The sequence below is a fragment of the Saccopteryx leptura genome, chromosome 1 (assembly GCF_036850995.1).
Source record: "Saccopteryx leptura isolate mSacLep1 chromosome 1, mSacLep1_pri_phased_curated, whole genome shotgun sequence".
NCBI classification, from domain to species: domain Eukaryota; kingdom Metazoa; phylum Chordata; class Mammalia; order Chiroptera; family Emballonuridae; genus Saccopteryx; species Saccopteryx leptura.
In genome coordinates this window covers 24,031,038-24,175,216 of record NC_089503.1, presented here as the reverse complement: position 1 = coordinate 24,175,216, position 144,179 = coordinate 24,031,038, and the positions used below count along the sequence as shown (strand labels likewise).

Below are 144,179 nucleotides of genomic sequence, written 5' to 3'. Positions count from 1 at the left end.
ATTTGTTTAGGCAAACCTCACGGCAAAATTTCCCAAACTTCTATTCTTAGGAAATGCAAACCTTGCAGAAAAGTGTCTGATGTTCACCAGTGTTAATGATGAGCCGTCTATGCCTCAAATTTATACTTTTGGAAACATTGCCTCATTTTTATCAAATTTTTAAAATACTAGTTGTAACGAGCAACATAAGTATGTCTCTTTGCAGAGAAATAAAGAAACCCTGAACCCAGGTTCTTTAGTTTTACGGCCTTGAAAAAATAAGTTGAATATTCTGGACCCTGTTTTATCATTTCTGTCATAATATGATTACTGTGTGTTCCTTTCTAGCATTAATGTTCAGTGATTCTAATTGGGTGTGCGTGTGCTGTTATAAAAGGTAGATGATAACTGAGTTGCATGTTTTCCTGTAAGAAATAAATAGGGTATGTATAAAAACCGTTAGCATGTAATAATGGCAGTGCCTTGTAGTTTTTCTGATTTTCCCCATTTCTAAATGGCAACTGCATTCTTCCAGTTACTCAGTCCAAACCTGGACTTACTATTGACTCCTCTCTTTATCGCACATGGCCTTTCCTGTGCACACAGGAAACTTGTTTGTTCCAATTGCTCTGTACTTCTTCATATCCACTAAAATCACCCTGGTTCAAGGGTTATCTGTCTTTCTTTCTGTAGAGTTTATTCTCCGTACACCCACCAAAATGATATTTTAAACTTGTAAACCTAATGAAGTCACTTTTTTGCTTAAATCGTACCATCTTCTCAATTCAGATTGAAAAATAACTTCTTAAAATGGCTTATGGTGCCCTGAATGATTACAGTTACAATCTCAATGCACCCTCCTTTTCTCTGTCACCATTGTTCACTGCTTTATCTCCCTGCTCCTTGTTTTGGTCAAGATGACTATGCTCCTGAATATATCAAGCGAGTTCCTGACTGAGGACCTTTGCATTTGCCCTTCGTCTGCTTTAAGGTCTTGTCACAGCCTGACCTGCGGTGACACAGTGGATAAAGCATCAACCTGGAATGCTGAGGTTGCTGGTTCAAAACTCGGGGCTTGCCTGGTCAAGGCACATATGGGGGTTGATGCTACCTGCTCCTCCCCTTCTTCTCTCTCTCTCTCTATTCCCTACTCTCTCTCTCTCTCTCTCTCTCTCTCTAATAATGAACAAATAAAATCTAAAAAAAATATTCCTTTAAAGGTCTTGTCACATTTCTGTATTGCTCCTTCAGGTACTAGTTTATATGTCACCTTAGAAAAGACTTCTGTGTTTTTTCTTATCAAATAACTTATACGAACCACTTGTTTTAATCACATTTTTGTAACCAGGCCTTAATTGTCTCCATAGTCCCACCTGACACAGTAAACATGCACTTGCTAATTTACACTTTGTATTTTCTACATGTAATATGTTATAAGAAAGCAAGATATATCATATATTTTGTTTTTTCTGTATCCAGAAGTCTAATGGATGATAAGAGCATGATAAATATTTCCTCCTTAAAGAACAAGTTAATGAATAGATTATTCTGCACAATGTGTATTTTCAATAATGTTTCATATGAAAAAGAAAGAATCTGACAGAAATTAAGAATCTGACATAATGAAATAATTACCTTTGCAAAATATAGTCAAGGAAATTCATATTTTAGAACTGATTCATCAGATAAACATATGCACACACATACAAAACACACATAGTGTGATGAACACACGAGACAATATACAGATGACATTTATAGAATTATACACCTGACAACAATATAATTTTATTAATCGATGTCACACCAAGAAATTCAATAAAAAATAAATGAGAAAAAACAAAAAACACACACACATATAAAACCAAAATCATGTCTCCTTCCCAAACAATAAGCAGAGTGTTAACACAGAGAAGATGCTTAGTAAGCACTTGTTGAATGGATGGGGTAGGAAAAGATGACTGGACATAAATGAATGAATGATAAGCCAAAAAATAAAGTAAACTAAAATACTCTTGAGTTTAGATGAATGAAAAAGAATGTGGAGGCATTATCTTACATGAATAAGAACATCACCATTAGAAAGGCATGGACATAGTGAGGATACTGTTTTGCCTGACAGAAGAAGTTTAAGAAGAGGTATTTCTACATAGCTGAAAAGATACAGATTTGGGAGCTACTCCAACTTAGCTTCATTACACAGGTCTGCAACTTTATATTTGTATAACACTAAATATCTTTCTTAACCTATGAAAGCCTCAGTGTTCTCATCTGCAAACATAGATATTTATATATTGTTGTCATAAGGTCTTAATACAATACAATGAAGGCATTGAAATAAAATAAGTGCTCAAAAATGATAACTAGTATCATTTGGTGAGGGCAACCTTGTCTATACCATGTTATCTCTGGTAAACCATTTAGCCTTGAACGCTATGGTGCCTTTAAGATGAGTGGAATGCCTAGTTTAAAAAAAAACAAAAAAAATGCATTTCATAGTTTTCACACTTTAACTGATTTAATAATGTATTACTTTAGGAAATATTTTATTTTCCACTCAGCTAATTCCAGGCCAAAACACGTCATAATGGTTCAAACAAGAGGCTTTATAATCAGGTTCATGTTTCATTTTATGCTGTGCACTACACACCTGTTTGACACTGGACAAGTTAATTAGCTTCCTAAAGCTCATTGATCTCATCTCTGAAATAAGGATTAAAAAGTACCTCTATATCTTATGGTTATTGTGAACCCTGAAAAGTATATTTTTTTACAAAGCACTTAACATTATGTAGATAAGCTTACACTCAATTATTCTTCATAACAAGCTGTGATTTAAGCATTATTTCCATTTGCAGAAGGAAGTAGAAGCAACTAAGAGAGACAGTAATTTCCTCAAGGTAGCAAACCTAAGGAAAAGAAAGGGCTGGATTTGTACCTAATCAACCTGGTTCTAGAATACTTCTAATCTCCTATATTGCCCATCTATTCTTCTCGTAGAAATGTGCAGTAACACTGAAACCATTTGAAAAAAGAAGGGGGTACAACATTTTTTATATCCTTAAAGACTATACTTTCAGGGATCATTTCTATAGTTTGTTATTATATCCTTAGAAATCATCAGAGTCCTACAAGTACTCATCTTGCGGAAGTCCTAGGACTTTTACATTATGCATAGGCTTCTCTAACAAGAGTTGGAATCTCAGGATAATGCAGATTGGTTTGACCATGGGTAAGTATTTTCAATTTTGTCTTAGAATTCAAGGAAATTACATGGCTTATAGTCTGCTGTGTCTTTCATTTAACTGTTGGATTTTATCTAGTCTGTAAGATATTCATACTGATATGTCAGATATCTGGAAAAACTGGGAAGTGGCAAGCTTTAAGAGAAACTGTATCAAAATTATTTTTACGACATTTATATTTATGGTCACATTCTGCGCTTTATCAGCTTTGAGATGCAGTGATTCCCTTTATCTTTTTGATCTTCAGTTTCCTCATGTGTAAATTCAGAACATATACTTCACAGAGCCATGAACATCAAATGACATTATGTCAAATGACATAATGTATAGTAAAAGAGTTTGGAAAATGTAAATATAGACTTAGCATGATTTGTGTTACATCATTACATTTTCAGTCTTGAATGAATGGCATATTCAACCCACAAATTACATGTTCCATCTCCATCTTTGGGACATGAATTGTTTCTGGTGCAGAAGTTCCCTAAAAGTACATACAAACTGTGAAACTTCAAAGAAAGAATAGCCTATTTTCCCTTGAGATATATTAATATAATATTTGACACACTGCCATACCTTTTTAAACATAATATATGGAACCCAATTTAGCTTTTTCTTGATGATTCATGAGTATGAGAAACATGAGTTACTGAACTGAGTATCACATAGTAATCCTGTCAGAGGCGATTAAATTGAATAAGCTGCTACCATGCCACTAAATACCCTCTTTGTATAGTCTTTATTTTTGGTCCCTTAAATTGTCACCCATTTCCTCTCTTATGCATAAAATCTTTAGTACTAAATGTAGCTTTTTAATGATTATTTTAACTTATTATTATTAGTATTATTTTTATTTTTATTAAGTGAGAGGAGGGGAGGCAGAGACAGACTCCTGCATGCACCCTGACCAGGATCCACCAGCAAGCTCCCTGCAGGGCAATGCTCTGCTTGTGTGGGACATTGCTCTATTGCTCAACAACCAAGCTCTTTTAGGCCCTGAAGCATAAGCCATGGAACCATCTTCAGTGCCTGGGGCCAACTTGCTCCAATCGAGCCATGGTTGCAGGAGGAGAAGAGAGATAGAGAGAAGGAGAGAAGAGAGAGGGAGAGGGGTGGAGAAGCAGATGGGCACTTCTCCTGTGTGCCCTAACTGGAAATGGAACCAGGTCATGCACATTTCAGGCTAATGCTTTACCACTGAGCCTACCTGCCAGGGCCACTTATTTTCTATAGTCTGCTCTAAAAAATATTATTTCCAAACAAAAGCATTAAGATTAGTACAAGAGCCTGACAGGTGGTGGCGCAGTGGATAGAACGTCTGACTGGGATGCGGAAGACCCAGGCTAGAGACCCCGAGGTCACCAGCTTGAGTGCAGGCTCATCTGGTTTGAGCAAAGCTCACCAGCTTGAACCCAAGGTCTCTAGCTCGAGCAAGGGGTTACTCGGTCTGCTGAAGGACCATGGTCAAGGCACATATGAGAAAGCAATCAATGAACAACTAAAGTGTCACAACGAAAAACTGATGATTGATGCTTCTTATCTCTCTCTGTTTCTTTCTGTCTGTCCCTATCTATTCCTCTCTCTGTCCCTGTAAAAAATAAAATAAAATAAATAAGATTAGTACAAAATAATAATTAAATTTAGAGTGAATCAAGAGTCTCTTCCACAATAAGACATACAGGTTTTGGCAAAAAAAAAAAAATTAAATATATAGATTAAGGCTGGAGAATCTCTATAGAGATTGGTTCTTAGTTGGCTAGCTGATTTTTCAGAAAATCTTATCTTTAAATGACTGGAGTGTACAATGAATTCTCAAAATATTGGCAGCTTCACATATCTTGCTAGAGTGAAAAAAAGTCTGTGACTACTCCTATGAAGGACTATAAAATAGTTTAAAAATTAGACAGAAATCTTAGGCTTTAAGACTTAAACTACTCAGTGAGTTTGGGCCAGAAAGTGTCCTGATATTTATATAGAAATCCCATGTTCTGTGTGCAAGCTGTTTCTTAAAAAAGAGACTCATTTAATTTGTCTTATCTAGAAAATATCAGAAAATGAATGAGTGGCTTATTTATTTTAAATGTACATGCTGCTTTCTTAATAACAACACTTAGATACTGCAAACATTGTTCATTTTTTAACACATTTAGATATTTGTACTTAATATATGCAAACAACTTCCTGAATTCCAAAACAAAGAAAGCAAGGAGTTATTTAATTTAAAAATATATTTGACAAATTTACATTACTGCAAAGAAAACCCCTCTTTGGGCCTTTCGGAATTGTGTGCAGCATATGTCTAATTATCCCTCTACATAAAGAAAGAGGGTTGCCTTGGCCTATTGGCTCAGTGGTAGAGCGTCGGCCTGACGTGCGGGAGTTCTGGGTTCGATTCCTGGCCAGGGCACACAGGAGAAGCACCCATCTGCTTCTCCACCCCTCCCCCGCTCCTTCCTCTCTGTCTCTCTCTTCCCTTCCTGTAGCCAAGGCTCTATTGGGACAAAGTTGCCCAGGGGCTGAGGATGCCTTTGTGGCCTCTGCCTCAGGTGCTAGAATGGCTCTGGTTGCAACAGAGCAATGCCCCAGATGGCAGAGCATCGCCCCCGGTGGGCATGCCTGGTGGATCCCGGTCAGGCGCTTGCGGGAGTCTGTCTGACTGCTTCCCTGTTTCCAACTTCAGAGAGAGAGAGAGAAAAAAAGAGGGTTTTGTTTAGCCGTATTTACAATGTGTTCTCACTTCCAAATTGCATGTTTAACCACAGAAAATGATAAGTCACAACGAATGTCATCCCAAGTAGAGAAGCGAATAAGCCTAAAGGTGAGACCGAGTCTGTGCAGTTCAGTCATCAGCGCGCTCTGCTACTTTATTGGCTTTTCTACCACCTCTTCAGGCTCTTCCTTTACTCTCTGTGCTTCCCTCATAATGGAATATTACAAAGCAAATTATTTTTTGTTTGTCAGGCTTATTTTAGAGGTACAATAAAGCTTCCTTTGACTAATTTCCATTACAAAAAAAAAATAGATTGAACTGAGAGAATGATTTTAAAAAGTTGGTGGATAATAAATGAACCAAAATTAAAAGCTTTCTCGCTCATGAGAGGAAGAAATACTCAGTATTGCTGACCTGTGGTGGGTTTTATCTTCCTTCAGGAAAAGTGGCTTTACTTGTCTCTGCTTTTCAAGCTGTTATTAATTCTTAACTTTGAAAGAGTTTGGAAATGAGGACATACATACTTTTCAGGTCAGCATGTTCTCAGAACATCTTGAGTAATCTAAAATATAATGGAACAAGTTATAGAAAATGATTGATGTCAGGAATCTTTGCATCTCAGAGTTGGTGGAATATTTTTGATTTTTCAATCATGTAGAACTCTTGTATTTTACACATTTGATAAAAATGGAAAGATTTAATAAAAAGTTTTGATGAGGCTCTGGCCGCTTGGCTCAGTGGTAGAGCGTCGGCCTGGCTGCAGAAGTCCCAGGTTCGATTCCCGGCCAGGGCACACAGGAGAAGCGCCCATCTGCTTCTCCACCCCTCCCCCTCTCCTTCCTCTCTGTCTCTCTCTTTCCCTCCCGCAGCCGAGGCTCCATTGGAGCAAGGATGGCCCAGGCGCTGGGGATGGCTCCTTGGCCTCTGCCCCAGGCGCTAGAGTGGCTCTGATCGCAACAGAGCGACGCCTTGGAGGGGCAGAGCATTGCCCCCTGGTGGGCAGAGCGTCGCCCCCTGGTGGGCATGCAGGGTGGATCCCGGTCGGGCGCATGTGGGAGTCTGACTGTCTCTCCCCGTTTCCAGCTTCAGAAAAATACAAAAAAAAAAAAAGTTTTGATGATAATGGGTGGATACAGGTGTGGCTAAAAGCCGTTCCTATACAACCCATTTTGGTTGGAAAGCTCCTTAGCTCCCCTTGTAGAATATGCTCTTCAGTGATACTGAGTTTACTTTCTTAAATGGTTATTATTTAAGAAAATATAAAGATTAAGTGATGATAGGAGGGTATATTGAGGTACTCATTATTATTCTCTTTCTTGCTTCTTTCCTTTCAGACTATAAGCAAAGTAATATTAAACACATGTTGTAACAGTCCTGAAAATAAAGAGAGAAATAATGAGAATGATAGGAAAAATTTAAACCAAGAACTGCATTCTAAGAATATTTTATTTATTTATACATTCAATTTTAATATTAGTTCAAGTTTAATTTTTGTCTTTCATTTCTGCCAGAAGTTTTAAAGATTTGAAATATCCGATTAGTAGTTTTCAGCTAAGTTCATATATGGTGAAAGGAGAGCTATAGAAGTTAATGTTTGAGTTATAACAATGTACCAAATGATCCTGCATACTTTTTTCATTTTTTATTATAGAAGCTAATGAGTATTGTGATTTTACAACTAAGCAGTTCTTTTGCTGATTTATATCATTTATCGCTTTTAGATTAATCTTTCTAAAATATTGCTATTATCTAAACAAAATTTCTCTGATCAGATATCTTCATATTCCCACTGTACATTAAATAGACTCTTTCAAAAGCATATAATCCCAGCCTTCAATAATGTTTCCCTAATTTATCATTCCATTTTTATTGACTACTATGCACATTTTCTTTTCTATTTTCTTATTGATTAACTCTAGAGAGACAGAGAGAGAAAGAGAGGGAGGGAGAGAGAGAAAGAGAGAGAAAAAGAAGAATTCATTTTGTTGTTCCATGTATCAATAGTTGTGGGTTCATTGGTAGCCTCCTGTGTGTGCCTGACTGTGGATAAAACCTGCAACCTTGGTGTTTTAGGACGGTATGCTAACTGACTGAGCTAGCTGGCCACGCCTACTCTGCTTTTCATATACACTATCTCTCCAGCTAAGTCAAGCTACTTGCCATTCTATAAATATAAGCTTTTGGTGTATGCTTCAAAAAATACTATAAGAAAAATTGTTTATGTAAAATTTTATCAAAACCAAATACCACTTTATTAACAAGCAAAAACACTACCTACATATTTAAGACAGACAATCATCAGCTGCTAAATGTTCAAAAAGCTAGTGTTACAACAGAAAGTATCAGCCTGGCCTGAACATGAAGTTAAAAGACAACCTACAAAGTTCCAGATGCTCTGGGGATTATGCAAAACCAATGAATGAGATCCGGGTGATGTGGTGTGACCACCCATTTCCCAACTGTCTCTGTCACATTCGGTGGCACCTAAGGAAGGCCAGCAGTGCTCTGTGTCTTCCATAGTATGCCCAGCACTTGAACCACCTCTGACAGAAGTCTTACCACTGTAACTAGTCTGCAGGCAGCTACAATTAGAATCAATTATTCATGTTTAATTAAAAGGCAATTAAGATGACCCCTGTATTTCATAATGATTTACCTCTAAATCATCCACATCTGCTAATCTCATGCTCTTTCGCAACTCCTAGAACCAGTTTACCATGCCTCTAATACAGATGGTCTGTCACCAGCCAGGTCTTCTACACCTCGGTTCTCCTCTCCAAACAGACTCATAACATTTCTACGTGCAATCTGAGGGGCACTGCCTCTATTGTTCTCTTAATGGTGGCTGCTTGTTTCTGTAGCACCCGGATGATTTTTCCTCATTACTCTCTGTCTTAATAAGTCTGTACTGCTATAGCATAATATCACAGGCTAGGTGGCTTTAACAACAGCCATGTCTTTCTCACAGTTCCATACATTGGGAAGTCCAAGTTCAAAGAGCCAGCACATCAGTTCTTAGAGCCCTTTGCTTTCCTCTCCGATCGATGGCTGTCATCTCACTTTTGTGTTCACATGTGTTCTTCTTCATGCACAAGAAGAGAGAGCAAATTCTAGCGACTCTTCCTTTTCTTATAAGGACACTAAGCCCACCATGAGGGTTCAACTCACATGATCTCATCTAACCTTAATTAACTTCCAAAGGCCGCACCTCCAAATACCATCACATTGATATTAGATTTCAACAAAAGAATTGTGTGAGGTGGGGTCGTGTGGTCGCAAATATTCATTTCATAACACTGCTTTAAATCCAAGAAGTTTTGAAACTCATGTTATCCAAATGATATTTCAAAATTTAACAACTTGGTCATCCTTCTCTTATAATTGTTACTCATTATAAAGTATTCAACATCTGGTAGGTCAAAAGCCCATGCCACTAAAAATTTCAAATTCTTGGCATCCTTATTTGAAATAATTTTTTTCCTCCAGCCTGTTTTATTTTTCAACCCCTTCTCATAGTCATTTCTTAGACATTTTTTTACTAGCAATAAATATGATATCCAAAATCTTGCTTTAAAGAAGCCTCCCTTATTACAATCTTATAACATTTCAACTTACTTTTCATACAGTTCAACAACTCCTTGATTTTTCTGAATTATACAATCCATTGACATTACCATTTTTTTTTTCAGTAGGTACCATTATTCCCAGGTCTGTAACTTACTCAAATACACAGCTCATATCCTTCAATTTATCCCCAACACATAACCCAGTCTTCCTCTGTGTTTCTCATTTGGCAAGTCTACAACTGTGATCACATCCAAAACCACCTAATTTTCAGAAACAAGTGAAGATTCTAACATACCTCTCTTTAAACTTATGATTATACATGTGGTATGCATGATCACAAGAGCTGGTCAGTAATATTTGCTTTTATTGCCAGTTCCCTTTTCCAATATTAGCAACTGAAAATTCTACTGGATATAATTCTGCACTTTCTCTTCTCAAGGAGGAGTTCTTGGATTGCCTCCTGGAATGACTTCTAAATGTGCAGCAGTATTTTCTCATGTGTTTTGGCATTGTGGTTTCTTCCTACTCTGTGTTTTTGAAGATTACAGTGTACATAAGCTTTATTTTCCGAGACTAAATATTTCTAGCCCATTGCTAGTATCTTTCCTTCAGATGGTTATTTTTAGCTCTTTTTATTTGCTATTTCCATCTCTCTCTCTGCTCCTCCTCTCGTCTCACTGCATGTGGAACAGGAGAGAGGGGGAAGGTATTTTTTTCAGAACTTTATCTTGACCCAGTCCCATTCTTTCCAGATTAAATATGTTATACTTTAAACATAAGTATATGCATGTAGATAACCCTGAAATCTTTTTTTTTTTTTTTGTATTTTTCTGAAGCTGGAAACGGGGAGAGACAGTCAGACAGACTCCCGCGTGCGCCCTACCGGGATCCACCCGGCACGCCCACCAGGGGCGATGCTCTGCCCACCAGGGGGCGATGCTCTGCCCCTCCGGGGCATCGCTCTGCCGTGACCAGAGCCACTCTAGTGCCTGGGGCAGAGACCAAGGAGCCATCCCCAGCGCCCGGGCCATCTTTGCTCCAATGGAGCCTTGGCTGCGGGAGGGGAAGAGAGAGACAGAGAGGAAGGGGGGGGGGTGGAGAAGCAAATGAGCGCTTCTCCTATGTGCCCTGGCCGGGAATCGAACCCGGGTCCCCCGCATGCCAGGCCGACGCTCTACCGCTGAGCCAACCAGCCAGGGCCGATAACCCTGAAATCTATACTTTAATTTTTTTCTGTCCTTCAGACCCTGCCTATTGTAAATTTTTTTCAAACATATAAAAAATGCAGCATATTTAAAGATAAACTCATTTTCTTCCTAAACATGCTATTTTTTAGAAAAAAAAATACAAATTTCAAATAATGACAGCATAATTTATTTATTTGTCCATTCTTAAAATCTGTTCTGGGCAACACCATTGATACTTCCTCTCCATTTCCCTCAGTTCTCAGTCAGCCAGTCCCAGGCCACTATCACAGACGACCTTGTCTTACCTGGATGACAGAAACAGTATCTAATTGAGTTCCCCACTTTAGGTCTTGTTCTTCCCTGGTCCATTTTTCTAGGTATTTATAAAAACTATTTTAAAATACAACTTTATCAATTTAATATCCTACTCAAAAGCTTCAAGACATTTTAATGCTTTTAGTCCACCATGAAAAGCATTGTGGACTGTTTAAACCAACAGCAATTTCTTCCATTTTTCTTGCCAGTAGATCCTGTCTCCCACTACACTCACTGAACACACCGGTAGCTTTTTTCCCAGTTATGCTTGCAGCATCAGGGTAAGCACATAACTCAGTCTTGGCAAACCAGACCTGAGATATGACCCAATAGGGAGATTTTCATGGACGTTATCTTCTGTGACAAAATGAGACAGATAAGTAAAGATTATTGTATTCACTCCTGTGGTCCCTGTGGCTCTGTCCTTTCTGTTCTTCAGTATATTTAGAATATGGCAGCCATTTCAAAAGGAAGTCAGAGCATGACATTCCTTTACTTACAACCCTTATTTGGCTGCCTGTATCCCTTTTAATAGCAGTCAGAGTCCACAGAGTAACCTGTGAATTTCTACATAATCTGTATACCTTCACGTTTCCTGTTTTAAAACTGTGAGTTCTCTCCCCCACCACCACCACACACACTTCTGTCCTCCTTGCTAACTCTGCTCTCATTAATGGCTTTCTCTTTTATTTTTTCCTCAACTTGGCAAGAATGCTATACTAACTGTTGGACTGCTCTGCTTCTTGGTAACTTCATGATAGCTTCCCTAACCTTCTTTATATTTTAAGTACAATGTCACCTATTATTAGAACCTACCCTTGTCATACTATCTATAACTGCAACTAACCCCTTCCACAAAATTGACACAGATGCATAAATTTTCAATTCCTCTTTATTTTTTTGGTTGACATTTTTACTAACTAGCAGACACTATATTTCATTTACACATTTGTGGGGTGTGTGTGTGTGTGTGTGTGTGTGTGTGTGTATTTCTCCTTACCTTTCTTAGTACCTGCAGTGATGCCTAACAAATGATTTTGATAAGTGAAAGAAAAGCCCATCTTGTTTTAATTTTGACACTTTTATATAAGAATGAGATGCTGTTACTGGTATCTCTACCATGTGGAGAGATGTATCTGATACTTTAAGGATACCAGGCAGTGTGGAAAGTTAGAAAAAAGTCCTAGGTCCTTAATATAGCTAAGCAATTGATCAAATCCTTGCACCACCTACCTTTGTCCTCCCTCCTGTTACATGAAACTAATCATCCCATAACTTATAAAGCAATAAGGTTTACACGATTCTTTAGAATTTACCTTCCATTTATATCTCACTATCTCTTAACTTTAAAATTTGCAATTAGTGCTCTGGCCTTGCTCAAATGTTTTCATTCCTAGAACAAGTAATCTTCTTACTTCTGAGAACCTGCTCACCAGTACTATCTTTAAAAACTTTGTCCAGAAGCTTCACTGTTATAAATTCTATATTTTCTTTAAGACTCCTTTTGTTATGTCACTTGTTTGGAGCATTCTTGACTCCTTGATAAAATAAGGTGTCCTTTCACTGCTCCTCCGCGCTCCCTACCAGGCTCTGTGAGGCTTCTTCTTTGCTCCTTGATAACATTATACTGAGTGAAATAAGTAAATCAGAAAAAACTAAGAACTATATGATTCCAGACATAGATGGGACATAAAAATGAGACTCAGAGACATGGACAAGAGTATGATGATTACCGGGGTGGGGGGGAGGGGGAGAGGGGCGGGGCACAAAGAAAACCAGATAGAAGGTGATGGAATACAATTTGACTTTGGGTGAGGGGTATGCAACATAATCAAATGCCAAAATAACCTGGAGATGTTTTCTCTGAACATATGTACCCTGATTTATCAATGTCACCCCATTAAAATTAATAATAAGAAAATAATAAGGTGTCCTTATTAAGCATTCCTGCAGCACTTATAACTCTCCCTAGCATTGCCTTTTAATTTCATTTTTCTGTTTTGTAGTCACTATTTGAGCTACCAGTGACTGAATCTATGTCAGTCTTGATTATCTTTCTTCCTCTAGAATTAGCACATCGGCTGGAACAAACATTTAATAAATGTTTATTAATTAATGAATAAATAGATTCAATGAACAAAATACCCAATCTATATAAATATCTTCATTTTCACCTTATCAACATATGATTCCTACAATACAAACAGCTGCTACCATTTCTTAATAAAAACCATCCAAATGTTTAGTTATTTTTTAATCAAAATAACTACATACTATTAAAATATAGCTTTTAATTTATGTGATTATGAAAAATTTATTTCTCAGTTGTGGAAATTTTTTCTCTCCAGTGAGTTTTTGATATATCTGAAGATATTTTTAATTTGCTTCTATTGGGAGTTACTTTTGGCATCTCATAGAGACAGAAGTCAGAGTCTGCTGAACATCCTATAATGCACAATACAACCCTCTTACTCTATCTTTTTAGTAAATAATTATTTAACCCAAAAATTTAATAATGGTAGAGATTGAAACATTCTGTATAAAATGCAGCAGTTGTCAAATTGCTAATTACCTCATTATAAACTCAAAGAATGTGATGTTTCAATTTATATTTTTGTAAGAACAAGGATCCTGACAAGTTGGCTCAGTGGTAGAGAGCTGGCCAGTGTGTAGATGTCCTGAGTCCAGTTCTCAGTCAAGATACACAAGAGAAGCAGCCATCTGATTCTCCACCTCTCCCTCTTCCCCTTCTCTCTATCTTCTCCCCCACAACCATGGCTTGATTAATTTGAGTTGGCCCCTAGTGCTGAAGATGGCTTCTCTTGGTAGCTACCTCAGATGCTAAAAATAGCTCATTGCCAAGCCACTAGAACAACACCCCAGATGGGCAGAGCATTGCCATGTAGTGGGCTTGATGGGTGGATCCCAGTAGGGACACATGTGGGAGTCTGTCTCTCTGCATCCCTTGCTTTCACTCAATTAAAGAAAGAAAAGAAGGATAAAAGGGAAAAAAAAGTGACACTTTTTCTTTTAATCTGCTGCTGATTTGGCACTTAAACCTCAAATAAAAAAATAAAAAGCTTGCTGCTTTGGATCAAGTGACCCTCAATAATTTGGCCAGACTCCATAGATCTTGCTGATGCGACACATAAGGTATGGCTCAATAGCTGTGAGACATATAAGAAAGAACTTGGGCAATATTAAAACACAGCCTATATTTTAAAGAGAGGCACAAATAATTGGGATCATAACTTGAATAGATTCAGGTATACTTAGCTATTATCCTAGTGTCTTCCATACCCTATTTGGCAGCCTGTATATATATGCAAAAAACAGGGGAACAAGGAATACTGGAGAATTCTGGGAGATTGTGTGCTTATCTCCTCTACTTCCTTAGGAGATGCTCCATTATAAAGCCAAGTAAGTAGGGTTTAAGAACCATGAGTAAAAACCGGAGTACTTGCACAACAGGAAAACTGGTCTCTTATTTCTGATTTGGAGACTTGCTTATGCAGGAGACTTACATATCTGTTTCCTCTTTTTATTTAGCAGGGAAGTATAGATTTGGACAGAGATGGCAAGATATAAAAAGAAAAGGATGCCGGTTAAACAGCCTGCACATATTTTTCTTTCAATATGAGGTGACAAGGGTGAAGTTTGGCATGGGTCAAGTGAAATTGCATAATGTAACCGGAATTAATATGTCTTGCTATTGCCTCAACCCAGTTGACCCATTTAATGTGAGTTTCCAAAATACGAAGCAGTGAGTGATAAGAGTCAAAGTAGGAGGTGGGTGAAAAGTTTGTTCATGTTAAGCTAGATGTCTCTAGTCAAAGCATACAGTGGGTTTCAGTAGGTACCCACACATGTACTAACTGAGAGAATGACCTTTGGAATGCCTGCAATACATATAATATTGAATGACTCTTCACCAAAAATATTTCCTTCAGACTCCAGTATATGAGAATCTAGACCCAGAAGAAGGATGAGAAAGGTGAACAAAACTACTATGTTTCTGAACAATGGAAGTAGGAAACAAGTGTAATTAAATTAAGTATGAAATGGAGTATTAACTGAACTAATGACTACACTTTAATTACTAAAATTACACAGAAAGTCATTAAATCTGAAACAGTAATATTGAATTCTGATGGTACAGAGGTTTTATTATCAGAATTTGTGACACAGATCAGTATAACATAGAACTATTTGAGATTTGTATCACAATAAGTTTTCATATTCCTCAATAAAGCAATTCCTTTGCTAGACCATTTGTTTTTATATCACACCTTGCTTTTGCAGAGTTTAATGGGTTTTCTCGTTTATCAAATAATCTTTTTTTTTTTTCATAGAATGAGTGAGGCTGAAATGTCGGTTTTCCCTGAGAGATGTATCTGAGACTGGGAGAAGTTAATTTATCCAACTAAAATTACAGGCTTAGTCGTAAACTGTCCAAAATACTTTACCCATTTAAATTTACATCTTCAATTTTAAATGGTAAATAAGTCAGTCTCTGTGTAAATGTTATAAAAGTTTCATTCTTATATAGGAGTTCTCAGATACTTGTAACGAAAATAATTTTATTATTTTAATTTTCTTGTTCTTACAAATATACAGTCTTACAAATTTTTTTTAATTTGTATTTTTATTTTATTTTATTTTATTTATTCATTTTTAGAGAGGAGAGAGAGAGGGAGAGAGAGAGAGACAGAGAGGAAGAGAGAGGAGAGAGAGACAGAGAGAGAGAAGGGGGGAGGAGCTGGAAGCATCAACTCCCATATGTGCCTTGACCAGGCAAGCCCAGGGTTTCAAACTGGCGACCTCAGCATTTCCAGGTTGACGCTTTATCCACTGCACCACCACAGGTCAGGCCATAAAGGACAAATTTTTTTAGGAATTATTTATGTATTTGAATGTGCTGGATAAGTTTGTATGAGACCAATGCTAACAACATAAGTAACTATTTGTATATGTCTCAGGACTATCCATGCAACCAAAATCCATGCAAATCAAAGTAGCAGGGAAACACAAAAAGATGAATATTACATTTAAAAAATATATACATCTGCTAATTCAAAATGATAGCTAGGGAACTGAAAAGATGAGCAGTTTCTAATGGCTAAACCAGACGTAAATTTGACATCACAACTGCTAATATAGAGAGAGGCCACACAAAACAACCCAGGCCAAGATGACTGAAAAGCTTGAAGTTTATCCTTTCCTGAGGAAGATAACATCATACAGACCCTCTAATGACCTCTAGAAAGTTTTATTAAGCATTCATAGCAAAAATTAGACTGACAATTTGAAGTTATTAAAATGGAACACTATAACTGTGACTTAAATGCTCAACAAAGTAAATGAAGATGATGAGATTATATTTTTCTGCAGGGAATAAGAATATATAAAGAAACAATTAAAATTATGTAATCTGGAAAACCGATACCTAAAGCTAAGAACAAATTCAATGCCTGTAATAGCAGAATGGGTATAGCTAAAAAGAAAATTAAGGTAATGGAAGATAGTTTATAAGAAAATATTCAAACAGAAACAAGGTTTGGTTTCTTTGATTCACTGCTCTAAATATAGCAATTTGTATATAACTGAATATAGTAGGTATATTACTCCTACTACTACCAGTCCTTATCACTACTATTTCCTATTACCACCAATACCACTAGTTTTACCATCAAAAATATCAATTAACAATTATTAAACATCACTGTATGTTAAGCATGATTTTTAAAATTTTGAATGTATTTGATTTATAATGCAATCTTCTTAAGAGGAAAATAATATTCACTCCATTTTATAGACAAAAAACTGAAGCTCAGCAGATTAAGTTGCTTGAGATCATATATTTAGTGAATAGTTAATATCAACTCAATCTCTTTACCAATCTCACTACTGATTCTCAAAATGATTAAGTGTTGAGAGCTGATGAAAATAAAGTAAAAGGTTTTATTGGAGGAAGAGTAAGGAAGATAGAGGGATGGATACAAATCATTCCTTGCTGCCTAATTACTTTCTGTTTTATCTGAAAATTTTTCATTCATTTGTCTTTGTCTAATAGGCAGTGTTCTTATGAAAGCAAAATCTTGATCATTCTGACTCCACATTATTTTAATACAGAAAAATGGAAAAAGTAATATCTGATGTATATTCTCAACTTTGCCATCCACAATATTAGTTAACACATCTTAATTTCTATAACTTTCAAATCAGTTCAATGCTAAGTACTACTTACTGTGGATTTTTGTACTGGGAGAAGACTCACTTCTTTATGCCTTGTTAGAAAAGTTAGAAGGTTAATGAATTAATGTTGAGAAAACATGTCAAGTTCAAAGAAAACATTTGCTAGGCACTACTGATTTCACTGAAAACAAGCAAAGAGAGTTCTACTGAGAACATGTGAACTGCATGCCAAGATTAAGTAGTGACAGTATCTTTGAAGTCCTAACATCTCCAGCTCTGAGAGAATTTACAGTTCTAAAAATTAAAAAGTTATTAGCAAAGTAAGTAATTTATATTTCTACATTTTATGTTTTAAAATTTTAGTGTTTGAAATAATCACAGTGTTTAAAAGTGTGAACTTACTGAAGAGTGGAGAGAGCTAAAAGTATAACTTAGATAACCTGTTTGACTAACATTTTGGAATTGGGAGGCTATAAAGGCTTAAAACTTCCAGGTCTCATTCAAAGAGTCATATTTTAAATCTCTTAAAATTTTAATATGCCTGACCTCTGGTGACACAGGGGATAAAGCGTCGACCTGGGAACACTGAGGTCGCCAGTTCAAAACCCTGCAATTGTCGGATCAAGGCATATATGGGAGTTGATGCTTCCTGCTCTTCCCCCCTTTCTCTCTCTCTCTCTCTCTCTCTTTCCCTCCCTCCCTCCCTCCTCTCTGAAATGAATAAATAAAATTTAAAAAGTCTGATTTTATTAAAAAAAAACTTTAATACATGACTTCATTTTGGTCGACCTTCCTAAAAGGCTCTGTCATTTTCTGTAACAAAAAAAAAAAAAAAAAGAGTAAAGATGCTCTCAGAAATTTTCTTGGAAAAGATTTCTCTGACTTAACAAATGGCTCTTAGAGTATTTTAGGTCCCCATCTACTCTGGCTTCTCATGATTTCAGTTATACATGGTCAAGCACTGTCAGAGAATAATAAATAAAAATGTTCAGAAATATTCATTAGTTTTTTTTTAAGTTTTTATTCATTTTAGAAAAGAGAGAGAGAGAGAAGGAGGTAAGATCAAGAAGCATCAACTCCCATATGGCTTAGTGGTAGAGCATCAGCCTGGTGTGTGGAAGTCCCGGGTTTGATTCCCATGGGAGAAGCAAGCGCCCATCTGTTTCTCCACCCTTCTCTTTCTTCTTCCTTTCTATCTCTCTTTTCCCCTCCCTCCCGCAGCCAAGGCTCCATTGGAGCAAAGTTGGCCTGGGCACTGAGGATGGCTCCTTGGCCTCCACCTCAAGCACTAGAATGACTCCTGTTGCAGTGGAGCCTTGACCAGGCAAGCCTAGGGTTTCAAACCAGCTACCTCAACATTCCAGGTTGATGCTATATTCATGGCACTACCACAGGTCAGACAATTAGTTTTAAATTGCATAATCTAAGTAGCATAAAATTTTGTGCCATCCCATGCTGCCATATATTTCTGCTGGGATGTGAATCATTCTTCTGTCTAGCATCTTCACATTACCCTTGCTCAGTTAGAATCCTCCTTAGTTATCAGGTCAACTATCATGGTGTCACTATGCTAGTGTTCAAGTAATCTCTTATTTTACTTAACAATTGCCATAAAGCACAAGATAAGTGATGCTGGCCATTCAGACATGCCAAAGAGAAGCCATATAATGCTTACTTTAACCAAAAATGTGAGTACACATATTTTCAGAGAGCGATCACAATCATATAAGTTTTTTCAGTATGTTGTTATAGTGTGTTCTGATTTATTATTAGTTATTGTTAATCACTTACTGGGCCTAATTTTTAAATTATACTCTATCATAGTTACAATATGTGTGTGCATGTGTTTGTGTATTACCTCTATAGTTTCAGGAATACCCTGGGAATTGTGGAATGTATTACTCATTGATAAGGGGGGTACTACTATGTATTTATTATATTAGTTAGTCTTAAGTCATTTAAAATAAATTTTCTTAAACAGAAAATATATAATCAAATTAATTGGCCCTGGCTGGTTGGCTCAGCGGTAGAGCGTAGGCCTAGCGTGCGGAGGACCCGGGTTCGATTCCCGGCCAGGGCACACAGGAGAAGCGTCCATTTGCTTCTCCACCCCTCCGCCGCACTTTCCTCTCTGTCTCTCTCTTCCCCTCCTGCAGCCAAGGCTCCATTGGAGCAAAGATGGCCCGGGCGCTGGGGATGGCTCTGTGGCCTCTGCCTCAGGCGCTAGAGTAGCTCTGGTGGCAACATGGCGACGCCCAGGATGGGCAGAGCATCACCCCCTGGTGGGCAGAGCGTCACCCCATGGTAGGCGTGCCGGGTGGATTCCGGTCGGGCGCATGCGGGAGGGAGTCTGTCTGACTGTCTCTCCCTGTTTCCAGCTTCAGAAAAATGAAAAAAAAAATTAATAAGGGTTACTATATATTATTTACCCAAATAAAACTAAACATCATACAGGCAATGTGACATTTAATTATACAAAATCAAATTAAGAAACACATAAAAGAGTGGGAGCATTTTACATTTCTTATAGTTGTCCGAATTTTACATATTTACAGATATTTAAAACTTGAAATAATTTAACTCTTATTTAAGCCTATGTATAACACTCCAGTTATGTTTTTAAGTCGTTCTGTATGTTTGTAAATGATAAGCATCATCACAATCAATTTTTATGCTTCTGTACATCCTAAGGTTAAAAGAAGTGACATAAAACAGTACTAGTTGTGCTTCGTCTCTGCTAAGTTTAAAATTTGATTAATGTTATTCAGTATCATAAAATACCCACTTTTTTAATTTTTCAAAAAATATCTTGTTCCTTTATTTAGAAAACATTTTTGAAAGTCTGCTATATGCTGGTAACTTTTTAGACCTTAGAACTGTGGTGGTATATAATACTGAAGCCCTGCTGTCATGGAGCTTCTATTTGCTAAAGAAAAAACAGACACAGAAGTTGAAGTATTCTAAAGACTTTAATGAGGTTAATGTGAAAAAGAATGAACAGAGTCAGGAGGTAAGTTAAATGAAATGGAAGGGAACCTTGCAGAAGTAGCAACCTTTGAGCAGAGACTGGCAAGGAGAAATCAAGCAAACGAGCATGTGGTGTCAGGGAACCCAGCACAGGAACAGCAGGTGCTGGACCAAAAGGAGATTTGCATGTTTAGGTATTGGAAAGAAAGTCTACGTGGCTGGAACACAGAAAGGCTGTTATGTAAGAAGTGAATCCCAGAAGAAGAAAAAGACAGCTGTCAGAAGATTTGGGAAGCTATTGGCATAGTCCGGGTGAGAAATGACACATGGTCTGGAAGCAACAGGAGAGATGGAGCAGGGTCGTTGGTATTCAGAGCACATTCACTTATTGACTTTTAAGTCTTTAATTAAATTGAACCTCTGAAAGTATTTGCTGTTGGTATTACATTTTCAGATTCTAGTGTATCTTCTTCAATTAGTTTTGATTCTTAATTAATGTAATTTATTTGTTTTTCATTAAATCATTCATAGCACTTATCATGTTGGAAAGAAAACCACATCTGGAACTTAATAAACTAGTAAATCAGAGATTATTTATACTTTACCTTCTAAGCAGGATGATTAAAAAAAAGGGAAATGTGATTTTATTTTTAAAATATACTTTTCTTTTGTATCAATAAAATATGATGCATTTGGCAGCTATTCAAATATTGGACAGCAATATGCTGAATAAGTTGTTTTGACAAATTGATTAAAATTTGAAATATGACCAAGACAGTTACTTGTAAATTTTTAGGGATTTTTTTTATTGTACAAGAAAATATCCCATCTTTAAAAACTCTATCACCTAACCTCTAACAGATGATAATTTTCATTGAACAAATTTTATATGTCGGTATTGCTGTACATATTCCACTTTTCCTTAATGTACCCCAATAGTCCATTTTTAATAACTTTTAATATTAGAAGGTAGAACTTCATATTATTTTTTTAAAAAAGAAACATTATCTATTATAATAAAGAAAAAGTCATGTATTTGGAGATTTAAAATCAGTTTCAAGTCTTTCTCTACTCCAGCTCCCGTCTGTGAGGGGGAACTTTTCTCAAGCCATTCTAAATTGTTTTCTACTTTGACTCAAGCCCTTTAATGCCAATTAATGTAGCCATGTACAGGATTTTAGAATACTAAGTCTGCTTAACTGACTTTAATTTAAAAAAAAACACATTTAATTCAATATTTAACTTAACAACAGGAGAATGTCTGGACAAATATTACATTTTCACAACCAAGCTGTCACTATCGAACTACATCATTTTCATCTTAACCACCCTCAATATTTCTTACTAACTTAAAGTTTATATTGGATAGTTTCAGTAAAATTTCTGCCTGATGTATATTTTTAACCGATGTCAGGCTAATCTGTCTGGACTTTGTTGTCCTGTTGACTCAAACTCTTCTGGAAAAAAAAAGAATATTCTGATACCTGATTTTTTACATATATCAAAGAGATTAAATGTCTTACCCAAAGATAATTAGGGAAGTAGGGTAAGATGAGGGACTAACCAGGTCCTACGTGACCTTTGCTTTTTGTTCAAGTCATCCATAAACCATTCATCTCACTCTACATATCTATTAATGTGCCCTGTCTCTTCTCCATTAACAAAAGCTATGTATTCAACTTTATCAGCCCAATGCCCAGCATATAGTATTCATTTAATAAACAAGAGTTTAATTTTTTTTTACTATGCCAGATGCAAATTAATTTGCTTTAATGTTCTCCTCATTCTATCAGTTATTCTTTTAGTCATTAATTATTTTCATTTTTATTTTATTTTGTGTGTGTGTGTGTGGTTTTTTTTTGTTTTTTTGTTTTGTTTTTTTGTATTTTTCTGAAGCTGGAAACCAGGAGAGACAGTCAGACAGACTCCTGCATGCGCCCGACTGGGATCCACCCAGCACGCCCACTAGGGGGCGACGCTCTGCCCACCAGGGGGCGATGCTCTGCTCCTCTGGGGCGTTGCTTTGCCGCGACCAGAGCCACTCTAGAGCCTGGGGCAGAGGCCATGGCACCATCCCCAGCACCCGGGCCATCTTTGCTCCAATGGAGCCTCGGCTGCGGGAGGGGAAGAGAGAGACAGAGAGGAAGGAGAGGGTGAGGGGTGGAGAAACAGATGGGTGCTTCTCCTGTGTACCCTGGCCGGGAATCGAACCTGGGACTTCTACACACCAGGCCGACGCTCTACCACTGAGCCAACCAGCCAGGGCTATATTTCCATTTTTAAATGTTTTCAGTTTAACTATATTTTCATTGACTTGAAGGTGAGAGGAAATAAAAAAGAAATCGTTCATTTATTTGGTGCCTTTCATCATCTTGGTACATCAACTGGAAAAGGCCAAATGCAAACGTGCTTGCCAAAAGAGCTATGTAGTCCTGTCAATTTCTGCCTGCTGAAAACATAATTCTTTCACAGTAGCCAGCAATAAGGAGATTTGGAGCCAAAAAGCAATGAGTCTGCTTTCCTTTTTAACTTGTATCATGTTGTGCATTTGGAGCCGAGAGCTAAGTTATTTTATTCCTCTCTTGTCACCAAAAGAAATGTGATTGTTTTGTGATAGTTTTCTATGCAGGTGATAGGTGAGGCTCAAAGAACTGTTAAACATGAATTGACCATGAAGTCCTGAAGTATTTTATTAATTTCCTGAAGATGCACTGTTTTTTAAAGGAATGTTTTGCTTAGCAACTTTTAAAAGACTGATTCGGTAAAACCCACTAATTAAGAAGAAAAGTACTAGATAATATGGATATGTAAATTCCAAAGTAGGCTATAGTTACAAAGTCTCAAAGATTTAATCTTTGTTATCATATCTATTATGTAACAGTAAGTATAGATCTATGACAAGTAAACACCATTTTGTGCTTCTAAGAATGAGAGAGCTAAGCTTAACATGGAAAATGTATTTGAGGCACATATGGTTTTCACAATTGTAAAACATTTTCTAGGACTCATTCCAATAATCATGTGTAACTCAAAGTTACACAGCTGCCCACCATGTTTTCCAGTATACTGTGTACTTCTTATGTATGCAATATCGCCTCCCTAGAGTTTGACAATGTAGTATTCTTAATGCACAGAAGACAGTCAAGAAGTTTATCCTAACTATTTTGACACACAACCATAAATATAATATGGATATATAGATAAATAGACTTCAAAATAGGTATACATAAGGATTGATACTTTGATATCTCTATTTATAGCTATACTTATATCTTACATATATATATACCTAAATTTATATCTATCTATCATCTATCTATCTTTCTATTCAACTATTTATATCTATAATCTCAAGAACCAGGCATCCTGTTTACATTTCAGCCTCCTAAGGAACATAAGCTAATATAGTTTTTATTTATAATCTTTCAAATCTTTTCTTTTAAAGTTTTTCATTTAAATTAAATTGCATCCAGATTTTACTCAATACATTGTTATTTTCATAAAAACTCAAGCAATAGTAAATGCACAATAATTGAGCCAGATTTAGTGGTAGTCATGAATTATTACATTTCTTTAAATATTGGGTATTAATTAAATCACCCTAATCATTTATACTTAATTTTTTAAAAAAAATTTTGACAGAGACAAAGAGAGCTAGAGAGAGGGACAGATAGGACAGACAACAGGAAGGGAGAGAGATGCAGCAACTTAGATGTTCACTAATTGCTTTCTCATATGTGCCTTGATGGGGGGGGGGACACAGCAAAGCGAGTGTCCCTTTACTTGAGCCAGCGAGCGACCTTGGGCTTTAAGCCAGAGACCTTTGGGCTCAAGCTAGCAATCACGGGGTCACGTCTAGAATCCCATGCTCCAGCAGGCGACCCTGTGCTCAAGCCAGCGACCTTGGGGTTGCAAACTTGGGTCTTCCACATCCTAGTCCAATGCTCTATCCACTACTCTACCCACTGCACCACCGCCTGGTCAGGCTATATACTTAATTTTTATTATGGCTTATATTCCTTCATGCCATTGGATTTTACTTTTAGACTTATATTTTCAGATAAATAATTATTCAGGTAGACATATGAATAGACATATGAATATTTATGAGGATAAATCATTGAAACTTGAAATAATTAAAATTGAAACAAATAAATACATTGTTTACATGTAAAGTGAAAAACATTCTTATGTATATTAAAACTGCTGAGGCTAAATATAAACTTTATTTCTCTTACAATTCTTAAGAATAGTGTGTAAGTGTAGGTATTAACTTATTTTGCTTTATTTCTTGAGTCCATCGAAAGATATTAGATTAATTTTTTTCAGTATTAAGTAAATGCTTAGTCCAACTTAAATATATAAAAATTGCCACATTAAGGAATAAAAGACTGCATGTTTCACCTAATATGTACTTGATTATTCTTCATACCATTAGTAGAATTTTATATTATTTTCCCTTTACTAGTTTAAAGTTGTCTGTAATCTACTTAAATTTGATGGGAGATTAATTTAACATCCAATTAAAAGCCAAGAAAAATATTATTTTATGAGTACATAGCTCCTTAATGTAGTGTTCAATGTTTGTAATAAACCCCTGTGTTATATGAAGAAAAAAATGAGTTAGAATCATGGTTCTCATAATTTGGTCTCAGATGACCAGCAGCAACATCACCTGGAAAACAGTGAGAAATGCAAATTATCAGGACTTAATCAAGGACTGTTGAATCAAATATTGTGAGGTGATTTCCAGAAATCTATCTTTCAAAAAAGAAGAATGATTTTGATTTGCAGAGTTTGTCTGTTTCTGTAATATGAATGCTCCCATCATGGTCAATTTGCCACCACGGCTACCTATAGAGGATTATGATTTGAAAATCACTAAGTTGAATTACAGGGAAGTGGATAAGAGCACAGTCTTAGACAGCAGGTAAGTTTTGGTTTAGCCAGTGATACCTCTATGTATTTTGGTCATAAGCAAAATATGTTACTTGTGTACTTATTAATTTATTTTCATAGGCAGGGTCTATGAAGGGGTCTGTCTAGTGGTGTGATAATCTAAGAGATAATTTTAAAAAAGAGTGGAGTTACATCTTTTTTTAAAAAATGTTTTATTTTATTTGTTTTAGAGAGAGAGAGAGAGAAAGGAAAGAAGAGAAAAAGAGAGAAACGAGGAACATGGATCCTGACCAGGAATTGAACCGACAACCTCTGTGCTTTGGGACAATGCTCTAACCAACTGAGCTATCTGGTCACAGTGAGTTACATCTAATACAATGGTTAAGTTCTAAAGTCAATGTTTAGGGCACAGTTTTTTATAGATCAAAACACCTTATCAAATTATTTAAGCAAGTCTATATGTTCAAAAGAGCTCCATTTCTCCATTGTAAGAAGAGAGCTCTGTTTCTTCAATAAAGCACCAGATAGAATCATTAGCTTGTATAAAAAGACTGTATTATATAAAAATTGCTTTTTAATTTTTTTAATTTTGAAATTAAATTTAATGGGGTGACATTAATCAATAAGAGTGCATAGATTTCAGGTGAACATCTTTATAGCATTTGCACTGTTGATTGTGTTGTGTGCCCACCACTCAAAGTCAAATCATTCTCCATAATCATATATTTGTCCTTCTTTACTCCCCTCCTCACCCTCCCCATAGTAACCACTTCACTTTTACCTGTGTCCATGAGTCTCAGTTTTATATCTCACCTATGTGTGAAATCATATCTTAGCTTTTTCTGATTTACTTATGATATATAGCTGTTTATGACAACATGGATGGACCTTGAGAACATAATACTAAGTAAAAAATAGCTTATTTTTCACACCAGGTTAACAGAGAGCAGTATGATGCTCATTTTGTGGGAAGGTCACGAACTGAGTACAACTGGGATGCAATCAAATTACAATTTACACTCTTAAAAAAAATGATTTTAGAGGCCCAGGCCGGCTGGCTCAGCGGTAGAGTGTCGGCCTGGCATGCGGGGCACCCGGGTTCGATTCCTGGCCAGGGCACATAGGAGAAGCACCCATTTGCTTCTCCACCACCCCCTCCTTCCTCTCTGTCTCTCTCTTCCCCTCCCGCAGCCAAGGATCCATTGGAGTAAAGATGGCCAGGGCGCTGGGGATGGCTCCTTGGCCTCTGCCCCAGGCGCTAGAGTGGCTCTGGTCGTGGCAGAGCGATGCCCCAGAGGGGCAGAGCATTGCCCCCTGGTGGGCAGAGCATCACCCCTGGTGGGCGTGCCAGGTGGATCCCGGTCGGGCGCATGCGGGAGTCTGTCTGACTGCCTCGCCCCGTTTCCAGCTTCAGAAAAATACAAAAAAAAAAAAATGATTTTAGAGAAAGAGCAAGCGAGAGAGAAATATCGACTTGTTTTTCTTCACATCCATGCATTCACTTGTTGATTCTTATATGTACCCTGGCCCAGAGTAAAACATGCAAACTTGGTGTATCAGGAGGACCTTAGAAAAACTGAGAACCCAGCTGAGGCCATGCCTTAAACCGTTGCTTGCCTCCTGGACATAGTGAAATTAAAATTATTTTTGCTATTGTTATAATCGTTGCTGTTGTTGGCATTGTATTGTTATTCTTTCTTTGGTTATTATCTTTTTTAGACAGTGCAGAGTACAAATTTTGAAATCTACTTAATTTAAATACAGATACTAGGTTTTCTTACACTGACGTTTTTAATAGTTTATTTAATGTTGTTTAATAGTTAATTAATGTTGGTTTTTTTGCAATTTGAATAGCATATAGTAGTACATCCATATACTACTTAGTTATTTTTGTTTGTGAATGCAACTGGTTTGAAATCTACAATAACCAGATCCTCAACAATTTTTCAAAGATTTCTACCTCTTCCCCCCCCCCAAAATATTGTCAGAATAGTAGCAAAAAAAAGCATAAAACATCTAGTTTCTGCTACTTCTTGAGTTTAACACATTTCTTAGAACTAGGTCAATACATTTTATTTTTACTACTTTTTTTTTTACAAAGACTACATATATCTGATGGTTCAAATTTCACCAAAATAACATTTTTTCTATATTTTATCCCAATATTTCCAGCTGCCTTAGACCAAAATAAGTAATTCTTCTTTTACTCTGACATTTGCTCTTTTCAAATGTATCCAAATTTACCTATTCCCCATTCTGGTTAGCTGTAAATATGTATTTTTAAATCTTTTCAAATATGACAGCCCTCTAATCAATTTTAGTGTTTTTATTTCAGACCTTAATTCAATATAGTCTATAATTTAACTATTATGAGAGAGTTGACTAGGCTGAATATAATGCTCTTTATTCTGAATTGGAAATTTTGGAGGCACTCTTGGAAAACCATTCACTACTATAATTATAAATGTATAGTGAAAATGAACCCGAAAGGCATTGTTTTTCACTTGATTTACATTCTGAAGCTCATTGGTGTTTGAACATTTTCAATTCCTGTGTAACTGAATGCAATAATACATTCTTTTTCTGGCCTCTTAAGAATTAATGAGGCTTCCAGTATCTGTCATATTTAAGCAAAATCAATAAAACTCAACTTTTAAGGCTGCTGTAATACCAGTGAAGAATCTTGGCTCTTGCTTAACCACTGAATTTGATGGTTAATTATTCTCAAGAAACTGAAAAGCAAATAGAATAAGAAAGCTTCTGTAATAATTAGTAGAGCTTCATAATGAGATTTGTATTTGTTAAATTTTGCAGAAGTAATTAAAATGTTTGTTAATACTTAATATTCTTGATCATCAAAAACATAAAAATCCTAACACTGTCCAGTAATAAAGATTTCTTGAACCCTTCACCTTTTCAAAAAGAATTTGAATTATATTATTATTTTATATTTTGTTATAATAGGGAGCACCTCTCTTTTAAAAAATATATTTTACTAGTCATCAGGAGATTTTAATACTTCTAACTCTTTTGCTAATTTATGTGTGATTGTGGCTAAGTAACCCCTAAATAAAATATGTCCTGATTCCAGTTATCTTTTAAGAATAATTTGGAAAGATTGCAGTAGTGATCATCACTGGATAAAACTGTCATTTTCACTTTAATGACCAGGTTTGAGAATGCCCAATTCACACTAGCAAGTGAGAATCAGTGTGCTTACAAAGGAGAAAATGTGTATTAGAGTCAGGCTGATCAGTCCTTCCTTGTTTCTTGTCAGCTGGGTGATCTGGGATATACAACTTCCATTGTATGAGTTAAGCTTTTTCTTTAAAAAAAAATGTGGATAATGTCATTTACCTCACACACATGTTACAGTGATAAATATGTAATGGATCTAAGATATTAGCTTTTCCCTGATGTATAGTTTTAAAACATGAACTATTAATTTACCCCTGTCATGCTTTCTTTCTTTGTCATTTTAGAATTCGATTACATGTTGTATCAAATCTGTGAATGCAAAATAAAAGCAAGAAATCTGAGCAGTCAGTTTAGGAAGATGAGACAAAATAAATATAGGGGTGAGCAACAGTAAGTTTATAACTGTGATTCTGCAAGTTGATTTTTATACTATTATTTATTAATTTTTGCAGTATTTTCCATATGAACAACTGGGAACCTACTTTTGCCCATCCTGTATAAGGAATCCTAATGTTCACTTCACTTGTGTCCTTGAGATAGCTCCTAAAGAACATTGGTGGAAGTCTAGCTCTTAAGGAACCAATTATGGCAAGCATAATCTATAGTACTTCATACAACTTTCAGTGACTGACTTACTTTTCTCTTTGACAGACTTTTTGATTTGATTTCTTACCATTTTTCTTCTTATTTCTGATACAATCTACACTCATACCTTTGTGATTTCTTAAACAAATGCTATTTGCATTTCAATCTTAGATATTTTATGCTTACCTTCCCTGCTTCAAACACTTTTGCCCAGATATTTTCCTGGCTAATTCCTTGACTTAAATTATGTATTTTCTCCAGTATTTCTTTATTAAAGTGTACTCCTATTAATATAATTTTTAAACCACACACAACTCTCTATTCCATTACAAAACTATTTTTCATTAAACTACAGGTTTTGAGGATAAAAACTTTATCACTTTGCATATCACTATATTCCCTGTGCCAGGGCAAGTGGCTAAAACAAAGTAAGTTCTCCAAACCTATATTACATACTCATATTTTCATAAATAATTATAGTATTTTGGAGGATTTGGGGGCAGATATGTAATTTATGTATGTATATATTTGTGTATGTGTGTGTGTATTTGTGTAAGTTTATGTATGTATTTGTATATATTTATGATTTTCTCATGTGTTTGAGTATGGAAATTTTAGTTCTCGTTTTTATAGTTTGGTTTGTGATCCACTTTGAGATATTTTTAATTGTAGTACGATATATATATATATTATAAAATTTAGCATTTTAACCATTTTTAAGTGTAAAATTTGTGACATTAAATACATTCAAAGTGTTGAGTAGTTATCACCACTCTTTATTTCTTTACCCTACCCAAAAAACTTTCTACTTTTTAAGTAATAACTCCCCATTCTCTCTTCTCTTAACTCCTAGTAAATTCTATATTTAGAATGAATTCTATATATAAATAATGTTCTCTATTCTAGGTAATTCATGTATATAAAATATATATTTTTTTACTTTTGTGTCTGGCTTATTTTACTTAACATAATGTTTTTATAAATTTCATTTATGTTATAGTGTATATTAAAATGCCATTTTTTTAAAAAGACTGAATAATATAACATTATTTATATATACCACATTTTGTTTATTCATTCATCCATTGATGTATATTTGGGTTGTTTATACTTTCTGGATATTGTGACTATTGAACATCTGTGCTTTTCAATGTATGAAAATTTTACATTCAATTGGTAAATAAATACTGAACATTAGGTAATAATATGCATGCTGAAGTATATAGGGAAAGAACACAGAAGTTATGAACATTGCTTGCTATGACATTGGTGTACAAATATGTATTTGAGTCCCTGCTTTCAATTACTTGGGGTCCATACCTAGAAGTGGAGTTGCTGAGGCCTATGGTAATTCTATGTTTAACTTTTTGAGAAACTATCAAATAGTTTTTCATAGTAACTGTACAACTTTACATTCCCACAAGCAATGAATTAGTATTTTAGTATCTCTAATTCTCACCAATTTTTATAATTTTTCTTTTAAAAAATTAATCATCCTACCAGGTGTAAAGTGGTAGGTATCCCATTGTGATCTTAATTTGCATTTCCTTAATGATCAGTGATCTTGAGCATTTTTTCATGAGATTATTACCTATAGACATGTAATGTCTTCCTTAAAAAAATGTTTAGTAAGTCTTTGGTGCATTTTAAAATTTGTTGTTGACTGTTATTTCTTCATTATGGCTATTAATTTATCATTATATGTATGTTTTGCAAATATTTTCTTTCATTCTGCAGTTTCTTTATTTTTGTGTGTATTATATAAAGACAGTCAATGTTTGTTGGATTTTCCACATAAATTGCATGCTTCTGTGTTCTTTCTTTAAATACCTCAGTATGAATATTATTACCTCATGTTCAGTAATTATTTACCAATTTAATGTAAAATTTTTATACATTGAAAAGCACAGATCTTAATAGTACATTTGCTTAGTTTTGACAAATGCATACACCTGTGTAACTGACACATTTATCAAGATGTAGAACATTACCATCATCCAGAAAATTCCATGATGTTCCCACCATCTTTTGCACAGATGTAACCATAATCACTCCTTTTTATTTCCCCCAACTACAGATTTGATTTAACTGTTCTCGTGCTTCAAAAACTTTAAGGAAAAAGAGAATATTTTTTGTATAAGGCAGAGGTTCTCAAACTTTTTGAAGTTGGGCGCATTTAAAATCCTACAAATAATTGTAGGCACACTATATACAAATTTCTGAGAAATATGTCATAATAATTAAGTCAAATATTAAAGAAAAAAATGAAGTCCAAGAGTGCTTTTATGGTAATTAAACAAATTTAATACGACAAAATTAAATTTATTCTGACATTAAAAAAACACTTTTATGTTACATTTTTTGAGTTATGCTTTTTAGAATTTGTAAAAGAGAAGGGTTAAAAAATAGAAAAAAAAGACAAAGACACTTATCTTTTTATATATACATAGTTACATTCTTAGTAAGATTTAGTAAATTTGGCAGGTTCTGGTGCAAATGTTGTAGTTTTTTCATCCCTATGTTTATGAGAAACATGAGCCTGATGTGTGCTAGCAATTTCTTCAATGTTTGGGCATATATTTGAAAGGCAAACTCTCATTTTCTCATCAGTACATTGAAGAGTTTCTCTTTTTTTACTCTTGTGTTGAGGGTAGAAAATCCTAATTCACATAAACAGGATGTTGAAAATTGTAGTAAACTGTTCAAAGCTTTTTTAGGTATTGCCACATATTCTTCTTTTATAGAAATTCAAAAGGCTTCAAGAGACAATTCCTTATGTTTAATCATCAATCTAAAACCACCAGCATACAGATCATCTTAACTTTACACCAAACAAGGGAAAGAAGAAACTTGCCTCCAGTCTTTCTGGGGAACATGTAGTGTAAAACAATCTAGCACCACAGTTTAACAGCCTTTTGCAACCTAATCAGGCAAGTGACGTGGGAGGTTGGGTAGACTGTCAGCTTACAGCCAATTCCCCACACCTCTGTCCCCCAAAAATCTAAACTCCAAAAACCCTATTGGTTTTTTGGTCCCCAACAGGCTCATATCTTTCTGGAATTACCATAGGGCGCACCTGGAAATCTTCTAGGGTACACCAGTGTGCCCTGGCACACACTTTAAAAACCACTGGTAAGGTAATGATTTTCAAATTTATTAATGTTGTTGCACATGATTACTAGTCTGTACCTGCATAATGATGATTATTGTTTTATTCTGTAAACATTACAGTTGCTTATCCTTTATTAATTGGCCGTTGTGGCATTTCACATTGCTGTGCTAGCTGCTGTGATCATTTTGTACAAGTCTTTTTTGATGGACATATGTTTTTATTTCTCTTGGATAAATAACTAAAATTTGAATTTCTGGTCATAAGCTAGACATATCTTCAATTCTTTAAGAAACAGACACAATTTACTTCAAAGTAGTTGTCCTTTTTTTATATTTACACCAACAATGTATGAGTTTCAGTTGTTCCACGCTTTATGTTAATATTACATTTTTGCATTTTGCCCATCTGACATCTTGGGAGGTATGCTGTATAGTTTCATAGTGGTTTTATTTATCTTTATGAATAATAATATTGTGAATAATAATATGAAACAGATTTTAAGGTGCATATTGTCCATAATATATTCTCTTTTCTGAATTGAATTTTCAAATCCTTTGCTTGCTTTTTAACTATATTTTGGTCATTTTATTATTGAATTGTGATAGTATTTTATATACCCCAAGTAAATTTATTTCATTTAATAATACTTTTAGAAAAAGAGATATTTTTAATTTTGATGGAGATTAATGTATTTTTTGTTTATTTTCTTCACTGACCTGTTCAAAAATTGCTTATTATCAAATTACAAGTAAATTATCTTACATAATGTGGTTCTGATCTTAAATATAGACCCAGGACCTTTTTTAAATTAATTTTTTTAAGATGTGAGGTAGGAACGGAGGTTCTGGTTTTCGTTCTCCTAGCTAGTTCTTCCAAGATCATTTATAAGCCTATTTCTTTCCTTTTCCTGTAAGATAATTTTGGCTCCTTATTAAAAATCAAATAAGCATTTTAATTTGGGTCTATTTCACAGCTCTCTTCAATATTTCATTCATCTAGTTGCTCATCTTAATCTCCATATTATTGCACCATTTTAGCAAATCTTGATGTCAAACTCAGCTCTTCTTTTCCAAGATTACTTTGTATATCACAGGCTCTTTATTATGTAACATTTAAGATCAGTTTCTATTAAACAATTTGTAGACAAAATGGTTTGCCTTGCTTTAAATCTGCAGGTCAACTTGGAGAAAACTGACATCATAACCATGTTGTGACTTTGGTCCATAAATATGATATGTCTCTCTATTGATTTTGTTTTCTTTAATATTGCTCTTTGATATTTTTCAGTGAGGTGTCTTGTACATCTTTTGTTAAATTCATTCCTAACAATTTTACTGCTGGAAAATATAAATGGATTTCTAAATTTAATTCTGAGGTTGTTTCCATATCTTGGCTAATATGAAAAATTAGCCATGAACATGGAAGTACAGATTTCTCTGTGAGAATTGTTTTGTTTCCATATTGTAAGTAGCTGCACCAACCTATATTCCCACCAACAGTGTACAAGGGTTCCCTTTTCTCTACAACCTCATGAACATCTGCTATCTCTTGTCTTTTTTTTTTAGGGTTAGTTATTGATTTATTTGAGAGAAAGAGAGAGAGCAAGAGAGAGAGAAACATCAATTAGGTGTTCCCCTATGTGCCCTGACTGAGGATCAAACTCACAGCCTTGGTGTATCAGGACAATGTTCTAACCAACTGAGTTATCCAGCCAGGACTCTTGTCTTTTTTTTTTTTTTCATGATAACCAATATAACAGGTTTGTCATATGATATCTCAATGTTGTTTTGATTTGCATTCCCCTGATAATTAGTGATGTTGAGCACGTTTTTAATTCATTCCATTAGCCATATGTATATCTCTTTGGAAAAATCTCTATTCCGGTCTTTTTCTCTTTTTTTTTTTTTTACAGAATCAATATTATTGCTATAAAGTATTATGAGTTTTTTATATAGTTTAGCTATAGTTTATACAGTTTAGATATGGCTTGCAAATATGTTCTCTCATTTTGTAAGTTGCCTTTTCATTTTACTAATTGCTTCTTTTGCGGTGCGTAGGCTTTTTACTTTGATGAAGTTTCACTTAGTTATTTTAGTTATTGTTGCCTGTGCTTTAGTGTCATATCAACAGAAAACATTGCAAATGTACAGATGATGTATTATGGAATGGTGCACTATAAACCTATATGCTTTTTTAACCAGTGTCACACCAATAAATTAAATAAAAAAACATTGCAAGAGACCAATTGAATAATCCAGCAATCCCATTTCTAGGTATATAACTAAAAGAAAAAAAATCAATATCTCTCAAAGATATCTGCATTTAGTGTTCATTGTGACACTATTCACAATAACTAAGATATGGAAACAACTAAGTGTACATTGAAGAATTAATGAATGAAGAAAATGTGATGTTAATATAAATTGAATATAGATATGGATATAAACAAAACAAAATGTTATTCAGCTGTATAAAACAAGAAATACTACCATTTAGGACAACATGGATGAACTTGGAGGACATAAATGAAATAAGTTAGACAAAGAAAGACAAATACTGCCTGGTATTACTTATTTGAGGAGTCTACAAGAAAGAAAGTTGAATTTAAATAAATACAATAGAATGGTGGCTGAAGGATGGTAAATAGGGAGAGTTTGGTAAAAGGATATACAAAATTCAGTTATAAGATAAAAAAACTTCTGACAAATTAATGTAAAGCATAGTGTCTGTAGTTAATAATATTGTATTATGTACTTGAAATTTGCAAAGATGGTAGATTTTAAGCATTCTTGCCTCCTCCTAAAAGGTAACTATGAGAGTTGATGGGTATGTTAACTCGATTGTGTGAATAATTTTATAATGTAAGCATTTATCAAATCAATACATTACATACTTAGATATATTGCTAACGTATTTGCCAATTTTACCTCAGTAAAGATGGAAACATTAATTCTTCCAATCTTAATCTCTTCAACTCACTAAGTCTAACAAGTTCTAATTGAGTTCTTTTTACCTGTATCCACAGTCTTGAAGTTACCTTCATACTTAAAGTGATTATAAGGTTTACTATGTTGTTCCCTTTCTTTCATTTAGTGTTCTCACACCTGTGTTATCTGTATTCTAAAGTCTGAAACTATTTTAAAAAAATCAGTTGTTTATAGAAAAAATTTATGCCTGGTCCTATTTCTCTACAATAACTTTCACAAATTATTTATTTTGATTTATATTTTTACCTTGGCTGTTACCACTAATAACAATTATTGAGTACCAACTTATAGCTGAAATCACTTTTCCAGGCATTGAGAGTAAAAAGATATAAACATTATCTTTCTTTATAACAGTGCTTCCCATTTATTAAGAGATATGACACTCTTATTTAAGAAAATAATAATGATTTAAACATGCATATATTAAATGACCAATGTTGACTATGGTGGTCAAAATGCAATGATAATGTCATTGAATGATGACATCAATAGATAAAGGCATAAGATATAAGATCTTCTATGTGGATATATAGTTTTGGGAACATGTGTTTGTTTTTTGCATTGAATCTGCATAGTAATTTAGAGAAAATTGGCATGGAAACATTGACATTTCCCCAACTATAATATAAAATAGAGCTAGTCATCCCTTTCTACTGTCCCCATGGGACAGTTGAGAGACTCTGCGGAAGTCAATGTGAGTCAAGGGAATAGGTGCTAGGAAGGAAAATCACCCTTTAATGCTCACCCTTATCCCATCTCTTTAGCCCTAACCATTTTCCAGCAATACAGAAATTCTATATCAGATCCTTTATGCAGATTAAAACTGGCATCTTTCTTAGATACAGCCACAATGACAATGCTGTTTTGGGGGACAAACATCTCTGGTCTTAAAGGTTCCCACGTGAGACATTTCAATGCCAGAAACATCATCTTATTATTCTTAAAGTCCTATCAATTCTCAACTTGTACCATTCCCACTGGCTTTTAGTCTTCAACTAAATTCTTTACATATCATTTAGAGACTTTGAATGCCTGTTTGCCTATATATTATTTACATTTACTTGCTACTAGCTGGAGAATATTGTTAAGAAACTACAATACAAATAAGTGAGTTGAAAGTCAATAGTTGAATTGAAAGCAATGTTTCAGGTAAAGGACCTGCTATTGGGCTATTTATTCTAAGGCTGTCATTCAAAAGTAATTAGAATAACTATTAATGGTTAATAGAGGAAACATTTTTAAAACAATACTGTAGTTAGATATAGGACAATATACAAAAACCATGAACTAGACCGGGCTTTTAAGAAAATGTCTTTAGCCTGACCAGGTGGTGGCACAGTGGATAGAGCATCAGACTGGGACACAGAGGATTCAGGTTTGAAACCCCGAGATCACCAACTTGAGTGCGGGCTCATCTGCTGGCTTGAGCAAAGGATCACTCAGGAGAAATCAATCAATGAACAACTAAGGTGCTGCAACAAAGAATTGATGTTGCTCATCTCTCTTCCTTCCTGTCTGCCTGTCCCTATCTGTTCCTCTCTCTATCTCTCTCTGTCTCTGTCACAAAAAAAAAAAAAAAAAGAAAATGTCTTCAATGTAAGAAAGAGTAGGATGTTTCAGAGAGAGAATAATGACTGTGAAAGTCTTGTTTTTAGGACAATATTCTTATTCATAAGGACTATATTCTTATTCATACTCTACACACAGCTGACACTCAGTTAAATGAGTCTACTGATGTTAGAACATGTAAGATTCCCTTTGATTTTCCATCCGTATCTGTTGCCTGCACTACAACTCCATTAATACCCTTTCAAATTTCACACTGCCAGTAAATTTCAAGATGAAAACTAGAAAATATTTAGATCCCGGTACAACTAGTACCAGTGTTCCTTTTCCTGCGATAGGTACAAAATACTCATCAATTTTTCCAAGAAACACTTTATAGATGGTCCAGGAAGAGGATATTCTTAGTGTCAAAAACAAAAATAAAAGTGTCATATTCCAGAATAATCAATTATAAAAATCTATAATATTTTGTCTAGATATAAAATTATTTAGTGTAGAATTTTGATTTAAAGAGAAATCACTTCACCAAATATAAATGAAGCAACACAACACAAGCAAAACAATGAAAACCAAATTATTATATTTAAGTATAGTTATTTGGAATGTTATACAAATTGTTGTCATATTTAATGCTTGTAAATAACATTTTTATATAATGACATATTGAGGGAATCCTCTTCAGTTGTGTTTTATTTATTATGTTTCTAACAATAAACACTGCAACTTACTAATTCTTTATGCCTACTGTTTCTAAGCATGTGCATAACTTACAAATAACAATGTTTTATTAATAACTTGTTAATGAGATGTAAATAATTGCTTCATTAATATAAGCACACTACTATTTCCTTCTGGTTGCTTAATCTTCAACTTGTCTTGCAATCTACACATAGGATTGTAACATATTTATCAGTTTTATTTTACATGCAAGCAATAATCTTGTAAGTACATTTAAGTTTATAAGCACTGTTTACATGGCCCAAATCACTGTATTTTTTCCAATCTTTGAAAATTGATCTTCTAATTATGTAATAACTACTATTCAGTGATAGGGTAATTATAGAGTAATTGCTAAGTCATTATTGACTAATAACATTGTAACACCATGAAATTATAGGGTATATAAATGCGTGCCAATTTTTACATACTAAAGCACAGTACAGAAATCCAATAATTATATTTTGTTGCATTGAAGGAAAGCATACAATAAATCACACAAATTAGTTTTCAGTATTTCTATATGTTAACAAAATTACCTCAAAACTAATCCTTTATTACTTCTCTGATGAAATTAATTTTTGTGAAAAAGAAATGGTAGAGAGAATATGTGATAAGAGTTTATGATTTCTCTTTGAATATCACTGCAAATATTAGCTTTTTACTTTTAAACAAGCTGTATTATACATTACAAATGAGATTTCTTAGGGAAAAATTCTAGTGCTATCATTTTTAAAGTAGTTATCTCACTGAAGTGGGCACAAATTTGACAGAACTAGCTTTTATTACTCTAATACATATTCTAAATTTACCTACACATTACTTCTTATATAAAACAAACAATGCTTCTGTGGAAAAGCAGATTTTGAAAACTCAAATGCGTGTTTCTGTAAGTCTTCGGTGTCATGGAAGGCAAAGAATTATTGAGGAGAGTCTTCTAGAGTAAAAGAAAACTAAATCCATGACAAGTAACCATATAAAAGATGCTAGCTTAAATCCTGGGTCATAAATAGTAACAGCTATCTATCAATATATAATGGAGCACTATGTGGCTATAAAAAGAAGGAACACTTACCTTTTGTGACAGCATGGATGGACCTGGAGATTACTATGCTAAGTGAATTAAGCCAACCAGAGAAAGAGAACTACCATAAGACCTCACTTATATGTGGAATCTAATGAACAAAATTAAACTAATGAACAAAATTAAAACAGGACATGGATGCATGAACCATACTGACAGCTGTCAGAGAAGAGGGAGGGTAGGAAAACAGGATGAATGAAGGTGAAGGATCAGCCAAAAACATTACACACACACACACACACACACACACACACACACACACACACAGTCAACAGTGTGGTGATGGCCAGAAGAAAAGGGGGCAAAAGCTAGGTGGAAGTGGACAGAGGTAGGAAAATGGAGACGGAAAGAAACATTGCTAGGAGCAGAGAACACACGATGCAGTGAGCCGATGGTGGTTGTTGAGTTGTGTCTTTAAAACCTGTATGAGCCTGACCTGTGGTGGTACAGTGGGTAAAAGTGTTGACCTGGAATGCTGAGGTTGCCGGTATGAAACCCCAGGCTTGCCTGGTCAAGGCACATATGGGAGTTGATGCTTCCTGCTTCTCCCTCTGTTCTTTCTATCTCTTTCCTCTCTCTGTCTCTTTCTCTCTCTGTGTCTCCTCTCTCTAAAAAAATGAATAAATAAAATGTAAAAAAAAAAACCAAATCTGTATGATTTTGTAAACCAATGTCATCCCAATAAAGTCAATAATAGTTTTGAAAAAAGTAACAGCTATAGGATATATGGAGAGTATTGGAGAGGTTGGAACTTGAGTTATATTAAGTAGAAGTATTGCATTTGTGTTAAGCTTGCTTATTGTGTCCATTATATTGATTTAGGTTTAGTAACATACTTGTTTGTTGATAAACATGCTTTTCTATTAACTGCCATGCTCTATCATTTCAGGAAAAGTAATGTCACTTCACACATTCATGCACACATGCACACGCACATTTATGGAGAGAGAAGAAAAGGAGGGAAAGAGAGAGAAAAAGAAAGAAAGCATCAATAGTAAATGTTGAAAAGAAGGAGATATAAGTAAATATATAATACATATATAAATGCTAATTGTAATATCCTTGCAACTTTTTAATTTTTATTTTCTAAAATAAAGTTAAGGGAATTGTTTCAAATATTTTAAGAGTCTGAAAGTTTCACTTAGTTCAACAAACATTTTAATTAAGTATAAAACAGACTTATTCAGGATTAATAGTTTCTTGATTGACATATATATACACAGAAATAACTGGTTTTTAGAAACTAATGCATTACCTGAAATGTTCAAGTGTTTTACATGTGAATTGATATAGTCTGAACAATGACTTAGAATTGCGTAAGAAGACAAAAAGTAAAAAATCCAGGAATTTTAAGAATAATTATTATGATATCAATAAAAAGATGAAAGGGGACTACCTCGGCATTATTTTTTACTTAAGCTTGTCTTATTATGTGTTGCTGTGCTTCTCTTAATTTGATTTACCTTCTTTCTTATATTTCACCTGCATACACCTGCTATGTGTGTGCATGTATATTTATATATATTACATACTATACCTGCTACATACATATATAGTGTGTATTACATACTATATTCAGATATGCAATAGATATAAATACATACAATGGCAAATTTCTTCTACAAAGCACTTGGTGAGTTTGGTAAAAGGAAGTGAATATGCCTATCTCCCCATCTTTTTCTAATGCTCATAGGAGACTAAACCCTTTTCTAACACATATACACACATATACACACATACATACACATGCCATTGAGAGGAGAAAGATATTTTTAAAACACTCAATAAAATCACTTGTGTATTTAAAAATTTAGCATGAAAGCTTTATAATATATCTCAAAATATGACTCCTGAATTGTAAATAAATTTAATACTTTTTAGTTGAATTAATTCTAAAAAATCAGATATTTGAGCTACAGCTATATAATGTTTATGGTGTCAGTCAAATCAAAAGAAAAAACAAGTTTCTGAATAATTCTGTATTTATTACTTGACATAAATGTTCACATATTGTGGAAAAAATATATCATAAAGTTGGCTTTATAATAAAAAATAAATATTTTAGAGGAAAAAATATTGGGATGAGTATTTAAAAAGCATTTGAAATAAAGATAAGTTCTTGAAATGATAAAACAATCTTAAAGTTTGGTAATAGAATCACATGCATTATAGGAAGACAATTCATCCAACCTCACACCAATTTCTTACATAGAAGAAACTAAGATGTACTTGATTATTATGTAAAATCATCTGTAGTAAACTTAATTGTAATATAATCTCGATGTTAATTTTATTACTATTTCTTTTAGTGATTCTCTTGCTTTCAGACACATACAGTGTGTCCGTAAAGTCATGGTGCACTTTTGACCGGCCACAGGAAAGCAACAAAAGATGATAGAAATGTGAAATCTGCACCAAATAAAAGGAAAACTCTCCCAGTTTCATATCTATTCAGTGCAGTTCGATGTGGGCTCATGCACAGATTTTTTAGGGCTCCTTAGGTAGCTATCCCATATAGCCTCTACACACTCGTCACTCACTGATGGCCTACCAGAACGAGGTTTCTCCACCAAACTGCCAGTTTCTTTCAACTGCTTATCCCACCGAGTAATGTTATTCCTATGTGGTGGCGCTTCATTATAAATGCGCCAATATTCATGTTGCATTTTGGTCACGGATTCGAATTTAGCAAGCCACAGAACACACTGAACTTTCCTCTGTACCGTCCACATCTCGACTGCCATGGCCGTGGCTGCTCTGCTGTATACACGGTGTTACATCATCATCTGCACATGCGCATTGCTGCCACATCATCCCACAGAAACTGGGAAGGTTTCCCTTTTATTTGGTGCAGATTTCACATTTCTATCATCTTTTGTTGCTTCCCTGTGACCTGTCAAAAGTGCACCATAACTTTACGGACACGCTGTATTTTGTTTCTATTATGTTTTCTTTACTCATGAAAACTATTTTAAAAAAAATAAGGATAGTTTTTCAAAATAAGTGGTTTTAACATAAAATGCAAATTATAGTCTATATTTTTATCTTTTGAAGGTAACTTCTTCACAGTAAATGTGATATCCTGAATCATTAGCAATTATTATTAAGCCATTATTGCTAATATCTTTAATTAAATGATAATATAATAAATACTTAATTTCATGTGAATTTATGAGATTAATTTGATAATCTTTTGAAAATAAAATTACTTATTGAGGATCATAGCTATCAAAGTTCCATTTCTTCTTTAAAATCTGTCATCTTTTCCCATACAGACACTACTATTTTCTTATCTTTCCCCTAAAGCTATATATTATATGAAATCTTAGCCTCTTTTCTCCATCATGTAGTAAAGATGAACTAAAAATTTAACTTATTATTTAAAAATACTATGATTAAGAGCATTATTCTTATGCAAAAAAACACAAACTTTGAAGTTTATTTAATTTAATAAATTATAGTATTTTCCAATTAAAATTCATTCATATTCCACACAACATTGAGAATATCAGTAGAAGTTTACTGTGTCTGAATACTCTAAATAAGTCAGTTCTGGCCCTGGCTGCATAGCTTGGTTGGTCAGAGCATTGTCCTGACATGTGAAGGTTATGAGTTCAATTTCCAGACAGAGTACATACAGAAACAGGTGAATGTTTCTATCTGTCTGTCTCTCTCTCCTTACCTCTCTCTAAAATCAATACATAACTTTTAAAAAATAAATCATTCTGGACTCTTATAGAGTTTCTGTTCAGCAATATACTATATTTTCTTTATATTTGTGTCATATATTTACAGAGCTGTTTTTTATTTTCTCTATTAAGCAGCAGGCACCCACTCTCTTGATATATATACATGCATATTAATATATATATGAATATATATACACACACATCTCTGCATCATTAAATACTAAATAATGCATATTAATTTAGATAAAGTATTGACTTAATTATCCTATCAAATGGGGCAAAATATCTTTCAAGAATGACTAGAGAAAACTAACAACTTTACAACTACTAACATTTGCAACCACTAATATATATTTTTTCTGAATTCCCAGCCACAATGTGATTAAGGTGTTTCATCAGAAAAATCACTCAATTTTATTGAAAATGTTTATTTGTCAGCTTTTATCAGATTTTAAAAATTAAATTACTATATACAGAGAGAATTATATCAAATATCTTTTGGGTTTTCTCTGAAGGTATCAAAGCTTTTTCTTTCCATTAAACAGAAGGAAAATATAGATCTGTCCTTTTCAGATACATTGTAATCAGAAGTGAGCTAGACAATATAACAATGAACCAAAAAAAATGTCATAACTGCACCCTCTAAGAAATGTAACTCACTTAGGGAAATATCATGGACAGTGCACTAAGTAGGATATAGATATTGACAATATTTAAATAATTTGTGATATTTCTTATCATTAACTTTTGAATTACTAATATACATTTTTAGGCTGTAATTATGTTCCTTAGTTTATGTATGTGGAATGGAACCCAATGACTTTCTGCAATCACACAGCTAGTTATCCACCTAGCTAAGGCAAAAACTTAGGGCACTGAAATACTAGGAAGAAGGTTTTCAGTTATATTACTCTGAGATATTATTTAGTATCAAAAACTAATTTTGTGTTTATGCTTTTGTTAATGTTCACAGCAGAACTAAAATTTTTAAATAAATTATGTTCTCTAACATAGTTATATATTTGTTTAATAAAGCCAAGCCTAACCTTTCTAGGATAAAAGTTATTACTATTGTTATTAAAAATTTTTAATAATAAAAGTCTCTTTAACAGTGTAAGATATCCTGAAGGATGAGCTGCATCCACTTCTGCATTCTATTCTTTGCACATGACACAAAGTAAGAGATAAAAAATTAAGCAGCACTCCACATTTGCCTAAGCCTGAATGGCTTTTTATGAAATTCAGACAAAGTGCTCATGTGTTTTCACCAATAAATATAATTAATCTATCATGCTAAAGGAAAATGTGCTTGCTTAGTTATTTAAGTAAAAATATCTTCTATGAATTATCAGAATAGATGCTAAATATGCTTTTCTATTGATAACCTAGAAGAATTATTTTATTGGTACATGGGTGAGCAGCATGATATCATCTGCTTTTTAATATAATATATTTAGGATTTTTGCAACAAAGAATTATTCTTTGAGTAAAGATATCTATTTCTTACCAACATCAGCATAATAATCCTTATCCATAAATTATGGCCCCTGTGAAATCAGGACTCTACACGAACTTGATAATCACCCTGTACTGTGTAAGGTGGACCTTGGTAAACCATTTCTCCTGTACGCCAAAGGGCTCCATTCTAAGAGTAAAATGGAATGTAATAAAATAAATCTTCATACATAATAAAGTCCAGTTTTAAAAAGTACGAATAGCCAAAAATATCTCAAACAATGTGCTTAGATTAGTTAAAAGAGTCTAAAAGCCACAGATGACAAATAGAAGTAAAGGAGAAGATTTTTTTAGAGTAAAATATTATTATAAGATACCATCATCATAATCCTCAAATTACTTCTACAAATACTTTTGCAATGATAATACTCTTTCCACACAATCAAATATAACCACACAAAAGAGATGGCAAGATTACCTGAGCAAGAACTTTAGAAATGAGAACAATGATATAGCTAGAAATGACAAATATTAGAATTGTCACACTGGGCTGAAAATAAAAAATATGCATTTGTGCATTAAAGAAGATAAAAGCTAAGCTTCAACAATTGGACAGAGTGCCAGAAACAATAAAAAGGGACTAAGGCATATTGAAAACAAATATTTATAGAATTTATTGCAGTGAATAATATCATAATCTAAAACAAGGACTCAATGAATGTACATAACAGCAGATCATATAAGGTGGAAGAGAAATAATGAATAGGAAGTTTGGCAGAAACAAATTGGGATGCAGCATTTGGAGACAGAAATCTGAAAATTTTACATAAAATAAAAGAAACAGAGAATAGAGAACAGTCTCTAATTAATTAAACTCTGATGTTTAATTAGAGTTTTGGAAGTGGATAAGCATATTAATGAGGCATACGTAATATAGGAGGTAACATTTGAAGAATTTACAAAATGCGTGAATAATTTTAGCTCATTGTTTCAAAAAATTTTAGGATGCCAAGCAGGGTGAATGCAAATAAAGCTCCATATAAGTTATCAAAATAAAATTTGAAAAAAAGAATTAGACCACCTGTTGGTACCAGACAGGAGGGCAGCAGAATAATGTCACAGAAGGATGGTTGTTGGTTACAGAGGATGTCCCCAGCCACCAGCCTAGCAACTGAGAGCATCCTCTGAGCCATAATCAGAGCCTGTGTATGGTCAGGAGGAAGCTGCTCGTCCAGGAAGACACCTTGCCTGCCCTGAGAGTTCAGACAAGGAAAAAGACCATGCCTCATGTAGCTAGGGTTTGCAGAGCTTGACCCAGCCTTACACTGTGCTCTGCAGAGCATAGGTACTGTTTCAAGAGGACCTTTCACAGCGCCTCTGGCCTGCCTGCACCAGGAGCCCAAACTCTGCTCCTCCTGAATCTTGCTGTTGATTACGGACCCGGTACAGGTGCTGTGGGGTGGTGGGGGGAGCATGTACAGACAGACACTGGCAGTGTGGCAGGCTGAGCCCAAGGTTCTGCTTATTGCCTTGTTTACCCCTGTACCTTTCCAGATGTGGGGCCAGAGCCCTCCCCTGATCCCTGCTGATGAAACCGAAAGCCCACTAAGCTGTGTTCACTCTACCTTGTCCTTAAAAGTGTTTTACAGCTATCTCCAAGGACAAGTGTGTGTGGCCTGGTTGCATGTTTTGTGTTAGGGAATAAGGCCATGTTTGTGAAAATTCTGATAAATATAAATAAGAAAAAAATCATTGTCAATAGTCTGAAAAGAGGGTGTGGGATGGTGGGTAAGCCAAATACAAAGAGAAAAATATTACATGATTTTAATTATGTAAAATATGTACAAATGGTGAATTTATAGAGACAGATAATAGATTAGAAATTACCAGGGACTAAGGGGTAGGTGGGAATTAGTAGCTATTGCTTAATGTTACTGAGTTCCTACTTAGATTGATGAAAAAGTTTGGGAAATAGTGCTGATGGTTGCAAAACATTGTGCATGTATTGAATGCTACTTAATTGTACAATTAAAATGTCTAATATAGCAATTTTATGTTATAATTATTTAGCACAATAAAAATATACATGTTAAGAATAACCCTATAAATATTTATATAATTATCCTAATTAAAAATCTTGCCACAATGGAAACTCAGATAGCTTCACTGTCAAATTCTACTTAATATTTAAGGAATAAATAATGTCAAAGATACTGATATTACAGATTCTTTCAGAGAATAGAGTAACAAAACATATTTCAGGATTTATAAGGTGGTATGTCCTTGATTCTAAAACCCAACAAAGATTTTTAAAACAGAAAAATTACATTTTAGTGTCACTCATAAAATTAGATGCAAAAAGTCTAACTAAAGTATCACTGAGTAAATATGACAAAAATATAAAAGAAAGTGTATCATATCCAAGTTGGGTTTATCACAGGTACACATTGTTTAATATTAGGGAAACAATGCATAGAATTTACCATATTTACAGAATATAGAATAAAAATTATGCAAACATGTATAATAAATGAAAAAATATTATTGCACGTAGGAATAAAATAGAACTTCCTTATTCTTATAAAAAATACCTAAATTATAGTTTCTTTACTAATCACAGATGATATGATTGTGTAAGTAAACCTAAATGTAAAATATATATATACATAATTATCAGCTTTTATAATATATAGAAATATTATCATTAAGCAGGATAAGAAAAAACTTTCCACAAAGAAAAATTTGATAAATATGATTAAAAATTAAGAATAATCTCTTCAAATTACACCATTCAAACTATTTTTTTAACTTTTGCATTGATTTGAGTGAGAGAGAGAGAGATGAAGGGAGAGAGGGAGATGCATCAACTCATTTCAATTAGTTGTTCCACTTAGTTGTGTACTCATTGATTGCAAGAACAGTGTGGTGATTGCTGGGGGGAATAGTGTTAGGAGGTGAAGAAGGGTATAGGAAGGATTAATGGTGGTGAATGGAGACATGACTTTTGGGGAATTGAACACACGATATAGTCTACAGGAGATGTATTATAGAATTGTCCACTTGAAACCTGTATAATTTTGTTAAGCTGTCTTATCCCAATAAATTCAGTTAAAAATAAGTAAATAAAATAATAAAATGAAATACAAGTTAAGTCTGAGAGAAGACATTTGCAATATATATAGCTAATAAAGTACTCATATAAATAATATATCAATTGATATATATATAATAAATTATTTATACTACAGGTATTGAGAAGATAAAAAACTGGGCAACAGACTTAAACAAGCACTTATGAAGCATAAAGCTATAAATGGTTCATAGTATAAAATTAAAAGTCACAATAACATACCTCTATAGACTTATTAAAATAGGTGAAAGCAAATGACAATGACAACATAAGAACAGAGACTCTCATCCACGGATCCATAGCTGATTGGTGTGTAATTGGTCTATATTATTTCAATTCAACTATAATTTTTACTCTGTAGAAATGAAAGCAATTTTTTCTTTCAGACAAACATAGTCAAATCATGTTATCTATGATAGCCCCTTATAGAAACAATCTAAATACTCATGAACAATACAATTAATAAAAAATAGTGGTATAATCATCCAGAGAAACACTGTATAAGTATAAAAATAAACAAGTACACCTCTAAGCAACCCACTAAATAAACCTTAAAAACAGAAGTTCAAGAAAACAAGCCAGGCAAAAATAATTTATAATAATGTTTGATATCAGTTACATACACTAAGAATAAACAAGACTAAAAGAATGGGAGTAAGGTTGAAAAGTTCGCTGGTAAATTTATAAATAAGCGAGCAAGGGAGTAATAATTATAAAACTAAGGGTATGGAGAGAGAAGGTATGGCTGAGAAGTGGAATGAAAAGAGGCTTTGGCGGTACTAGTAATGTTATTTTTCTTGGATAGGATTAAGTAAGCATTCTTTTTATAGTAACTTGTAAGCTATACATTTGTTTTATACACGATCCACTCTTTTAGCTCCGGTCTTCCTACTCTTATCTTCTCCACTGCTAGCAGATGCCAACTTCTCTTTTAGAGCTTGGATAAACCTATTTTTCAGATCAAGCTTGCGTCCAGTCCCCAAGCCTATCACTGCCCCACACTGCCTTGTTAATATACTCACATAGCACTTTGTATTATTCCTCTATAATTTATCACAACTAGTACAAAGTACACTCATTAGTGAATTGTTTATTTATTTTCTTTCTTCCTCCCTATACTATAGCTGCATAAGAATAGAGACCCCATCTCTCCCCACTCCCTCCCCATTTAGTTTTTTCTAATTTAGTCTTCGCTGCCTAACGCACATCAGGCCCATAGCAATAACTCAGTAAATATTTGTTGGTCAATTTCCTGTGGGCGTGAACAATGATATCTTCAGCATTGTCCTAAAATGTAGGAACTCACAAATTGATTCTCACAATAAGAGGAACATGCTATCTAAAAATTCAGGGAAGATTTAAGCAGAACAGAACTGTTCCTTTATAGGTTTAAAACTGATTTGATCTCAGTGCTTTTCTAAGTAATGGAAAATATTCAGGCCTATCTAAATGGAATGGGACTATCTATCTAAATGTTGTTACATACAGGACAATCTCCTTGCATCAGGTTTTATTTATCCTGTTTTAGATATGGCTCTTCTAGTGAGCAAACATAAAACTTATGCCTCATTCTATTTCCTTTTTATTGTTTTTCTGTATCCTGTTTTTATCAACAATTCATATTTTGCTAATATCTGCCAGCTTATGTTTTCACTGTCACTTACCCAGCAATATAAGATTTATTGCATTTTAATAGTTTTAGTACCTTCCATACTGCACTTGGAGGACCTGCTCATAAATTATAGGATCTATGCCTTTGATATATTTGTATGAAGACCATTTTTCTATCCAGATTTCTCCATCTGTCTTCATCACCTGTCTTTTCCTTTTTTTTGCCCATCTTGTCTGCCAGCTGGTGGTTTACTAACGTTTTTAAGTCTTTTCTGCCTCTCGTAAAAATCTGTGTTTCTCCTATTTGCTAGTAAATTGTCCAGCGGTGGATTTTTAAGTAGCTTAAACTTAAGTATTTTAACTTAAGGCCCAAGAGTGAAACATAGCAATTGAACCATATATCCTTAAAATGTCCTTGGGTACTGTCATAGATACACTGGGACTTCTTAGGTAAGGATTCTTTTTATTGTTTGAAATTCAATGATGATTTTAAAAAATATCTTGTTTATTAGCTTTTATTATGACATCTACTTTCTAAAACTATATACATAAACAGTGCTTAACTTGAGCTAGTGTTTTGTTACCCTCTTCCTCTCTCTATCTCTATCTTTATCTCTGTCTCTATATCTATCTATCTCTCTCTCTTTTCCTTAAAGAAATAGATTTCCTGAACTGGCATACAGTGATCTAAAAACACTCTATTAAAGGCCTGACCAGGCGGTGGTGCAGTGGATAGAGTGTCGGACTGGGATGCAGAAGGACCCAGGTTCGAGACGCCGAGGTCACCAGCTTGAGTTAATTTGGTTTGAGCAAAAGCTCACCAGCTTGGACCCAAGGTTGCTGGCTCGACCAAGGGGTTACTCAGTCTGCTGAAGGCCCGCGGTCAAGGCACAAATGATAGAGGAATCAATGAACAACTAAGATGTCGCAATGCGCAACAAAAAACTAATGATTGATGCTTCTCATCTCTCTGTTCCTGTCTGTCTGTCCCTGTCTATCCCTCTCTGTTTCTCTGTTAAAACAAAACAAAACAAAAAAACCCACAACTGTGCTAAAAACACTCTATTAAGTTCAGAATGGACCTAATTTTTTACATTTTCAAAGAAAAAATATACAGTGTGTCCGTCAAGTCATGGTGCACTTTTACCGGTCACGGGAAAGCAACAAAAGACGATAGAAATGTGAAATCTGCACCAAATAAAAGGAACCCCCCCACACAGTTTCTGTAGGATGATGTGGCAGCATGTGCACATGTGCACATGATGATGTAACACCATGTATACAGTGGAGCAGCCCACGACCATGCCAGTCGAGTTGTGGACGGTACAGAGGAAAGTTTAGTGTGTTCTGTGGCTCGCTAAATTCGAATCCGTGACCAAAGTGCAATGTGAATATCATCGCGTTTATAACGAAGTACCACCACATAGGAATAACATTACTCGGTGGGATAAGCAGTTGAAGGAAACCAGCAGTTTGGTGGAGAAACCCCGTTCTGGTAGGCCATCAGTCAGTGATGAGTCTGTAGAGGTTATACGGGATAGCTACCTAAGGGAGCCCTAAAAAATCTGTGCATGAGCCCACATCGAACTGCACTGAATAGATATGAAACTGGGAGAGTTTTCCTTTGATTTGGTGCAGATTTCACATTTCTATCGTCTTTTGCTGCTTTTCTGTGACCAGTCAAAAGTGTACCATGACTTTACAGACACACTATAGAACCATTCAAATAGATCCTGACCCCTTCAAAACAGGGGACAAGATGTCTAATACTTAATATATTTTGACAAAATAAATACATTTTTATCTCTTAGAAAAAGCTTCAATTATTACACTTTATAACCAGATTTTGAATTTAGAACATAACTGCAATGCAAGGAAACAGAGATGAGGTGTGATGCAAACGTAAGCAAACAAAAATTAAATGGAGTCTGGACCACAATAGATCTAATAATCAAGAAATGTCAAAGACACATAGTTTACCACTCAAATGGAAACTAGGCTGTACAGTAGTACCTTAAAACAGGAGTTTAATTTGTTCTGTAACCAAGCAAGTAAGTTAGTCAACTCGTATATCAAACAAATTTCTCCCACCTAAAGTAACTGAAATAGATTTAATCCGTTCCAGCCCTGTGAAACATCCCCAAGCCATCCTAAATTATGAAAAAAGTCATTTTTAGTTAAGAAACACACATGTATACTTTACCAATGCATAACAAAATATATGAAATAAAAGAAAAAAGTGTTATTTAGTACTGTATTCTTACCTTGGAGATAGATGCGTGCAGCTAATGGAGGTGAATGGCGGAGGAGGAGGGAGGGAGGAAGGGATACAGGCACTGTGGACACATAAACTAAAACTGCTTTTCCTTAACACTAAATGTAAACTAAAACTGCATTTTCTTTACTTTAAACAAAACTAAAACTGCACTTCCTTTTTTCTTTATTTCAGATGAAACCACAAAAACTTAATTGTAAAAAAAATGTACTTTCTTAACTTTAAACTTAACTTAAGCTTAACATTACATATTTTTCATTTAATTATCACCTGTTTTTGCCTTTTTGGCTGCAATTTCGGCACTTTCACTTGCAGGACTGTTGAATAAAAATCTATCCAAAGAGGTTTGCTTTTGCCCGCCTTTTAAAATGTTACAGAAATATGACTAACAAGTGTCATTAAAAAGTGCTGAAGCACGACCAGTTGAAACTTTTTCTGGGTGTTTCTTTTCAATGAAACTTGAAAGCTTCTCCCACATTGCCTTTAATTTCACTTGTAAAAATCACTTCCTCTGACTCTACCTCCTCCTCACTACTAATCTCTTGCAGAAGCTCCGTACGTTGCATCATCTGTAGCTCTTTCAACTCCTCAGTTGAGAGTTCCTCCTCATGTTCCTTGACGAGCTCGTTTAGGTCACCCTCATCTACCTCCAGACCCATCGACTTTCCAAGGGACACAATCTCCTCCAACGTTTCTACCTTGGTCTCGGACTCTGGTTCGAATCCTTCAAAGTCCCCATCTGCAATTTCAGGCCATAACTTTTTCCATGCCGAGTTCGAGTTTAAGGTTCTTCTTGTAACCTCTTGCCATGCCAAGTCAATAATAAATAAACATATCACAATGTTGTAGTGATCTTTCCAAAACTCTCAAAGGGTTAGATTTGTATTCTCAGTCACCTCAAAGCCGCGGCAGAACAAGTGCTTTGTGTAAAGCTTTTTAAAGTTGTAAATGACCTGCTGATCCATAGGTTGCAAGATTGAAGTTATGTCGCGTGGGAGGTAGAGGACTTTCACAAATTTGAACTCATCTAGAATGTCATCTTCTAGACCAGGTGAGTGGGCTGGAGCATTATCAAGGATTAGTAATGCTTTCATTAGGAGTTTATTTTCTTGAAGATATTTCTTCACTGCAGGACCAAAGATGAGATTTACCCATTCAATAAAAAACTGCCGCTTAACCCATGCCCTAGCATTGACACGCCACACAATATGCAGTTTTTCTTTAAAAATCTTGTGAGTCTTAAAGGCTCAAGGATTTTCAGAATGATACACTAGCAGTGGCTTTACCTTACAGTCACCTTTAGCATTTGCACACAATGCAAGGGTCAGACGGTCCTTCCTGGGTTTATGGCCTGGCAGCTGCTTCTCCTCTGCGGTGATGAAAGTCCTCCGGGGAATTTTTTTCCAAAACAATTCTGTTTCATCACAGTTGAACACTTGTTGGGGGATGTAGCCTTCATTTGTGATAAGCACAGTAAAACATGCGATGTACTCCTCAGCTGCCTTAACGTCAGCACTCGCAGCTTCACCATGCCTCACCACCAAGTGGATGCCACATCTCTTCTTGAAATTTTCAAACCAGCCATGACTTGCCTTAAACATATCTTCTGCTGCCTCTTTTTAGTTGATGGTTCTTTCTTCTTCAAGTCACCGTAAATAGCACGTGCCTTTTCGCATATTACAGTCTCCATCACTGTATCTCCTGCCAGCTCTTTCTCTTTCACCCACACCTGCAGAAGCTTCTCCATTTCTTCATGGATATCTGTCCTTAATTGGGACAGAATTGTAGTTTCTTTCACTGGATTTGTACTTTTGATGGCATTCTTTTGTTTAGGGATGGTACAAATTGTAGATGTATTGCAGTCGTACAGTCTTGCCAGTTCAATCACTCGTACACCACGCTCATGTTTTTCTATTATTTCTTGCTTTACTTCCATTGACATCATTCTCTTCTTCTTCTCACCACTGTCCTTTACACTCACTTTCTTTGGCCCCATAATAGCACACAAAAAAAGTTAGTAAAAAATACAAAAATGATGCAAGAATGAGTACAGCGCACGAGATTCGACTTGATTCTGTGGGTAACACGTGAGAAAGAATGAGATGCTGGTGTTGTGCTGCCGATACTGGACCCGAGCGCCAACGCACCAACTAGCGGCAGTTTAGCAAATCATGACTTGTATCTCGGATTTTCGCTCGGATCTGGAACAAAGATACAGACCGAGTCGCATTTTCTATCTTAAAAATTCATATGTTGGTCTGCTCATATCTCAAGGTACTACTGTACTAAGAATTCATGACAAGTCATAATTAAATTGTGGATATTACAAAAGTTGGTCATTGCGCTTTGAAATTGGGGTAAAGGTTGATCTGTGTTAAGAGAACAGAAGTCACTGAAGGCTTTAGGAGAACAGATAAATTCAGCTAACTCAAACAGCATTTTAAATGTTCCTTTTCCTCCTCTTTCTCTTCCTCATACCCTCTTCCATTTCTGCCCTCCGTTCTCCCCCATTTCTCCTCCTTCTCCTATTTCCTCTCTCTCTTTCCTTTCCCTCCACTCCTTTGCTTCTATTGATTAGAATGTCACCAAGTTCTATTCAGCTTAAACTTACAGGATGCATACTTTTCAAAAGCTATTTATCGCAAAGTTTAAGATGTGCACTAAGTTCAGTATTCTAGTGTCACAGGTTTCTCTTGTCTGTTCTTTTTGATTATTGCCGTGTCGGTTGGAAAAGAAGCCAGCTGTGGCAATTAGCCTCATTATTTTGAATAATATTTTAATTGATAGACATTTATTCTTATAAATATGAAGTAGACATATTTATAGGAATAAAATCTTTTTCCACAATAAACATGTGCTTTTTTACAATCATATTCTGTTGTTATTATGAAACTGTCTAATAATTAGTAGATATTTTTCTGAAAATCGATTTTTGCCTTCTCCAATCTTTCATGTAAAAAAGATTAAAACACCTATGTTAATTTCATTTGCTTAGTAGTTGCAAAGGATAATATACTTCTTCATTATATTTTATCTTCATAAGGACTAAAATATTAGCTCTGTGGGCAAATAGATAAGTATAAAAAAAAGTCAGAGCTTAGAAATCATACAATTTTTCAGTAACACAGACTATCCTGCAATTGCCAGCAGGGAGAAATTCTGCATAGGAGACTGTCAGAGAGAAGGATGGCGACATTCTAGCAGTAGGGTATACACAAGGATTGAAGACATCTTTGATGATACTGGCATAAAACAATGGAAACTAAATAAATAGATTTGGAACAAACTACATGCTATCAAATAGTTTAATGTAGCATATGATAAAATATATTTTTATTTAGGAAAATAAATTTAACAGAGTGTCATTGATAAATAAGGGTACATAGATTTCAGGTAAGTATTTTTATACCTCTTGAACTGTTGAGTGTGTTAAAATCATTTTTAATCACCATATATTTGTCTCTCTTTACTCTCCACCCCTACACCCTTCCTCCACAAACTCTTTTCCCTGGTAACCACTTTACTTTCACCTATGTCCATGAGTCTCATTTTTATATCACATCTATGTGTGAAATCATATAGTTCTTAGTTTTTTCAGATTTATTTTACTCAGAATAATGTTCTCAAGCTCCATTCATGTTGTTGTAAATGGCAATATGTCATCATTTCTGTTGGCTGAGTAGTATTCTATTGTATATGTGTACCACATCTTCTTTATCCAAGTCTCTATCCAGGGACACTTTGGTTTTTTCTATGTCTAGGTCACTGTGAATAATGCTGCAATGAACACGGGGGTTGCATGTGTCTTTACTATGAATGTTTTTGCGTTTTGGGGGTATGCACCCTGTAGAGAGACCGATGGGTTATATGGTAGTTCTATTCTTACCTTTTTGAGGAACCACCAACTTTCTTTCATAATGGTTGTAATAATTTACATCCAGGGAGAGGGAGATGTAAATAAAATAGAGGGGGTTTGGAGAAAGGGTATAAAAAGGGACAAATATAAGGTGATGGAGAATGATTCGATTTTGGATGATGGATATACAACATAATCGATTAATCAAATAATATAGTGATGTTTACCTGAAATCTATGTACAATTGTTGAGCAATGTCAAGTTAAATTTAATTTTCTAAATAAAAAATAAAATTAAATTAAAATTTCAACATCGAGATAAGCACCTTAAATATTTCACTGAACATGTTTTCAAAACCACATACACACAAACACACACACAGACGATTTTACATAAGTTGTATCATGCATATAATATCAGTTTGAAATCTATTTGGTTTGCTTTTTTAAAATAAAAACTGTAGGACACCTTTTTATTTCAATAAGGATAAAACTACATAATTATTCTGGATACAGATTGTTCTATCATAAAATGTTCCATAATTATTTAACCAACTCTCCATTGTAAGATTATATTCCTAGTTATTGTTTTATGTGGGGTTTTTTTATACAATAAAGTTGAAAAAATCCTGTACTTCCCTGTTTAACTTTTCCAATTCTCTCTTCAAGGTAAATTCTATAATTAATCTTAGTTGTCTACAATCAGAAGTTCTGGAAAAAAAAGACTATGGATATTTTAACTTCATACCTAACAGAAAATTAGCCTAACTCTTTTGGAAATCAATTTGACATTATGTATTAAGATTCTTAGATGGAGCCCTGGTGGGAAGGGTGATCCGCTGGCTGTGGCGGGCAGGGTGGTGTGGAGAGGTGGAGAGGACAGTGGCCCTTAGGTAAGGGAGGGGTTGTCAGGCAACAGAGACAAAGGGGGTAGGTCATGGGCACAGGTCACAGTGGGCAGGGGAGTAATAAGCAGCCCCCCTACTAGTTTGGGCGTAGTTGGAGGCTTCAGCTTCCGGCAGAGAGAGAGTAGAGAGAGAAGCAGTGTGATTTGAATTGGCGGTTAAAGTTGCTGAATCAGAAGCAGCAACCTTCTTGTGAAGCCCTGTATATGACTGAAGAGCAAGTCCTTCCCGAGGGCACACCAAGATCGGCGGGCCTGGACTTCAGCGCACTCTGACTTCTACCGGGACCGGAGAGCCGCACACCCCCGGGAGGGTGCAGGCTGGTGCAGGAGCGACTGTCTCTTTTCCTGAGAGGTCGGTCATCAGCAACCTTACCCTGTGGTAGGTCAGAGACAAAAAAGCCTGCAGGAGCCACAGCTAGCCCACCTGTTAGAGTGAGGTAGGGAACAGGACACTTGGCAAGGTGTGGTGAGGAAGGTAGAGAGGAGTCCCTAAACTCTCCTGATAAAAGGGAGCCATGGATAGCCAACTCAGTGTGCGGAATCACACAGGCAGAAGCCATCCTGCAGTGGGCATGTTTAGTACCCCCATGGGGAAACTGCAGCGACATCTGTACAACGGGGAGTACAGCATGTTCAAGAAGGCGCTGATGTTTGAGAGCGATTTCGTACAGGTCAGCAAAAGGGGAGAAGTGATTGATGTGCACAACGCTGTCCAAATGTTGACAGTGGGCATCGTTTGCACCAGCTGCCATCTCGTACTACCTGATATTATGCTCCTGGCCACCCAGAAAATAGACAAAAAGGGTAAACAGAACTTAGAGTTAACGAGGCTGCTTCCATTGAAGTTAGTCAAGATCTCAATCCATAACGTTAAAAAACAGCAGCTCCGCCTGAAGCTTGCCACTGGCCGTTCTTTTTACCTTCAACTGTGTCCCCGTTCGGATCTAAAGGATCTTTTTGCTTACTGGGAACACCTCGTTTACATTCTCAATCCACCAGTGGAGGCTTTCAGCCTTACTCACGCCATTCCAGCCAATGACGCTGAGGCCAAATCTCTGTTTGTGGAAGAAGAGTACAACCCGGAGGTAAGTGCAGGCAGTTTCTAGAATTTGGGGTCAAGGTGCTTTATGAGAACAGTTAAAGTTGCTACCGTGTTTTTAGTACTGAGGCTCATCTATAAATGCATTGCATTCGGAAGTGTTGAGGGAGAAAGGAACCTGTGTGTGAAGGCCATGCCACAATAAGGAGGTTCCCCGTCTTCTCCAAGGTTCCCCAAGGCTGTATGTCAGACAGTCTTAATTTCATAATCAGTACCGTGTTTCCATTGCAGCATCCTCAGCATCCAGTTTGTTAGTAGCTATAGTGGCTATAAAATATTAAAGTGCATGCCCCTGTACCAGCAGACATTCTAACACAAGTGGATTGTAAATGCATATGAGCATATTCAGTGGTAATTACAATAATGCTTTCTCTCACACGGGAAGTGTTCAAGCAAGACTGGATGATCCTTGTGGTCATTGTGGAGATTCTGTAGAGGGGATTTCTGCATCAAAGGGAGGTTGGACCTGAGACTTCAAAATTCTTACTATAAGCTCTTATTTACTGTGAGGAAAGAAGGGAGCAAATCTTCCTGCTCTCACTCTCTTTATTTTCCTTGTCTTCCTCCTAGGAATATGTCTTGGGTTGCTCTAGGGAAGCGGTCAATATCGAGTCAGTGTCGAAAACCTCACATGTATCCTAAAGCGTGTGGAGTCTCCTGAATGCGTTTATACGGCGAGGGAAGAATTCAGCATGCCTCCTACATAATGCATTCAATACTTCACAGTCTTCAGACACAAAGCCGAAAGTGTTTGACAAAAGGGCAGAACTGAGGACGGGAGCAGGGCTATAACCAACGGTGCCGCATGTGCCAGGAATGTGGCTGCAGCCTGTTTGCAGACTCAGAAGAGAAATGAAGCTCTAACAGGAGCAGCCTTCACAGATCTGGAAGCACAGCCAGCATGGCCAAAATGGGTACTCTCCACTCTTCTTGTCCTCAGAGGGTACTTCCAACACATCACTAAGAGGGAGGCATGAGTATGGTGACCGCAGGAGCAGAGACTACTGGCAAGAATTTTGGGCTTTGAACTGTCCTTAACTTTCACAGAAATTGGAATTTGTAATTAAATAAACAATTGACAATAAAATGCCAAATATTGCTCTCAAATATCATCATTCATTTATGATATATATCTATTAGCCAAAAAAACCTCTAAAATTTCATATATATACATATATAAAATAAACTGGGGATAGAAGCAACCAATAGAAAGCAGAATAATGTAAATGAAACCAGGAAAGCAGTGTGACATCATAGACTTTAATATTTTAATGTTATGACCTTGAATAATGCTACCTGTTTCCTTCTTAGAATCATTACTTTAAGAATTAGATGTTATACATGGGAGATGTCTGGCAAATAATAGGCACTGGATAAATGGTTAGGAGGTAGAAAAGTCAATTTGAGTTTAATTATACTTTCTAGAAAGGGCTTCATTCTCCCAGTCTCTTCATTCTTGAATTCTGTTCTAACTATTTGGCCAACTTAAATCTTATTTATTTAATTGCTTTAAAATTAAACTAAAACACCCAACATATTCAATTAATCTTAATTTTAATCTCCTAATGTTACTTAGAATTCCTATTTTTCATGACTTTGAAGAAATTGCTTCCTCGAAATCTTCAATAATCTGGTCACAATGGAAGTATAAAATGCCACATAAAAACTGGTACATAAATATTAGGGAAAACCTGCATACAAGATCAAAATATACACAAAAACTGGAAATTAAATAATACTAGCATTATAAGATACTTTTAAATAAAAAAAGTCTATTTAAGAGTCCAGAAGTGCCTTGGTCAGATAGCTCAGTTGGTTGGAGCATCATGCAGAAGCATAGAGGTTGCCACTTTGATCCCTGGTTTAGGCACATACAAGAATAGACTGATATTTCTTTCTTTCTCTATCTCTTTCTCTCTTTCTCTCTCTCCCCCTTATTTCTTGCTAAATATCAATTTTTTAAGAAATGTCTAGAAGTGAGGTATCACACAATATTACAACACAGAATCAGAAATGTATAGGCAACCTGGCTTCCAATTAAGTCTCCATTTCCATAATCCTCATGTCTCTGAAGCTTAACACTGTGCTTCATATTTGCTGAATTCAATTAAATTAAAAATTATTAATGTCAAGTAATTATTGTTTATTCCCTCCCAATAAATCTGGGTATTTAGAAATTTGCAGCCCTGGCTAGTTGGCTTAGTAGTAGAGCATTGGCCTGGTGTGGATTTGATTTCTGGTCAGGGTACTTAGGAGAAGTGACCAACTGCTTTTCCACCCCTCTCTGCCCCCTATCTCTTCCCTTCTGGAAGCCATGGCTTAAATGAGTAATTTGGCCCTGGACACTGATTTATTTATTTTACTCAGAAGAATGTTCTCAAGGTCCATCCATGTTGTCATAAATGGCAATATGTCATCTTTTCTTTTGACTGAATAGTATTTATTCCATTGTATGGTTGTTTCCATGTGTTTGGCCACTGTGAATAATGCTGCAATGAACATATGGTATATGTGTCTTTATGTACCAATGTTTTCAATGTTTAGAGGTAGATTCCCAGTAGAGGGATTGCTGAGTCGTGTAGTAGTTCTATCCCTAGTTTTTTGAGGAACCACCATACTTTCTTCCATAATGGTTGTACTAATTTGCATTCCTGCCAGCAGTGAATGAGGGTTCCTTTTTCTCCACAGCCTCTCTAACACTTGTTATTACCTGTCTTGTTGATAATAGCTGATCTAACAGCTGTGAGGTGATATCTCATTGTAGTTTTGATTTGCATTTCTCTGATAACTAGTAAAGATGAGCATTTTTTCATATATCTGTTGGCCATTTGTATGTCTTGTTGGGATAAACATCTGTTCAGGTCCTCCCCACATTTTTTAATTGGATTGTTTGCTTGTTTTTTGCTGAGCTTTGTGATTTTTTTAAATATATTTTGGATATTAACCCCTTATCTGAGCTATTGTTTGCAAATATCTTATCCCATTTGGTTGGCTGCTTATTTGTTTTGTTGTCAGTTTCTTTTGCTGTACAGAAGTTTTTTAGTTTAATATAGTCCCATTCATTTATTGTGGCCCAAACTATCCTTCCGTTGGGGTCAGATTCATAAATTGTTCTTTATGGCCAAGGTCCCCAAGTTTAGTACGTATGTTTTCTTCTATGTAATTTTTAGTTTCAGATCTTATATTTATATTTAGGTCTTTGATTTATTCTAAATTTATTTTTATGCAGGAGGACAAACTACAATCAAGCCTCTTTGGTTTGCATGTGGCTTTACAATTTTTCTAGCGCCATTTATTAAGGAGACTTTCTTCTCTCCATTGTGTGTTTTTAGCCCCTTTTTCAAAGATTATTTGTGTGTGTGTGTGTGTGTGTGTGTGTGTGTGTGTGTGTGTGTGTATGGTTTTGTTTCTGGGCCTCAATTCTGTTTCATTGGTCTGTCTGTCTGTTGTTTTTTTGTTGTTTTCTTCCCTAGTACCAGGATGTTTTGATTATTGTGGCTCTGTAGTACAATTTGAAGTTAGGCAGTGGGATATCTCCAGCTTTATTCTTTTTTCTCTCGACTATTTTTACTTTTTGTGATTTTTTTATGGTTCCATACAAACCTGATGATTTTTTGTTCTATTTCTTTAAAAAATGAAATTGAGATTTTGATATGGATTACATTATATTTGTATATTGCTTTAGGTAATATGGCCATTTTAACTATGTTGATTCTTCTAATCCATGAACATTGAGTATTTGTCCATTTCATTGTATCATGTTCAATTTCTTTCAATGATGTTTTGTAATTTTTAATATATGGGTCCTTCACATCTTTTGTTAAGTTTATTCCTAAGTATTTTATTTTTGTTGTTGCAACTGCAAAAGGAATTGTTTTATTGAATTTACTTTCTGAAGTTTTATATAGGAAGCTTTAGACTTTTGTATATTGATTTTGTATCCTGTGACTTTACTCTATTGGTTTATTGTTCTAATAATTTTTTGGTGTAGTCTTAGGGGTTTTTTATATACAGGATCATGTCATCTGTAAAAAGTGATACCTTTACTTCTTTCCCAATATGGATGCCTTTTATTTCTTTCTCTTGCCTGACTGCTCTTGTTAAAACTTCCAGAAGTATGTTGAGAAAGATTGGTGAGAGTGGGCAACCCAGTTTTTTTTTTCCCTGATTTTAGAAGAAAAGCCTTCAGTTTTTCATCACTTAGTATGATATTGACTGATAGTTTGTCAAATATGCATTTATTATGTTGAGGTACTTTCATTCTTTACCCATTTTATTGTTTTAAACACAGATGGATGTTGTATTTTATTGAACGCCATTTCTGTGTCTATTGATGAGATCATATGATTTTTGTCCTTTATTTTGCTGATGTGGTGTATTATGTTAATCATCTTATGTATATTGAACTATCCTTGTGCTCTTGGAATTATCCCACTTGATTGTGATGCTTTACTTTTTTAATGCATTGCTTTTGATTGGCTAGTATTTTGTTTAGGATATTTGCATCTGCATTCATTAGATATATTGGTCTGTACTTTTCTTTTTTTGTTGTCCTTGCAAGGTTTTAGTATCAGGGTTATGCTGGCCACCTAAAATGTGTTTGGGAGTATGATTCTTCTACTTTTTTTAGTGACTTTTAAAATTTTTATTCATTTTAAAGAGGAGAGAGAGAGAGCGAAAGAGAGCAAGAGAGAGAGTGAGAATGTAGGGGAGGAACAGAAAGCATCAACTCCCATATGTGCCTGACCAGGTAAGCTTAGGGTTTTGAAGCGGCAACTTCAGCATTCAGGGTTGACACTTGATCCACTGTACCACCACGGGTCAGGCCTTATTCTATTTTTTGGAAGACTTTGGAAAGACTCTTCTTTAAATATTTGGTAGAATTCACTAGTGTAGCCATCTGATCCTGGACGTTTATTTTTGGGAATGTTTTTGGTAGTTCTTTCTATTTCCTCCCTGCTTGTAGATCTATTTAGGTTTTCCAGTTCTTTGACACTCAGTCTAGGAAAATTGTTTAGTTCTAGGAACTTATCCATTTTTTCAATATTGTTAAATTTGGTGATGTATAATCTTTCATAATATTCTAGTATGCTCCTTCATATATCTATAATGTCTATGGTAATTTCTCCTCTTTCATTTTGAATTTTGTTTCTGTGAGTCATTTCTTTTTCCTTAGTGAGTCAAGCCAGGAGTTTGGCAATTTAATTGATATTTTTAAGAATCAACCCTTTGTTGTATTAATTTTTTTATAGTTTTTTGTTGTTCTCTAATTTAGTTATGCTCTATTTTTTACTATTTCCTTTCTTTTGCTGACTTTGGGTTGCCTTTGTTCTTCTTTTTCCAGTTCTTTAAAATGTGATGTTAGGTTGCTTACTTGGATCGGTCTTGTTTCTAGATATAAGCCTGTAATGATGTAAACTTCTCTCATCATTGCTTTTGCTGCAATGATAAAAAGTTTTCCCAGAAGTTTTGATATGTCTTGTTGTCATACTCATATGTTTATAACTCTTGATCTTTGTTTTTATCTCTTCTTGGAACAAGTCGTTTTTTAAGAAGTATGTTGTTTAATTGTCAATATATTTGTAGAATTATTTATTTGAATTATAATTTGAAACTCTTATGGTCAGAAAATATGCTTGGTATAATTTCAATCTATCTGAATTTGTTGAGGTTAGTTTTGTGGCCATATTTATGGTCTATTCTTGAGACTGTTACACACAGACTGGATAAAAATGTATAATCTGATATGTGGGGATAAAATGTTCAATAATTATTTATTATGTCCATTAGGTCAAGTGTGTCATTTAAGTCTAATATTTCTTTATTGATTTTCTGTGTAAATGATCTACATTAAGGTATCAATGGTGTGTTGAGGTCTCCAAGTATGATTGTGGTTTTGTCTGTATCTATTTTTATTATTTTTTTTATTTATTTATTAGAGGAAGAGAGGGAAGGAGAGAGAGACAGGAACATCCAGCTGCTTCTGCATATGCCCTCACCAGGTAATTGAACCAGCAATCTGTGTACTCCAGAATGATACTCCGACAAACCCAGCTATCGGGTCAGAGGTTTTTTGTTTTGTTTTGTTTTGTTTTTTTGACAGAGAGAGAGAGATGGGAGAGAAGGGAAAGGAAAGGGAAGCTTTTATTTATTGTTCTACTCAGTTGTACATTGATTGGTTGTTTTCTCTGTGTGCCTTACCAGGAATAGAACCTGAACTTTTTGGTTCAGCACAATGCTCTTAACCGACTGAGCTAACTGGTCAGGGCTGTTCTATTTTTAGATATATTAGTAGATATATATTTTGGTGTTCCATGATTTGGTGCATACATATTAAGAAGCTGTATGCCTTCTTTATAAAATGTCCCATTTACCATAATGAAGTGTCCATCTTTGTCTCTTGTTACCTTTGTTGTCTTGAAGTCAGCATTGTCAAATAGTAGTATAGCTACACTTACATTGCTTTCAATATCATTTTCTCAGAGAATCATTTTCCAACTTTCACTTTAAGTCTATTTTTGTCCTTGCATTTTAGATGTGTCTCTTGAAAGCAGCATACAATTTGCTTTTTGATCTAGTCTGCTACTCTTTATTGAGGAGTTCAGTTCATTTACATTTAGGGTAATTATTGATGCTTGAGGATTTTCTATAGCCATTTTATGTTTTGTTTTCTGGTAGCTCTGTCTCCTTTGGTTTGTCTCTTTTGTGTTTCTGTAGTAGTTTTTGTTTGGTGATATTCCATACTTCTTTCTTTGTCACTTATTTGTAAAGCTATGTGTTTCTGTATTGGGTTTTTCATGGGTGGTTATCATTAGGTTATTAAGAGAAAAATTTTCATTTGTACAAGAGTCCTTTGTCTTATGAGTCCTTCTGTACTCCATCTTCTTTTGCTACTGCAAATCTTTATTCTCTCCCCTTTCATGTTATTGTTATTACAGATTATCTTGTTTTCATTATAACATTGTTGGAGCTTTTACTGGTAGTGTTGTTTTGTTTTGTTCTTTGGATCTGGTAGAATAACCCCCATGAATATTTTTTGCAGTGGGGTTTTTCTGGTGATAAATTTCCTCAGCTTTTGTATGTCTGAAAATATTTTATTTCCCCCTTGTATTTGAAAGATAATTTTAACGAATATAATTTTTTTTTGGCTGGTAATTCCTATCTTTCAGTATCTTAAATGTTTTGGTCCACTTTCTTCTGGCTTTTAGATTTCTGCTGAAAAGTCTGATGATAACCTAATGGGCCTTCCTTACATGTTACATGTTATCTTCTTCTTTTTCCTGGCTTCCTTGAGGATTCTTTCTTTTTTTTTTTTTTTTCCTGAAGCTGGAAAAAGGGAGAGACAGTCAGACAGACTCCCGCATGCGCCCGACCGGGATCTACCCGGCATGCCCACCATGGGGCGACGCTCTGCCTACCAGGGGGGATGCTCTGCCCATCCTGTGTGTCGCCATGTTGCAACCAGAGCCACTCTAGCACCTGAGGCAGAGGCCACAGAGCCATCCCCACCGCCCGGGCCTTCTTTGCTCCAATGGAGCCTTGGCTGCGGGAGGGGAAGAGAGAGACAGAGAGGAAGGCGCAGCGGAGGGGTGGAGAAGCAAATGGGCGCTTCTCCTGTGTGCCCTGGCCGGAATCGAAGCCCGGTCCTCCGCACGCTAGGCCAACACTCTACTGCTGAGCCAACCGGCGAAGGCGAGGATTCTTTCTTTGTCATTGTTTTTCTTTTTCCCTGAAGTGAGAAGTGGGGAGGCAGAGAGACAGACTCCCACATGTGCCTGACTGAGATCCACCCAGCAAGTCCACCAGGAGGTGATGCTCTGCCCACTTTTGGAGCCATTCTAGCACCTGAGGCAGAGGCCATCTTCAGTGCCCAGGGCCAACTTTTCTCCAGGGAGCTTTGGCTGAGGAAGAGGAAAAGACAGAGAGAAAAGAGAGGGGGAAGGGTGCAGAACCAGATAGTCACTTCAACTGTGTGCCCTGGCCGGGAATTGAACCTTGGACTTATACACACCAGGCTGACACTCTACCAGTGAGCCAACCAGCCAGGACTATATCATTGATTTTTGAGAATTTTATTACAATGTACCTTGGAGAAGGTCTGTTTGGGTTTAGGTAACTCAGCATTCTGTTTGCTTCTTGGATTTGAGGGTTTATCTTTTTTCATAGGCTTGGGAAGTTCTCATTAATTATGTATATTTGTTTAAATAGGTTTTCCATTTCCATGTCCTTTTCTTCTTCTTCTGATATACCTATTATTGTTATATAGCTCTTTCTGATAGAGTCAGATAATTCTTATAGATCTCTATCATTTTTTAAAATTTATTAGTCTCTCTCTTCTCTCTGTAGCATCTCTAGTTATCTGTCTTTGAAGTCAGTGACTCTCCTATATGTGGCCTGTTATATTGGCTAAATTTTCTACCTAAGTTTTCAGATCACATATTGAGTTTTCTATCTCTGTTTGGGTCTTTTTAAAATTTTCAATTTCTTTGATGAAGTACTCATTTGTTCATTATTTTTTTAGCTCATTAAATTGTCTATCAGTGTTTTCTCTCATATATCATTGAATATTTTCAGAACTCCAATTTTGAATACTCTATCATTTAACACAAAGTTCCATGTGAGTGTGATTGCTTTCTGGAGATTTTTTATTTTCTTCCTATACTACGTCTCTTTCTTGTTTAGCCAATATATTAATTTTCTTCTTTTTTGATGGCATTTGAGAGTGAATTGTTTAAAAATATAACAAAAAAATCTAATTAAATTAAAAATAAAAATAAAAAATTAATGAAATATAAAAATATTTAAAATAATGAAATTTATAAAGAAAAACCACAAAACAAAAACAATGAGCAAAAGCCAACAAAATTACAAAAACACCCACAAAAAGAATAAAAATATAAAAATTAAAGAAAATGAAATTTTAAAGAAAATAGAAGAGACTTCAGTTTTGAGACATTTTTATTTTTTTCTAGTAGGTAAGTTGGATTACAAGTTTTAGCTCTGTGAGATTACTAGGCTTACTTCTACTGAGATCTTGCTGTTGAAATGCTGAGGGCAGTACTGCTGTAGCAATAATGAGTGGGACATGTTGTATGGGCTTTATGACTATGGCAATGATGATCTCAGGACTCTGGGCACTCCTATCCATGTCTTAATAGACCAGAGAACCAGATACAGAGCCCCTCTCTTCTTCAGGGGAGAATGTGTCTCTGGAGAACTAGCTCTGGGGCATGTCTTTGCCACTCTCTATACCTCATGAGTTGAGGAAGGTAGGATCTGGGAGTCTGGGGAGCCACACTTTGTTTGTGTCTTTCTGCATGTGAGCTGCCAGCAGTTGGTTGAAACACTGTTCATGACCCCTTGTTCTTTTGCCTCTTTGGTTCTGTATCTTCCCCACTGCCCCTCAATCTCACTGTTCTTTCTGGTGGTAGAAGATTCAGCCATTCTGGATTTCTCCCCTCTCCAGAGCCTACCACAAGTATGTCTTATCTTCTGTTTCCCTTCTTAACACGTTCCACCTTTAGTCAATTCCACATGCAGGTCTTTTCAGGCAAGCCTGCCAGCCCAGCTCGGTTGTTTTGCTGTGTTATAGCTATTCAATATTGAAATTTCAAGGGAAAAGACCAAGGGTATCTCTCACACCACCATTACTCTGACATTATCTCAATAAAATATTTCATATATGTACAAAAGGGACTTATTCAGTAAATATGTATTTTTTTAAAAAGCATGTATCAAATATCAATTCTAGAGGTAAATAATGAAAATAAAATCTTTAAATATAATTATTAGGGTAACTAAAATCTCTAAAATAAACTAGTTGCAATTTAAAAACAATCAAGGCCCTGTCTGATTGCTCAATGGATACAGTATCAGCCTGGCACTTCAATACTGAGTCAGGGCACAGAGGAGAAATGACCATCTGTTTCTCCTTATTTTCCCCTTTTTCTCTCTCTTTCCCTTCAGCAGCCAATGGTTCAATTAGTTCAAGAATGGCCGCCCAGGGGCTGAAGATAGCTTCATTGTAGTACATTAGCCTCAGGCATTAAAAATAGCTCAGTATTTGAGCATTGGTCCCTGATGGAGTTTCCAAGTGGATCCTGCTCAGGGCAAATGTGGGAGTTTGCCTCACTATCTCCCCTCCTCTCATCTTAAATAAATAAATAAATAATAATAAAAAAGAAACAATCAAGAGAATTATTTAAAAAATAAAATTTTGAGACACATGTATGTCCAAAAAGAAAAACCATTATTAATTAAGAAGAGAAAAAAGCAGAATATGAGAACATGTATCAAAAAATATATACTATATTAAAATAATTATATATAATATCTTCCTTTTAAATTATCAAAGATAAAAAATAATAATATTTAATATTGTAATAGAGCTTGCATCACTGTGGGAAGGTAAATTAGCATAACTATATGGGAAAACAATTTTACTGCATCTAACATAAAGATTTGAACTATTTCACTACATGAAAACTAATATAATGGCATAGTCAATATCGAGAAAAAATATATTCAGATTATGTTTTGAGAGGTAATTTATAATTTAAAAAGTAAAATCCATATGTATCCAAGCCTTGAAAAATAGTAGGTAAGTTATGATACAGAGCATACTTCAATATAATTTATCCAAAATTATTACTTTTAAAGATTAAATGTGCTTTATTGTTTTAATAAATAAAAAACTTTAAATCTTTAAATTTTATATAAAGTATAATAAAATAAAAACTCTAAAATTGTGCCAAAATGTTAATAGTGGCCCAGGGAATGTAAACTATGATATTTGTTCTTCTTTTCTGTGATTTCCAGACATAATATTGGTATGAAAATAATTATTATTTTAATTCTAAAATTCTTTTTTTTTTTTTTTTTTTTTTTTTTTTTTTTACAGAGACAGAGAGAGAGAGTCAGACAGACAGGAATGGAGAGAGTTGAGAAGCATCAATCATTATTTTTTCATTGTGACACCTTAGTTGTTCATTGATTGCTTTCTCATATGTACCTTGACCATGGGCCTTCAGCAGACCGAGTAACCCCTTGCTGGAGCCAGTGACCTTGGGTTCAAGCTGGTGAGCTTTGCTCAAACCAGATGAGCTTGCACTGAAGCTGGCAACCTCGGGGTCTCAAACCTGGGTCCTCCACATCCCAGTTTGACACTCTATCCACTGCGCCACTGCTGGTCAGGCTAAAATTCTTAATTTTAGGTAACACATCTAGTCAGCATTTATTTTTATGTTTACTCTCAGGAGCATCTCTTCACCCTGTGAATATAGTATGCCATTTTATATTGACAATTGAGGAGTCTTTCATAAACGTATTATAGGGAGCTCACCAATAACTTCTTGTTATCTAAAGACTGTATTTTCAAAATTTATGATTTTGGTAAATAATTTTAGTTGGTGCCATAAGGATTGAGCACATACAATATGCTATTCCTTCTGTTAAAATTTTTGTGTAAGTGATTATTTATCTTTTTCATTACAATCAAGGTTAAAAAAACATTGGCATTAATTTCCTGAATCCCTGCCAGTAGAAACTATTTCACATTTGCTTGTGACTAATGTTCTTGTCACTTAGATTTAGATAATTTTCTTTAAATAGAAAGTGAATATTCTAGAACTTAATTAGGGAACTACTTAACATAGCACATGGATTAATACTCCTAGTTGTGGCTGTCTCATTCAGAGAAGACTTGTCTTTATTCCCTCTATTAAGTATTGTTATAATAATAATTATTATTGTTATTATTATTTATTTTTTCTATGATTTTTACTCTCGCATATTGTTATTATGAGGAGAATGTAAAAGGAGAACACTGTATACCCAATAGCAATAAATGATTCTCTATATCTCTGTGTTCAAATTAAGTGAATATTTGGAGTTTCAACTTTAAAATAGCTACCACATCTGAAGACCCCTCAAAAGTTTTTTTTATAAAATAAATTATGAAAACCAAAAAAAGGAATAAAGCTGTTTCCAGGTTTAGGGCTATACTGAATGATGAAAAAGATATTGAAAGACCCAAAAATTAAATTTAAGTCAATGAAAAACTAGAATTGAACAGAATGCTTTTATAGAAAATGCCTGTAACAGTTATTTAGTGAAAGAGATCTAAATGTTTAGATAACTGATAGTTATTGAAATAAATTATTTTTATTTAAGTTTAATTGGGCATGTTTTATTCAATACTCTTTAAAAATAAGATTCACTTAAACCTTAAACATTGGAGACCAAATTTTAAACCTATAAAAATTATTCTTTATATTTTAATAGGAAAAATTGGTAATTTTACAAATAAACTAACAAAGATCAACACTTGTAAGAATAGACTACAACATAAATTTCTAAGATAACTATTCACCTACTTTTGACCACAAATAAAAGAAATGTACTTTAGATTGCCTACCTTTTTATGTCCATAGAAAAATTTTTTCCAAATATAAGTTGTGTCAAAAGTAATAATTTGCAGACCAGAGAAGAACTATAAAATGGAATTGAGTTGAAGATCTGATAAATAACAATTTGACATGCAATCAAAATAGCTAGTTTCTATTTGAAAAGAGAAGAGAAAAACTAAATATATAGAAAGCAGAGTACTCAAAGTGATAGGGGAATCTAAAAGTTAGAAATTTGGCTTTAGTAGTTGTAGCTTTTAGTTGTAATCAATAAGAAATTATGTAAGGATTACAGAATAATTTGCTTGTGATTCTCTCTTAATGGCCTTGCCCCTGGCCTTCCCTTTTGAAATGTGCAAGAAGTTTATCTTTGCAATAGAGCCTGGGATACTCCTTGGAAGTAAGCATCTGGGAGGAACCCAGCCCTAGAAAGTGCTGTGGAGAAGCCCAAAGATTGAGAAAGGAGACAGCCAGTCTGCACAATTCTGTCACAGGAAGACTGCAAAGACAGAGGGTTCATTATTTGAGAACAGAACTCTTAGTAATCCCCTGTCTACTTGACTAACTGCATAAACTTTGCCCTTTGCCCCATTACTAACAGCCCAGGGATGCTATAAAAAGAGTCAGCAACATGAAAATATTCAGACAGTTTTCTGGACTTGAAGTTTGCTGCCTTCTTGGGTTGTTGGCAGTTTGATTAAAGACACATTTCACTTGGTCCTCATCATTGTGATTGGCTCTGCAATGAGAGGCAACTTGAACCTCTGATTATTTCAGTGACATATTTCTGTCAACTCCAGGTGGCACAAATTACAAGATCTCTGCTAAGTCCCTGGCAAGAGTCTCCTAACTTAGGAGTCCTAAGTTTTCTGAACAGAGAAACCCTTGGGAGCTAGACCTGGAATCTCCCTAGCAGCTGCTGAGCATGTATTTACTTGGGGAGGTTGATTGGCTTGACTCCTAAGTGCCTCTCATCAAAATCACCTTTCGACTGAGGAGGAAGAGTGTCTTTCTCGTCTGCCTGTATGCTGAACTCACAGGTTGAGATTGATCATGTGAATTTAGAGGTACTTCTCGGGTTCTGTTTTCTGGTTACAAAGCTCTGTCTGGTCTGATAACATGGGTGGCACTGACTCTATTTCTAGTAACAGTCCCTTGGGACATCTTTTGGCCTATTGCTAGACCTATATTTGTAAATTTATAAGGTAACATCAACTTAAAACAGCCAAAATTAGCTCTTCTAAGGCCTAAGTCAATTTTTGAGTGCAAAAATTAGAAAATATCTGCTCTAAACTTAAAATAAATGAGTAAAAATCATTTTGACTACATATATTCTATAATAGCCTTATTTCTGTATTTAAATGCTTTGGGCATCTTTGTTTTAAAATTGGAATATGTGAAGAGTGCTTATTTAAACTTAAATCGAATGAAATATTACATTTTGAACTTGTTTGTTTTGATATTCTGTAAGATTTGGCTATACTAATTATTGTTCTCTGTGTTCATTCTCTTTAGTTTTAGGAGCCAAATAGTGACTCTGTTTTGGTTTTATTTATGTGTCATGCTTATGTCCTTGTATTAGATTTGTCTTGTTTATATGTAAAATTATACTCAGGTATAAAAAATAAGAAGAATCAGTTTCAATTTGAGAGTTCTCATCTATCTGTCTGTCTGAAATTCTCACTATTCTATGTATACTGAGATTTCTCCGTCCCTGCTCTTTGAAATTTGTGCTATCTGGACCTTGTAAAGGTCATTTCCAGTACCAGCTAATATATAATAAAGTTCTAAGACTAGTGTTTCAGTCCCTTCTTCTGAAGAATTTAGTTTATAAATACTTGTTAGTTTAAACTCTGTCCTTATTTTAGATTTTTTTAGGTTTTAAAATAGGCAGTTCAGTCTTGGTTTTGCCAGAGTCCATTAGTCTGCTGGTCAACTTATAGCTATAAGTCAATGACTAATCAAAATTTTGTTATATACTGGCTTTCATGTGGTTCCACAATGAAGAGCCTACTCAGAAAAAAGATAAATTGATCATTCAAAGTGGGGAAAGAAATCTCACTCCCTTCCCAGACAGTAAAACTCAAGGGGAAAAAAAGAGGCTTATAAACATCTTAAAGCCCCCTCCTGGGAGCTTCTGTGGTCCTTAAAACAATAGAAATATTTATACCACTCCAAACTTTATGCAGGCTGTAGGAATAGAAGGGGAGATACCACAACATCAATGTAAAAGGGAGATAAAAGTGAAAATGGCACTTCTAAAAGCCCAATGGTTCAGAAGTAGCCCATGCCTGATATATCCCATTCTTCCTCTTAAGCATCCTGGAAAAGTTGTCAAGGAGAAATAAAAAGTTTTGCCTTCTCTACAACTATTTATAATACTGTTTATATGAATAGTAAAATATAAAATCATTCCAAAAAGTTTTTTTTTAGAATCAGGTAGTTTAGAAAAGCATTTGATATTACTATTAGTATATATATATATATATATATATATATATATATATATATATGTGTATGTATATATATATATATATATTTTTTTTTTTTTTTTTGTATTTTTCTGAAGCTGGAAACGGGGAGAGACAGTCAGACAGACTACCGCATGTGCCCGACCGGGATCCACCCGGCACGCCCACCAGGGGCGAAGCTCTGCCCACAAGGGGGCGATGCTCTGCCCCTCCGGGGCGTCGCTCTGCTGCGACCAGAGCCACTCTAGCACCTGGGGCAGAGGCCAAGGAGCCATCCCCAGTGCCCGGGCCATCTTTGCTTCAATGGAGCCCTGGCTGCGGGAGGGGAAGAGAGAGACAGAGAGGAAGGAGGGGGGGGTGGAGAAGCAAATGGGCGCTTCTCCTGTGTGCCCTGGCCGGGAATTGAACCCGGGTCCCCTGCACGCCAGGCCGACGCTCTACCACTGAGCAAACCGGCCAGGGCCACTACTAGTATAATTTTAATTAATGTCTTTTAAAGTTTTTAAGGAAAATACGTTTGCTTTTGCCTACGCTTACAAAGGTACCTGTTATCTCTGTTATGTCTTTTGAAAATATGAGTGTGTTTGGCAATAAAAGAACCTGTTTCTAAAGGTTATAAAATATGTTCATAAAAGTAACAATTTAAAAAATGCTAACTACTCATTTTTGGTTGTCACTGAAAGTTAATGTTTCTGGAAATTAAAAATTCTAATTAATTAAAAGGAAACTATATATCCCTGGCCAGTTGGCTCAGTGGTAGAGTGTCAGACTGTTGTGTGGATGTCCCAGGTTCAATTTCCAGGTAGGGTACACAGGAAGAGCAACTATCTGTTTCTGTACTCCTCTCCCTCCACCTTCTTTCTCTTTTTCTTCCCTCCTATAGCCATGGCTCAATTGGTTCAAGCACATTGGCCCTGGGTTCTAAGAATGTCTCTGTGGAGCTTCTGTCTCAGGCACTAAAAATGGCTTGGTTGCAAGCATGGTCCTAGATGGGCAGAGTGTCAGCCCCTAATGGGGGTTGTTGGGTAGATCCTGGTCAGAGCACGTGTTAGAGTCTGTCTATTGCCTCTCCTCTCACTTGGAAAAAAAAATTAAAAGAAAAAGAATTCTAAAAATTCTGTGAAAATCTATGAGTCTACAAAGTTTTGATATACTTTAATTTGTAGTACTGATTGTTATCTTTAAATGTTGTTACAAAATTTTTGTCAATTGTATTATAATCAGGTTTATAACAATATCACCTTAAGTTTTTTTAGTTAGAAACAGTCATTCTTTTATTCTAATGCATTTGCAAATATAACACATCTTCAAAAAATCCATGAAAAGGGCTCAGACTAATCATAAAATTTTAGAATAATCAGATTATACCTTTGATCTGAATAAAGATTTATAGAAGTATAAGAAATAACTGGCCTGATCAGGCGGTGACACAGTGAATAGAGCATCGAACTAGAATGCAGAGGACCCAGGTTCAAGACCCTGAGGTCGCCAGCTTGAGCACAGGCTCATCTGGTTTGAGCAAAGCTCACCAGCTTAGACCCAAGGTCCCTGGCTCGAGCAAGGGGTTACTCAGTCTGCTGTAGCCCATGGTCAAGGCACATATGAGAAAGCAATCAATGAACAACTAAATTGCCACAACAAAAAGCATCAAAAAAAGATGATTGATGCTTCTCATCTCTCTCCGTTCCTGTCTGTCCCTATCTATCCCTCTCTCTGACTCTCTCTGTCTCTGTAAAAAAAAAAAAAAAAAGAAAAAAGAAAGAAAAAGAAATAACTGGATTCATAGAAATACTGAGAAATAATCCAAATAAACAGAAAATGACTAGTACTAGATATACTAAAAATAATTATTTATATGACTTTGTTCAATACATCATTGATTTTGAAATATTTTCATTTTCCAAATATAAGAAAAATGTTTCTTAAAAGGATTTAGTAAAGTATACCTTTTTTAACAATATTAAGGTGTTTATATTTTTCTCTCTGCTCAATTCTAGCATCTCTTAATGATTAAGTATTATTGTAATAGTAACAGTGGTGGGATTCAGCCGTTTTGCGAACTGACACTTAATTTTTTGTTGAGTTTGGTGTTAGCATAGCACTTATAATCAGGGTTCTCTCTAACATGGGTGCCTAGGCAGCCGCCCAATGTGGAAATCGCACATTTCCATTTCTTACTCTTTTTAATGTTCATCTGAGCAGTAGCGTATCCTAAGCGCCTGTAGTAATGTTCATTCCGACCATAGGTGAAAAAACTTGTGAGGATGCCAATCAAGAAGCAATTAGGAAATATCTTAAATAATAGTTTTATTGTTTTTTTGTCAGGTGTTATTTAATATTTTTTCATTAATATTTTACAACTTTCTTATAACAGTCTAGTTTTGTGTACCTCTTTTATTGTTCTTATTTAAGTATTAAATGCATGAAATAATAAACTACCTTTTGGTATAGCATCTTTTTATACTAAAAAAGGTCATTAGGGCAGAGAACTGGTTGTTAAATTATTTGAATTCCACTGCTGAATAGTAATACTTATTTGCATAAGTCCAATAAAAATATGTTCTCTTTATAAGATAAAGAAAAGTTTCCAATTATGGTTTTATTAACCAAAACTTTGACTGGAATTTCCTGTTTGAAAAGCACAAACCTAGGCTTTTGATGTCACCAGAAAGCTTGAAGGAGTTAAGATCAACTGTGAAGCTGATCAAAGCTCTTGAGGTCGCCTCAAGAGCTTGAGGTATTTATCCAAACTTCCAGGTACTGCAAAACCTGATAACAACTGTGTGACTTGGCTTTTTGCCCAAAAGGGCCTATTAAGGCTTAATCTAATATTCCTTTAAAAATTCTAGCAAAATAGACTTTAAAAAGCCTATATAATAAATTGCTGTTCTTGTTTTGTTTATGCAAATTATCATGCCAAATTGAAACTAGACTTAATACAGTATATGAATTAGTCTTAATTTGGCTCTTTAATAAAGATGAGGGTAATTTTATGGAGAAAAATATTTTAGTAGAATATATATAACACACAATTATAAATATCAGAAACTAGACTGGATCCTGAATTTTTATAGTTTTCCTGGAAGTTTTAACAACAACCCTCTAAACTAATACATTTTTTAACCCATTCTTTGACTTAGAATTATTGAGAACTAAATGATTTTGTTCTATAAGATGATTCATTGTAATTCATGTTATACTGGCTTTGCCCCAGTAACACTAAGATTTATAACACAGTTTGTCTACAACAGGTTACAAGCACTACTTGTACCCTAGATGTCATCACCACCCCCTCCCATGGTCATGCCTCGTCATCCCTTTGACAGAAAACAAAATCTCGACTCTGAAGAAAAATGTTGCCTCTCTTCAGCAGGAAGCAGCTACAGAAGAGACCCTGCCCATCTTTTCCCTGAAAGAATTCAGAGCCACTATTCTTGAGGGGGGGTGTGGTAGGACTGACATGAGCAGAGTAAGAACTATTAGCCAGGCTTAGGAGGTCACCAGGGTGAAAAATCATGGGTGCTTAGCAACACGTAAAATTGGGAAATTAAAAACCTCACTCCCAGGGTTACCAATCTCTATTAGCATATCGCTGGGCATGCGGGCTAAACTCTTAGCAGAGGAATCAAACAGGAGTCCAGATAATAACACTTAAGCATTAACCCCTAAGAATAACATCTGAGTCTCAGCTGCATTTCAGCTCCAGGCCCAGGAAAGCGATAAAATAATTACTTTCATATTAAAGTTATCACATATATGATGATGATGATGATGATGATGATGACTGAAACTAAGTGGTGAATGATAAGGGAACCCAAGAGTTAGAAATTCAGCTTCAGTAAGAGTAGTTTTTAGTTGTAATCAATAAGAAATGATGTAAGGGTTAGAATATAGTTAATTTGCTTGCTATTTTCTCTTAATTGCTCCCTGGCATTCCTGTTTTGAAATGTGGCTAGAAGTTTATCTTTGCTGGAAGGCCTGGGAAACTCCTTGGAAGCATCTGGGTGGAGCCCAGTCCTGGAAAGCACTCACGTGGAGCCTGAAGATTGAGAAAGGAGATGACCAGTCTGAACCATTTTGTTGTGGAAAGAATGCAAAGACAGGTGGTTTGTGATCATTATTATGCATTTTTAATTTTTTAAGCCTGCCATAAAAATTTAAGGCATTTTGAAACTTGTACACACACTGAGAAACATTGAGACCCATTACATGAAACTAGTGGTAATAGAGTAGAATCAGAGAAATTTATAGAGCAGCAGCACCTCAAATATAGTTAAAACTAGCAAAAATATGTTTTTCTTTTTAGGAAACTTCAATAAATGAGAGCTCAAGTTTTAAGAATAAAGAAGATGGGTGATTTGGTTACTGGTCTTAAAAAGAAAAGCTAAAAGACCTAATATCAAGAAAGGAAGTTGTGCTATACTCAAAGTCACATAAATGGAAAGGAAGAAAGAAGCCATTAAAAGTTACCCCTACACACAAGATCGGGATTGATAGCCTCAAAGTAAGAAGAACTTGTTTTAAACATCAGCCCTGTGTTAAATTGGCTTATATGATTTAACTTTATCAATGAGCTTTGTCATAAAATATCTGTCCTCAATTTCAAATATTATCTGGAGGGCTGAAGGAAGACTATATGTCATCTTTGCAATATTCCATGATACTATTGATAATTATCTGAGAAATAAATGTAAAATGCATAGATATGGAAATTACAACTAAAACAATAGTTCTTGGTTTTACTCCCAAATAACTACAGAAAGACTTCAGACTGCCAAAAGTTAAAGCGCATTTAGGTATCGTTTTATAATGTGAGCAATTATAACATTTACTCACACCTATTGTATGGTAGATCTGAATAAAAAAATATGAATGCCAATTACTTCATAAAGAGAGATTCTTTTTTGATGTATTCCTTCAACCATAGATTGCTTTAAAAAAATATTCAGGCCAGGCAATCAGTCTTTCTTTTTCTCACTTACTACTCTCCATTCTCATCCAACTGCTATTTTATCTTTTTACTATTTCAAAAAGGATCTTATAAAATTTTCCAAATATGACCTGAGTGTTATAAAAGAATCATAAATTTAACTAGTCTGAGAATAATGGAACAGTACCTACTCTTTAATACTAATATCTTCTTTAACTGGAAAGAGAGTAAGTTAAATTTACACAAACAGAAGGAAAGAAATATATAATATAAATTAAAGCAGGACTCAGTGAAACTGAAAACAGGAAATCAGTAGAGAAAATTCAATGAAATCAAAAGCTGATTCTTTGAAAAGATCAATAAAATTGATAAGTCTATAGCCAGGCTAACTAAGAAAAAAAGGGAGAAATGATGAATTACAATTATTAGAAATAAAAGAGGGGATTCCATTACAGATCTTATAAACATTAAAAGGTTAATAATAAAATACTATGGACAACTCTATGCCCACAAATTTGATAAGCTACATAAAAGGAACCGATTCCTTGAAAGACATAATTTGCCAAAACTCACTGAAGAAGAAATGGACAATCCAAATAGGCCTGCATCTATCAAATAAATTGTATCAATAATTAATAAACTTCCAAAACTGAAAACACCAGGCCCAGATTGGCTTACTAGTGAATTATACAAAAATTTAAAGAGTAAGATTATAGCAAATCTCTACAATATCTTTCAGAAGATAGAAACAGAAGGCATACTTCCTAACTCATTTAATGAAGCCAGAATTACTCTAAAATTAAAAGCAGAGAAAGAAATTTCAAGAAAGTAAAGCTATATACTAATATCTCTCATGAATAGGGATGCAAAAATTCTCAACAAAATATTAATAAATTTAATTCAACAGTGTTTTAAAAGAATGAAACACTATGACCAAGTGGGATTTATTCCATATATGTACAATAACATATTCAAAATGAGTCAGTGTAATACATCACAACAAATGGCTAAGAAAGAAAAATCACATGATCATATCAATAGAAATAGAAAAGGCTTGCTCTGGCCAGAGAGCTCAGTTGTTTAGAGGGTTGTCCCATTATGCAAAGGTTGCAGATTTGATCTCTGTGTAGGGCACCACTTAGAGAAAAACTCAGTAATACCATTTAGACATTAATCTTTGGGCACCTGCTATGTCTCTCTCTCTTTCTCTCTCTCTCACACACACACTCAATACAAACAATATCTTGTACAAATTCAAAAATAAAAGAGTTAATGTGAGAGTTGTGTTCTTCTTTTACAACGACAAGATGACCCCTGTGCTATTAAAATAAGAAACAATAATAATTAACAAAACTAAACTTAAAAATAGGTTATAAGCCTGCAAACTTTATACAGTATTAAACTGTCTTAAAGTAATCCTTTAGTGTGAAACTTTTCTAAGCATTATAGTTTCATTACTTAACATGTATAATTATAAAAAATAATTTAAAGCTAAAAATAAATGAGACAAGCAGAGAGCTTTCATATGACTACAAGTGAAGTTCATATATAAATGACAGCATCTGTCCTATCACTTTAGGTGTAGAAGAGAATCACCCATTGCTTCCTCTGCTATTGGACAAATTGTCATCATTGTGAACTCTACTGATTCTTTCTGTATGTTATACAAGAATGGGATATAAAAATTTCTTAATCTTTTATTTTTCTTAAACCATAGATAGATAGTTCGTTCACAATTTAAATTCTTTAAAGGCAATTGAAGGCTTTTCATTCACTTCAATGATATTTTATTTTATTTTTAAATTATTTTTTGACAGAAACAGAGAGAGAGTCAGAAGAGAGGGACAAATAGGGACAGACAGACAGAGAGAGATGAGAATCAATTCTTCGTTGCAGTTCCTTAGTTGTGCAGTGATTGCTTTCTCATATGTCCCTTGACTGGGGGGTTACAGCAGAGTGAGTATCCCCTTGCTCAAGCCAGTAACCCTAGGTTCAAGCCAGCAACTCTGGGCTTCAAGCCAGTGAACTCTGAGCTCAAGCTAGCGATCGTAGGGTCAAGTCTATGATCTCATGCTTAAGCCAGTGACCCTGTGCTCAAACTGGATGAGCCCACACTCAATCTGTTGACCTTGTGGTTTTGAACCTGGGTCTGCTGCAGCCCAGTCCGATGCTTTATCTGTTCCACCAGAGCCTGGTCAAGCTTACCTCAAAAATATTTTAAATTTACTTCTTGTTATTCAATCTCATGTTGTTTCTGTGGGGAGTTTAGGCCACTTTTACAAGATTCAAACCTAGATTTATTCCCTTGATAAAGCTAGGGTTTTTGAGATAACATACTTATTTTAAAAATCAGTATAAAGCTATGTATTCAAGACTCAACTATAAAGTAACCACTATCATACCATTGTGAATAAAGGATTTTTGAAAATCTACCAATTGGAAAATTAATGGAAATAAAAGACACAGAGCCTGGCTAGTTACTTCAGTCAGCTAGAGTGTTTTCTCAAGACACCAAGGTTGCAGGTGTGGTCTCAGGTCGGAGCACATATGGCAAGAAACCAATAATTGCACAACAAATGTCTTCTCTCTCTCTCTAAAATCAATCAGTAAAAAAGAAATAAAAGGCACAGAAAAAGAGAGAGAGAAAATATCTGTTTTCTATGATGACTTATGTCACTAATAAATATCAACAGAGAACTGCAGAAAGGAAACACAGAAAGTGTTGAAGGCTGTATCCATAGTCTACTTGCTTAGAGAACAACAGGTGGGGTATCAATCTTAATCTATGTGGCTGTCAGAAAATACAAGGGCTTGGCAAGGATTTTTATATTTACCTTTTTTTAGAAATAAAAAAATAGACCTCCAGTAAATTTTTTTACTTAAAGGTAAGGGCCATGTCTCGTATTTCTAGGTTTCCTAAAACAGGTACTCAGCAAGAAATGTTTAAGAAATAAATGGTAATTTTATGTCGTATCATTTGTGAATCCCAAGGATAAATATATTTGCCAAGAAGGACGTCTTGTGGTTAACTGGGCCTAAATTCATAATCAGAGTCTGGCAGCCATTGTTTACAAAGGCTTCTCATACATTGCATATCAGGGAAAAGCCCTAATTAAATTGCCAAGCCTCCTGAACTATGTTTCTGCTGTCTGAGCCTAACCTTATAGAGGAGTTCCTAGAATCGTATTTTCACCAATGAAATGAGACCTCCTTTGTCCAATTAGAGCTGTGCAATTATTTCATCATTTATATCATTACCAACCAATCAGAATGGTTTCATAATAACTAATCAGAATGTGGTATTCCAACCAATCAGGACAATGATATTTGGGCCAATCAAATAGTACAAATTTGGATTCTTCATTATCATAAAAATGGGACAATTAGATACCAGAGTGGGCACTTTCTGTATATATGTGGGTCTTCCCTTTGTCTCAGGGTAGAACACTTTTTGTTTTCACTGGAGGCTGTATATCCCTAATTTGCAAACTGTTTTCTTGAATGAAATTTCTCTTCTTTCTGTATCCTATATTTGTGGCTTTTGTAGGCATTAGATCGGTGGCAGTGAATTTAAGTTGACACATCAGTGTGCTAAAATTTACATGAAATAGCTAATTTAATTCAATATTGAAAATTTTAAGACATTATCAAAATCACTATTCCCTCCTAGCATTATTTTTATCATCTTGCAATGCTTACCTTTAGATAATTTTAAAATAATGCATAATTATCAAATAATTATATCATGACTGTACAAAAAAATTAAACTATTTTAAAGCATTTTTTACTTTCCAACTTCTATCTTCTTCCAACTACATCTTGAGAAACAATAATTAGAATACAGTAGCTGTAAGTGCCTTTAGAAGTCATCTCTTCTAAATTACAACTTTTTCAGATAAAGAAACTGGCATGCAGTGATGTTAAAGGATGATTCTACCAAGAAGTTATTAATAACAAATACGAATACTGTTTTTTAAGAATAAACAGAAATTGCTATTTGGGTTTTCTGTTTGTTTGGTTTTAACTTTAAAATCTAAATATATACAGGACATTTTATATATAAAATGCCAAATAAAAATAGTTTCACTTTGGAACTATGGTCACACAGCATTTTCCAATGACCTTCACCGCAAAAAATATTCTGAATGATAACCTGAAACAACATGCAGGTGAAAAATATCTAATTTTATTGCTTCAGTAACTCAAAAAATGGAGACTGGAATTTCACCAAATTTTCAATGAAAATCCTCAGTTAGAAATGAGGAGAAAAATGATGATGAATTTCAAGCCAATATCTTTTTGAAGGCTTTAAGTGGCTGCAAATAGGACTTCTCAAAAACTGCTTCCTCAGCTCCTGCAATAAAGTGGTGGTATAAAGCTGTAATAAGCACAATCATTTTGTGTTAAACAAAAATGAAGAAAACTTGTAATATTTTTTGTCAGTCACTCCATTGTTGGAGTCATCCCCACTGTTTAATTCTTTGAATAGATAAGATTTTCTCCAGTTTTAATAAAATAGCTTTCACTAAGCTTTTTTCATGAATGAACAACAACGACGAAAACACCAACTTTTGATAGATGGAACCATTGTGGCTTTTTAATATTAACACATTGTATATGACTAACAATTTGACATCACTTGAACCTTACTTTTCATATACTTGCTTTTTTGTTACTTCCCTGAAATAGGAGCCTTGATAATGAGAGAGGTTAAACATTTGAGCCTTAAATATATTTATTTTTATTCTGTAATTTTGCCTTTATAATTTTTTACTAATATGTGTTAGCATTATCATCAATATAGGAGTACTTAAATCATGTTTTTCATATTTGAAAAGTACTTTAAAAATTGTTTCTCTTTTGTATCAAAGAAGAACACTGCTATCAAGCCACCAGGACTCGAACAGTGGATGTTAAAGGGAAATCGGTAAAACATTTTGTTCATTAAATTTACATTTAACAAACAGTAAAGTTAGGTCACAGCAAAATTGTACCAAATGGAGTTGAACAGTAAAGAAAAATTGTATTTAAGACCATTTCAATAGGGTTTAAGGCTATTGCAAGAGGGGTGACAAAATGAACTCAACTCCTCTAAAATAAAAGCAAAAATTTTAAATGCTGGGATAAACTAATGGAAAAGTCCTGGAGGACTTTAGAGGGAATATTGGTGGATGTGATTTTTCCCTCTGTGGTTGGTAATTGGTGTTTATGGAGGTTAGGTTTCTACACACAGAGAGACTAGAAGACAGGGCCTTATCTTTCTTTGTGATTATATTGCAAAGGACGGATGGTTTCAAGGTTCTTGAGAAAGATGAACCAAGCCTGTAGAAGATTTACATCTTTAAGAGTTAGAGACAGAATTTATGGTCCCAAGTTTTCTAAAGAAAATGTTTGTTAAAATATAGTATTCTTAAACTGAAATAGTCAATTAAGTGTGTATGGTTATTTTGTGTGCTTTAAATAATATAAAGTCCACTATATGACTTATATTAACTTTTAAACACTGAAAGTTCAGTTTAATAAAATTAAATGTAACAAAATTAAATGTAATAAAATTATTGTTTATATTGCATTTTTTCATATATAAGAATATAAGCTCAAGTTCTCTAATAATATACATATTAATCAATTGATATAGCTTTTTTTCTAATTCATTTTTTTTGAGTTATTTTTCTAATAGGACAAGGGAATAAATGGGATAGACAGGTCTTTCGACTTAAAAAAATTAGAAACAAAAATTAGTTTATTGTTTGAATATTTTATTTTTTATATATTACTTTGAAGTTTATAGATATTTTATCTTTAATCTAAACTGCTTAGCTTACTAATAATATCGCCCATGCTGTATGAGAATTGACAGACTGAAATCAGCGTTCTTGAGGCTTTTTAATAGACTTACCAATACCTCTACATTAAAGTGTGAGCCTTTGGGAAAATAGCTTTCATTTTCTTCCTTTAGAAATCACTTTTCTCATAGGTGAACAGAAGGGATTGAAATAAATAGTCTTTGTTTATTGCAGATCCATATTTCTGGGACATTGGATTCACTCAAGATATAGCAGCTGGGGAAAAAAATCAAGATAGATGATTATATCAGCTTAATTAGAAACTAAATGACATCAGTAACTGGTTATTTTCACAGTTGTGATATTCCTGCCACAAGATGCTTCTTCCTTTTAACAAAACTGCTTGATTTTGAGTTTCTGTAAAGACAGTAATATTGTATCTGATTGACAAAGATATTCCAAGTACAAATTTTGAAAGCTTGTGAACCAATACAGAGAGAAAACATGTAATAAAGTATAAATGAAAATATATCCGCTGGAATATCAGATTTCAATGATTTTGAGGTAAAATTTTGGGCTTCTGTACTCCTAAAAATAAAGTAGGTGTTGATATCGGTCAAGATTTTTTAGAAGGGGGGGGGTGCGTAAGGGTAGGAGCGGGTACTTATATGATATAAGCTGTGAGTAATGGCAAATGTGGGTACTTTTATGCCTTTGGAGAACCTATCTGTGGAGCTGATGTCCCATAGACAAGATAACGATCCTCAACACCTAGCTTGTCACTTTACTAACCTGTGAATTATTAAATTTTTATTATAGAAAATCTACTGCTCATCGGAAACGAATTGATTTTTTTGCAGAACTAATGATTGAGTTTTGGTTAACAAGGATGGTAACAACTCTCAGTCCACATGAACTTCTGAAAAAAAAAACCAGAAATATGTAAATGCTGGAAGATAATTTCTTAATTGTGTAACATTCATTGTTTAACCAGTTATAGTTTAATGTATTTTAACTTATAATTGCAGTTAGAAACATTGAAAGTTAAAAAGAAAGGAAATCAGAAAGATGGTAGAATAGAGTGGAAGCCCATAAAAATGCACACACGCACACACGCGCACACACACATACACACACACACATGCGCGCGCGAGCGCGCACTCACTCACACACACACAAAACACACACGCACTCGCGTGCAGTATTCCCTCTTTATCCATGGTTCCACTTTCCTTGGTTTCATTTACCTGCGGTAAACCTTGGTCCATAATCATTAAATGAAATATTTTATAACCCAGCAATTTATAAATTTAGAAGTGTGCCCTGTTCTGAGTAACACGATAAAATCATCTCTGTCCCACTCAGGCCATGAATCATCCTTTTCTCTCGCATATCCACGCTGTTAATGCTAACCACAAGTAGACACTTAGACAATTCAGTTGCTTCACTGTTGCAGTATCTCAGTGCTTGCATTCAAGTAACCCTTATTTTAATTAATAATGGCACTATAATGCAAGAGTAGTGATGCTAGCATTTAGGATATTACAAAGAGAAGTACTCAGGTGCACGGTACATATTATCAGAAGGTCTATAGTGGCCTAATGCTATGTCGTAATGCTTACGTCGTTCATTTCATCTCATCACATAGGAATTTCACACCATATTATCACAAGAAAAAGAGTAAGTACAGCACAATAAGATATATTAAGAGAGATCATGTTTACATAACTTTTATTACAGTATACTGTTTTTAATTACTATATTTTATTATTAGTTAGTTTTTTATCTCTTACTGTGCCTAAATTATGTTAAACTTTATCATAGATATGTATAAATAGGAAAAAAAGCATAATATAATAGGATTTTGTACTAATCAAGGCTTTAGATATTTACTGGGATTCTGGGAACATATCCCCCACACAGAGAAGGAAGGAATACTAAATATGAAATTCAAAACATCCTGAAATCATTGAGAATTTTGACAGGTATGGCATAGTCCCTGAGGCTTCACACAGTGAAATTGACAATGAGATGATGTTATCCACTAGCGATAAATGTGTAGTAAGCCACAGCAATCATTCTAAAAGCTTATAAACAGAATATAGTTGTTTACTTATTTTAGATATGGATTTTGCCTTTGAGAAGACTCAGCTGAATCTAAATCTTACTAATTCTTAAGAGTTTTCCCGAAGTGACTTTTAAAAATCACACATACATATTTTTAATAAAAATCATTAGATATGTTTGCAAGTGAAATGTGTGTTCTTGGATAGGGACCAGATATAAAGTTTAAAACCAATATATAAACATTGATGCTTATTTTAGGTCACTTTCTGAATTATCTTAAATGATAAAATGCAAGTCGTGAGAGGAATTTTGGTGAATCATGCTCCCTTGTAAATATACACAAATATATTTTCATTCAAAATGAGGCATATGTGGTTATAATGAGCTGTACTTATCACAGAACTCTATAACTTGTATATTTTAATGTGCATAGTCATTTCATTACTATAGACAAGTTGGATTTAACTTTATCTTATATATAAATTAAATAGAGACATGTGTTTTTATCTGTCAGAATAAAGAACTCTATGAAGATATGTTTGTTTGTTAGTATTTCATGATAAAATAACTGGTGAAGAACTTAACTAAATATATGAATATTTTGTGGTGCATAATATTATTTAGAAAAACAAATAGACATAAATTATAAAATACAAAATTAGTGAAGTCAATGGAATTATATAGCTTGAAGACATTGTTACCTGACCAGGTGGTGGCACAGTGGATAGAGTGTAGGACTGGGACACAGAGGACTCAGGTTCAAAACCTCGAGGTCGCTGGCTTGAGTGCGGGCTCATCTGGTTTGAGCACAGCTCACCAGCTTGAACCCAAAGTCACAGGCTTGAGCAAGGGGTCACTTGGTATGCTGTAGCCCCCAAGTCAAGGCACATATGAGAAAGCAATCAATGAAAAACTAAGGTGTGAAGAACTGATGCTTCTCATCTCTCTCCTTTCCAGTCTGTCTGTCATTGTCTGTCCCTCTCTCTGTTTCTCTCTCTCTGTCTCTGTCATACACACACACACACAAAAGACATTATCATTCATTACATTGTTCATTATTTCTTTTTATTTCCAAAATAATCTTTCTTTTTTTTTATTCTTCTAATGTATTCTGTGGGGTGAAAATGAGGGTAGTTTTTCTTTAATCAGTTTTTTTTTGTATTTTTGGATAATTTGTGTTAAAATAAGAAGCTCACTCTTAACCAAATGTACAATGCATTAGGTAGGGAAAGAGAGTTAGATTGAGATTTTGAAAGCAAGAATCAAATGTTAATTTTCTTAAGAGAAAAAGAAAATCACCACCGTAGGTAAACATCTGAATTAGGTAAATAAGCACATACTTACATACATTAATGGCTTAAAAAATTACTGAGAGATTTCCCTCCCTCCAAGTCCAAACACTCTCAAGCCAAATCAACACAGCAAATTGGTAAATTTGGCATACTTTATGATAAAAAATATATATATTTTTAAGAGTGGATTGAAGAGCAGATTATTTTATTTACAGCTCAGAATGTGCCAGGCCCAATAATAGATACAAAACTAGAATAATAAATTAAAATATAGCAAATATTACCAAAAATAGATTTCTCCTACTTAATAAGAGGAAATGTTTTTAAATTAACATGTTTATATAATAAAATTTAAAAATATATTTGAAGTTTCAATACATATAAAATATAATCACTGTAATGATAAACATAGTTATAAATCTAAACCAAACCAAGCTGATTTTAACAGCTGTGTCTGCAGAGATAACTTACTGAAAGCTTCAAAGCTCTTTAGAGTTGACTTTGAAAGCTGTGTAGAACTTCCTCAGGAAACAATAGAGGAGACCATTTTGCATAACTGAATCAACAAAAGCATGAAACAGCTCCATACTTTTAGGCAGTGAAAATTATTCTTTTCTGAACTAGTGGGTTCAGGAGTATAAGCCACTGACTTTTAAGAATTGAGTATGAAAAACTAAAAAGGTAGCCAAGGTATCTCTGAAATGTTAAGGCAGTGATATCCTGAATGTGATGGGAAATCATTACTGGTGGTAAACAAGGAATAACATAATTAGATTTTCATTTTAGAAAAATCATTTTGTCAGCATTTAGAAGAGCTTAACATAGGGGTTTGTTCCAATCACTCAACTGAATCCCCCTGTCATCTACCTCTTTAGCTGTAGAGACATTAAGATGGGCTTATTTACAGTCATCATCGTGGCAAGAGGCTGGCATCACAAAAAGTTAACCAAGGGCCTTTTATGTAGTTGCACTTCACTCCAATGGCTCTTGGAAAAGGATGCATCACTTGACTCTTGCATTTTGCAAATTTCTGGTAGCCTACTTAATATATAAATCACATGGCATCAGATGGATGGAGTTAAACACAAAAAATGTTTTCAAATATTATTAAGGACACATACTGAGGTTTTGGTAAGATAAACACAATACATATCATTGTCTTCCCTTTATTTTTTTTCCTTTACAGTCTTGCGTGGGCAAGAATGGAGCAATATATTAAACGACCCCACCCTAGGCAAAGTCTTTTCTAACCCATCTGCCAATCCAAATGTTAAATTGTAGAAACAACAATGGAATGGCCCTCTTGGTAACCAAACTGTAGCAGTGGTTTTTCAGAAAAACACAAACTATTACTATTATTCATTCTGGAAAAGCCAAGCTCCAAAACAGGAGAAGTAAGAGCACAAAGGAAAGGGGAATTGAATAAACACAATAAAAGATAATAATGTCAGAATATCAGATTCAAGTGTTTCTTTCTATTGATAAAAATAAAATCACTGTCAAACCAAGAGAGCCTTGAGACTAGGAGAGAATTAGTGAAGGATGCACAGAGACATGGTCAGGGCAAATAACCCATTTTCAGGTCCTTTGAAGATTATAACAAAAAAATAAAGCTGTAACAAAAGCTAAAGTGTCCTTAAGTGGTAAAACAGTGGTAGCAGTTAGAGAAGACAAGCTGCCCTGGTCCCTGTGTTTTCACAGCAGCTCCCTGTTCCTCCCATTGAAAGGGTAAACTTACTTATATTCCTGGAAGATATAGGCTTGACTCTGCTCAGTAATCTAAGAATTCTGGACTAGAGTGCTCGAGGGAATAGGGGTGTAGCAAGCTGATGACTCAATATAAAAGCAGTTGTGAGAATCATATTGGAACATCAAGAAAATTATTGGCTTTCAATATTTTGTAAATAATAAAATATAATGGAAAAATCAATGAAAAGACTTGCAATATAGTTCTAAATCTGTTCTGCTACTTTCTAAACTTATATCTCTGAGAAAAAGGGAAATATATACTTGTATATCATATTTTTTAAAGCATAAAAATATACCTGTGGAGCAATTAATGCTGTTGATTTTAGATCAAGAAATTATGAATGTCTATTTTTGAAATTAAGAACATGTAAGGACATAATTATAATTAAGTGACAGAATTTTAATATCTTTAATAAAATATTAAAGTTCAGCCTGGGATGTGGAAGACCCAGGTTTGAGACCCCAAGGTTGCCAGCTTGAGCGCGGGCTCATCTGGTTTGAGCAAAGTTCATCAGCTTGGACCCAAGGTCGCTGGCTCGAGCAAGGGGTTACTTGGTCTGCTGTAGCCCCACGGTCAAGGCACATATGAGGAGAAATGAACAAACTAAGGTTTTGCAACAAAAAACTGATGATTGATGCTTCTCATCTCGCTTCATTTCTGTCTGTCTCTATCTGTCTCTCTGACTGTAAAAAAAAAAAAAAAAAAAAAAAAGTTCAATTAGAAAATTTTACTGACAAATTTTGCAGACAATTTATAAAAGACACTTATAGACACAGATAACACTGTAGAAGTTACAGAATTGAAAGGTGGTGGGAAAAGTGGAAAATTGTAGAAAGGGGTTAGATGGTAATGGAGGGAGACTTGACTTGGCGTTATGAACATACAATGAAATATATAGATGATGTATTGTGTAATTGTGCATCTGAAACCTGTATAATTTTAAACAATGTCACACCATCAAGTTCAATAAAAAATAAAAAAAATTTGGCCATTCTCTATCTTTAAAAAATGAATACATTTGTTAATTATATAGTGATTTCTTATTGAAGAAAGGTAGATTTCTGATATAAAATAAAGGACCAGCAAGAAAACACAAACAGCGTCTTAAAAGCATTATTGAAAATGTTTTTCAGTGTCTCACTGAACTTTAAATTTTCCTCAAATTAGCTTCACAATCCATGAAATATTAGAAGCATTAATTAATTCATTTATATGCTTCTTCCTTCACTTGGTCACTTGCCAAATTCTTGAGTTCTCACCATGTGCTGTGACCTATACAAAATTAATAATATTATTGGATGTAAAGCACTTTGACAACTTTACTGATAGCAAAGAAGCAGAGGAAAAAATTAAAATTAGAAAAAGGCACAAAGACTTGTGCTTACCAACTGAGAGTATCTAGTGCAAGAACAAGAAAGGTATTCACACATCAATACACTGTGTGAGTAAACATTCACAGAAACCCATGTTCAGGTGGTTGTAACCTTTGCATTGACTTCATATTAATATTTAAGGGTGAGAGTAACATTTAATTCGATTATACTCAGTAGCACAGATATTATTATTCTCAATGTACTGAGTTTCAAAGATGTTATACATAACTGTGTATATTCTAAAGCTCTCTGTCCCTTAGCCGCTCTACCTTTCGAAAGGAAGAGGGAGATTGGAATTTATCATTATTAGAATGTCCTTTCATAGAACAACTTTCTCTCTGACACAATCAGATAAAAGAAGCTTATTATATTACTTAAAATTATTATCAATAATAAAGATTATAATCAATAATAAAGATGTCAATCCTGATCTGTGGTGGTACAGTGGATCAAGCATCAACCTGGAACACTGTGGTTGTGGTTCAAAACCCTGGGCTTGCTTGGTCAAGGCACATATGGGAGTCAATGCTTCCTGCTTCTTCCCCACTTCTTCCTCTCACTCTCTCCTTTCTAAAATGAACGAATAAAAATCTTTAAAAAATAAATTTAGAAAAAGATGTCAATATTTTTAAAAGGAACATTTGTAAATGGGAACCGCTATGCTTCAGCTACCTCTATGAGTTCAATGTAGAAGGTTTTATTTAATTTCCAATTAGGCTTCTCTCCTGACCTCTGATCTTCTCTCTTCTCTTCCTCCTCCCCTTTATTCTCTTCCTCCTATCTCTATTCAACTTCTAAATTTTTAATTAATTTTAAAATATGGAAATTTTGCAAAAATAGTGAGAACTTCTGCAAACACTTCACTCTGCTTGCCCCAATGTTACCAATTGACAAAACCAGGAAAGTAATGTTGGTAAAATACCACCTACTACTAAACTACAGGTCTTACTCAAAACTCACTGTTGTTTTCCTACAATTTCTTTTTTGTTGTTTGAGAATCCCGAGTAGTATAATTGTGTTCCTTCCTCCACTCCAATCAGTGACATGTCCTCAGTTTTCCTTGTCTTTCATGACCTTGATGCTTTTGAAGAGTGATGGTCAATTATTTTGTAGAATATTCTTGACTTTGTGTCTGTCTGATGTGTCTTCTTCTTATTAGACTGACATTACACACTTGAACAAGAATAACAAAGATGTGATGATACGTTCTTCTCAGTACACAAAATCAGATATGATATTACTACTACTATCCATGATGTTACCTTGATCATCTGGTTAAGGTTTTGTCTTCTGGGTTCCTCCATAGAAAGCTTTCATTTTTTATTTAATAAATATCTTGGAAGAAGAAACTTTAAGATTCTAAAAACATTCTGTCTCTCCTCAAGATCTTTACTTCACTCTTAGCATATGCATGACATTAGACAGGTTATTCAAGTTCTATGCCTCAGGTTCCATGTTTTACAACAGAGATAATAATTATTTTATTAACATAGGTTTGTAAGCATTATATAAAGCATCTCATGTAAAGTTCTTAGCAAAGTCCTAGTGTACAGTAAGCATTCAATAAATATTTTATAAAAATATAAATGTTGAGAGCTCTAAAGGATGAAAAAGTTAAATAAATAAACAAACATCAAAATTCAAATTAAGAATCTAGAAATGATGGGCAGTCAAATCCTATCTTATACTTTAAAGACCGAGAGAAATTTGGAACAGTGGAAAATAAAGAAAGCAGGGAGTAAAATTTGGGAGATGAAGCTGTAGAGTTTGGGAACACCTAGTACCAATGTTAAGGATTTGAGTCCCTATCCTAAGGCTTTAATTTATTCTAAATAAATATAAAAGATCCCAAACATAGCTATTTGACCATTATAAAATCAAGCAATAACATGGTCTGAAATTTAGTTTAAAAATATTCTGTCTGAGATCTGAGTAATATTGTGGAAATGCAAAAGGAAGCCCCGCTCTTCCCAGGTCTCCAGTGAGGACACTAGATAAGAATGACGGCAGTAGGGACAAAGAAAACAGAAAAGAGAAATCATCTTCCTTTAAGATTCTTTTCTCTCTGTGCATTTTCTGCTGTACTGAAAAGTACCATTTGCAAAAGCTAGACAGCCAGGTGTTATCCTCTTATAGTCTTCTGAATCTACAATATGAAAAGTCAGATATCTCTTATTTTACTTTCACAACAGCCCTATGGCATAGGTACTTTTGTTATTTTAATTCTATAAATGAAGAAATTGAAGTTCAAAAGGATTAAATAATCAGATATCTTATCAAATACATTGTTTTAATTAATCACTGAATCTTGTTCTTTATAAATACTAAGTATTTCTCTTTTTATTTATTTTAAAGAGGAGAGAGAGAGAGACTGAGAGAGAGAGAGAGAGAGAGAGAGAGAGAGAGAGAAAGGGGAGAGGAGCAGGAAGCTTCAACTCCCATATGTGCCTTAAACCAGACAAGTACAGGGTTTTGAACCGGCAACCTCAGCGTTCCAAGTTGATGCTTTATCCACTGCATCACCACAGGTCAGGCCAATACTAAGTATTTCTTAAATAATGGCTCCTTCCCTTTCTTTCTGCTGCCACTAGCTTGGTTCAGGTTTCCCAAGCTATCCACCAAATTCCTTCTAACTTGAAGATTATCTCAGTCTTGCCCACCCACAGTCCATCCCACCTTTGCAATCATAGTGATTATAGTGTACAACCTATGGTAGGTACTAAATATATAAATATAAATACATGGATTCAATTTAGTAGTTAGAAAGGCTAAAAAAAATATATAAAACAATAAATGCACATGAAACATTTCTGGTGTTTATTTTTAATAATATAAAATAAAAATTATTAATGAAGTTAAGAAAATATGTAGAATTTTGATATTTACATCTCTATATGTGTAAACAAATGAATTGTAAAAGCTAATTAAATACATATTTACCTGACTATGAAATAGGATCTACTTTCTTATTTCTCATTCTAATCTAGTTCTTATATGTCTGTTTAGATATTATTTAAGCAATTGTAATGATGACTATTGCTAAAATACTATGCCAGTCTTCAAAGTACGAAGACACCTTATATTTTTGTTGCTCAACCTTATGATTTAGGAAATAATTTTCCTTTAGCTCCAGATTCATGACTTTCTGTTTTGATTGGACCCCCACTTTCCAGACACAAGATCTGTTGTATAATCAATCATGGTTACTAATTTTGAGCCCTGACGTTTCATAATTTGGTTGCTAAAAATGCATTTATGTCCCTGGAAGAAATAGATTTTGAGTGTGCTTTTTGGCTCGTCAGACATGAGCATAAAGTGGTGGGAACAAGAGCGTAACATGGAGAGACAGCAGGTTTGGCAATGAAAGTGGAGGCATCAGGAGTCTCAGCAGGCAGGCAGTATTTCTAGACGCTTCACAAGCATCGTGTCATGAGTCCAACCTGTTCAAGTCTCTCCTATCTATGGAGGCTGGTTCTTGATTAATATCAAGTCAAGTATTTTGTCCTTGTAATGTTTTACTTGGAAAGCCTGAGGTTAAAGATGAGTTTTTCTTTTATCTGTGAATATTTTATCTCCCATGTATAGACAGAGGACCTCTTTCCCCACAAATCAATTCCAATATGCTGTATCACTTTTAATGTAACAGTTTTCTATTAAAAAGGATTAGATAACCAAGAAAAACACAATGAAATTATAGATGAAGATCAAACATGCCTAAGAGAAATATTGAGTTTTTCTTTTCTAGTGGGTTTTTAACATACAAATAATTTTAATCTTTCACTGAAGTCATGTGGAACACATCCCTCTGTTGTAATCTTGATAATGGTAGTATAAATTGAGTAGCTGTTGTGTATGCATGTATAGAAGTCCTGATATCAGGATATTATATCTGTGTCTAATGTCACCTCTGACTCTGTTACCTTAGGATATTCACTCAAATGCTTTGAGCCTCAATTGCCTTGGAGATAATCAGTTGTAATCCTATTGCCAATAACAGACAGTCACAGTTTATCTTTGTGGATGGGAGTTTAATATAAGGATGTGTGCTAAAATGTCATGATACAGGAAACTGGGTTAAGAATTTTATAATAGTTTGGTGTTTCAACACTGCAATGATGAAGCTAAGAGAAAAATAGAAAAATAAACATCGGATAAGGTAAAACCAGAAGTGTAGTATTTCAAATTATCCCTATGAACATAATTTAATAATGTCAAGGAATATCATTTGACTTACCTAATTTATCACCATCCAATATGGACCACTTCAGTTAGAAATGATTGTGTACCAAGCCACCTCAAAGAGAGTTGTTGGTTTTTATTCTGATCTAACCAGGCTGCCTTTGAACCAAAAATTAATTCCTGATATAATTAATTGTGGCTTGCATAGTAACTTAAAATTCACTGATTCACTGGGTGAACATGATACGTCATTGTAATTTATTTAGAGAAAAAGTATTTGAGGCAATTTCTTCAGAAGAGGACTGAAGAGATTTGGGGGTGATTTTGATTAATATACAGTACTTATGTTTCTATGAAATTATATGTGTATGCATGTGTGTATACACATTTATGATGTATATATGCTTATATTATAAAGTATTATGTACATTGTGAGTTACTACTATATCATGATAAATAAGAGATTTTGAATAATTTTATGTGTTTTATAATGTATTACCAGTTGTGAGCAAAGATATCTCAACAGATTAAAATATATTCAATTTTAATTATCATTAAAATCCCAATTAGTCTGTTTTTAAGTGAAAAAGATTTTATAGATATCAGTTATATGATATTATTTGACCAATACAGTAATCCTCATTATTTGAGTTTTTTGTATTTTCAATTTTATCCACTTTCTAATAAAGTTATTTGGATCTCCTAAATCAACACCTGTTATACTAAGTCATTCAACAACATGCATAGAGAGGGAATTTAGAGTTGCCCTGGTCATGCATTTCCAACTGAGATCAAGCAAGGCAACACTTTTACCTGCTTGTTTCAGCTCTTACATCTTTTGCAGTTTTTTGTATTGCCACAGTTTGTGCATTTTTGTGCTTTTTCTTGGTAATTTTGTTGTTTAAAGAGGCCTCTAAGTGCAGTGTTAAAGTACTGTCTAGCATTCCTAAGCACAAGAAGGCTGTATGTTATAAGCTTTACAGACAAAATAACATAGGTTAGAAATATGGATGATGACTTTGATTATATAAAACATGACTAGTACAAAATTTTTAAATTAACTGTATTTCTCCTGCTCTGTTTTCTGCTCCCACATGGCATAGAATGAGAGAGTGAGCAAATGAGTAATTATAGAAGAAATTTTCTTTCATCATGAATTGAGATTTAGGGTTATTTTGTGTAATATAAACACTCCAGCAGCAATCATAATAATAATAAAAAAAAAAACTTTGGAGAGATGTGAAGAAGAACAAGGAAGAATGTTGAGTCGGGAGTTAATCTTCCTCCCCACTGATTCTGTTATTGCTGAACTTCACGTAGAACTCAATTATAGACTCACATTTTAAGTGAATATTTGCATATCTGTTTCACCTAAGAGACCATGGATTTCCTACGGGCAGAGACTACATCTGACTTACAAAATTTGAGTACAGTCATGTATCACTTAACAATAGGAATACATTTTGAAAAGTGCATCATTAGGCATTTCTGTCACTGTGCAAACATTGTTGAGGGCACTTACACAAACCTAGATGGCTAGCCTACTACGCACATAGGCTATGTGGTATAGCATTGTTCCTAGGCTACAAGCATGTGACTCTATTCAATATTGTAGGCGATCATAACACAATGGTAATTATTTGTCTATCTAAATATACCTAAACATAGAAAAAGCACATAAAAATACAGCTTAAAAGACAAAAAATATGGTACAACTGTATAGGGCACTTACTATGAATGAGAATTGCTGGATTGGAAGTTGCTCTGAGTGAATTAGTGAGTGTTGATTGAATGTGAAGGCCAAACACAGGGCAGTACACTTATTGTAGACTTTATAAACACTGCACATGTAGTCCTCACAAAATTTATATAAAGCATTTCTTTCTTTAATAATAAATTAATCTTAGATTGCTGTCATATTTTTACTTTATAAACTTTTTAAATTTTGGAACTTTTTGATTCTTTTATAATACAGTGGTGCTTTGAGATATGAGCAGACCAACAATACTTTTTAAGATACGAGCTGCAACTGGGTCCGTATTTTTGTTCGAGATCCAAGCAAAATTCCGAGGTACGAGTTGTGACTCGCGAAGCTGCTGCTAGTTGGCGTGTTGGCACATGGGTCCAGTATCGGCAGTTTGATATACGAGTTGAATGACTTACAAGTTTGGTTACAGAAAGAATTTAATGCATATCTCAAGGTACTACTGTAATACTTATCACTGCACAGTTCTGTATAATTGTATAGCCTTATTTATAAGCGTTTTTGTTTTTTTAATTAATTAACTAGTTTTTTTTTATTTTTTTGTGTAAAACTAAGACACAAAGGCACACAGTAGCTAGCCCTACACAAGGTCAGGATCATCAGTATTACTCTCTGCCACCTCCACATCTTCTCCACTGGAAGGTCTTTAGGGCTAGTAACACCCATGGAGCCATCATCTCCTATGGCAGGGGTTGGGAACCTATGGCTCGTGAGCCAGATGTGGCTCTTTTGATGGCTGCATCTGGCTCGCAGACACATCTTTAATAACAAAATAATAACTTTAAAAATATAAAACATTCTCATGTATTACAATCCATTCATTTCCTACCACTCATGTTCATGATTGCGGGTGGCTGGAGCCAATCACAGCTGTCCTCCGGGTCAATACCAAATTTTTATTGGATAATACGTAATGCACATGGCTTGTTGTATGGCTCTCATGGAATTACATTTTAAAATATGTGGCGTTTATGGCTCTCTTAGCCAAAAAGTTTCCCGACCCCTGTCCTATGGCAACAATGCCTTCTTCTGGAACACCTTCTGAAGGGCCTGGTTTGATTACTTTATTTCTTTTTCTCATTATAGATCAGCTTGTTGTCACTATGAACAGTCCTTTCTATAAATGAAAACTGTTCAGTATTGAGTTACATTTTTGTTTTAACTCTTTAAAAATAAAGCTTGTTGAGATGCACAAAACAGCTTTTACTAAATACTTCCCTAACAGATTTCTTGGAGGCTTTTTCTTTTATATATATATATATATATTTTTTATTTATTGATTGATTTTTTAGAGAGAGAGGAGTGAGAGAGAGAGACAGAGAGAGAGAGAAGGGGGAGGAGCAGGAAGCATCAACTCCCATATGTGCCTTGACCAGGCAAGCCCAAGGTTTTGAACCGGCAACCTCAGTGTTCCAGGTTGACGCTTTATCCCACTGCGCCACCACAGGTCAGGCCTGGAGGCTTCTTCTTTTTTCTTCTCCTGAAGTTTCCTTTTCTCTCACCTTTTCTTCAGCCCTACGTTCCTGTTTCAGCTCCTACAACTTCTCATCAGTAAATGCCTCAGGAGCTCCTCAATGTCATCCTCAGCCACACTTCAGGTTACAGCTGTTTGTCATCTCTACCACAGCCTTTATGACTTTTGCAACCTTTTGCTATATTATGAGGGTAATGATGTTAGGACAGCTAGGATGTCACTGGGCAATAGAAAATCTTCAGCTTTATTATAATTTTATGGGACCAATATCATTGTACGTATACAGTCCATACTTGACAGAAACATTGTTATTCAAGGTTGCACCAACATATTCATAATATTAGCATTTTTTCAGAGTCAATATCCATATTTCAATGGCTTTTATTCTGTCTATTAAAAGAATCCCACAAGTATTTCTGAGAATACTGGTCGATATTACACCTGTACTCATTGACACAACTGGCTCTCTAGAGTTGTTGTGACACCTGACTCATGGATGGTCTGCTTGTTTCACATTGCTCTTCCTTCTCTCAGTACCACCCTACTGACTCTGTTCAATTTCACACATCACGATGGATTCTGCTTGTTCCTGACATATATGACACCAGTGCTACTCTGTCTAGGCAACGGCTGAAAAATTGGCCAAAATCGCCACTACTATCTGTTGGATACCATTCCTGTTTTCCAGGTTCTGCCCTTTTCACCAGACATCATCCTCATAGAAGCCTTCAATGGGTGTCAAGCTTGAGTAATACTCTATGATATTGTGGAAGTAGAATACCACTCTGATTTTGTTTGTTCATTCCATGAAACAAGTGACATAGAATGACTTCTTGAATCCCAGTCTTAGAAATTTTCAGAAAAAAAATAAAAAAATAATATATATATATGTGTGTATATATATATATATGTATATATATATTATATATATATATATTTATGCATAGTGCCCTCTCACTAGAACAGAGAAAGTTGTCTCTGAGAGAATGACAGTAAATAAAACTAACACTATCCTATACAAGGGAACTTTTTCAATCATAGGTTATGACATATTTTTTTTAGTCCAAAATTGTATGTTATTCAGTGCAGGTGCACAGCCTTATTGACTATTTGGACACTGACTTTACAACATAATCAATAAGTCATCTTTAGCAAATTATTCAATCTCCATTGGCCTTGCTTGCAGAGGTCTGTGGGATTAAATTGGCTAGCATGTATACTTGAACACTATTGAAATAAAACTGACATTATTTAACAGTCAGTGAGTTTTAGTTATTGTTTTTCCTTTAAGAGGTGTTCGCACGTCATACAATGGATGTAAATCAGATTTGCTTCATGAGTTTTCCAGAAATGCCCAAATATACGTTAATAGTAGGTTTGGACACACACACACACACATCTCTGATCTTTCAGTACCTAGTAGCTAGCACATGTTAAGTGTTCAGGAGATTTTTATTGAATAAATGATAACTACAGATAGAGGTTCTAAAATGGGTGGGAAGTGTCTGTGTCACTAACACATAGTACTGATTTTATTAGGCAAGGCAGGAGAGCTATCTCCTCTCTAGCAATAAGCAAGGTGTCTTGTTAGTATTCTGTAAACATTTCTTAGATAAAAATTATCTTTTGCTGAGTAATTTTTATGCCATGCATTGTTTAATACCTATTATCTTATTTTACTGTCCAGTATGGTATTTTCTTTTTAATATTCCTATTCTAGATGAAAAAAACCAAAGCAGAAAGAGTAAATAATCCGTCTAAATTGACACAGCTAAAATGGAGCAGGGTGAGGAATTACTTATTGATAATCTGGATATGAAAGCATAGTCTTCATTACAGTCTTAACAGAAGGTGAATGAGTGAAAGAATGAATGAGAATTTAACAAGGATGTAGATGCTAATCTAAGACTGGATCTTCTGTCAGCTTGTCTAAATTTGAATATCAATCCTCTTGTTAGTTAAAAGATTATGGGCAACTACATAACGATTCTATGCCTCAGTTTCTTAACCTATTTAAAAGGGACAAACTTGGTATGTATCTATATCACAGGTTGTTATGAGGATTAAATGGGGAAAATTTGTAAACCACTTACTTAATCATTACTTGAACCCGAATATGTGCTTAATAAATAGATAAAATTATTGTGTTAGTTGTTCTTGATTTTATTCTTACTTATACTTTCAATATTTTATTTATTTATTTACCAACAAGATAAAAATATTGAATTGCCTTTATGATCTATATTTATTTTATGTATCCATTTAAACGAGTTCTAAAATATCTTATGAATAAAAATGTAGGCTTTAGTTCTTTGGAATGTAAATTATTTAATAATTTTAGAGACGGGGTGTTGTATTCAACTCTTGTGGACACAGATATAGAAGAAATACAGGCATACTGTTCATATGCAGAACACTTATGAAAGAGCGAGGAAAATATATAGAATTATTCTGAGAAATCTTTGTGTGAAAATAATAGCAAAATCCTAAGATATCATTTGTTATGGTTATGATTGTTCCTACAATATCCTTTAAATAAAAATAACATATTTTACACAAATGGGTTAAAATACAAATGATATATTTTCTTCTGAGAATTATACAGAACCATAAAATATTTATCTATTGGTACTTTTATCATTTCTCTTTATAGTACAGACATCAACAAAGATGCTAACCTGCAACAAATCACTCAAGATTGTTTCTGGACTGAAGCAATAAGGCAATTATTTCAAGATGCTCGGAATGTGGCCTGCAAAAATTAAACAGTTCTCCCATGGCATGTAGACCATGGTAATTATTCCTGGGCTACTCTTGTGAAATTGTACCATAATCAATATGTTTTGGAACTACAATTTTACATTTACTTGTTAGACTTTTATATAAGTGGATGTCTTAATTTAAATTTTAAATTATAATTTGAGACCTATGTCTAAAAACTGCAAATCCCTTTAAAGCCTACATTTAAGGAGTTCTCGTTATATCTAATCATCAAGATCTCCACAATCACAGTCTTTTGAAATTTGTATATAAATACTTATGTTTTCTTAATATTCTGTTTATATCATTAATTGCCAGCAGTACTCAAATATTGTACTTTCTACTACAAGACTATCACAGTCTTTTGAAATTTGTATATAAATACTCATGTTTTCTTAATATTCTGTTTATATCATTAATTGCCAGCAGTACTCAAATATTGTACTTTCTACTACCCTAAGAGCACCTCAGTGAAGAAGACGGGTCTTTTGCTCTATAACCGATTCTATTCTTTGGCACATTTGAGGTATACACTATCTACTGATATGAAAACAATGGCACAATTACACAATTTATGCACAATAATAAATTAATAAGCATTGAGGAAATACACATATGTAAAATATTAAACATTTTTTGTGATATTACCTTATTATTTATCTATCAACATACTGTTACTAAAAGTAACAGTTCTGGAAGGTTACATTACCGTGTATCTTGAAACAGCTGATCGATCCTTCACATCATTGATATGATAGTTCTAGTAATAAATAGTTCAAAAACAGTTTCTAAAACAACTCTTAATGTATGCACAGCATCTCTTCTGAGCAACAGGCACTTCTGGGTGAATCAATATTTCAGAAGACATATGTAGCTAATTCAAAGTAGTGATAAATGATATGAAGAAAGAGCAAAGCAAAATAAGAAAATAGAGAATGGTAGATTCTGGTAGGTCTTCTACTTTGCATAGGGAAGGACTCTTTGAAGAGGTAATATTCAAGGAGAGTGCTCAATAAAGACAGGAAGGGAAGAGTGCAATGTGGAGAAGAACGAGGTACTCTGTGGTGTAGAAATAATGTTTAAGGCAAGAAAGAGCTAGATGTTTTTTTAAGGAACTAAGAAAGTTTGAAGGAAGCAGAAGAGTCAGCATGGCTGAAATAGGAAATAGTTTAGGTTGGAAATTAAAACTCATTAGGCCTTACAACCTGAGTCAGGAAGATGTATTCTGTTCTAAATGTGATATAAACCACCAGAGAATTTTGAATCTTGGAGTGATATGATCTTATCTGAGATATCAAAAGAAAATTCTGATGGCTAGATGGGGGGTAAACCAGACTGGAAATAAACACACTACTATGGTGGTCACTGAAGTAGATCATGTCAGAGATGATGGTGACTGGGGTTAGGGTGATCATGGTAACAGTGGAGACAAGAGGTATATTTCAACGTATTCTTTGAAAGTCGACTTTCCAGACATATGAATTGGGTTCAGGATGAGATTGAAAGTAAAAAGGATTAATTACTTCTTAGTTTCAGAAAATGAATAAAAGATTAATGCAAAGATGGGAAAACCAGATTTTGTTTATACTAGAAAGTATTTATGTATTGGATATATTGAGATCATTTAAAAGAAATGTCATCAGCCACTTATTTGTAAGGTCCTAAAACACATCAGGCTATAAACTTGAAAATCAACTATGTATAACAAAACTAGATGAACTCACAAAAAAAATGAAAATACACCCTGGCCAGATAGTCCAGTTGGTTAGTGTGTTGTCTGGTAGTGCAGAGTTTGCTAGTTTAATCCCTGGTCAGGGCACATACAAAAATAAGTTAATGTTCGTCTCTCTCTCTCTCTCTCTCTCTCTCTCTTTCTCTCCCTTCCTCTCCCACTAAAATTAATAAATAATTTTTGAAAAGAGGAGTATACAAATATGGACATGTGTGTTTGTGTGTGCACACATATATATAAAAGAGAAAAAAGTGGTTAGGAAGCTGAGCGCATGGGTCATTCTAGCATTTAGGAACAAAAAAATAAGATTTCAGCAAAAGAAGATGGAGTAGTAGTAGCAAGGGAAAGAAGAGAAAAGAAGATCAGAGAGATGCATATAATAAGTCAGTGAAACTGAATTTAAAGAAGGATATCACCAAATTTACCAAATACTACTGAGACTATAAAATAAGAACTGAGAATTGATTATTGGATTTGAATAATTTGCTAAAGATAACTAATGGATCATGTTGTAGATCCTTATTCCTTTTTTTTTTACAGAGACACAGAGAGAGAATCAGAGAGAGGGATAGACAAGGACAGAGAGACAGGAGCACAGAGAGATGAGAAGCCTCAATCATCAGTTTTTTGTTGCAACACCTCAATTGTTCATTGACTGCCCTCTCATATGTGCCTTGACCATGGGGCTACAGCAGACCAAGTAACCCCTTGCTTGAGCCAGCGACCTTGGGTCCAAGCTGGTGAGCCTTGCTCAAACCAGATGAGCCCGAGCTCAAGCTGGCAACCTCGGGGTCTCAAACCTGGGTCCTCTGCATCCCCATCAATGCTCTATTCACTGCGCCTCCACCTGTTCAGGCCTTATTGCTTATCTTCACAATATTTTTATTAATGATAATCTTGACAATAATGACTGATGGTGATGATATTGAGAAAGCAGTTCCAAGTATGAGGTGATGAAATAAATATAGAAATTTCCATATTCCATTAGATGTTTTACATAAAAGAAAACATATAAATGAAACTTTATAGGAGATATGGAGTCAATAAAGGTGTTTTATATTTTCTGTAATTTTTAAAATAAAATTAGGATGTGGTGGAAATTGGATTTTCTTTCATTAGTACCACAAATACAAAGTTTTTTTTGCTGCTCAGCATATGTTAGCATTCTTAGAAACAGCTCACTCAAGACTTTGAGTCTATCTGGTAATTTCTCTCAACATAACTGCCTCTCTATATGCTATATATATATATATATGTGTGTGTGTGTGTGTGTGTGTGTGTGTGTGTGTGTGTGTGTATATATATATATATATATAGTTTTTTAGCCACCTCAATGAAGCCATCTTTCATCATTAGAGACATTATAATTATGTCAAAATGCTTGTTTTCTTGTTCTTATTATACATTATAATTTTATTAGTTACTCTCTGACATGTTCATAATATCTAGCTCTTTAATTTTATGGGATCCGAAGTCAAATTGCATGTGCTCAAATTCTAATTTTTATGTTACCATATGTGACATCTTTGACAAGTGTCTTATTCTTTTTAAGCCTTGGTTTTCACACATGCAAAATAATACAAATAATAATGTTATTTTTTCATTATTTTATATTTTCCCTCCATTATCTTATTATATATCCTTAGTTCCCTAGATCTTTGGTTAATGCTTTTTGCTCAACAAATGCTAGTTAATACAACTGTCCACCATGTGCATTTATCATATTTATTCAGTAATTATCAATAAATATTTATTATTATAACACTTTTTATAGGTCAATAAACAACAACAAAAATGATGACAAAGCAGTATGGCTTTTGCTAGAGCATCAGCAACTTATTTTTATTAAACAATGTAATCACTTACCTAAAATTTCTAAACTCCAACTATCAAAAAGTAGAAAATTGATGCAAACTCTTATAGAGCTAAAATAAGTGTCTTTGTATATAATTATGCATTTCCCAATTATAGGAGACCAGTGTTGTATATAATAGGCAATATATGACTTCAGAACCTTTATAAAATTTTAGAGTTCTAAGTTCCAATGTATATGTGACCTCAAGGATTGTAGTTAATTGAGTATGGACTTATGACATCTGTCCTTCAGCTGAGTTCATTTATTGGAGAGCTGTTTCCCAAACAATGTTTATTAGAGTGTTCTTTCCACTTTATGAAAACCTATCAAAGATTTTTGTGGCAAATGGAGCTATTATCTAAGCTTTAATTTTGACATTTTAAATTTACAAGTTATGGTTGAGGCACAAAACGTGTAGTGTACATTTTATATTTCAGAAAGCATATATAAAAATTTTTCATAATAAAAAAATCATAAACCAACTTATTCTGGACATTGGTTTAATATTATACAAATAAAACCCAACAATATTCCTTTATGGGCCCTTTTTAGAGAATAGTTGTTCTTAACACAAAATAAACATTCTGGTGTAGAGTGGAATTTAAAGTGATTTCATATGGAAATGATTTACTACAGAAATTAGAGAACACCCATAGTGACAATGGCTGCTATCCTAATCCAGCCTCAATCTTTATTCACATAACTCAAGTTATGAAGAAGGTCTTCCTTTCCTTACAACGCTAAATAAGTGTTTGCCACCTGTGTCTCACGGTATATCTGTAAATAACAGATTGCACCAATTATGTTAGTGTTCTGTTGCAATGCAGTAAAATAAAATGCAGCAGTGGAAAAGATTTATAGGCAAATGCCTCCTTTAGAATTCTGAAGCTGATAAGCAGAGATGTATGAATTATTAAAGTGAATAGAAGCTTTATTGACAGGCTTGTAATCAAACTTTGCTTGCACAAAACAAGAAACCTGTGACTAATTTCAAATAATGGTGTTTGCCTAACAAAATGGGACATTTAAAGGTCAACTTTATAATCAAAATCTGATTCCAGGGAAGGGCAACACTGTTTCTTTAGTCTTCTATTTATTTAGAATAGATACCATATTGAATAAAATAAAGCACAATGTCACCACTATAAACTAACAGATTCTGAAGAGAATTTATAACGATTTTAATATATGCTAGTCAGTAACTGAAGAAATCCTAAGGGTTAGAACTTTAAATTATAAGTGATAGCCAAAAATAGACAAACACCAGTTTCTCTTTTTTTATCTTCACTTTGAATTAACAAACACAAAATTATATAAACAATTGTTCTATTACATAAATGTGACTATCTCCCTTTTTCTTCAACTTTCTCCTATGAAAAAATAAATGAAGACAGTTAATGACTAAGGTGGATAGGAAGGAAACTCAGAGCAATCTGATATATTTTTTTTTAATAATTTTATTTTTTTAATGGGGTGACATCAATAAATCAGGATACATATATTCAAAGATAACAAGTCCAGGTTATCTTGTCGTTCAATTATGTTGCATACCCACCACCCAAAGTCAGATTGTCCTCTGTCACCTTCTATCTTGTTTTTTTTGTGCCCCTCCCCACCCCCTTTCCCTCTCCCATTCCCCCCTCCCCCCCGTAACCACCACACTCTTATCAATGTCTCTTAGTTTCACTATTATGTCCCACCTACGTATGGAATAATACAGTTCCTATTTTTTTCTGATTTACTTATTTCGCTTCGTATCATGTTATCAAGATCCCACCATTTTGCTGTAAATGTTCCGATGTCATCATTTCTTATGGCTGAGTAGTATTCCATAGTGTATATGTGCCACATCTTCTTTATCCAGTCATCTATTGATGGGCTTTTTGGTTGTTTCCATGTCCTGGCCACTGTGAACAATGCTGCAATAAACATGGGGCTGCATGTGTCTTTACGTATCAATGTTTCTGAGTTTTTGGGATATATACCCAGTAGAGGGATTGCTGGGTCATAAGGTAGTTCTATTTTCAGTTTTTTGAGGAACCACCATACTTTCTTCCATAATGGTTGTACTACTTTACATTCCCACCAACAGTGTATGAGGGTTCCTTTTTCTCCACAGCCTCTCCAACATTTGCTATTACCTGACTTGCTAATAACAGCTAATCGAACAGGTGTGAGATGGTATCTCATTGCCGTTTTGATTTGCATTTCTCTAATAGCTAAAGAAGATGAGCATCTTTTCATATATCTGTTGGCCATTTGTATTTCTTCCTGGGAGAAGTGTCTATTCATATCCTCTTCCCATTTTTTTATTGGATTGTTTGTTTGTTTGTTGTTGCGTTTTATGAGTTCTTTGTAAATTTTGGATATTAGGCCCTTATCTGAGCTGTTGTTTGAAAAAATCATTTCCCATTTAGTTGGCTTTCTGTTTATTTTGTTATCAGTTTCTCTTGCTGAGCAAAAACTTCTTAGTCTGATATAGTCCCATTCATTATTTTTTGCCTTCACTTCTCTTGCCATTGGAGTCAAATTCATAAAATGCTCTTTAAAACCCAGGTCCCTGAGTTGAGTACCTATGTCTTCTTCTATGTACTTAATTGTTTCAGGTCTTATGTTTAGATCTTTGATCCATTTTGAGTTAATTTTTGTACAGGGGGAGAGACTGTAGTCCAGTTTCATTCTTTTGCATGTGGCTTTCCAGTTTTCCCAGCACCATTTATTGAAGAGGCTTTCTTTTCTCCATGTGTGTTGTTGGCCCCTTTATCAAAAATTATTTGACTATATATATGTGGTTTTATTTCTGGACTTTCTATTCTGTTCCATTGGTCTGAGTGTCTATTTTTCTGCCAATACCATGCTGTTTTGATTGTCGTGGCCCTATAATAGAGTTTGAAGTCAGGTATTGAAATGTCCCCAGCTTCATTCTTTTTCTTTAGGATTGCTTTGGCTATTCGGGGTTTTTTATAGTTCCATATAAATCTGATGATTTTTTGCTCTATTTCTTTAAAAAATGTCATTGGAAGTTTGATGGGAATTGCATTAAATTTGTATATTGCTTTGGGTAATATAGCCATCTTGATTATATTTATTCTTCCTAGCCAAGAACAAGGTATATTCTTCCATCTCATTATATCTTTTTCGATTTCCCTTAACAATGGTTTATAGTTTTCATTATATAAGTCCTTTACATTCTTTGTTATGTTTATTCCTAAGTATTTTATTTTTTTTGTTGCAATCGTGAAGGGGATTATTCTTTTGAGTTCCTTCTCAGTTGTTTCATTGTTGGCATATAGAAAGGCTATTGACTTCTGTATGTTAATTTTGTATCCTGTGACCTTACTGTATTGGCTTATTGTTTCTAGTAGTCTTTTTGTGGATTCTTTGGGGTTTTCGATGTATAGGATCATATCATCTGCAAAAAGTGATACCTTTACTTCTTCTTTTCCGATATGGATGCCTTTTATTTCTTTGTCTTGTCTGAAGAGCAATCTGATATTATACAGCATTGAACACCCCATTACATTTATTTATCAAAGTAAAATCGGTCCCTCTTTCCTATCAATGCTACAACTTAACTCTCAATTTAAATACATGAAACAGATAAAATATTAATTTTTTGAAGTAACACATTCAAAAATAAATAAAAATCTCTAGTCCTATGCTGTCTTATTTTTATCCTATTTACCATAGCCTGCCTCACACCCATCCATATCTACAAAATAAAATGCATTCTGCTTTTAAGGTGCATTGAGCCTTCAGTTACTCAAACTAAGTTAGTTCACTGAACATCTCTAAAATATAAAATGAAGTGAAAAATTTAGATGCATTAGTGCAAAGTAGATTAATTATATAGATTTATATGTACTATTTTTCCTGAAACCTGGAAGCCCATTCTAACAAGGATGCTTTTCTTTTTCCTGTTTGAGGTGTGGTTCTAACTGGCACATCAGATCCTAAGCACCAAGTGGATTAGCTGGTTTTGCTTTCTCTACTTTATGGCACTGATTGCAATAATTTCAGTATTTTTCTATAGCATTATAGTTCTTGATTTCAAAAGTTTGTGAAGAGAAAAAAAAACAACCAAAAACGATTTGTTGTGAATTACTGAACTCCTACATGAGAATTGAGTTATTATTGATATAAGAAGTTGAAAAAAATTACCTTTAGATCTGGCACCAGAATTCTTATTTTGGAAGTCCAACTACTACACTGAAAGAACCTCAAGCTAGAGACTCTATGAGGCAAATAACATATTTATTATTTTAAGCCTTGGTGGTTTTGCAGCAATAGATAATTCAGTTATATGCATTTAAGACAATAAATTATTACCTATTTTGACTATTTCTATATCCTTCAGATTTAATTTGCAATTTTATTAAATGTTTCTTATGTAGTTAAAATAAATGCATATTCTACAGATGTGCCGTGTATTCTGTGTATGCTACCTAGTTAACGAGACAAATTGGGTTGTCCAGATATTTTTATTCTTTATTATTTTTTCTCTGCTCATTCAGTCAATTGCTGAAAGAGAAGTATTCAAGTACTCAGATATGTTTGCTACTTGTGAGTTCTTGCTTTACAATCAAGATACTATGCTCTTAGTTGCATACAAATTTATGATGATTACATTTTTCTAGTTTATTAACAACTGCACTATTATGAAGTACTTCTCTTTATAGCTATAAAATAATTCATACTCAATGGTCTACTTTGTTCTATGTTTGTATGGCTGGCTACATTAAATTTCTTTTTCAAAAACATCTTTGCATGACAAATATTTTTTACATTTTTTTTTCTGAAGTTGGAAACAGGGAGGCAGTCAGACAGTCTCCCGCATGCGCCCAACCGGGATCCACCCGGCACGCCCTCCAGGGGGCAATGCTCTGCCCATCTTGAGGCGTCGTTGCAACCAGAGCCATTCTAGCGCCTGAGGCAGAGGCCACAGAGCCATCCTCAGCGCCCGGGCAAACTTTGCTCCAATGGAGCCTTGGCTGCGGTAGGGGAAGAGAGAGACAGAGAGGAAGGGAGGGGGAGGGGTGGAGAAGCAGATGGGCACTTCTCCTGTGTGCCCTGGCCGGGAATCGAACCCGGGACTCCCGCACAACAGGCCGGCACTCTACCGCTGAGCCAACCGGCCAGAGCCAATGTTTTACATTTTTATTTTAAACATTCTCATTTCTTTTATTTAAAATATCTTTCTTCTACACAGAAAATGTTTTAACTTTATAATGGATTATTTAGTCTATTTACATTTGATATAAATTGATGTATTAAGATTTATAATTGACATTTTACTGTCTGGTTTATTTTTCCACATATTCTATGTTCCTTTATTCTCTGTTTCTTAAATTAGAAATCATTATTTTTTTCATTTTTTATGTTTATTGTAAAATATTTTACTATTTGTTTAATGGTAATCCTACAATGTACAACATACAAGCTTGACTTACTAGGTTTTAATATAAATAAGTACTAGCATCACTTCCCAGGTAATTATCTTTTTAACTTCCTCCCATCTTTGGTGTTATGATTTTTATGCATTCTATTTCTACATTTATTTTTAACACTATAACTCATTACTATTATTTTCTACAACCAATATTTATTTAGATTTACCCTTATTTACCATTAGATTTATTGTATCTAATGTTCTTTGCTCTTCTTTTCTACGTTTCCACAAGTCAACCTGACATCATTTTTCTTTTGTCTGAAAAATACTCTTTAGTATCATTGTAGTGTGGGCTTGTTGGTAATAAATTATATTTCTCGATTTTTGTTCACTAGAAATATATCTATTTATCTTCACTTGTAAATAATGTTTTCACTTGGAACATAATTCTAGGTATGTAGTTATTTATTTATTTTTGTATTTTTCTGAAATGAGAAGGAGGGAGGCAGAGAGACAGACTTCCGTATGCACCCAGCCAGGATCCACTGAGCATGCCCACTAAGGGGTGATGCTCTGCCCATCTGGGGCATTGCTCTATTGCAACTAGAGCCATTCTAGTGCCTGAGGTGGAAGCCATGGAGCCATCCTCAGCACCCGAGCCAACACAGCTCCAATGGAGCCTTGGCTACGGGAGGGGAAGAGATTCAAAGAGAGAAAGGAGAGGGGGAAGGGTGGAGAAGCAGATGGATGCTTCTCTTGTGTGCCCTGGCTGGGGTTTGGACCTGGGAAATCCACATGCCGAGCCAACGCTCTACCATTGAGCCAACAGGCCAGGGCCTAGGTATGTAGTTATTTTAAATGAGCTTTTCAAAGATGAAATTTTTCCTTTTTTCATGATTACTAATCTCATATTCTGTTGATGCTCATTTGAATATAGTCTTTTTTTTGTCACTGTAGTATTTTAAATATTCTTTTTTGTCTTTGATTTTTAGCAGTTTCATTACAATGTTCAAGAGTTTGATTTCTTTATATTTATCCTGAATGGAGTTTGTAGTACTTCTTAAATATGTAGCTTGATCTCTTTCATCAATTTAGAAAAATTCTTAGTCATTATTTTTTAAAATACTACCTTTGCCATCTTTCTCTCCTTATGATAATGCTTTTGCTGTTAAATATTTTTACAATATCCCATATGTCTCTGTATTTTCTTCTTTTTCTTTCTGTATTCCAATCTGTATAGTTTCTACTGTCTTATTCCAGTTTACCAGTCAGATCTTCAGTTCTCTATTGTACTCCTAACCCCATACATGTTTTTTTAATTTCACAGTATTTATCTTCTGTTTTAAATTCTCATTGATGGTTTTTATATATAATTTAGTTATCTGATGAAATTCTCCATCTTTTCATTCATTCTCTTTGATATATTAATCACCATTATAAAAAAGTTTATATCTGAAAACTTCAGTATCTGGGCCACCTCAAAACTTTATTTTTTTTCTTAGTCTTTCCCTTAGAATGTGCCTGATAATATTTCACTGTGTGTTGGCCATTGTATTATGAAACATTGTAAAGAGATGATATTATCCCCCTCCAGAACATTCACTCATTCTTCTCCAAGCTTCTAGAATAGAGAAGCAACTTTAATCCATAACCAACTAAGAGGTTGTTTTTCATACCTTTAACTGTTTGGGAATTGATCTGATCTATTTCCCAGTCACCTCTTTCCAACTTGCCAGAACCTGAACTATTTATTTTCAGTAAAGCTAAATGAATAGTCAGCATTGTGTGACTTTCAAAGCTTCATTTAACATTTTAGCTACTTTCAGCTAGGATTCTTAGCATCTTTACAAGTGTGTATTAACAACTGGAAAATAATGTGATGAGAAAGCCAGGCAGAGTGTCATGTTCAACCATCTCTGCACATTTCTTCTTCTCCAGGAACCCTCCAAATTTTGTCTGCTGAGGCAGCCAGGTCTAATTTTTTTTTCTTTATTTATTTTTCCTCCTCATTCCTCTGAAATTGCTGAAAGCTCCATGGCTTCTCTGCATCATATTGATTTTCTTCTACCTTGTTTCTTAGGCTTTCACTCTGTGCTACTTAAGGATTAGAAAGGGCTCCAAGGAGAAAAATGAAGTAGATTGCAAAACTATGTCAATATATTTCCTCTCTTTCAATGGTTATGACACCTCTTGTCTCGAATGCCTTAGGAACCCTTGCTGACTTCCTGTGCATGTTTATTTTTATTTTATTTTGCATGTTCCCAACTTTTCTTACTTTACAATAAAAAAACTGTTTGGGTGGAAGTTATTCCAGCATTACTAGGAGAAGGAATCCTGAGGATCTTTGCATTTCAATGAAGACATTTTTCTAGATACAGTTTTATTAAAAATAATTAAATATTTTGATTTCCGTTTTGCTATGTAAAAAAAATATACTTCTTTCTGAATTATTCTCAAATGCTAACCAGTTATATAGTATCTAAAAATTACATTTTTATTAAAAAAATATATCATTCCCTTTCTATAGGACACACTACAAGCAACTCAATCTTTTTCTTCTTGAATTAAATTAGGTAATGGAATTAAGATTACCTTCTAGAATAAGTCTAGGTTAAAATCAATTTTTTTAATTTCTTAAGACAGTGGGTCCTTGTAGAGAAATAAACTAATTGACCAATGAAACACAATGAGTGCCTCTGACAGTCTTGAGTAAATATATAACGTTAATAATCAGTAGATATGACATGGTTAGTCATTGGCAAAATAAAAGACTGTTTAACAAATAAGGATGCTAACTGATTTATAAAATTTGAAACAGGGAAAACTAAACAAACAAACATAACCCCCCAAAAGTAATAGCAGTAAATCATTCTACAAGAAGCAGTGGATGTGACAGGAATAGTTCCAATTAGCAAATATAAGTTTTCAGATTTGTCTAGCTCTTGTTTTGGCTGGTAGGTTCAAAATTGTCATATAAATAAATTAATGAATTAATTTATAGGAGTGCCATTTGTGTTTTATTAACAATAGTGTAATTTAAACTTATAATTATGATTAATCCAATCTATGCAACTAGACTTTAAAGCAAAATATAAGAAGAATTAGATAAAAACTGTCATTTAATAATCTAACCCAACCTTTTAACTGCAGCTAGCAGGGCTTTTGGGTTTAATTACTGCAATTCTAACAATCACAGAAGACAGCCAGTATTTATTATACATGTTGTAAAATGTGTAGTTTTAAAATTAAGGGTTGCGTTGATTAGAATATCTAGACTGCATCTCCAATGACCTCCAAAAGCATATGTTAAAACAATTTTCTCTTTATTATTTAACTTGTAGTAAAGATGTATCTTCTATGATTGGGGTTGTGCAGCTTCAAATATCAATGTCAACTTTCTACAGAAAAGCTTAAATTTGTGTATCAATTTTTTCAGTTTAACATTTTATCGGGACATTTTAGTGAATGAAAAATAAGAGTCTCTCTTCTCCTTTTTCTCCATAAACAAATACTACAAAAATGCTTTGGAAAATGATAATAGGAGAAAGAAACTTGGATGATTGTCTCATGCTTTCATAGTCAATACTTTTTTTTACTATAAAACATTCACAGCTTTCCATATATATACAGAGACATTTCAATATTTTTTAATTTAGAAAAAGTAAAATGACCAAAACTACTATATACTTAAGATTACTTTCAAGTAAAACTGTATTTTGTACTGATATTTACATAAATAGCATTTAGGTATCAGAGCATTTATACAAGAGATATGTTTATTGAATCTAAAAATATTTTTGATCAATATATTGACTAAGAACCCCAGAATATTAAAAATAAATCCCTGCCAACTTGAGTAAATAAAGTCATTCTGTAGAGAAATAATGAATGTCAGTGCAAGGGCACTATTTCCTCTCTATATATCAATACTAACTTTATGAATTTATAACATATTATCAACAAGTCAGAAAATTGAAGAAAAATAGTCAATCATGTCATTAATGAGGTAATACAAGGGTATATACACATGCATATATACATGTAATCAGTAAAAATATGTCATTTCATAAGACAAAATATAGAATTCTATATTGCAATAAAAAATAAAAGATATTACTCTATGCTTTGGTTTATATAAGGAAATTTTAAGTGGAACTTCTTAATATATTTTGAAACTATTTAATCAGAAATATCCTAAATACTGTCAAAATATTGGATAAAAAATTGTCTAGGGTTTAAAGACAAGAAATTACTTAGGGCCTGACCTGTGGTGGTGCAGTCGATAAAGCGTTGACCTGGTAATGCTGAAGTGCCGGTTCGAAACTCTAGGCTTGCCTGGTCAAAGCACATATGGGAGTTGATGCTTCCAGCTCCTCCCCACCTTCTCTCTCTGTCTCTCTCTCTCCCTTTCTCTCTCCTCTCTAAAATGAATAAATAAAATTTTAAAAAAATTTTTAAAGAAATTACTTAGGAACAACAATTGAATATTTAATTTTTTATGATTATTGGCAATTTTGCATTTATTCTTTGTTTAGGAATAATATATATATATATATATATTTTTTCTGAAGCTGGAAGCGGGGAGAGACAGTCAGACAGACTCCAGCATGCGCCCGATCGGGATCCACCTGGCACGCCCACCAGGGGCCACGCTCTGCCCACCAGGGGGCGATGCTCTGCCCCTCTGGGGCGGCGCTCTGTTGCGACCAGAGCCACTCTAGCACCTGGGGCAGAGGCTAAGGAGCCATCCCCAGTGCCCAGGCCATCTCTGCTCCAATGGAGCCTTGGCTGCGGGAGGGGAAGAGAGAGACAGAGAGGAAGGAGAGGGGGAGGGGTGGAGAAGCAAATGGGCGCTTCTCCTGTATGCCCTGGCTGGGAATCGAACCAGGGACTTCTGAACGCCAGGCCGACGTTCTACCGCTGAGCCAACCGGCCAGGGCAGGAATAATATTTCTAACTTCAGTGAAATAGTTTGCTGGAATGGTAAGTAATCTATCTTTTTTAATATGTATATACATTTAGTTTATATATATGTGTGATATATGTGATATGTTATATATATGTGTGTGATATGATATATATATATATATGATATTTGTTATTTGTTTTTAGGTTTGATGCCAAAGTACACTTTTAAGGTTATAACCTCTCAGATTTCTATAGCTTTAGTTATAAGTTTTAGAGATTTCTTTTTGGGGAGTGTCTTTTTTTTTTTTTTAAGCTTGCTAGAACTTAATCCACTATAATGATATCTACCCATCACAATCCATAAAATTAACACATTCATTTACTGATTAACTACATAGAGTAGTAAAATAAGGACCACATACAAATTTTGTAATGAACTGGTATAATTTAACAGATCGATCCTTGAATTCCCATTAGATTACTTTAATTCATATAGAAATAACTGATAATTGACCCCCATCTATGTGCATTGGATTGAAAATTCCATGGAGGTAACAATAGTACCTCTGAGCTTTACACAATGTAGACACTCACTAAACATTTACGGGATCTAATTATTCAATGGTTTTGTTATAAAATAACCTACAGAAACAAATGATATAATGAAAAGAAAATTAAGGAATTGCAAATATCATAGTGAATTAATCACAAATGATTTCCATCAACACAGATTAAGAAATTATTCTGAAATTCTCACAGGAAAGGTTCTCTGGATTTGTACATTTATGTACTTGGCCCTTAGAAGTTCTCCTATATATGGTCCTGGGTTGCTGATTATGGATGTGATAAGAGAGCCACTAAATCCATAATAATTTTGGCAAAGTATTACTGAATTCATATGCAAAAGCTGTGGCTGAATTTTATGTTATCCATAGTACTATTTTTAAGTATAAAACAAGAATAATACATTTATTAGTCCTTTAGTATTATGCAGTATTACATGGCTATGTAATTAACTCATTTAATTCACTGTAGATGAGATGGTTATCTTGATTTAAAAATACATGTTCTTTTAACTGTATAATTTCATAAAACTTTCAGATGTTTGCTTTTTGTAAATTAATATTGAAATAGTATAAAAGTAGATATATATGACAATAAAAAGAGATTCTGTAATCAAAACATTGAAAAGTAGTAAGATTTTTCCAACAGTTTTTATACAATTTAAAGTAACTATACTATTTTTGAAAGAAATTCATTTATAAGACCTAAATCACTATATGGCAATTTTTAGCCTCAAAATATAGCTGAATAATATATATATATATATATATATATATATATATATATATATATATATATATATATATATATATATCTGAATAGAGGGCATAAAATAAGTGAAACAAATACCAAGAAAACAACAACAAAAAACAAAAAATTCTTCAATCAGTTGGCACCTTGTAGAAGAGACCAAATTAGTTTTTCTTTTTTTCCTATAAGCTAAGACAACAAGAATTCCAATTAAATATACACCTTTGGGTAATAGTTCCCCAAAATAAGAAGCTTTGATTAAATCGAGATGCATCCTGATTTTTTATGGTGACTAAGTATCAATTAAAACTTACCCATTTTCTGAGCGAAAACTGCTTCAAAGATCTTTTATTCTTCGGTAAGGAGTGTATAAACCACTAATTACAAAGCACTGCTCAGCTTTCCCACTTACTTTCATCTTGTGAGGAGATTAATAGCCATCCTTGAGACACCGGCTGCTTTCTATTTATCAAAAAGAAGCCAGTGGCTGGCAGCTCTCCTAGAGGACTGAGGGAACGGCGTACAGGAACTTCGCATTGTTGGTTACCTGAATATGGGAACAAAACAAGGACCTTCAGACTCTGATGAGAGACCCTGAAGACCATGATGGTTTTTTTCCTATTTTGGTTAATACAACTCTTACAGCCTTAATTGTATGCTACGACTTATTTTATGGTCAAAAACGGCAGCAATCATGCAGAGAGTGGTTTCTCTCATTATTTCATGACAAACCATGTCTAAGTAGTCTAGGAGCTGATTTTTCTTTTTTTTAACTGTACCTTTCATTTGTCCTCAAGCTTTTGTGATCTTAAAAACACTGAACATTAAAGAAATAATTAATCTATGTTCTGCAACCATCTTTCTGCTTGAAATTTAGTTGTAATGCTTGTGCTGTAATTGCCTCAAAACATATTTGTTAGAAAGAAACTCAAGAGAGGATTCTGGGAACATGGAGTAGGAAGCACTAAGAATCTACTTTCCCACTAGACAACAGTTGGGTGGACAGACTCTTCCTGATGTAATTGTTTTGGAACTCTAAAGTCTGCTGAAGGCTTGCTACTTCCAGGGGAAGATTTGGACAGTAAATTGTAGTTAATTTTGTTCAGTCCCAGCACTTAACACAGGAACAGGTATCCATTACTCACCTCCAGCCGTCTGGCAGGCAGTTGTGAATATATTGTTGGAGCCCCTTGTTCACAGTCTGTGGAAATGTAAAGTGGACAGACAGGACCATGTCCTCCAAGTACTGGGGACCTGTGCTCTGATCACTGCTGCTTCTGATCACAGAAGTGCAGACAAACAGGTGCGCAGTCGTTGTTAACCTCTTCCCATGGTTGAAAGCATCTCCAACTCTGGTTGAATTTACTTCCAGAGCATTTAAAGGGCCAGTTGTCCTTTTATCTCCCTCTTATTTTTTTTAAACTGTTAAGCCTAATTCTGAGGGACCCGAAACATTGAAGACAGGAACAAGGTCCGTCGGTTACACATCAAAGCTTTCTTGTCTAGCTTGGCCAAGCGGCGGTTACTCCGACAGAATTCTGAAGGAAAGCGTGACGGCCCTTTGTTCTACTTAGTTTTTATAGTTTTGTAAGTGGGAAGTACAGAAGCAAAAATTGTAATTAGGAGTCCCTTACCACTATTGGTTATAGTCATATGTCCTTTAACATGATAAGACCACATTCAATTTGCAAGCCATACATTATTTTGGAGAAAATAAAATTTACAAGTCAACACAAGATAGAAAGATGTCTCTTTGCATATTAAAAGGCATTCCTATATTATCTAGTGTTCATTTGCTATCTCTCTGTCCAGAGTCAGACGTGTTAACCACATGCATTTACATGTGGTTATGGTAGTTTCGGTGGGGACAAATGCCCGCAAATGGCTCATTGCTTTGAGAAAAGGTTTATTTTGGCTTTTCTCTCCCTGTACCTGGCTAGCCATTCCCCCTTTTCCCCACAGGCATGGTGGAATGTCTGGGGATCCATGTTTTCCTCCCCTTTGCATTTACAATACAATGCCAAGGGCCATCCTGGTTATGCCAATCACACAGTACAGAGACTATTCTCACTATTTCTCTGCACACCTTAACCCAAATCAACAAAATGTTCCTCAAGCCTCCCAAAATATTAATATTAATTCTGTAGCTTTTAGTACTTTACAACACCTGTGGGTGAGGTGGCTCAGTGGCTCCTCAAAACTTTTTTGGGGGGATCCAGCCACTAAATAAGAAATTAAAAACACTTTTATATACAGGGTTAATTAGTGCATCCCAGGAAAAGGTTCAGGAAAAACTTAATAAGACATTGAGTTCAGACCACAATTGAATCCTTGGCAGAGAGAGAGCTGATAAGAATCACAAAAACAACAACAACAAACTAAGGTTTATACATGGACAATTAATTATAAAATACAATCTCCCTCATAATTGCAAGAAAATTGCTTTCAGTGACAAGAATTTACATAAGGACCAACATTTTAAAGCTGATAGATCCAAGTATATGATATATGTATATCAAACAATGATTAGCTATGCTTGGCAGTTTTTCAGTACCCTGTTCCTTGGTGAATGATGAATGTGAATAAAGTAAGGGCAGTCATAGAACACAGCCTTCAGGCTGTTTGGGTTCAAAATTAATGACTACTACACTTCTGTCCCTAAAGTAGAAGTGGGGTTCCTTCAGCAGCAGAGTATTACATAGTCTTATTATTGGAAAGTCAATTCTGAATTGCCAACGGGGATTAGAATTTTCAACCTTAAATATAAAAAAATGCCTGTTATTTTATTAACAAAAAATAAATAAAATAAAATAAAAAAGAATGTATTCAAAAATGGCAGAGAAATTGCAGTTCACAACAGGAAAACTATAACAAACCATAGGTACATTTGGAGAACAAAGTACTTTATAGAGAAAAAGGGAGAGGGGTTAAGATGTGCTGTTTTAACTAAAATGTCCATTGGAGGAAACTGGGCATTTGAAACATAAAGGTTTCCAGTCTACGGCCATACCACCCTGAACACGCCCGATCTCCTCTGAAATGTAATAGTTTCCCATTTTCTGAGTCATTGCAGTTTTTAATTGGCTAAGTCTGTTGCTAAGCAAAGAAAATAATCTTCCTTCTTCTTGCTAGAGTAGTAAGGTAAGTTTGTTCCTGTTGGTAGATGTAAAGGTACCTTCCTGTGAGGTTCAGTGAGGGGTACTGCATGAGAGGTCCCCCTTCAAAGCTTCCTTACTCCATTTTAAATTGTTTCCTTTATCATTTTCACAGAATATAGTAGACAAGAAAGGCCTCATAAACACATTTTACAACTCAACGATTCAAAGAAAGGTTTGAGCAGGCTTAAAATTTCATTAGACTTTTTTAGGTGCTAAATCTAATAAATCAGAGAGTAGGACATAAAGGAATGGAAAGGCGCTAGGAGCCTGACCAGGCAGTAGCACCGCACAGTGGATAGAGTGTCTGCCTGGGATGTAGAGGACGCCAGTTTGAAACCCCCAAATTGCCAGCTTGAGCCTGGATTCACCAGCTTGAATGCAGGGTCGTTGGCTTGAGCATTGGATCATAGAACTGACTACATGGTTGATGGCTTGAAGCCCAAGTTTGCTGGCTTGAGCAAAGGGTCACTGGCTCAGCAGGCGCCCCTGTCAAGGCACATATGAGAAAGCAATCAATGAACAACTAAGGTGCTGCAACAAAAAATTGATGCTTCTCATCTCTCTCCCTTTCTATCTATCTGTCCCTCTAACTTAAAAAAAAAAAGGCACTAGGAGACTGTTAGAGTTGCATGGTATGAACAGGAGGGTCAACAATCACTTATAGGCATGTAAGTAAAAAAATAAAATAAGAAATTTAATGCTAAGACTTACTAGAACATAAACCACACTTCAAAAATATTTAGCCATGGAATTCAATCTAGATGTTAATTATAATTTAAAATAAGATTATATTTTAAATCTTAAATATAGATTTATATTTAATATTAAATATTAAATTTTATATTAATTATCAACCCAGTGATGTGATTCAGCCAGTTCACACTGGTCCTGCAGAACTGATACCTAATTTTTTGTTGAGTTCAATGAACCAGTTGTTAAAATGGTATTTGTAATCAGAGTTCTCTCTAAGGTGGGTACTTGGGCAGCTGCCCAATTTGGAAATCACAAATTTACATTCCTTACTCTTTTTTAACATTCATCTGCACAACAGCATATTCTAAGTGCCCATAGTCATGTTCATTCCTTCTTTAGGTGAAAAAAATTGCAAGTGAGGATGCTGATCAAGAACAATAAGGAAATATGTTAAATAACAGTTTTATTGTGATTTTTGTTAGGTATTATTTAATATATTTTTATTAATATTTTAAAAACCTTTCTTATAAAACAGGCTTATTTTATGTACCTCTTTTATTTTTTATTTTTATTTATTTATTTATTTATTTATTTTTCTTTCTGAAGCTGGAAACAGGGAGAGACAGTCAGACTCCCGCATGCACCCGACTGGGATCCACCCAGCACGCCCACCAGGGGCGATGCTCTGCCCACCAGAGGGCGATGCTCTGCCCCTCCCAGGCGTCGCTCCGCCATGACCAGAGCCACTCTAGCGCCTGGGGCAGAGGCCAAAGAGCCATCCCCAGCGCCCAGGCCATCTTTGCTCCAATGGAGCCTTGGCTGCGGGAAGGGAAGAGAGAGACAGAGAGGAAGGAGGGGGGTGGGGGTGGAGAAGCAAATGGGCGCTTCTCCTATGTGCCCCGGCCAGAAATCGAACCTGGGTCCCCCGCACGCCAGGCCGACGCTCTACCGCTGAGCCTACCGGCCAGGGCCTATGTACCTCTTTTATTGTTCTTATGTATTAAATGCATGAAATAATAAACTATCTTTTGGTGTGCCATTTTTTTTTAATACTTAAAATGGTCATTAGGGCAGAGAACCAGTTGTTAAATTATTTGAATCCTACCACTGTATCGACCTGACAGTAAGTAATGCTGTTGCCCAAAAACTAAAGAGAAAAAATAAGAAGATAATAGAGAGAAGGCTTTTCTTTACCTCTTGATCTTTGGAGCAGATGTGTTACATTTCTATAATCCTTTGAGTACATTAGAATAACTCAAGGCTGAAATGACATCAATGAATTAGGTGCTAGAGTAAAACTTAATGGCATTATTGTATAAACTCTTATATATAGAAGTCTTCCATAAAAATGTCAAGAGAGACACATCCTTTATGAAACTCCTAGAAATAAGCAGAACACCATTCATGGAAAAGAATATAAAGTAGAAATTTTCATAGTTTCAGATTCTATCAGTTTTATCATGTGTTTTTGGTGCTGAGTATTTAAAATTCAATTCTACCTGAATGATCTACTATAATAATATGTATATTCAATGTCATTTTAAATTTTGTTTAAAATTATATAGTAGTAGGATTTGAGTATACTGGTCTTGGAATATAGCTATATTGAAAGATTTTCACAATCAATATACACAATCTGTTTCTGTTAAATAATCTGAGTTGATTTAGAAAAGACTTTTATGTGAGAATAACTCACATGCTATAATAAAAAAAGGAATATTGGCTCTGTACTGTCTGATATTAGAAACTCTGTGCCCAAATAATTCCTGATGATTTCTACTTGTGAGGAATTGGTCCTGAATACGCAACCAGCAGCCTTGGACCCCATTGTTTTATTAACTGGGGCATCTATTATTGCTGTAGGCTAAGGCAGAGTTGAGAAAAAATGAGAATGACATCACCTGTGAGTGAGACAGCATCGTATTCATTTTAGAGTGAGTAAACAGAGGTCCCAAAACTTAAATGAGTTATTTGAAGTGAAATAGCTGTGAGATAATGCTTCTTTTGTGAAATGAAATAATTTTATTTCAAATATAACACTGCACACATTAGCGTAGTATATTATCCATGAGAATATAATATGTACACTGGTCAAAAACTTTCTTCTCGTAGTCTACACTGAGCAAATTCTTCCTAGAATTCTTGTTTAGAAATGAAAAGGATAATGAATAAGTAAGCCCCAAATAAAAAAATTCTAAGAGAAATGTGTAAGAGTTTCTTCACTTCTTAATTTCTCTGAATTATTTTTGTATGTAAACATGAAGTCATCAGTTGATCCCTGTCAATTGACTTAGTCTGAGCCCTTTAGTCATGAGCACTGTCTACTGAACTGTAGTTTCATCAGAGAACAAGGCCACTCATGAAGGCAAACTGTGATGAATTGTGGCACTGTTACCCTGTAAGGCTGACCTTGGCAGTGGTGGGATCCAAATTAGTATAAAATCCATAGCTCATCTTTTATTAAATATCATGCCTCATAGGTCACAGCTTTGCCTATATGTTTGGCAGCTAAGTAAAATTCACAACAATCATGTATCTTTAGCAAATATGACCTTATCCATATAAATACAAATAAAACATTTACAAATATAGTGTGTAAAGGGGAAAGAGCTTAATTTAAATTTCTTTTAGTTTTTTTCTTTTTTGTAGTATTCAACTTCTAAATAACTTTACTGGAATATTAGCAATTACATGATTGATATTACATGATTTTAACTTTCTTGATTGTTATATAACAAAAACTAAGAAGTTTTTGCAAATAGATTTCTTATTTAATATTTTTTTAAACAACAAATTCTGAGAAGAAAACGTGTGGCTTCTAGAAAATTACCTTGTTTTATCTCAGTAGTTTCTTCCTTTTAAATAAATCTTAGAGAAATAAACTCAGGACAATTCTATTTTCTCTTTCTTTTTTTCTCTTTCCTTCTAAAATCACTTTGTGGGTAGTCAAATTTTAAAATGTAATTGGAATTATAAAATATTTCTTCAATAATTCTGCTGCAGTATGTATAGTAAATTTATTTTCTCAACCTGTTGGATAACACATCCATTTTTTTCTTATTCAAACAATAAAAAACGTAAAATGAATACTGTGGTAAATATAAGTACTGGAAATTAAAGAAAAGATCAGTCTTTATAGTTATAATTCTGGAGTCTATTATTTATAAATTGCCAATATTTTCATATATCTTTATTTCATTCTTCCCAATTCCTACCTTTTTTCAGCAAAAATTCTGAATAAAGCAGAGATAGTTAAATACAGGGGTCTCTCGTGTTATGACACTCTCTACATATGATGTTTCAAGTTTACAATACTCACTCCCATAAAATCTCAAAAAAAATGAGATGCGAGTATTTGAGCTTACACCCTTAGCGTTGTACTTACGGACTACATGAATGAACTAGTTTGGTTGTGCGTGGCAGAAGAATGCACAGTAACACAGCATAAGAGTGACGGAATTGGCTTCCCCAGGTATGCCTACTTACACCATTTTGGACTGTTAAAAGTGCAAGGGTTCCGTTTGTGTCGCTTTGTCATTTTTTCTGCTACTACAGTACAATGTACAATACAGTATATTTATGTCCTTTTCCCTTTTCTGTGGCTTAGTTGTGTTTTTGTGTTTTAGATTATGATTTTACAACTGTGTTAGAATAGGTAAGAGACAGACTAGGGTGTGTTTGGACTTACACCAAAATTTGGGTTCCATCACTGTTGTAGGAATGGAACTGTGTCATGACCTGAGGATCCCCTGTAGTGGTTAATCAAAAGCAATGTATTTCATTCCATAATCAGGAAGTTAAATTTTATTAACTAAATTCAATTCAAATAATATACCAATAAAATATGAGTAAGAATTTGTTATCCAAAATTTCTCTCTCAAACAGTTTTCTGCATTACAGGTTCTATATGTTTGAGATAATTTCTCCAGAATGATTCTGAGAGGAAGTTTGGTTCTTAGAGGACACCATAGAATCTCACAATAGAATAGTGTGTAAAATGGCCTTGGCTGGTTGGCTCAGAGGTTGAGTGTTGGCCTGGAATGTGGAAGTCCCAGCCGGATTTGATTCCCAGCCAGGGCATGGAGAAGAATCGATCATCTGCTTCTTGATACCTCCCTCTCACCTCTCTCTCTCTCTCTCTCTCTCTCTCTTTCTTCCACTTGCAGCCATGGCTCATTTGAGCAAGCTGGCCTCCAATGCTGAGGATGACACCATTGCCTCACTTCAGGCACTAAATTATAGATCAGTTGCTGAGCAACAGAGCAATGGCCCCAGATAGGCAGAGCATCTCCCTATAGGGGGCTTGTGAGGTGGATCCCAGTCGAGGTGCATGTAGGAATCTGTCTCTCTGCCTTCCTGTCTCTCACTTAATTAAAAAAAAGGAAAAAAATAATGTGTAAAATAATTACCTCTCTAGAGCCGCGATATGATATATATGGATACAACCATAAGTTTTAGATCTCAATCTGATTACAGAAAGGCAGATCTGTGCTTTTAGAAACATTGAAAAATAAGCTGGTAGAAAAGGGCTCAAAACCATGCGGGTGTGACATAGAAATGACCACCTGTTCAGAGAATTAAGGAAAGAAGGCAGGGAGATGATTGAGATGAGATGGGAGGTGACTACTCTAAAATTACTTCTTCAAAAAGTTGTTCTCTCCTAATAAATAATAGTAACTATGTATATGGAATGAATATCTACGATTTGATAAACTGATGTAAGAACTGAGAAGCAGGAAAGCAGTTCCTAAAAACTGAAGCACAACACATAACAAAATAGTAGTCTATTGAGACTTAACTGAACTCTATCTATGATTCTCACATACTCCCACTACAACCTCAAAATAACCAATCATAGTTATTATTAAATTATTAATGGTAGAACTCTAAAAAGCTATTGAATTATATCAGACTTTAAACATCTGTTTATCAGGTTACTATTGAATGAGACAGACGGTGTGCAAACTATCCATCATGAGAGAGCCAATGGCCTTCTTAAAAGTAAGATATCAATCTTATTTTACATTGAAGGAGGAAAGACTCAGTAAGATTAATGGGTTCAAGCCTTACAGTCTATGGAGCTTGAATTATGTAGCTTTTCTAGCTGTAATGATCAGGTTAATCAAACAGATTTCTCAAAGCATGAAAGCATGAGGTCAAACATAGATAAAATAAAAGAACAATGTGTAAATTTTTCTTAATTCACTGATTTTTATGCTCAACTTTGACAAAATCAAAACAACCAAAAAGAAATCCTACCACAATAGTATTTATGTGTCATTGTCAAGAATTGCTTAAAGTGAAAAGAGAACTCCATCGCTCACACTGTATGACCTTCTCTCTTAATTTTACTGACCTTTTGCTACAGAGATTCAAGTCAGTGTTAATATTGCACTTGTCGACCCATCACTGCAATGCAACGTTTTCTTAGAACAAGCACTTTCTAAACAGCATCGAATTGAAGTTGCTATCACCTATCCTTGATAAATAAGCTGTTCCTTGAAATAGAGGAAACATGTGTATGTGACAAAACATATATATATGACTTAGAAGCCCTGGCCAGTTGGCTCAGTGGTAGAGCATCGGCCCGGCATTTAGAAGTCCCTGGTTTGATTCCTGGCCAGGGCACACAGAAGAAGTGCCCATCTGCTTCTCTACCCTTTCCCTCTCCTTTCTGTCTATGTCTCTCTTCTCCTCCTTCAGCCAAGGCTCCATTGGAGCAAAGTTGGTCCAGGTGCTGAGGATGGTTCTATGGCTTCCACCTCAGGAGCTAGAATGGCTCTGGTTGCAATGGAACAATGTCCCAGATGGGCAGAGCATCACCGTCTATTTGGTAGCCTGGGTAGATCCCTGGTTGGGCACATGTGGGAGTCTGTCTGTCTTCCTCCTTGCTTCTCACTTCAGAAAAATACAATATATATATATATATATATATATATATATATATATATATTATATATATAATCATATGACTTATAAGCATCAAAGGATTAATTAGTTGCATGTGAATGGCCAAAAAATATTTAGGAGAGAAAAAAAAAGCAAGATGAACAAACAGACTGGAAACACCTTAGAGAGAACACAATTTGGGAATATAGGACAATGAGGTGGAAAAAAAGAATAAAGAGGAAGATATAAAAAGAAGATAGGGGAAAAGCAAAAGGAAGAAGAAGGAATAAGAGACAGAGAACATAGGGAGGGCGAAATCAAAAAAGAGGGGAGAAATAGCAGAAACAGAGAAATACAAAATAGAGCTTAATTCAGGAATAAAATCTGAAGAATATCTTAAGAAACTCAGACTGGAGAACTTGTTTTATAAGCTCTGGGACACTGTGTCCTCTCAACCTGAAGGCTGTGAAGGAGAATGTGGAGAAGCTCATGTTCTAAGTTTTCAGCTCCTCAATTAAAATAATAAGATATAGTAAAAATGTCTCAATTGTACATGACTAAACTTAATGGGGAGATTGAATGACGTAATCCAAGCAAACTGATCAGAAGAGTGCCCAGCACCTAATAAGTGCTCCATAATTGCTGGTTATTAGTTTTCTTTATTATCTAGTTTAGAGTTTTGCCAGACCATGAAGAACCATGGCAGAATGTATCTGAGCTCCATAAATTTTAGACAATAACCTGCATAATGAATAATACTGTAAATACTCTTGTAACCTCTGATTCATTTCAACTCTCTATTTTCACACACAGACACACACACACACACACACACACACACAATATCTTATAGTTACAAGATTGAAGCAAACATTTTAGTTCATATTTTTCTGTTGATTTTATTTAAAGTTATGCATAGTAAAAAAAAAATCATATGCTATCCTTAAACAGACTTAAATTTCCACAGTAATTTTAGTTGTAATTTTGGAGGGAAAAGGGTCATCAAAATCTCTAGGCAGGCCTAAGTGATTCCCTGCATATGTCTGAATAGAAGCTGTTCCTTGGATTTTAAAGATTACTTTAAGGAAATGGAATAATTTTTATCTTAATAAAGAAATTTTTTGTTAAGACTAATGTTTGAGTCATTTGTCCCATGTTGTTCAAGGCATATGTTCAGAGTTAAGAAGTATGCAGGTATTTTAATGACTGTTATTTTCAGCAGTACCATTCCCATTTTATATGTAGCAATTCAAAGACACAGGTGCAAACACATTTGATTGTCAATTATTAATAATCACTGAGAGGCTTCTTCAAGCCTCATTTTCTTAAAGAATTTTAAAAATGGAAGAAGAAACTAAAAAGATATTTTTTTTGTTCCACAAGTAATTTCAGGATAATAAAATACAAAATAAATACAATGATTAATAATAAAATAATCAGCAAGAAAATTTTAAACCATTTTTCTATGGAGAACCACACTGATTTAATGTGGTTCAAAGCCCTTCAAACTTAAATGTAGTGTTATTTCTCCTACTAGGGTTCATTGAAACATACAGTTTTCATATCTAGTTCACTATATTTCCTGTGATGGTATAAAACCCAAAAGCTATGGCTTTTTCTCAACTAAACATAATCTCCAAGTTGATGTTTTCTTGTGTTTGCTTCCATATTTTGTGAAACTACATATTATTCTGAAGGTATTTAGCAACACTTTTGTGTTCTGAATTACCAAAGACTGTTTGCTTTGTCAATTCAAAAAGAAAGGAAAAGAAACATGTTTATTGAGTATTATGGGACCAAGCACTGAATGAAACATCATCTCTCATTCACTGCTGGTAGGAATGAAAACTGGTACAGCCATTATGGAAGAAAGAATAGTGGTTCCTCAAAAAATTAAGGCTAGAACTACCATATGACCCAGCAATCTCTCTACTGGGTATCTACAAAAAAAGTGGAAAACATTGGTATGCAAAACCACATGCATACCTCCATGTTCATCGCAGCATTATTCACAGCGGCCAGGACATGAAAATAACCAAAGTATCCCTAGATAGAGGAATATAATCAAGAAGATGTGGTGCATATATGTATATACAATGGACTACTACTCAGCCATAAGAAAGGATGGCCTTTTGCCATTTATGACATGTATGGACCTTAAGAACATTATACTGAGTTTAATAACTAAATCAGAAAAAGCTAAGAACTATATGATTTCACACATAGGCAGGATATAAAATTGATACTCATGGACATAAAGTGAAGTGGTTACCAGAGGGAGAAGGTTGTGGGGGAAGGGAGAAAAGAGGGACAAATACATGGTGATAGAAAATGATTTGACTCTGGTTGGTGGGTACACAACATAATCAACAGTTCAAATGCTATAGAAATGTTTATCTGAAACCTATGTACTCTTATAAACCAATGTCAATTATATTTAATTTTATAAATAAAATTATTTTTTAAATATATCTTGCTAATAACTAATTCTTGCGACTATCTTGCAAGGTGAAAAATTTAACCCATTTTATAAGTGAATAAACTGAGTCGGAGAGTTGGTTGAGTTTCCCAAGGTTATTTCTCAGGGTTCACCCATAGTTTTATTGATTCTGCAGTTCTGATACATCTAACAATGTTACATGGCTCCATATATAGCAGAAGAAGTTATGAATTGGAAACAGTTTTTAGTTTAGGATTCAAGTTTTTTAGTCTTTGATATGCTGCAACTAACTAACTAGCCTTTATATCTTGGCCTAATCATAATAAATTGTATTCTCTCTGTTTATAATTGTAGAATATTTTGTAGTGTCTATAATTTATTTTGAAATACTATATTACTTACTACCTTCTTAAATGTTACCTGTGTGCAATGTAGATTAAGGGATAATCCAGGTGAGCTAACATGCTATGAACAAAGCACAATCCACAGATAGTATTATCCATATCTCAATGAAAATTCTATGTTTTGTTACTCAGCACAATGCACATTCAAAATGCTTTGTGTGTGTGTGTGCGTGTTTTAATTAGTAAAGATAGTGTTTTGTTGTACCACTATGAGAAATGTAAGAGATGCAATATTTCTGGTAAAATTAAAGGTATTCGGATTATTTTGGATTATTTGAAAATATTTTGGAAGTATCACCCAGTTATGTTCAAACATAGTATAAGAGACCTCTAGGCTTCACTCTCAGATAAATCAGAAAGTCTGATCCTGCCTGATCAGGCAGTGATGCAGAGGATAGAGCATCGGCCTGGGATGCTGACGACCCAGGTTCAAAATGCTGAGGTTCCTGGCTTGAGCTTGGGCTCAATAGTTTGAGTGCAGGGCCACCAGCTTGAGTATGGAATCATAGACATGACTTCATGGTAGCTGTGTTGAGCCCAAAGGTCACTGGCTTATGCCCAAGGAGGCTGGTTTGAGCAAGCAGTCACTGGTTCTTCTGGAGTCTTCCGGTCAAGGCATTTTTGAGAAAGCAATCAACGAACAACTAAAGTGCTGCAACTACAAGTTGATCCTTCTCATCTCTCTCTTTCCTATCTGTCTGTCCCTGTGCATCCCTCTCTCTGACTATCTCACTAAACACACACACACACACACACACACACACACACACACACACACAACCCAAGGTTTAATTCCTAAACACTCCTGTGGTAGATTCCTCCATGCCAGATGTCAACATTAAGGCAGAGAACGCTGCCTATGGAAATTCATTGTATGTGTTACAAGTAAACTTTTATGTAATGTAGGATTGGAGCTCTTGAAAGCACAAAATGAAGGACATTACCCAATGATTTTATAATAAATAATTGTTTTATATGCATTTGTTTGAGGGAGAAATTTTATTCTTAAAGTTTGCATTTTAACCAGAGTTAAGGACAATGGAATAAAGTTAAACCTCATTCATTTCAAAGATTTTTTCAGGCTACCATTTATCTCTCAAAAACAGAACTTCAGAGATCAGATTGCCGTAGGGCAGTTATCAACATTTTGTGCAAGGACCCATAAGATGCTTTGAATATACTGAAGCAAGATTCTACACTAAAAAGTCTCTGGGACCTAAAAAGAAATTCAAGTACAATTGTGTTTCTAGGGTGTAAAGTACCACAAAGTTAACTATTTGACTATCAACTTCATATTTTCCTTTTTTTTTTTTCAAACCCTTTCTTTTTAATAGCATTTTCATTGGCAGAATTATGTCATACAGACCTACTTATACCTCATAAAGTAATTTACTGGCTAAAGGATTTCTTATCATTTCTACTTCCTGACAACAGAGCTGGGGCCTTCTGATTGTGACAACAGAGAGAGAGAGAAAACATTCATGTTGTCCACACTGAGCAGTGGTGACTCAGAAAGTAAAGAAAAAAGCTTTCAGATACTTTAAATATTTGAGGGATTAAATGAAAGTTGGCTACTGATCTCTTCTTATGTAGCCCTTTGGGAGGCTTGAGAGAGTCTTGGTGTGTGTAACAAAATAAATGGAATTTACAAAAAAGAAAGAAGAAAAGCATCTACTGTGCAATGAATTTTGATAGCAGTTTATAGCCTCCAAATTAGCTTTAATAAATGCTATTATAAGTGCCAAGAAATCTTTTCATTATATCCCCTAGGCTCAGCTATTGATTCATAAGGACATTACAAAATGCATTAACATTAAATCAGACCAGTGGACCAACTCTCCCAGCCTTAACTTGGCCATAGCAATACAAGTATTAATTGACAACATTCTCAGAGCATAAATATCTCAATTGTTCCCTCTATCACTTCAGAACAACCCTCAATTTTTTAGCATAATATTCACAACCCTTAATGATTAGACTGGTTTCACACTCAGTTTATTCACCACGACCTTCAGATCTGTAAACTTTGTTCTGTTTCTAGTTGGATTCTTAGCTTCCTAGCAACTACCTGTACTGGATTCTCAGTAACCAAATCAGGGGGCATGGAACCCCGGGCAGAGTGGCACCTGGCAAACAGACTGGTTCACCAACTGGCCAGACTATATTTCTGCACTCTGGGCTACTGTACTATGTCACTAATTAGTAAGTATATCAATAGGCAAATCAAAATTTCTTTAAAGGTTGGCATTCACAATTGCAAAAACAATATTCCAGGTCTCATACACTCTTGCATCCCAAAAATAAAGATGTAATTTGTACACTAACTTATCTCTACATCTTTTTAACAGTGACACCAATTGTGGAATTGATTAGTTTTTGAAGTACTACATCAGTCCTCTTTGCAATGACTTCTAGGCCTTAACCTGGAAGTGAGAAACAAGTTTATCACTATAATCAAGTTTGACTGTCTTTTTCAAAAGTTTTATCAAATGCAATTTGTTCTCACATACTTATTTCTACATACCAAATCCATATAATTTCAAAATGCAATTTTATGTTTTATTCTTAGTTACTTGACACTTCCCAACATTAAAGTACATTCTGCTGCAAATTTAGAAATTTCTCAGTAAAATAGTTTTATTTAAATTATATATAAGAAAATGGCTCTAGCCTGTGGTTCAGTGTATAAAGGATTGGGCTGGCATGCGGACATTCTGGGTTCAGTGCCCAGTCAGGAAACACAAGAGAAGCAAGTGTCTACTTCTCCCCCACTCACCCCTTTCTCTCTTTCTTTTCCTCCTGCAGTCAGTGGCTGGATTGGTCTGAGCATCAGCCTCAGGTGTTGAGGATAGCTCGGTTGACTCAAGCATCGGCCCCAGACAGAGGTTGCTGAGTGGATCCCAGTCAGGGTGCATGTGGGAGTCTGTCTCTCTTTCTCCCCTCCTCTCTTTTAAAAAATAACAATAATAAAAAGAAACTGATAAATGAGACTATACATACTGCTTAACCTAAAACCTATAAATTTTACATTATTACATTTGCAGACACTTTCTGAGCATAAGATAAAACAGTGCTAAAAATTTAAACATATATAACATGACCATGAAAAAAAATGTTAAGGTATTATGCTAATGCAAAATATACTTGTTGTAATTATGATTATATTTAATCTCTACGTATTCTTTAATTCAGATCTGTGGATAGGGTAAACTTGCCCTAGTTCTTCAAAGCTCTACAAATTTCTTTTAATTTATTGTGTTGACATGGTTTCAAGTGTCCAGCTCGATATAACAGCCACTACACACTGCACTATGCCTTGCCATGCCCCATGCAAAGTTTCTATCTATCTCCTTTTTCCCCCTTTGGCTTACCTCCCCCTAACTCTACCCCGTATCAAAGCTCCATGTTTTTAAGACATGGCAAAATGGGTTTCTTACTAACTCCCAGGCTTCTCAAGCTCCTTCTCTTTATCAGTACACATGTGGTTTGTGCAGATCTCTTTTGGGCTCTTTCATATGACAGTCATGATGATTATGTTAAGTGATGTCACAAAGGAAGAATTCTGGGCCAAGTGTCATAAAACCTACATTTGGGTTCTCAACCTTGCACTTCCTTTTTGTGTGTTATCACTTCCCTTTGCTGAGCATTTGTTCACTCATCTATGTGTTGAGAATAACGTTGCTAAACTCATTTGCCTGACCTGTGCTGGTGCAGTGATTTAAGCGCTGACCCAGAATCCTGAGGTCGCTGATTCGAAAGTCTGAGCTTGCCTGGTCAAGGCATATAAGAGAGTTGAAGTTTCCTGATTCTCCCTGTCCCCTGTCTCTCTCTGTCTGAGCAGATGGTGGTGCAGTGAATAGCGTTTCGGCTTGGGATGCAGAGGACCCAGGTTTGAAACGCTGAGGTTGCTGGCTTGAGCACAGGCTCACCAAGTTGAACGCGGGGTCACTGGCTTGAGCATGAGATCATAGACATAATCTCATGGTCACTGGCTTAAGCCCAAAGGTCACTGGCTTCAAGCTCAAGGTCGCTGGCTTGAGCAAGGGTCACTCGCTCTGCTGGAGCCCCCTAGTCAAGGCACATATGAGAAAGTAATCAATGAACAACTAAGGTGCCACAAGGAAGAATTAATGCTTCTCATCTCTGTTCCTTCCTGCCTGTTTGTCTCTGTCTGTCTGTCTGTCTGTCCCTCTCTCTCACTAAAAACAAAAACAAAAACCCCACATTTTTCATGTAGAATAAAAGAAAAATATATGTGATTTGGAATATTTGAAAGAAAAATATTAACTCTTTTTCTCCAGCCTCCATGTATCTTTGAAAATTTAAGGATACATCACAGGCCCTCTAAGTCACATACTGTATCAGATTTATTTCAAAAATGTGGACACAATCACTGAGTGATTAATATGTACCAGACTCTATGCTAAACTCTTTACTTGCCTGATGTTATTCAAAACTCTAAAAAACATATTAAGAAAACTGTTATGATTCCCATTTACATAGAGAAAGCTGAGTCACAATAAGCTTAAGTAATTTGCCCAAATGTTGAAACTGACATATTGGGGGGTGGGGTACAGATGAAGACATTGCATTCATGTGATAGTCCAGGGAAATAGAAATGAATCTTTTAAAGCAGCAATGACAAGGTTCAGAAATAAAAATCACATTTACTGGCAGTGTAGAAAGACATAATAAGAATAAAAATAAATTAAATGTTTTGATATGAAAACATAAAGACAAGTAAGAAAACAAGAAGAGGGTTCTAGTTTTTAGAATTTAATTTGCAAGTGTAGGTGTCATAGAATCACTGGTCTCAGGGTTTAAAGGACCTTATGTTGCTTGTCTAATGCTACTGTTTTATGCTCCGAGTTTCATCTCCTTGGCAACATTCTCCAGTAGTTCTCTAGATCACTCATTTTTAGCTGTACTATTTCTCTCCACAGTACATGATGGATGATATTCACAGTGACAATAAACAGACATGGACTTAAGAGCTAAGACAATGAAAGAAAATGTATGACTAATGTACAATTCTTGCCATGATACTTACTGAAATACAACTTTTATTTCTGATTAAATACAGTGATGTCATTATGTAAAACCCTATATTCATCTTTCTTTTAAGAGGAAGCCTTCCCAAATCTTAGTAATTCAGAGTATAAAAGTAGCAAATATCTTTAATACAACAACCTGTCATGATGATGTTGTTTAAATCTCTCTTGCCCTTATATTTCTGCAAGTCAAATGACAGGTAAGAAGTTTGCTTCTGGTTCAGTATGACATACAACTTAACTCAAACTTACATTTAAAAAAAATAAAAAATTACTTTTTCATATTGTCACTAGGTCTAGAAACATGTCTTAAGTCAGGAATGTGTTGATCCAGAGGTTAATCATGGCATCGGGGCCTCCTGTACTTTTCCATGCTATTGTTTCTCATATATCTTCTTCCGCGGTCCCATTCACATTGCCCCTTACAATGTAGCAAAAATTTTTTCACACTTTACATTCTTGACCATACACTATCCATTCACACTATGTTCATTGTCATACACATTTGTCGCAAGACTCCCAGGAAAGATCCTGAGATGTCAATCACTATAGCCTACAATGGAATACATTGATTTACTTAACTTTGATCATGTGTTTGGACCTTGTTGGATCAAGTCAAGTAGGCTGGTTTGAAACCATGTAGATTCTTCTCCCTCTCCCACCTCAACAAAATAATCAGAAACTGTTGGAAGAGGGAAAGGAAACTAATGAAAAATATATACCTGAAATGGTCACTCTTGAGAACTCACTTTCTCTGAAAAGAACTCCTCTTTTAAACAATAAACAATAAATTCTTTTCTTTATTAACGAGCTTAGTTTTTTGCTCATAGATTCTACACATTAATTCATGTTCTTTCCTTGCAGATCTATGAAACAGATTATATCCTTGCCATATTCTCTCTATTTCTGGTATTTATCAATAGGATGTTTTACTCTTATAGTTTACTCCCTTGAATGGTAGAGTATAACTTCTAGTATTTCTGATGTACTTGAACAAGGATCTCTCAAGAAAATAAACAAAGGTTATCTATATTAATACCGAATTTATCTGTTAATTGCCAGGGAAACTTAGTGATTTATGAGGGCCTCTCTTGATATTTGATAGAGAAGGTATTTGTCTTATAAGTACTAATCAAAATGTACTTATTATTCTATAGCTTATAGGGTACATTATAAGGAATGTGACTAACCTCTGTACTTCAGTTTGGGGCAAAGTAGCCTGTTTAACTTCTTTAATGTCAGGTTAATAGAAGAACATTGAAGCAGTTGAAGTTCTAAGACCTTAAGCGGAATAATTTTAGGCCCTTAGTCTTCACAACAGGAAGTCAGAGAAAGTGTTGTCATTTCTCTTTTCAGGCTACTAAAACGTTTTCCCACACTGTAGGAACTTGGGGCTATAAGAACAACATGCTTCTTTCTCCCCAGGACCACAAAGTGGCATATCTGTCTTTTGGATAAATCTTTCAAGATTCTCTTATCATAGTTCAATCATTCTTTAAAAGGGTTCTGCTTTTCCCACACAAGCTCTTGTCTCATTTTTCATAGTAGGGATTATCTCTCTCTTTCTCTCTCTCTCTCTCTCTCTCTCTCTCTTTCTTCCTCCTTATTTCTGTACTAAAACAAGACTTTGACTTTAAAGAAACCAAGAAATAGGCCTAAGACCTAAGAGTCTTCTATATGTCTATGAATTACACTAGTGGTTTTTCTTCATCTCATACTTGTCAAATGAATTGATAAATGTGACACAAGGCATTCCATTTCTAGTTAACAGATGGTGTGTTCTAATTAGATGTTAGTACATTTTGAATTGTGATAGGTTTACTGGAAGGGAAATTGGTGGTGCCTCACCCATGAAAATAAAACTACTCTAAATTTACTTTTGAATGAAATGCTGTTACTCATTTCTACTATGGGTTGAATCAGTGATCAAAATTTTTACACACATATAACATATTTTTGATTAAATTGCCAAAACATTATAGGAAATATTCATATATATCACTATATAAGCCAGGGGTCCCCAAACTAGGGCCCGCGGGCCACATGCGGCCCCCTGAGGCCATTTATCCGGCCCCCGCTGCACTTCCAGAAGGGGCACCTCTTTCATTGGTGGTCAGTGAGAGGAGCATAGTTCCCATTGAAATACTGGTCACTTCGTTGATTTAAATTTACTTGTTCTTTATTTTAAATATTGTATTTGTTCCCGTTTTGTTTTTTTTATTTTAAAATAAGATATATGCAGTGTGCCTAGGGATTTGTTCATAGTTTTTTTTTATAGTCCAGCCCTCCAACGATCTGAGGGACAGTGAACTGGCCCCCTGTGTAAAAAGTTTGGGGACCTCTGATATAAGCCATGGCACTTACTGAGAGCAACATTGAAAAATTAAACCACTTGCCTGACCAGGCAGTGGCACAGTGTATAGTGCATTGAACTGGGACACGGAGAACCCAGGTTTGAAACCCTAAGGTCACTGTCTTGAGTGTGGACTCATTGGGCTTGAGCATGGGCTCACCAGCTCAAGTGCAGGGTCGTTGGCTTAAGCGTGGGATCATAGACATGACCCCATGGTCGCTGGCTCGAGCCCAAAGGTCAGTGCTTTGAGCTCACGGTTGCTGGTTTGCGTATGGGTCACCCACTCTGCTATAGCCCACAGGTCAAAGCACATATGAGAAAGCAATCACTGAACAACTAAGGTGCCACATCGAAGAATTGATCTTCTCATCTCTCTCCATTCCTGTCTGTCTGTTCCTATCTGACCCTCTCTTTGACTCTCTCTCTGTCTCTGTCAAAAAAAAAAAAAAAAAAAAAAAAAGAAAGAAAAGAAAAATAATGAAACCACTTAACAACTTAGGGAATAAAGTAACATTAGAATTATGATATAGGTGTTTAAACCATTATAATTGGTAATATAAGTGGACACCAGCTGGACAACATAATCTTTGAAAACAGCTGGTTTGAGCAAGTGTGTATTGATAACTGCAAGTTGCAACTTATTGTTATTAGATTAAAATATGATTATTTAAAAGAAATTGTTTGTCATGTTTTTGAATTATGTGTATAAAATTTTAATGTCTAAAAAACTAGATAAGTAAATATGACTACCTTTTTTATTAAATTAATAATTAACTACTCAAATATTAAAATTTCAGTGTCCTAGAACTGGTCTTAATTATTTCTCTGTCATTGGGACAATACTATCTATATTCAAATGAAATTGAGCTGTCACTCTCCTTGATGAAATAACATTTTTTATATTTATGAGTGTTTAAGACTCAACATACATGATATAGATACATTGTAACCACAAATTAACATTTTGTCTAATAACATGGATTAAAAAGTATGTCCAAGAAACCATGTTTTCAATCTCATGAAACTAAAAACATGCTCCTGAACTAATCAATATAGGAAATAACAATGTTTGCAAACTTACTAAGTGTTATGAATTGGATGTGTCTTGCAAAAAGATACATTAAAGCTCCAACCCCCAATACTTCAGAAAATTATCTTCTTTGGAAATAGGGTGGTTGTACATGTAAATGTATATTAGTTAAGATGAGGTCATACTGGAGTATTGTGGGCCCTTAATCAGATATGACTGGTGTCCTTTTAGAAGACATGACAACATGGGGAGAGGGTAGGGAGTGATGTTGAAGGCCAAAACTGGATTTATGCTGCTATACTAAGGAAAGCCATTAGATTACTGGACATACCAAAGCTAGAGAATAGACTCTCCTGAGCTGTTAAGAGGTCATAGTTCAGCAAAAGCATTGATTTCAGACTTCTATATTTCAAAACTAGAAGTAATAAAATAAAGTTCTGTTTTATGCCATCCAGTTTGTTACACACTTTATATGGCAGCCTAGAAATCTACCTAGTTTAAAGCAATAAAAACATTGCTTTGTAGTTCTTGCATTTGGAAATCCAAAATCAAGGTTCTAGCAGGGCTATGCTTCCTCTGAAATCTCAAGGGGAGGATTCTTCCTTGCCTCTTTTAGCTTCTGGAAGTTACAGATGTCTCTTGCCTTTTGGCATCATAACTAACTCAAATCTTTGCTTTCATCTTTGCATGGACCTCTTTTCTCTGTATCTCTGTGTCTTCACATGGTGTTCTCTTCTCCATGTAGTATTGTATTAAGACCCTCTCTAGGTCAGTATAACTTTGTCTTAACTTGATTATATCTGCGAAGAGTCTACTTCCATATAAAGCCACATTAATAGGGACAGGGAGTGGGACTTCAACATATCTTCCATAGGTCACAATTTAAACTATAACACTAAGCAATAAAATTTAAGGTGAAATATAATTAAAATATGGTAGGTTTAAATTATCCTTATAATTCCATTGTATATTCTTCAACATCACCGTTAACAGCTAGAATAATCTAGATTATAAATCATACTTTATAGAATATAATATAAAATTAATTGCTAAATATGTATGTTTATATACCACTTGAAAGGAAAATAGAACATTGCCAATTAAGTTACAACAAAAGCTTCCTCAGCATTTAAGTTGTACATTCTTATTCAAGCCTTCTTTTAGACTTAAAATGGCATGCTTTTTTTTTCATACATTATTTATGTTCAGACATTATAAAAAAAAAAATTGGTTAAGAAATTCTAAAATTTTTACACTCCCCAAACCTTATTATTTTGACTCAACCAATCCAAGAGTCAAAGATGCTTATTTTATTCTGCACAAGATAATCCTCTGTGTTATTAATGATATTGACAAGATCACATTATTAGCCTATTTTAATAATGGCATTTAAATCTAATTCATACAAACACTCCTCTTCCAACAGTCATTTGGTTTCTGGGCAGTAACATGCAGGATTTCTTTTTTCATCAAATGATAACTTTCTTCATCTTTAATGCTAACAACTTCTGATTATTAGAAATGCATAAAAATAATTATTATAATAGTAATTTTTAGGAAGTGTGACATCTAAGAGACATTATAATTTTATATATATTATAATGTGAAAAGAAAATGTTCCTTAGGAATAGAAAAGTAAGGTTTGTGAACGTTTTTAGTGATGGGCAATACAGCATTTCAAAAAGCAGTCTATTCTTTAGATAATTATTCCTCTTAGAAAGTCCTTTAGTTCTGTCATGTGCTATCTCACCCAAACAACTTAATACATATTCTAGAAGAAGAAAGAAGGCTTTCCAATTATTTCAACAATTATGCAGTTTCTACCTTCCTCCCTCAACCATCCTTTTTTCTGTCAGGTTATATATGAGCATTTATTAAAAAGCATTCCTTATATTAATTTTTTTTTTTTTTTTTTGGCAGAGACGGAGACATAGGAAGGGAGAGAGATGAGAAATATCAACTCCTTGTTGTGGCTTCTTAGTTGTTCACTGATTGATTTCTCATATGTGCCTTGACTGGGGGGCTACAGCAGACCGAGTGACCCCTTGATCGAGCCAGCGACCTTGGGCTTAAGGTAGTGAGCCTTGCTGAAACCAGATGAGCCCGCACTCAAGCTGGAGACCTTGGGGTCTTGAACCTGGGTCCTCCACATCCCAGTCCAATGTTCTATCCACTGCACCGCCGCCTGGTCAGGCAATATATTAATTCTTGAATAAACTCTTCTGAATGAATTATATAGAAAAGGATCTATGTTAGACATGAAGAAGTAATTATTAACACAGAAGTGTGTGTGTGTGTCTTTGTCTGTCTGTCTGTCTGTTTCCATGCATGCATATATGTGCTTACATGTACTATTGCACCTCGTCAGGAACACTGAGGAGATTGTCTGTACTGATGTCAGGGGTAGAGAGACTAGAACGTTCAAGGAGAGAGAAGAGGAAGTTTAAGGTCCATGAGGCAAGAAGGTGTTTGAAAAGCAGATAGATGGCTTTTTGGCACATGCTCACAAGTATAAAATTTAATTCTAAGAGCAATGTGATGCTAGATTCTATTAACTGGTATTAAGTATGTGACATAGATTTAAGTCACCTGCTTCTTCTATTTTTTATCTTGTAAAAGCTCCTTAAGTTTTCAATAATCGTTTTTTAAATGTCACACTAAGTATGAATGTGGTGGTATCAGCCCTCTTTCTGGACACAATGGAACAGAATGTGATTCATACCATCTTTCACTTACAATGTTGAAACTGTGAGACAAATCTCTTTTCTATTTAATTTCTACTGTCCTGGCATATCAAACACTTGAGATCATTTGAGATCCTTATTTTTTTATATGTCTTGCAACCAAACATTCATTACCCCATCTGCTTCCCACCACCTGCTGATTATCTTTTCGTATGTTCAACTCATTGATAAAAAATAAAAGTTGAGTGGGATAAAGTTAAACATGAGGTCTTCAATGTCACTTAAAAGTTTTCTGTGTGCTAACAATGATCAATAATTCAATATTTTGTGGAACAAGACTATTCAAAAAGTTGTAAATTAATCAATTTACACTACAACAAAGTCATTTATCTTCATGTCTTATTTTCAAAGACATCATAACAAAACATTATGGAATGTCCCATATTGCATAATTGTGTTATTTATTTTTGAATGCTTTTTTCCTTCTCTTTTCTACTAATATGCAAATCTAATAGAATGTTTTAACAGTTTATCCTATGATTGATTCTAGGAAGAAAAATGTGCTCTCTCAAAGGACATTTCCAACAGAAGCTTCCCTAAAACTATGCTGTTAAGTCTGCTGGCACTGGAATTGCATGTTTAGCTGTAACAGTCACTGAGGCATCCTGCTACGATCTCCTCAAGCCATGCTTCTGCGAGGACTAGTGCTGGAGGCTGAGATGCTTTGGTACCTTTCAAATTCTGAGATGATGTTTATAGCTGTTAATAAGCAGGACAGGGTCTAGAACTGCACCATTTCAGATTAAGATAGGACTCTTCGAATGGGCAATCTTTTTACTTGGGTTCTCCCTATTGTTTGTCCAAGATTTCCTCCACGGTGCTATTGTCTGAAGCACTTCCCACAAAAAAAAAAAAAAAAAAAAAAACCTACCTTCTTTTTAGAATTTATTTTACAGGTTGGGCCCACACTGAGGTCTGAAGATTCTCCCCTGCTTGTTAATTGCCTGCTCTCATCTTTGTCCTTCACAAGTATTCCCATAAAATATTATCTTCAGCTAGCAGTCAGTCTGTTTTCTGTATGAGTTTGTTTCTATATTGTTAGCTTATTTTTTTCATTAGATTTCACATATACGTGAAATCATATGGTACTTGTCTTTCTTTGACTGCCAGAGTGGATGGGGTTTGGGAGGCATGAAAAAGGTGTGAAAGGATGAAACAAAGAAAAAACATCTCATAAACACAGACAACAGTATGGCGATTGTCAGAAGAAAGGAGGTGGGGATGGTAGAGGAAGGCAAAAGAGGAATAAATGGTGATGGAAGGAGACGTGACTTGGGGTGATGAACACACAGTACAATATACAGATGATGTATTACAAAATTGGAGACCTGAAACCTATATACTTTTATTAACTAATGTCACCCTGATAAATTCAATAAAAATTTTAAAATATTCTTTTCCACCTCCACTTCTGTCCCAGTGTGTGTGGGCTTCTCAGTGAACTCAGACTAATGCAAATAATTCTTAAAGACCATCAGGATTTATGCCTCCATGCCTTCCAGATCTGCTACTCTGGTCATTGCTGGAAGGCTTAATTTCTCCTTTATTCAATTGTCTTCCTAACATCTACTCCTCATCTAGTGTAAGAAAATAATTTATTCAGATAGTTTCTTTTTTGAAAATCCTTACAGCATGCCCTCTGGATCCTTAAAATATAATCATCCAACTCTCCTACATCTAAACTAAACCTCAAATTATTTCTATTATCTCTCTAACTGAAATATGTGGCTGTCGCGAGGAAGCACTGCCTTCTAGACAAGCACCTCAAGTGCTGTTTTTTTTTTTTTATTCCACAAAATGGGCAAAACAATTATATTCTTTCTTCACTATTGATACTTCAGGACACTAACCTGCCACCCACTTGCAAAAAACAAAACAAAACAAAACAAAAAAAGTTTACCTGACAGTCACAGCAATAAGAGATATCAGGCTCTTTTTTCTATTCATATACAGACTTCCTGACCTCATCCTTAGAGTGCAACAAGTAACCCCATTGATTCAATGAATATTTTGTTTATCAAACTAGTTTACAGCTTTCCTGTCCCTATGAACTCCAGCAATTCTTCCTCTGTGAATGGCCCAGCCAAGATTCTGTTCTCAGTTTATTCACTTTCTTATCATCAATCATCAATGACCTTTCCTCTACCCAATATATTTGATTTCAGACACTCAATTTCAAGGTCACATTTTAGCATTTATCATCACAAAATTCTCACTAATGTCAAAATTCTGAAAGCATGCATTCTATCCTATCACCACAATTCTCTCTTCTTCTTCACTACTTAATCAAGGATTTCTGCTTAAATAGTTTGAACATATAATGAATTCTACTTTATTCATGTAATCGATTTCTTACTATCTATCAATAATCTCCTGTCTTCATTTCCCATTTTATTCAGGTTTAGTCTATTATCCATCATTTTAATCACACCCAAATCACATAACCTAGCAGACTGGATTCACATTAAAATCATAATCCCATGTATCAAGTAGACTCAAAAACACCACTCGGTAATCCTACCACTTTTTTTTTTTAAGTTCACTTTTCCTTCCATATTGTCCAAATTACCTCACTTTTCACTTCCCATCACTATATCAGCTGAAGATAATAATTCACATTTTAATGATTTTAAAATATATAACAGATACACCTCTATCTTCTTATCCTCATCTAAAAAAAACAAAACAAAACAAATAACTGCATATTTTCACCTCTATTCACCTTTTCATGTCCAAGGAAAATGTTTTTCAATCAAAGGCCAATTGCTCAATATATAATCTTTTTCCCATCACCTCTTGCCTTTTAAAGAATTTTGAAACTTAATCTATCCTTCATTAATCTATCTTTCAAGTATTTTAATCAGTACATAAATAGATACTGATACCTATCACCTTAAATAAAAACAAATGAAAGCAGCCTGACCAGGCGGTGGCGCAGTGGATAGAGTGTCGGACTGGGATGCCGAGGACCCAGGTTCGAGACCCCAAGATCGCCAGTTTGAGCGCAGGCTCATCTGATTTGAGCAAAAGCTCACCAGCTTGGACCCAAGATCTCTGGCTCGAGCAAGGGGTTACTCGGTCTGCTGAAAGACTGTAGTCAAGGCACATAAGAAAAAGCAATCAATGAACAACTAAGGTGTCTCAACAAGAAACTAATGATTGATGCTTCTCATCTAAAAAAAAAAAAAAACTAAGCAAATTTTTATTCAGTAAATGTCTGCTTCCAGGTATAATCCCATTTTCCCTCTTCTGTGTCAAAGCTTCCAGAATTTTATACATAATCACATTCTCATATTTCATTTATGTCTTGACAAGCTGCACAGTCACTTCTGTTTCTTCTAGTAAAACAAAATGGTTCTTCATTTTACAAATAACCTCTAGGTTTTCAAGGTCAGGCATTAAGGCAAGAATATTGGCTAAACATACAAGTGTGGTAGCAGATACGTCTGCGTCTTTGGGGTGAGTGGAGTGCAGTTTGTGGTTTTGTCCATCTAATGCCAAGGATGTCATATTTAGTACAATGATGTCTAGAATACATCAAGATGAGTTTGAACATTTTCTCTGTTTAATCTCTATAGGACTGCTATATAGCTATGCTCACTTCTGTTACCACCTCAAAGATACTACAAATCACGTAATATTTTTAATTAATATCACTTTGGCTTAGATAAGCTAGAGGAAATTTATTTTCAACTGAGAACCTTAATCATTACAGTTTCCACGATGCCACATCCTCTTGAAAGTTTTCTTGTAACTGTACTCACATTTGGTCTTCTTTCAAATCTACTTCTGCTCCTCTCACTCTTAGAAATATAAATTCAGGAACTTCCCCATATGTGCTTATACATATTTCTTCTTCTCTCTCTATACATAACATTTCTAGGCAGTTTTGGCCTTTACTATGGTCTTAATTCCCATGTAGATATAGTCAATATTTAGATCAAACTCCTGTGAGTTCTAGGTTGCTGTGACTGACATGATGTTGTCTCAGAATTCTACTGAAGCCCCAAGGTAAACCAAGTAGACAATACACGTCTCCATATTATAAAGATCTGTTGGATAATACCTGGCAATTGAAAGTTCCATTACCTACTGGCAGACTCACTTCAAAGAGGGATTAATTGAAGAAGGAAAGAGTGAGTCATGAATAGCAGACAAAGAAGACAAATGTCAAAAACTTCTCTCTTTTTCATGCAGAAGAGAAAAGAACAGGGTTTCTCCCTCTTAAGGACAAGTACTTGTCAAAAGAAAGACTGGATTTGCACCCTGGGCTGGATATGTGCTAAACTATGGAATTGTGGGGAATCAATGCTATCATAGTAGTAAGAAGTTTTTGAAAGATGGACTTTGGTAGTAAATTGAAAATAGAATTGCCAACTGCTTCTCTTACGAGAAATTCTGTAGAATGGAAAAAGACTAAAAAGAAAGGGGACAGGGCACAGAGAGAGTTCTGGAATTGCAAACGTTTGTTTTTTTTTCCTTTGGAAGAATGAGAATAGCTATATTTCTCATGTTACTTATGTTGAGAATTTTTATGGGTATTTTTTCTGTCAAAAATGAGGCCCTGGCCGGTTGGCTCAGCGGTAGAGCGTCGGCCTGGCGTGCGGGGGAACCGGGAACGATTCCCGGCCAGGGCACATAGGAGAAGCGCCCATCTGCTTCTCCACCCCCCCCTCTCCTTCCTCTCTGTCTCTCTCTTTCCCTCCCGCAGCCAAGGCTCCATTGGAGCAAAGATGGCCTGGGCGCTGGGGATGGCTCCTTGGCCTCTGCTCCAGGCGCTAGAGTGGCTCTGGTCCCGGCAGAGCGACGCCCCAGAGGGGCAGAGCATCACCCCCTGGTGGGCAGAGTGTTGCCCCTGGTGGGTGTGCCGGGTGGATCCCGGTCGGGCGCATACGGGAATTTGTCTGACTGTCTCTCCTCGTTTCCAGCTTCAGAAAAATACAAAAAAAAAAAAAAAATGATTATGAGTACTGGAAGTTCTTAGTGCAGTCCTTTCTTAACAGTGACTCTGTAAAAAAAGTTTTCCAACATCTAATTATAATTAATCAGGTCTCATTTAGAATCATTCTTCAGGACACTAAAACTGATGAGAGAAATCTATTTATAAAAGACTGATGGTAGCCATCGTGTTTGACCTTTGTCCTACTTAGTGGTAAGGTCAAATTCTCTACCCTTTGTTCTCTGTAGGGCTTTCTGTTTGTTTGGACAAATAGAATAATTTAGTGATGCTATGCCTGTTTTTAGGAGTGAGCTATAGAGCTTTGGCAGCATCTACATTTTGGTTGTCTTTTTTTTTTTTTTTTTTGAAACTCTTGCTCTTGGAAACCAATTACCAAGTAAGAAGTCCAACGACTTTGAGACCTCCACACTGTGAGAAGACATGCCCAAGCCATAAAGAGTCACCTGGAGGATGTGATGCCTCATGGTGAGAAGGAGAAGACATAGAGGCTGAATACTGCATCATGTGGTGAGGAAACCACTTTTGAAGTAGCACTTCCATTTATAATCAGCTCAGCTGAGACTATATAAGGCAGAACAATCTAGCTAGATGAGTTCTTCTGAAATTCCTTACCTTAAAAATTACAAAGAAAATGATTCCTTTGCGACACTAAAAATGTTTTATTCTTATATAGCAAAAGATAAAATAATAAGTAGAAAAAGAAAACTAGAGATAATGTCCCAGAGTAAAAACTTTTATTTCATATAATTGTTTTTTTAACCTTATCACTATCTTCATAAATAATTTAGTTGTGAATAGCTGGTCTTCAGATATTCTCATTGTAAATGCTTCAGCTTCTATAAAATGGTGATTGTTTAGCTTGCTAATGCAAATTAAGCAATTGATTACAAAATGAAGATAAAGAGAATGGCTGCTTTAGAGCTGTTTTATGATTTTTAGATATGAGAAAGGAAGAGAAGGTGATAAATAGACTCACATGGTATTTGGATGCGAATTTTAAACAAAGCTAATTTTACACATAACACTTGTTCCAGAAAGATTCTATTTACAGAGTTTGTATTGTTAGCAAGAAACTATCTCACCTCTATAAGATCACCCAATGAAAATATGCAGTTAGAGTCATGCCCAAATAGTCATACCCACTAATATTATCAGTAATCTGAAATGTGTTATATTTGTCAAATAAAGGAAAACTTTTCCTTTTGAATGTTAATTTGGAGAGTGGCTTAAGTGGGCAGTCAGTTTAAGTGAGGATGGCTGAAAAATCAATAATTTGAATCTCTAAATGTGTATGTCAATTAAAATCTTAGAGAGAACACAGAAAGCCTCTGAGTGCATGTGGGGTTTTTAGTAAAACTGCTTTGCATGATGTTCTGCTGTGTCCTATTTTCTTGAGACAAATCTTCCAGGATGCAAGTTAAGTATAGAGATGTGTTGCCTGGATGCAAAGAAGAATGAAAACAACAGCAATAACAACTGAAATATAAGGCTGTTGCCAGCACAAGAAGATGGCACAACAGTGGCTGGAGAGCAAGGGGAAGGATCAGGAAGAGGGGCTTTTCTCTGGGTGTTCAGAACACTCTTCTGACTTTATGTCATCATCTGGAGGAACACTGCCGAACTTAGCAGGTAACTGTATTTTCCAAACGCTTACTCTTTGGGAATATTGCCATCATG

The 144,179-nt window shown here is 34.8% G+C and overlaps 1 protein-coding gene, 1 long non-coding RNA gene and 1 other non-coding gene across 3 annotated transcripts; 2 read left to right on the top strand and 1 right to left on the bottom strand.

The window, feature by feature from the left end:
• The first annotated feature begins 55,747 nt into the window (after window positions 1–55,747).
• LOC136387957 (Golgi-associated RAB2 interactor protein 6-like) lies at window positions 55,748–57,038 on the top strand. The gene is made up of 2 exons (XM_066360058.1): window positions 55,748–56,317; window positions 56,925–57,038. The coding sequence occupies exons 1-2, from the start codon at window positions 55,748–55,750 to the stop codon at window positions 57,036–57,038; spliced, it is 684 nt and encodes a 227-aa protein (XP_066216155.1).
• A 12,486-nt stretch (window positions 57,039–69,524) lies between these two features.
• Window positions 69,525–138,333, top strand: LOC136388710 (uncharacterized). The gene is made up of 3 exons (XR_010748203.1): window positions 69,525–69,802; window positions 81,008–81,063; window positions 138,033–138,333. It is a non-coding gene; the product is annotated as an uncharacterized lncRNA (long non-coding RNA).
• On the bottom strand, window positions 107,236–107,311 carry TRNAN-GUU (transfer RNA asparagine (anticodon GUU)). Its single transcript has one exon. It is a non-coding gene; the product is annotated as a tRNA-Asn (tRNA).
• Window positions 138,334–144,179: the final 5,846 nt, after the last annotated feature.

What these genes read in the sequence shown, in the direction of transcription:
- LOC136387957 (XM_066360058.1), top strand. Translation starts at nt 55,748, where the DNA reads ATGGATAGCCAACTCAGTGTGCGGAATCACACAGGCAGAAGCCATCCT. An exon ending in AAGAAGAGTACAACCCGGAG is followed by an intron (nt 56,318 to 56,924) that starts GTAAGTGCAGGC and finishes GGGTTGCTCTAG; the next exon opens with GGAAGCGGTCAATATCGAGT.